Here is a 144,179-nt window from a genome sequence, read left to right on the forward strand (position 1 = left end):
GCAGTACATGACTATTTCTGTCTTTGCTGGATTTACACCAAGACCATTATCTTTCGCCCATTTCTCAGTCATCCGGAGAGCTCTCTGTATAATATCTCTGATTGTGGATGGGAATTTTCCCCTGACTGCTAGCGCCACATCATCTGCGTATGCCACCACTTTTATCCTTTCTTTTTCTAGAGAAACCAGAAGGTTGTTTATAGCAACATTCCAAAGAAGAGGTGATAGAACTCCTCCTTGGGGAGTGCCTCTGTTCACATACCTTTGTATGTTTGCTTGCCCTAGTGTGGCTGAAATACGTCTCTTTATTAGAAGTTCGTCTAACAGCCTAAGTATACCTGGATCAACATTCAGAGTTGTCAGTCCATTTAATATCGAGCTCGGATGGACATTATTGAACGCCCCTTCGATGTCTAGAAACGCCACGATTGTGTATTCTTTGACAGATAGTGAGCTTTCAATAAAGCTGACCAGTTCATGCAATGCGGTCTCAGTAGACCTGCCCTTCGAGTATGCATGCTGTCGTTTCGAGAGCAAACTCGAATCCACGCTAGTTCTAAGATACATGTCTATCATCCTCTCCAGGGTCTTAAGTAGGAATGAGGATAAGCTGATTGGTCGGAAATCCTTCGCACTCGAGTGAGAGGCTTTTCCTGCTTTAGGTATGAAGACGACTTTTGTTTCCCTCCACTTTTCTGGAATATATGCTAAGTTTACACATTGTTTATATATCACCGTCAACCAGGGGATAATTCTTTCAACCACTGCCTGTAACTCCGCCGGAGTAATTTCATCAGGTCCGGGGGATTTGAATGGTCCAAAGCTATTTAAAGCCCATTTTATTCTAGATTCCGACACAATTTCCTCGATAGGAAATGATCGCCGAGCCTCTGTTACACCGCCGGAACATGGTTCAACCGTCTGATTTCCAGGGAAGTGTGTGTCCAAAGTACCTCCAACGTCTCCTCACTAGACGTTGTCCAATTTCCCTCCGATGTTTTAATGAAACCTGGAGCGGTGTTAGTGGATGCTAGTACCTTCCGTAGTCTGGAAGCCTCTGACGTATTCTCAATACTGCTACAGTAATCATCCCAAGAGTTTTGTTGAGACCTTCTCAGTTCTCGTTTATATTCTCTCAGATTCATCTTGTAAGTGTCCCAATCCTCAGGAGCTCTTGTGGACTTTGCTTTGTTAAAGAGCTTCCTGCAGGATTTCCTCATATTACTTAACTCCGTAGTCCACCATGGCGGCCGATTTTTTCCCCTTGGCTTTCCTCTAGGGCAAGCAGCTTTCAGTGAAATGTTGAAGGCCTTCGTAATCCGCTCCACTGCGTGTTCGATATCTTGCACAGTGCTCATATTTGTCTCCGGCATTTCCGGTATCATCAAATTGAACGATTCCCTATACCTATTCCAATCAGCTTTCCTAACATTTGGCGGAAATATGGTCTTTGAAGTACGAACAGCCAATCTGAAACTGATGTAGCGATGATCTGAGAAGCTATGTTCCCTCAAAACTTGCCACTCAGATATCTTATCATTCAGTTCCGGAGAGGTCAACGTTACGTCCAAAACCTCTTGTCTGTTCCTGGTGACGAAGGTTGGTGCATCTCCCTTATTGCAAACTACCAGGTTAGTACACAAAATAAACTCTATTAGCGACTCTCCCCTTGCATTAGCATCACTACTTCCCCAAATACTATGATGTGCATTTGCATCGCATCCCATAATGAGTTTTGTCTTTGTTTTTAGTGACTCCTCAACTAAGGTCTTAACGGCACAGGGTGGCATATCTCTATCATGTCCCATGTAGACCGAAGATACCCAATATTTGCATGTGGATATCTCTAGACTGGCTACGACAGTGTCTGCATTGCTCAATGAAGGAAGCAGAAACAAGTTTAGTTCGTTTTTAGCAATTATACATGCTCGATTTATATCGTTACCGGTATTATGCAAAAGTTTGAAACCCGGAGTGCTTAATTCACAGATCTTGTTCTTATATATGTATGGTTCTTGAATAAGAACTATATCTATGTCTCCTTTCATCAGGAGAACTTTTAAGGCAGCACAAGCGGCCTTACAATGGTGAAGATTTATCTGGAGGAACCGTAGAACCATCCAAATTTTCAACCACCGTCACATCGGCCGCTTCAATTGAGTCATCAAGGGCTTCCTCTTCACAGATCTCGGTAACTCTCGCAACAATCCGCGGTTCAGCTTTGGTGAGGCTTGAGCCTGTAGAAACTTCCCGCATATGATTTTCGCCATAGTCTGCAGGTTTTATGTCTCCTTCGGCTTCGCTAGGAGATTTTTTCACTGCTGACTCTACCGGAGGCTTGTCCGTTTCGGTATCCTTTGGCTGATCGCTTTTGTATACCTTCATATGGATATCATGAAAGCCATAACTTACGCGTCCTTGGGTCTGGGCTAGATGTGGCAGCGACTCTATGTTTAATATAAACACCGCATGTCGTCTTGGTCCATCCACCTCATCCAAACGACCAACCTTCCAATCGGCGGTTGGAAGATCTGGGTTACATTCTTTTAGTCTCTCTAGTATTGACTCAGGATCAGGAGGGTTTGCCGGTATCCATGCATGTGCTCTAGGTTTAGCCGGTATGTCTTTTTTATCGACTAACTCCAAAGCGGCTCCTTCCCAAACTTCACCAATTAGCATCAATGCAGCTTTAAAGCAATCCATAGACCTCTGGTCTGCAAAAGCTATTAACTTATATCGTCCTTGATACCATCCAGCATCTTGCTGTCGAGGACTTGGTCCGGGAAACATTTTTCGCACCTCTGAGTAGACACCAGACATCGCGTTCTCAATTTCCCCCCATTTTTGCCTTGGAATCATACCGTCCAATGCTCCTTTATTAATAATAGCCATCACAACTGAGGCAAACGATCTTTGATCCCGTTTAGAGGATGGTAGCTCATCCGGTGATCGTTCCCTTTTTCCAGCTTCAAGAATTCCTTGAGCCCATTTTAAGGAATCGCTTTGCTTAGCCGACAACGTGCTTGGGTCGACTGATCCTAATTTCTTTAGGATAAACAAAGCATTTCTTCGTTCCTTGAATCTCTTTCGAGAGGGATTGCCTTTTGATGTCGTCACCTTAGAAAAGGTTCGACTTGCCAAAGTGTCACCGCCAGTTGACCCGTCTACAGGTCGACTAATTGGGCCTGACTCTTGGTCGCTGCCCAAATTTATAACTTCAGTCGTTACCCGTCCACTGGGCCCTGAAGTTAGCAACCCAGTGGATGACTTTGAATTTCGCTGCATGGTGGTTTATTATTTCCACCACACGTGAAATTCGTAATAAGTACTTATTACGATGAAATACTCCGCTATTAGAAAACACGTCCGTTCAGTTCGACGGTTGAATAAAGAAAAACTAGAGACCATATACCAACACCATGTACCAAATTTCAGGCGGATCGGATGAAATTTGCTTCTCTTTTAGGCTCCGCAAGCCAAATCTGGGGATCGGTTTATATTGGGGCTATATATAATTATGGACCGATGTGGACCAATTTTTGCATGGTTGTTAGAGACCATATACAAACACCATGTACCAAATTTCAGCCGGATCGGATGAAAAATGCTTCTGTTAGAGGCTCCACAAGCCAAATCTGAGGGTCCCTTTATATGGGGGCTATACGTAAAAGTGGACCGATATGGCCCATTTTCAATACCATCCGACCTACATCGATAACAACTACTTGTGCCAAGTTTCAAGTCGATAGCTTGTTTCGTTCGGAAGTTAGCGTGATTTCAACAGACGGACGGACGGACGGACGGACATGCTTAGATCGACTCAGAATTTCACCACGACCCAGAATATATATACTTTTTGGGGTCTTAGAGCAATATTTCGTTGTGTTACAAACGGAATGACAAAGTTAACATACTCCCATCCTATGATGGAGGGTATAATATATGGGAGCTATATCTAAATCTGAACGGATTTGGCTGATATTTTGCAAGTTTTTCGAGACTCATAAAATATTCGGATGGATGATAGGGATCGTCTTTGAGCCGAAACAGGGCCCTATACCAAATTTTAGGACAATCGGACTAAAACTGCGAGCTGAACTTTGCACACAAAAATACACCAACAGACAGACAGACAGACGGACATCGCTAAATCGACTCAGAATTTAATTCTAAGCTGATCCGTATACTAAAAGTTTGGTTATGATTATTCCTTCTTGGCGTTACATACAAATGCACAATCTTATTATACCCTGTACCACAGTAGTGGTGAAGGGTATAAAAAGACGAAGCACGCTCAAAATAAACCCAGCCAACTGCACTCAAATCGATGATTTGACGGTGGCAAAGGAAAAGAGATATGTTTGTACGAATATATTTCGGCATAAGCCGGCTATCATGTAAAACCTTTTTTCGGAAGGTTCAAGTGTGGTTCACTTTTGGGTTTAGTGAACTGCCTGAATTTATTCTGATAATTGGTTGATAGTTTTTCTGCAAGTAGAGGATGCTGATGAGGAATGTGATAATTCCGAAACGTGCGTCCATCCAACCATCTTGCAATCTATAGGACTTTGCCAAATAAATTTGACAAACATTCTTTTCCTCTGTTGGTTAAGCTACACTTGTAGTTTAGTCAATGCATGGTTGTAAGCTGAAATCAAAAACAACAACAATGATTAAAGAAAAAACCAACAATAACAAAACAAAACGAATGAAAAATTTTATTTCTTTAGAAAATTTTGACAAAATTTTATTTCTGTAGAAAATTTTATCAAAATGTTATCTCTATAGAAAATTTTCTAAAAATTTTATTTCTATAGAAAATTTTGTCAACATTTTATTTCTGTGGAAATTTTTTCAAAATTTTACTTCTATAGAAAATTTTATTTCTATAGAAATTTTTTTTCAAAATTTTATATTTTGTAGAAAATTTTGTCAAGAATTTTTTTCTATAGAAAATTTTGTCAAAATTTTATTTCTGTAGAAAATTTTGTCACAATTTTATTTCTATGGAAATTTTTTTCAAAATTTTTTTTCTATAGAAAATTTTGTAAAAAATTTATTTCCATGGTAAATGTTTTTCAAAATTTTATTTTGTGTATAAAATTTTGTCAAAATTTAATTTCTTTAGAAAATTTTGTCAAAATTTAATTTCTTTAGAAAAAATTTTCAATATTTTATTTCTACAGAAATTTTTTCAAAATTTTATTTCAATAGAAAATTTGTCAAAATATCATTTCAATAGAAAACTTGTCAAAATTTTATTTCAATAGAAAATTTTGAAAAAAATACCGATTTGGCGAAAATGGACCAAAATCAACTAAATTCTATTTTGTCCGACCATCGGACCAAATTTAAAAATTAATAATTTTTAGGACCAGTTTTGGTCCGATCGGACCATTACGGCAACCCTGAGCTCCCATATATATGTATCTCCCTATTGCAATAAATGTGGTCAGATTGGGATTCTCTACTAACTGGTCAGGCATCAAATTTGACACAAAGTAATCTAATTTACCACCCTTCAAGTTTGAAGAATTTCATCGAAAATGGTTCTGATTTATATAACATATGTACCCAGCACAAAAATTTGGAAGTTCTTCTAAAGGCACAACTTTTAAAGCACTTCCAAAAATGTTCTCCAGAAGTTGTTCTTTATTTTAGCTACACAGGAAGTTCTTTTAATTCAATTTTTTATAACTCTACTTTTTAATATTTTTAATGGATATTTTTAACATTTTTTGATTCAAATATGTTAAAAACTGAGTAATAATTAATAAAATGGTACAAATTATTAAAATTTTGTCGAAAAAATGCAATATCCATTCTAGAAAAATTGCAAATTTTTGTACATTTTTGAAGTCAAACGTTTCAGACAAGCGGTAGAATGCATAGAAAATCAAAAAAATTAAATAAATTATTTATTTAACAAAATATCACAAAATTTTTTAATTCACATCCAAAACACTGAATTCGGATCACACCTTAAGAAATGATGCCAATTCAGTGCAACAACTGTTGAAATGGTGGACATCCGTCCTATGACAAGCCCATGTTAAATTCATTGCTTCTGCGTCAATTTTGCACCACTTTCGGATCCAAAAATAATATTTTCAATGCCGCCCAGCAAAAAAAGCGTCGCCAAAAATGTAAAAAATCCATTTCAACAGCCGGTGCACTGAATTTGCATCACTTCTTTAGGTGTGATCCGAATTCAATGTTTTGGATGTAAATTAAAAAATTCTGTAATATTTTGTCAAATAAATAATTTTTATGATTTTTTTTTTCATTTTTAATGGATTCTAACGCTTGTCTGAAACGTTTGACCTCAAATATTTTCAAAAATTCAAAATTTTTTCAGTTTGAATTTAACATTTTTTTCTACAAAATTTAAATAATTTGTACCATCTTATGAATTCTTGAACTGTTTTTAACCAATTTGAAACAAAGTTAAAATTACCCATTAAAAATACTAAAAAAGCATGTTATAAAAAATTTAATGAAAAGAACTTCCTGTGTAGTTAAAATAAAGAGCATTAAAATAAAGTGCTTTTAAAGTTGTGCCTTTGGAACAACTTCCAAATTTTTGTGCTGGGTGGGTATGTTCGGCCCGATTTCCCAAATTTGGCCATAAAACCCTTATTTATTAACAGAGCTTATTCATTCGTTTTAGTTTCGATTTAGATATAGCTCCCATACATATGCGTCGACCGATTTTCCCAAATGTGGCCATTAAACCTTTATTTAATAGCCAATCTTATTCAAATCTGTTAAAATCTAATATTCTGTATTACTAATTATGCCTCCAAAGAATTATCAAAATCGGTTCAGATTTAGATATACACGCAAAAAAATAATTCTTTCCTCCCAAACGAAATTTTAGACAAACAAAGTTCGTTTCTCATTTGCTTTTCGTTGAAAGGAAGTACATTTGGAAGAAAAGTATATACTTTTTGTGATAAACGTTTATTCTTTTCCAGGATGTAAAAACAATTTCATAAAAACTAACTCAAAAAAAATTTTTTCTGGCTAATTGCATTTTCCCTCACATCTTTCTCACTTCCACGAAGTTTTTTAGTTCTTAGCACCTTTTTCTGTAATACCAACAATGTAGAAGAAATTATACGATTTTATAAATTTTTAAAAATTTTTTACCTTTCGCCTGGACGGAGAATCGAACCGCGGACCATGCACTTTGTAAGCCAACACACTAACCACTGAGCTATGTACCTGTTATGGTCATCAATAGATAAATATCCATATAAGTTATATTTATATAGCATAGCTTGCGGCGCCCACGAACCGAATAAACAAAGTTTATTTAACAGAAACAAACATTTAGTTTGGCACCGTGGAGCAGTGGTTGCTACGTCCGACTTGCATGCCAAGGGTCGTGGGTTCGATCCCCGCTTCGACCAAAGTTTTTTTTTTTTTTTTTTTTTACATATATTCCAGATATGTTCGGAAGATTCCGAAAAAATGTTCAACATTACATTGTAGTATATTAAATTTTGAACTGTAAACTGTGTCTTATTAAAGACCTAAAGTCGGAAAAGAACAGTGTTTGATATAAACGAAATGGACTGTGTTGTTGTTTCAAAAATAACTTTTTTTTATTGAAAAAATAAAAATTTTGTAACAAACGAATTTTTTGGTGATAAAAGTTTAAAATTTTCGAAGCAATTCAAAAAACTCTAACAAAAGAAAAACGTTTTCGGTACACGTTTTCCAAACGTTTTTTTTCTTTGCGTGTAGCTCCCATTTTGCAAAATTTCCCATAATAATCTTATTTATTAACCGATATTACTTAAAGTTAACACAATGTAAACTTCTGTAGTCTCAACCAAACCTGAAAAATATCATACAAATTGGTTCAATTTAAATATATCCGAAAATCGAACGGTACATATATATGGCAACATGTCCTTACTCTTACTCAAATTTAGAAATTTGAGTAAGTATCAACCAAACCTGCTAAAAATAATCAAAATCGGTTCATATTTAGATAAGGCTCTTGGGAGCTGGGCGAAGTTTGTATTTTGCCAACTTTGGCCAAATTTCGAAAATTATCTTTTCAAAATGTTGAAAAAAAAATTGAAAAGCTAAAAAAAGTCTACTTTTCTAAATTTCTAAATCATTGTTCTTTATGTGCAAAATAAAAAATCATTCCACATGAAAGGAAGAAGTTACCCTATTCAACCTAAGAATTTTAGCCATTCAACATTTTTTCTTGGAAATATTGTGTTTGGGACTATTTCATGCCGATGTATATCGATTATAATCAGTTGAGTTATAGCAATAAACAATAATTTGGGCAACATGTATTATGTATCCATAAATACCCAACTCGATAAGAAATCAATTCGGAATTTATTTTTTTTTTTATTTTTTTGTAGATTTTATATATTCTCCTTTGGAAGCAAAACGTAACCACATGGAAACCCAATCAATGGATCTGATTATGATAGCATTATAAAAATTCGTCTATATCAAGTTATCGTAGGTCATATCGTAAATCATTTGAAAAAATCTCTGCAACAATTTTTGTCTGTCCTCATTATGTTTTTCCTTCTTGATTATGATAACTGCCCCAAAGTAACCAACAACTTAGAAGTGTAATTAAAGAAATGGGGGCGTGGGTCATATTACACATCTTATCACCTATCAGTTATTAAATATTAAATACGTATATAATTAAAATTAAAGTTTCTATAGAAATAAAATTTTGACAAAATAAAATTTTGACAACATTTTCTATAGAATTAAATTTTGACAAAATTTTCTATAGAAATAAAATTTGGAAAAAATTTTCTATAGAAATAAAATTTTGACAAAATTTTCTATAGAAATAAAATTTTGTCAAAATTTTCTATAGAAATAAAATTTTGACAAAATTTTCTATAAAAATAAAATTTTGACAAAATTTTCTATAGAAATAACATTTTGACAATGTTTTCTATAAAAATAAAATTTTGGTAGATTATTTTTGGCTCTAGTGGCAACCATGATTATGAACCGATATGGACCAATTTTTGTGTGATTGGGGATCGGCTATATATAACTATAGACCGATATGGACCAATTTTGGCATGGTTATTAGCGGCCTTATACAAACACCACGTTGCAAATTTCAACCGGATCGGATGAATTTTGCTCCCCCAAGAGGATCCGGAGATCAAATCTGGGGAACGGTTTATATGGGGGCTATATATAATTATGGACCGATATGGACCAATTCTTGAGTGTTTGTTAGAGACCACATTCTAATACCATGTTCCAAAATTCAACCGGATCGGATGAATTTTACTCCTCCAAGAGGCTCCGGAGGAAAAAAAATTTGGGATCGATTTATATGGGGGCTATATATAATTATATACCGATATGGGCCAATTCTTGCATGGTTGTTAGAGACCATATTCTAACATCACGTACCATGTTTTCAACCGGATCGGATGAAATTTGCTTCTCTTAGAGGCTCCGCAAGCCAAATCGGGGTATCGGTTTATATGGGGGCTATATATAATTATGGACCGATGTGAACCAATTTTTGCATGGTTGTTAGAGACCATATACTAACACCACGTACCAAATTTCAGCCGGATCGGATGAAATTTGCCTCTCTTAGAGCAATCGCAAGCCAAATTTGGGGGTCCGTTTATATGGGGGCTATGCGTAAAAGTGGACCGATATGGACCAATTTTTGCATGGTTATTAGAGACCATATACTAACACCGTGTATTAAATTTCAGCCGGATCGGATGAAATTTGCTTGTCTTAGAGCAATCACAAGCCAAATTTGGGGGTCCGTTTATATGGGGGCTAGACGTAAAAGTGGACCGATGGACCATTTGCAATACCATCCGACCTACATCAATAACAACTACTTGTGCCAAGTTTCAAGTCGATAGCTTGTTTCGTTCGGAAGTTAGCGTGATTTCAACAGACGGACGGACATGCTCAGATCGACTCAGAATTTCAACACGACCCAGAATATATATACATTATGGGGTCTTAGAGCAATATTTCGATGTGTTACAAACGGAATGACAAAGTTAATATACCCCCATCATATGGTGGAGGGTATAAAAATGGAAAAAAAGGAATTTCGTGTTTTGATAAAATACTGTTTTCTGAAGGGAAAAAATACGGTGGAAGCAAAAACTTGGCTTGATAATGAGTTTCCGGGAAATCAACAATAATTGATTGGTATGTAAAATTCAAGCATGGTGAAATGAGCACGGAGGACGGTGAACGCAGTGGACGCCCGAAAGAGGTGGTTATCGACGAAAACATCAAAAAATCCACAAAATGATTTTGAATGACCGTAAAATGAAGTTGATCGAGATAGAAACATGGCTCCATCACTACACTCCTGAGTCCAATCGACAGTCGGCTGAGTGGACAGCGACCGGTTAATCGTCTCCGAAGCGTGGAAAGACTCAAAAGTCCGCTGGCAAAGTAATGGTCTCTGTTTTTTGGGATGCGCATGGAATAATTTTTATCGATTATCTTGAGAAGGGAAAAAACATAAACAGTGACAATTATATGGCGTTATTGGAGCGTTTGAAGGTCGAAATCGCAGCAAAACGGCCCCATATGAAGAAGAAAAAAGTGTTGTGCCACCAAGACAACGCACCGTGCCACAAGTCATTGAGAACGATGGCAAAAAACATGAATTGGGCTTCGAATTGCTTCCCCACCCACCGTATTCTCCAGATCTGGCCCCCAGCAACTTTTTCTTGTTCTCAGACCTCAAAGGGATGCTCGCAGGGAAAAAATTTGGTGCAATGAAGAGATGATCGCCGAAACTGAGGCCTATTTTGAAGCAAAACCGAAGGAGTACTACCAAAATGGTATCAAAAAATTTGAAGATCCTTATAATCGTTGTATCGCTCTTGAAGGGAACTATGTTAAATAATAAAAACGAATTTTGACAAAAAAATTTGTTTTTCTTTGTTAGACCGGGGACTTATCAGCCAGCCTGTTACTCTTCTTTCCTCCGTTACGAAGATTCTGGAAGCTATTTTACTGCTCTACTTCACAGAACATCTAATGTTGGCAGAACATCAGCATGGTTTCCGCTTGGGCAGGAATACGACCAGTGCGATGTGTTTATTAACAGCCAACATTGCAGAGGAATTGAATAGTAAAAGGCCACATAAACGTTCGATTCTCATAGCATTGGACTTGTCTAAGGCTTTCGATGGAGTGAACCACACTACGCTCTTAGGAAATACTCTGTGAACCTCTATTCCTAATAATTTTAAAAGATGGTTGGCGAACTACATGGCTGGCAGACAGTCCTATGTGGAAAAAGATCTTCGCTTAGGAGAAATAAACAAGGCGTACCACAAGGCGGTGTACTGCACCCCCCCCTCCCCCTTTCTTTAATTTTTACGTGGCTGGGATCGCCAGCCAACCATAGATATTCACCTGATTATCTACATATGGGGACAAATGTTCCACAGTGACATCAGGGAGGATTGTAGTGAGTATTAATGACTACCTCCCTGCAATTAGGGACTTCTTTGTCGGCAGGAATCTTTCTGCCCCTAAGTCGACGGCAACCGTCAGATCGTGGACTAAGGAAGTGAACTTGGAACTCGATATCCACATACGTGGCCAGAGTATCCGCACATGTAAGAACCCCAAGGTCTTTGGTCTTTTGTTATCTGATAGTCTCTTCCTCTTTGGTAAACATACAGAAATGGTAGCTAAGAACGTTGGGAGTAGAAACAGGATTCTGGAGGCATTGGTTGGAAACACCTGGGGGAAAGATAAAGAGATGATACAAAAGACCTATGAGTCTATTGGTCGTCCCCTTATCGATTACACATCCCCCGTTTGGACTCCCAGTATTAGCGATATCCAAAGGAGAAATCTTCAAACGGTGAAAAATACGAATTTCCACTAGAAGTGTCTCTAAGACACCAGAACAGTATCTGCAACACGAGGCCAAAATTCTATCGGTGAGGCAACACTGCGCCCTCCTCACTCAACAGCATCTGATACAGTGCACTAGGATAAATCCCCCAAACCACGCCACATCCAGGAGGCTATCAACCGAAAGAGCCAAGCCATGTCTTTTTGTTTTTAGGATATCCAGTCAATAGACCACTACATCGGCGATGACAGTGATGAGGGAATAAGGACGGCACACATAAAGGGTCAAAATTTGGTCAATATAAACTTGACGTATTTCTTTCAATTTTGCATTTAAAAAACCTGAACACCCCTCATTTTGAAGGTGTGTGTGTAAAATGTTGCTCCTATTTTGATTTTGGAATGCACTCTTCAGTTGTCAAAATGCCGTCCAAGCAAGAAGAGCAGCGTCTCAAAATTTTGCTCGCGCATTGCGAAAATCCGAGCTACTCGGACGCAAAGCTGGCAAAATCGCTAAAAGTTGCCAAATCAACCGTTACAAATGTAATTAAAGTCTTTGGGGAACGTTTGTCGACAGCCAGGAAGTCTGGATCGGGGGGAAATCGAAAACCGGAAGCCGCTGAGACGACAAAGAGAGTTGCCGATAGTGGTAATGGACGACGAAACCTACGTCAAAGCCGACTACAAGCAGCTTCCGGGACAGGAGTTTTATACGGCAAAAGGAAGGGGAAAGGTAGCACATAAAACTGTCCAAGTTCGCAAAGAAATATCTGGTTTGGCAAGCCATCTGTACCTGTGGCTTGAAAAGCAGCATTTTCATAGCTTCCGGGATTGTCAACCAAAAAATTTACGTGAAAGAGTGTTTGTCTGCTGCCTTTCCTGAAGAAACACGGTTGTTCCGTACTGTTTTGGCCGGATTTGGCATCTTGCCATTACGGTAAAAAGGCCATGGAGTGGTACGCCGCCAACAACGTGCAGGTGGTTCCCAAGGACAAGAACCCTCCCAACACGCCAGAGCTCCGCCCAGTTGAGAAATACTGGGCTATTGTCAAGCGGAACCTAAAGAAGACCAAAAAAACTGCTAAGCGTGAGGCCCGGCAATTCGGATTTGGAAAAGCGAAAGCCTAACTGAATATTTTTCCTGAATTTTATACTAATTGAACTTGAAAAAGAAATTTAATTTGATTTTTTAAATAAACGATTTCATCGATTTACACGCGTTTTCCCTTGACTAAATTTTGACCGTATCACCCTTTAGCAGCGGTTCAGAAGGCAATAGATTCTTATGAGTGCAGCATTGTGCTGGGGGGAAGATCACCATCAGAAGAAACAAGGTCGGTGCTATCTCAGCTAAGAGCAGGGAACTCCAGGCACTTAAACATTTACCTCTTCCTTCTGAACCCGGCAATTCAAGATGTCTGACCGGATCGTGGGCAGTCGCCCACTTAACGAGGCATTTCTTGGCGTGTCCTGTAAAGCTGACAGACCTGACACCTATTTCAGTCTGATGTTATATCTCGTCATATATGGAATAATATATAATTATACCTAATTTTGTCTGGGTAAATCTAAAGTGGCTAATTTTGAGATCTAATTAGATCTCCCAATCTTTACATTTCAAAATTTTTTGGTCCACACTGAAAAAACAGTGAACCCTTTTTCATTGCAAAATGAACTAAACTGTAGTAATATTGACCATGATTTAGCCCTTAAGATTTTTTTCAACTTGTCTAGTTTATAATTCTCTTAAATTTTAGTTCATATATAACATTGTATTTTAGTTCATTTTTACAACACCATAAGATTTATATACCCCTACCAAGTTAAAAAGTCAGTATTATTTTGGTTGACTTGCTTATTTTGTAGGAAACCCGATAATAAAAATTGGTTAACAGTCTCTTTAAAATGTCGACGACTAAACTATTTTTAAATCAATCATTCCACAGTTCAGAGAAATTAAATAATTAAAGGAACAACAAACCGTTTTACTATTATGAAATTTTTCATACATTAAAGTTAAACTTTCTTTAAGCAAAAGTACTTTATTAGAAAAACTTATGATGAAAGTTCTTAATACAATGTTTTTTGTGAATAAAAATTATGACCACGTGGAACAGAGAGTAGTTCATTTGAACTCGCTGTTTGGACATTTTGACTTATCCTTTTTTTGTTCATCGTAGGTAATTTTTTCACATATCTTGCTGGAAAAGAATGGAAGCAATAATGAAAATTGTTAAAAATTAACACCATGTAATGAAATATAATTTTTTAATTCATCATTTTAGCTTGTAACTTACCATATTTTATCAAAAGGTGTAAGGAATTCAACTTTTCTTTGGAAAACGTATCTCATAAAATGTGTACCTGAAACAATTAGAGAAATAATGGAGTATTCTATATAAACTCATAAAACTGTGTTGTTATCGATGTGAAGGATATAATAAAATAAATATTCTAGTTGAAAGAAACCCAAAGTTTTAATATAAAACTTACCAATTCTTTATTAAATTGTACCTCAGCGTAAATATAAAAAGTTGTCCAAATTTATTTGGGTTACTCTGAAATTAAATATTTATTTTTTACATTAAATAAAATTATTAAATAGGTTTTCAAAAAATCTAATGAAAAAATAATAATATGCATAAAAAAACAAATATTCAAGTTAAAAGAAAGTTAAAGAATCCTTACCAATTCACTATTAAATTACAAGCAAAGGAGTACTAAAAATTTCTCCAAATTTTTAAGGGGTTATTGTGAAATTAAATATTTTGTTTTACATTAAAAATATTACATTGGTTTCCAACAAATTTGATTAAAGAAATACTAAAATAAAACCTGTAATATTGATGATAAAAGGTCATAAAAACGTAAATATTCTAGTTGAAAGAAATCCAATTTTAAAAAGGAAAACTTACCAATTCTCTATTTTTTAAATTTGTTCAAATCCATCTGGAGTTTCTCTGAAATTAAATATTGCATTTACAACAAAGAAAAACATTAAACTGGTTTCAAAAAAAAAAAATTAATTAACAAATAATAATAGGCATAAAAAATATTATTTTTAAAAGAAAGCCATATTAAAAAAATACTTATCAATTTATGCCTAAACTATACGCTGAGATATAACAAAAATTTTCCAAATTCATCTGGAATTGAATATTCATTTTTTACATTGAATAATAACAATTTCAATACACTTTCAATTTCAACATATTTTCATAAATATTCTTAATAGCTTTTTTCTAAACTACCGATAAAATATTAATAACTTTCATTTAAAAAAATTAATAAACAAACACCAATATATGTCTCAAAACTCCAAAATATTCCATGCCTTTATATTCCCTTGTTGCATACCTGATTAAAAGATGCAACAGCCCACGCCAACGCCAACTATACAACTGAAGCATGCCAAACAAAACCAAGCAAAGCCAAAACATTCATACAACAACAAAAACACATGTGCCTTTATTGAAAACAACACCTCATCTAGCCAAATAAACCATCCGCGAATAACAAACACATACGCAAACCACTAAATGAACAAAAATAAAAACAACCCCACGCTCATGTATACACAACAAAACTCAAGTAACATCATCTTTACATTAATCACATTCCACTATGCCGTTAAAGATCTCTGTACTATGCACTAGTTCATCGCATCTGCTGACAATTTACTCTAAGAATAATATTCGTAAAGGCACACCAGTTTATGAACGATGAAAAGTTTAACTTAAAATTTGCAAAATTTTCATGAAATGTTATCTACCATTTTTGACGAAAATGTCTATAAATTTAATTACATGTGAACTAAAAATATTTCATTGGGTAATTTTTTACCGACAATTATTAACTATAGGAATTGTCAGTAAGAAATTACTATCCACTTTCAAGTTCATTTTTCGTAAAAAACTATTTTCTCATACAAAAAAATCTTATAGTATATTGCACTTATTATTTAGAAAATACTTTACATTTCACAAGTAGTTTTATAGCATGACAAACGAATTTTTAACTACCAGTTAAGAAATTTTTTAAGGAAATTTCCATCGTATTTTGTAGGCCATGAACTAAACGATTGTTACTTAGAATTTGTAAAATTTCCTTTCGAGAAGTTAATTTTCGTTGAAGATACGAAGAATGAACTAAAATTCTGGAAAATTCTTGTAATAAATTATTGTAAAAATCTTCTTAAATTTACGAGACACTTTTTTTTCTGTGCAAGTACTTACTTATTTTTTTGTGTTGGGAAAGGTTTATCACATTAAAATTTCTATATTTTTTATCAGAAACTACCAACATTTTTGAAATGGTTTCTTTTTCTAAGTTTTTATTGCATAGAACCATTAAAATTATGTTCTTTGTTTAATATAAGCAATTTAGAATTCACATTGAAACAACATCACCTATAATGTATTAAATTTCAAATACCTAGAAACATATATCGCTGCAAATTAAAGTCCAATTAATCGAATAAGCAAATAATCATTTAATTTCCAATTAGGATAGATTTGTATTTGTCGATTAATTTTATGACAACAAACAAAAACAAATATTTAGGCGCCATTCTTAAGAAGATTGCTTTCAATTTGGCCTTATTCATGACAAAAACTTTCTCTTTTATAACCGTTTGGACTCTAGTCGGCGTCTATGTAGTTTCGGCCCCCTGTTTTGGAAATGTTTTTTATTCAAATCTGACTATAATCAATTAATGATTGATTTGCCTCAGTTAGGTTTGGGGCCAATCTAAATTTCGTAATCATAAATTAATCTACAAAAGTACTGACGAATTATAAGTTTTTTTTTCGCTATCAATCTATGGAAATGCTTGAAAGCAGCCATATTTTGGCATTGAATTTATTTGGTCATAAAATCACTCTACCAAGTATGGCGAATACATTGTGAAGAGTTGCTACGAAAATAAAAATGGGAAATTTCTTAATTTTTTTTAAATATATATTCAGAGAAGAGAAAATCCAGAGAAGTGTTATAACAAAGTCGACACCAAAGGAATGAAGAATGGCCGCATTAAACTTACGATAAATGCATCCCTATGAATTTTAATCGCCAATTATGTGTTCTCCACATAATTTTCATCGATCATAAAGTGAAATCGAAAGAAATAAACGTTCACTATCACTGAATGTCCCAAATCACAGAGACATATGCGAGTACACATGGAACTCTTCGTTTTATCAAAAGTTTTCCTCTCCAATTGATAGGTACTTTAATTTTCTAAAATATAAAATTTTGACAAAATTTTCAATAGAAATAAAATTTTGATAAAATTTTCTATGGCAATAAAATTTGAACAACATTTTATATAAAATAAAAGTTTGACAAAATTTTCTATAGACATAAAAGTTTGCCAACAATTTCTATTGAACTAAAATTTTTACAAAAATTTTCTACAGAAAAAATTGACAAAATTTTCTAAAGAAATAACATTTTGGGAAAATGTTGATAGAAATAAAATTTTGATAAAATTTTCTATGGCAATAAAATTTTAACAAAAAATTTTAACTATAAAAATTAAATTTTGACAAAATTTTCTAAGAAATAAAATTTTGACAATATTTTCTATAGAAATAAAATTTTCTATGGAATTTTGTATGGAAATAAGATTTCGACAAAATTTTCTATTGAAATAAAATTTTGACAAAATTTTCTATGGAAATAAACTTTGGACAAAATTTTCTATAGAAACAAAAATTGACAAAATTTTCTATAGAAATATAATTTTCACAAAATTTCGTATAGAAGTAAGAATTTGACAAAATGTTCATATAAAAATAAAAATTTGACAAAATTTTCTATAGAAATAAAATTTTGACAAAATTTTGTGTAGAAATACAAGTCTAACAAAATTTTCTACAGAAATAAAATTTTGACAAAATTTTCTATAGAAATAAAATTTTGCAAACAATTTCTATAGAACTAAAATTTTAACAATCAGAAATTTTTCAATAGAAATAATATTTTGACAAAATTTTCTATAGAACTAAAATTTTAAAAAAATTTTCTAACGAAATAAAATTGTGACAAAAATTGACAAAATTTTCTACAGAAATAAAATTTTCACAAAATTTCGTATAGAAATAAAATTTTAACAAAATTTTCGTACAAAACTAAAACTTTGACAAAATTTTCTATAGAAATAAAATTTTGACAAAATTTTTCGCGTAGAAATAAAATTTTGACAAAATTTTCTATACAAATAAAATTTTGACAAAATTTTCTATACAAATAAAATTTTGACAAAATTTTCTATACAAGTAAAATTCTGACAAAATCTTCTATAGAACTAAAATTTTAAAAAATTTTCTACAGAAAAAAAATTAAAACAATGTTCTATTGAAATAAAATTTTGATAAAATTTTCTATAGAAATAAAATTATCACAAAATTTCGTATAGAAAGAAAATTTTCATATAAATATAAAATGTTGACAAAATTTGTTATAGAAATAAAACTTTGACAAAATTTTCAATAGAAATAAAATTTTAATAAAATATTTTTTTGGCAATAAAATTTTAACAAAATTTTTTATAAAATGAAAGTTTGACAAAGTTTTCTATAGACATAAAAGTTTGCCAACAATTTCTATAGAACTAAAATGTTAACAAAATTTTCTACAGAAAAAATTGACAAAATTTTCTTTAGAAATAACATTTTGGGAAAATGTTGATAGAAATAAAGTTTCGATAAAATTTTCTATGGCAATAAAATTTTAACAAAACTTTGTATAAAATAAAAGTTTGGCAAAAATTTCTATTGAAATAAAATTTTCAGAATATTTTCAATAGCAGTAACATTTTGACAAAATTTTCTATAGAAACAATATTTTCTATAGAAATTAAATTTTGACAAGATTTTCTAAAGAAATACAATTTTGACAATATTTTCTATAGACATAAAATTTTCTATGGAAATAAGATTTTGACAAATTTTTATATGGAAATAAAATTTTGACAAAATTTTCTATGGAAATAAAATTTTGACAAAATTTTCTAGAGAAACAAAAATTGACAAAATTTTCTATAGAAATAAACTTTTCACAAAATTTTCTATAGAAAAAAAAATTTACAAAATTTTGTGTAGAAATACAATTTTGACAAGATTTTCTACAGAAAAAAATTTTGACAAAATTTGCTATAGAAATAAAATTTTGCCAACAGCTTCTATAGAACTAAAATTTTAACAAAATTTTCTAGAGAAAAAATTTAACATAATTTTGTATTGAAATAAAATTTTGGGCAAATGTTCTACAAAAATAAAATTTTGATAAAATTTTCTATAGAAATAAAATTTTGTGTAGAAATACAATTTTGAAAAAATTTTCTGCAGAAATAAAATTTTGACAAAATTTTCTATAGTAATAAAATTTTGTCAACAATTTCTATAGAACTAAAATTTTGACAAACTTTTCTACAGAAAAAAAATTGACACAATTTTATATAGAAATAAAATTTTGGAAAAATGTTCTATAGAATTAAAGTTTTGATAAAATTTCCTATAAAAATAAAATTATTACAAAATTTCGTATAGAAATAAAATTTTGACAAAATTTTCCTATAAAAATACAATTTTGACAAAATTATCTATAGAAATAAAACTTTGACAAAATTTTCAATAGAAATAAAATTTTGAAAAAAAATCTGTAGAAATACAATTTTGACAAAATTTTCTACAGAAATAAAATTTTAACAAAATCTTCTATAGAAAAAATTTACACAATTTTCTATAGAAATAAAATTTTGATAAAATTTTCTGTGGCAATAAAATTTTAACAAAATTTGTATAAAATAAAAGTTTGGCAAAATTTTCTTTTGAAATAAAATTTTCAGAAAATTTTCAATAGAAATAAAATTTTGACAAAATTTTCTATAGAAACAAAATGTTGACGAAATTTTCCTTAGAAATTAAAGTTTCACAAAACTTTCTAAATAATATTTCCTATAGAAATAAAAATTGACAAAATTTTCTATAGAAATAAAATTATCACAAAATTTCTTATAGAAATAAAATTTTGACAAAATATTCCTATAAAAATAAAATATTGACAAAATTTTCTATAGAAATAAAATTTTAACAACATTTACTTAAGAAATAAAATTTTAACAAAAACAACTTCTTTAAAAATTTTAATTTTCGTGTTAAAAGAAAGGATCATTCATTCATTTATTCAAAGAAACAATTTTATTTTTTTAATTCTTTTTCCTTTTTTTTAATTTTTAAAATCTTATAAAAGAACTTCAAAAAAATATTATTTTTAATTTAAGTGGTAACTTTTTTTATTTTGGTACATTATTTCGGCACGAGTTGCAACCGTGCTCATATGACCACCGTAAATCGAAAATGCCTGTAAGGTTTCAATGACTAAAACAAAAGAACTTTTTCGTACACTTCTCAAAAGTAGTAAAAATGAACTACAGCATGGTTAAAATGGCGTTTAGGATTTTTTCTTTATTTTTAGTTAGTTTTTGTTTTTCGGAAAAGATGTATTTCTTAAATGGTTCAAAAATATTAGAAAATTTTCGTTAATTTAATTATTCTTAAAAATTGGAATTTATTATATTTAAATTTTCGCACGAAATTGTTAATTTTTCCCCTAACATACTTTACTTTGCATTGGACGATAAAGACTTTTATAATTTTTATTTTATTTTAAATAGCGCTCAATTTCTTTAGTTTTTAGTTTTCCTAAATGCTTTTATGATGAGGAATTATGGAATTATGGCTTTAAGGTTCTTAGTACACATCCAGATTTTGTAAACTGCAATTTCGCTTATATCAGACACTTCCAGTACAACATTTTTATTGATTAAACAAGTAAGGAAAGCCTAAAGTCGGACGGGGCCGACTATATTATACCCTGCACCACTTTGTAGATCTAAATTTTCGATACCATATATAAAGGATTGTCCCAAATACATACATTTAAATATCACTCGATCTGGAAGAATTTGATAGACTTCTACAAAATCTATAGACTCAAAATTTAAGTTGTCTAATGCACTAGGGTGGAACACAATGTTAGTAAAAAATATGGGAAACATTTAAATCTGAAGCAATTTTAAGGAAACTTCGCAAAAGTTTATTTATGATGTATCGCTCGATATATATGTATTAGAAGTTTAGGAAAATAAGAGTCATTTTTACATTTTTTCGACTAAGCAGTGGCGATTTTACAAGGAAAATATTGGTATTTTGACCATTTTGGTCGAAATCAGAAAAACATATATATGGGAGCTATATCTAAATCTGAACCAAATTTGGCACGCATAGCTACAATGCTAATTCGACTCCCTGTGCAAAATTTCGACTAAATTGAAGTAAAAGATTGGCCTTTGTGGTCATATGAGTGTAAATCGGGCGAAAGCTATATATGGGAGATATATCCAAATCTGAACCGATTTCAATCAAATTTGGCACGCATAGCTATAATGCTAATTCGACTCCCTGTGCAAAATTTCAACTACATCGGAGTTAAAAATTGGCCTCTGTGGTCATATGAGTGTAAATCGGGCGAAAGCTATATATGGGAGATATATCCAAATCTGAACCGATTTCAACCAAATTTGGCACGCATAGCTACAATGCTAATTCTACTCCCTATGCAAAATTTCAACTAAATCGGAGCAAAAAATTGGCCTCTGTGGGCAAATGAGTGTAAATCGGGCGAAAGCTATATATGGGAGATATATCTAAATCTGAACCGATTTGGCGGATATTTTGCAAGTTTTTCGAGACTCATAAAATATTCGAGTGTACGGAATTTGAGGAAGATCGGTTGATATACACGCCAATTATGACCAGATCGGTGAAAAATATATATGGCAGCTATATCTAAATCTGAACCGATTTTTTCCAAAATCAATAGAGATCGTCTTTGAGCCGAAACAGGACCCTATACCAAATTTTAGGACAATCGGACTAAAACTGCGAGCTGTACTTTGCACACAAAAATACATCAACAGACAGACAGACAGACAGACAGACGGACAGACAGACAGACGGACATCGCTAAATCCACTCAGAATTTAATTCTAAGCCGATCCGTATACTAGGTTGGTCTATGATTACTCCTTCTTGGCGCTACATACAAATGCACAAACTTATTATACCCTGTACCACAGTAGTGGTGAAGGGTATAAAAAAGTAAATAAAGTTCCCAAAAATACATAATTCTATTTGACTCTTTTTATTTAATCAAATAATTATAAATTTCAGTTAATTTAAATATTTTTACATTAAGGAAAATTGACCTTAATTGAAAGCCACACGACTTTACCGGTGAGAGGTAAATTTCAAAGATGAGAATGAAACAAAGATTAGAAATAATAATTGTCTTAAATGAAATGTTTTGGTTTTAAATAAATGTTTACTTAATGTTATATAAATTTTTTGGCCTAAATTTTTGTTTACTTTTCATATAAGATCAATATTTTTTTTACTCAATAAAATAAAATATAGATTACATTATTTACAAATAATTTTGAAGGTAATGCATTTTTAGTTTTAAATGTACGCAATAAATAAAATCGCAAGTATTCCAAATAAGATGTTCGAAATGCCATTAATTTCACTTCCACTTATCAGATGATCTTCACCACTTTCATCCAAGTCATATTTATTACAACCATCCTCACTGCAAATACGACATCCGACCATAGTGTGAGCATTTGAAAGAGTTTGGCATGTTAGGAATTTATTTGAATTCAAAAGGGTGGTACAACCGCGGTTGGTAAAAACTGTGTTATTGGCTGCAAGAGAAAAATAAAATTGAGATTGAATTTAAAATTTAAATTTTTAGGCCATTTTAGAATGGTTATAAATATGGTGTGAATTTGATTTAAACAAATATGATTTCTTGCAAATAATATGTTTTGGGAAATGGATTTTTAGATGACCATTTTGAAACTTTGTTAAAAAGGAAGGATTCTTGAAATGACACCTAAGCTGTCCTATTGGGATATGATAACCTTAGAACACTACTACGCTCTGAGGCTGCCTTTTTAAACCTAGTATGCACCTTAAACGGAAAAATACGAAGACTTTGAATTTACCTCAGAGAAAATTATTTAAATAGATTCCTACTGTCCAAATCTACTATATGTTTTTGTTTTCGAAAATTTTCTGGGAATAGAAGGCACAAAAATTTTGGGATATTATTTTGTCAGGACCTGGTTATATAGAAAAATATATCACAAAAATTATTAAAATATATATTTAATGAAACATTACAAAAAATTCAATTAAATAGTTGATTGAAATGGATTTTTTAAATTTATAAATTAATTGATATAATTAACTATTTAATCGATATAAAAACATGAAGTTAATTAAGTCAATGATTGAAACTATTTACATTTTCAATTAAAAAAGACTAAGATGTTTAATTAAATATTCGATCAAGTGAGTGTTGCAATGAACATCAATTAAATTTTTTTAATTAGAACGTTAATTGAAATTTGCTAATGAAATCAATCTATTTTTAATCAAGTATTGGTGCTATCAGCTTCGTGATTGAACCAATTCCAATTAATAAATTAATTGAATCAATTACTCTTACTCTTACCCTATGGTGGAGGCTATAAAAATGATTCGAATGGAAAATTCATTGGAATTAGACCAAAGTTTCCTTACAATGCGAAACTCATATTGACAAATTGGCATATGAAATGTGCTTATTTTTCTTTACTATTTCAGCAGAAAATATTATTTAACCCTCTAATGCCCGCCTTTATGCTTTAGTAAAACACACCTTAAGACAACAAAAATGGGCAAAATAAAAAGAAAACTTATTTGAAACTATTCAAGAGGCTTTGCAGCATATGCTGAATTTTACGGTATAAATTTTCCTTGCTTAGTTGTCTTGCTTTTGTGTTGTTAACATTGAACATTTAATCAGCTGGCAAAAAAATTGGGGCATTAGAGGGTTAAGGAATATTCATCGTACTAATCCAATGAAACAACCAAATTCCGACTGTGCCTATCTACTATTGAGGAAAACCACAACAAGACTATTCCAATTCCGAATAAATGAAACGAAATGATAATATTACATAAATACTGATAAAACAAACATAGAATGATATTCCTACTGTCCCTACCTACTATCTGGGGAAATCACTGTCAAGTGAATGGGTTGTAATAGCTAAGGCATTTACTAAGTCAAGTCTATCAATCGTCAACATCAGAATTATTTAATGCTTTAAGGGAAACGTTTTTGTTATGGGAAAATATTAAGGTTAGTACTATAATTGTATTTTTCTTAATTTTTAATTACAACAAACTGCAGATTTTATATCCATCAACGTAGAATGGTGATGACGGGTATAACAAGTTTGGTATTCCTTTTTGAACACATCAAAATATTGATTTTCGACTTATAAAGTGTACCATATATTCTTGGTCGGGGAGAAATTCTAAGACGTTATAACCATGTCCGTCTGTTGTAATTACGCTACAGCCTTCAATAAATAAGTGACCGTCCTGGAATTTGGCAAAGGTTTGTTTTTCTTGCCCGGAAGTGTGACTATAACAGGTTGGCTGATAAGTCCCCGGTCTGACACATAGATGGCGTCGCTAGTATTAAAAGCATTTTATTTTCATATAGTAACATACCAACCGTCAAATGATTCGTGTCAAAATTTGACGTCTGTAAGTCAATTAGTTTGTGAGATAGAGCGTCTTTTGTGAAGCAACTGGACACAGCAATTTTACCTGATTTGCCTGATATTGGAAATCTAGAAGTATTTTAGGGTCAAAAATGGGATGCCAAATATGGTATGTATCGGTCCTTGTTTTCTGGTATAGACAGCTCTAACGATTTGACTTCTGGGACTTTTAAACACCACAATTTTCATCCGATTTGTCCGAAATTAAAAATCTGGGCTATTAAAAGGATTGCTAAATTGTAATATCTCCACCGTATGGAAAATGTAATCCTAAGTTTCCCTACTTTGCGGATCACATATTGACAAAGTATATATATATATATAATATTTTAAAGTGGTTATTTTGCTTTAACTTTTCAACAGAACAAAAATCTTTAAGGATTTTTGTGCTGTTGTTTTCGTACAAATACAGTGGGTCAACCAGATTCCTACTGTCCCTATCTACTCTTCAAGAAAACCAAAACATGGCAATCGGCCCATTTTTATACCCTCCACCATAGGATGGGGGGGTATATTAACTTTGTCATTCCGGTTGTAACACATCGAAATATTGCTCTAAGACCCCATAAAGTATATATATTCTGGGTCGTGGTGAAATTCTGAGTCGATCTAACATAAGCATGTCCGTCCGTCCGTCTGTTGAAATCACGCTAACTTCCGAACGAAACAAGCTATCGACTTGAAACTTGGCACAAGTAGTTGCTATTAATGTAAGTCGGATGGCATTGCAAATGGGCCATATCGGTCTACTTTTACGTATAGCCCCCATATAAATCGATCCTAGATTTGGCTTGCGGAGCCTCTAAGAGTAGCATATGTCATCCGATCTGCCTGAAATTTGGTACATGGTGTAAGTATATGGTCTCTAGAAACCATAATAATTATATATAGCCATAATTATATATAGCCCCCATATAAACCGATCCCCAGATTTGACCTCCGGGGTCCCTTAGAGGAGCAAAATTCATCCGATCCGGTTGAAATTTGGTACATGGTGTTGGTATATGTTCTTTAACAACCATGCAACCATATCGGTTCATAATTATATATAGCCCCTATATAAACCAATCCCCAGATTTGAACTCCGGAGCCTTTGCAGGAGCAAAATTCATCCGATCTGGTTGAAATTTGGAACGTGGTGTTAGTATGTGATCTCTAACAAACACGCAAGAATTGGTCCGTATCGGTCCATAATTATATATAGCCCCCATATAAATCGATCCCCAGATTTGACCTCCGAAGCCTCTTAGAGGAGCAAAATTCATCCGATTCGGTTCAAATTTGGTACGTGGTGTTAGTATATGGTTTTTAAAAACCATGTAAAAATTGATCCATATCGGTCCATAATTTTATATGTAGCCCCCATATAAACCGTTCCCCAGATTTGATCTCCGGAGCCTCTTGGAGGAGCAAAATTCATCGGATCCGGTTGAAATTTGGATCGTGGTGTTAGTATATGGCCGCTAATAACCATGCCATATCGGTCTATAGTTATATATAGCCGATCCCCAATCACTCAAAAATTGGTCCATATCGGTTCATAATCATGGTTGCCACTCGAGCCAAAAATGGTCTACCAAGGTTAGGTTAGGTTAGGTTATGTGGCAGCCCGATGTATCAGGCTCACTTAGACTATTCAGTCCATTGTGATACCACAGTGGTGAACTTCTCTCTTATCACTGAGTCCTGCCCGATTCCATGTTAAGCTCAATGACAAGGCACCTCCTTTTTATAGCCGAGTCCGAACGGCGTTCCACATTGCAGTGAAACCACTTAGAGAAGCTTTGAAACCCTCAGAAATGTCACCAGCATTACTGAGGTGGGATAATCCACCGCTGAAAAACTTTTTGGTGTTCGGTCGTAGCAGGAATCGAACCCACGACCTTGTGTATGCAAGGCGGGCATGCTAACCATTGCACCACGGTGGCTCCCAAAGTTTTATTTCTATAGAAAATTTTGTCAAAATGTTATTTCTATAGAAAACTAGCGTAACCCGGCCCGCTTCGCTGCGCCTTCCGAAGCGTATTTGGAGGAACATTTTGCATTAACTTAGTCAACTATATCCTTCGTGCTGAAAACAAATTCGAAAAGATTTCAATTCTTTTAAACAAATCGGACTACTTTATTTTTCGTTTATAGGTACAAATACGACGGGAGAGGGTGTACCCTTTCCTCCAAATATTTTTAATAATGTTCTGTATTCAAGTAGTTGGACAATCTTCTATATTTCTTGTGAGTTTTAAGTGTGGTTTGTCAAGGAAAGGTATCCTTCTCCTCAACATATCTGAAAATTAAGCACTATATTATAATAACATACAAAAAATTACTGTTTCCCATCCAATAAATCGGAAAAAGCAAAAGTAGTAAAAAATTTTACCACATTAACATTTGCTAAAATGTTGGAAAATGATGCACCCTCTACGTTGGCTGCCAATTTCATGTAAATTTAAGTTCTTTACTAAAAAGAAGTCTGGCAGAAGCCTGTACAAAACTCATAAAATTATGTACCGAGTTCCCATGTACGGACAACCCTCTACTTTCAACTTAAGAAAAAAAAACGGACAAAAGGGAACCCTCTCTTTACTAAAAAGAAGACTAAAAAGAAGTCTGGCAGAAGCCTGTGCAAAATCATAAAATTATGTACCGAGTTCCCATTTACGGACAACCCTCTACTTTCAATTTAAGAAAAAAAAAACGGACAAAAGGGAACCCTCTCCCCACCTTCGCTCCACTCCGACCTGATATCGGACTATCACGTACCCTATATTAATTTCGCAACTACTCAATGGTCCCTATAAATTCTATCGAAGTAAATCGATAAAGTTTATTTCAATTTTCCCCTCCCCCAACCAGATATCGAAAAATCATATACTAATTTAAAAATTATGTATAAATGTAATCACCTCCTGCCACGTCCCTGTAAATTTCAAGTAGATCGGAGATGTTTAAATTGTGCTCTATTGTTTTAAAGGGACGTCACTTTCCCCGATACAATATCGACACCCCAAACCTTCCCTGAAAATTCTTGAAACTTTCCTTCAAGTGTGGGGCAAGGAAGGTTGCCTCTTCGTTCATAACCTTCCCCCACTGCTTTTGTAAATTTCAAGACAACTTAAATTTTTTTTTGTAGTTTCAGAGGAGGACCTCCTCCCCGACCAAATGTCGAAAAGCGTATCTTTTGTAAACGTCCCAGAAAATGTCAATCAAATTATAAGCCTAAAGGGGCGGCCTCTCTTCCGTTCAAATATCACAAAATCAACTATTACGGTTGACAGAGGTTACGATCTCTCCCCAGTCCTCTGTAAATTTCAAGTAACTCGGTAAAGTTTAATTGTTTCTCTGTATACTTAAGAGAAGCGGATGTCTCCCTATGCCCTTTTATTTTTATTAAGAAATCAGGAACCTGATATAAATTTCGTAACTCATGTTTTCTGTAAAATTTCAGTCGGGGGAGTTTAGTTTTGTTTGAACTTTCAAAAAAAAAAAAACAAAATTGGGCAAAGGGGTGGTCCCCCTCCCCAACCAAATATCGAAAAATAATGTAGCGGATTTTTGTCTACATGCCAACCCCAACATTCAATGAAAATTTCAAGCAAATCGCATAATTTTGTTCCAAGTTTCAAAAAGTAGGGCAAGGGGGAGGTCCCCCTCCCCATCCACATATGAAATCATCGGGTACCCCATATTAATTCCATATCCTCACCACATGTTCTCTGTAAATCGCAGATAATTTAGAGAATTTTAGTTTTTTCACTGTACTTAAAAAAAAGTCGAACAAAGGGGAGGCCCCCCTCCGCCACCAAATATCGAAATAAAAAGTAGCGGATCTTTGTCTAGATGCCAACCCCAATCTTCAATGAAAATTTCAAGCAAATCGGTCAACTTTGGTCTAATTTTCAAAAAGTCGGACAAAGGGGAGGTTCCTCTCCGCGACCATATGTCAAAATATGAGGTACCCTATTTTCAGCACATGAGTGCACCCCACGATCTCTGAAAGTTTCAAGTAAATCAGTTCAGCCGTTTTCGCGCCAACCCGGAACATACAAATAAACAAACAAACAAATAAACAAACATAATTTGAATTTTATATATATAGATAGATGTTTTCAAAATTTTATTCATATAGAAAATTTTGTCAAATTTTGTTTCTATAGAAAATGTTGTCCGATTTTATTTCTATAGAAAATGTTGGCAAAAAAGAAAGTTTTTTTCAAAATTTTACTTCTATAGAAAATGTTGTTAAAATTGTATTTTTTCAAAATTTTATTTCTGTAGAAACTTTTGTCAAAATTTTATTTCTATAGAAAATTTTGTCAAACTTAATTATATACGTATTTAATCGGCCTTTTTTAGTTTAATATGTACCACGTATGGACTATTTTGCAATTTAGAAGACGATGTTAGGAAGTTTTAAGATACCTTGCCATCGGCAAGTGCTACCGCAACCCAAGTAATTGGATTGTGGATGAAAGTCTTCAGTAGCAGTTTCTATGCAATGGTGGAGGGAACATAAGCTTCGGTCTGGCCGAACTTACGGCCGTATATACTTGTTTCATCTGCAATACCATCTGCAACAATAACAACTATGTGTGGCAAGTTTCAAGTCAATAGCATGCTATGTTATGAAGTTAGCGTGAATTCAATAGATATACGAATGGAAGGACATCGTTAGATCGACTATCACAACGGACTGAATGGTGTGAGTAAGCCTGAAATAACGCTGGTTACCATTTAAATCTAGTTTGACTAAGAATTTTGCCACGACCAGGAATATATATATACTGCATGAGGTCTGAGACCAATATTTCTGTTTACCAATAAATATGATACAAAATTGGAGTATCCCTGCCCTATAGAAAATTCATTGGCAAAGTTTCCCTACTTTGAAAACCACATATTGACAAACTAGCATAATAAATGCAATATGGCATCATCCAATAAACTTTAAACATCTTGGCACTTAATATTATTGTATAAAGCATTAGAGCGGACCCGAATCCACATCCGACGAGTTGAAGCCGCAGCAAGTGGCTTAGAGTGCCACCGCTAGTACTTCAAAGCAGATCCTTTACAATTGGCATAATTATTTTTGTTTAACTGTTTAGGAGAAAATATTCACTAAAGAATATGTATTCATCGTACTAAGACAATGAGACAACCAGATTCCTACTGTCCCTATCTACTATACACGAAAACAACACAAGACGATCAAACTTGTAATAATTTACGTACAATATGTTTCACAGACTCGTTTTGTAGATTGAAATACGATATTATATGAATAGTGCTCAAAACAATTATCCTACTGTCCTTACCTACTATCTAGGGTAATTACATTTAATTGATTAATTTAGACATTAATAGCTAAGGCACTAACTAAGTCAGGTATGTCAATCGAAAACATCAGAATTATTTAATGCTAAAAGGGGCACGTTTTTGTTATGGGAAAATATTTAGGTTAGCATTTTTTTAAATTTTTAATTAAAAAAAATATTGTTTTAATTTTAAAAGCTCTTACCATAATACCGGTACATATAGCAAACATGTTCATCCATTTTCGAAGCAGCTAAAGTTGAAGATCTTACTTTTTGTAAATTCGCCGATTCAATATCGAAAGATCTACGATCTTCATATTCCATATAATCATAATCTTCTGGAGGTGGAGGTGGCTTTGCACTACTAGATGAAACTGAAGATGTTGTTGAGTTTGTGGATTCCGTTGACATCACAGAAGAGGATGAATTAATACCCGAAGTACTTGCTGCGGATGATGAAGACTGGGTCGTCTTTGTCTTCTCTTTCGCTGGTGAGCTAATTGTAGTCCTTTGTGTAGTTAGTGGTGCTGTAGTTGGACTTCGGCTTTTATCGTTGGAAGCTTGAGCTTTACTAGAACCACTTTCATCTTTGGCTTCTGCACTATAGTCATACAGATAATCTTCATTATAATCATCTTCTGGAGGTTTTGCCGATGGGATACTATTTGCGGCCGTTGTTTGATTGTTCCCAGGGTCTTGTGGTTGGGGTGAGGCAGATGTTGCAATCACTGACTGTGAAGGTAAAATTTCTGGCAAAGTACTGGGCTTCTGTGTCACACCACAAATACTCAATTCCCTAAAGTCTTGGTACTCATTGCAATCTTCACACACATAACACTGGATACCTTGAATAATGAAATTATTAGAAAATTAAATAGAAAAACACATGAGCTGATTACATATTTGAATACTATTTACTTGTTTGCCCATAATGTTATTTGTTTGCAGAGAGTAGCAAAATAAATATTTATTGTTTAAGGAATCCCAACCTTATATATAGACTTTGTGGCTTAAATTTGTAAACTCTATGTTAATGAACTATAAGTGAGATAACATCCTAAAAGATTTATAACCTTAAAATATGGCAAACGTATATATACACTCCAAAAAAAAAAATGGACATTCAAGTCAATTTAATATTTTGTTTTATGTTTCCGTTTTTGTTAAAATTTCCCCAATAGGAAAAATATTCCTTCACTTTAAAAATTGTTTACACACCTTAGTTTAACTAGGGAACAAAAATATACAAAAGGTTGTTCAATATTTTTTACAATTTTTAAAATTTACCAAAACTGGGTCCATAATGAACCGCTACAGACAAATTAGAAATTTTCTTTAACAAGTGAAAAAATTGTTTCCATCGGCGTTTAGACAAACATGTCTGAAAGTAAACTAAATTTTCTTTCATTCTTTTGTATGTAAGTTTTCTATATTGAAAACATAACCACTAATTTTTTACTCAAAAAAAAAAAAACGTGAATCCTATATGGCACTAAAGTCAATTAAATTTTCTTTTAGTTCATGGAAGTATTATGTTTTGAATTAACTAAAAAGGGGTAAAAGATTACCCCAGATACACCCAGAATAGCGACATGATTGTTTTTGTTATAACATAATAATCATCGGCAATCATTTTTGCCGAGTGATGATAATGCTCAACAAAATTTGGGCGCCACGACATACAGTGGGGAGCAAAACTGAGTCCATGTTTACTACTTACAAGTATGCTTTATTCGCTTAATAAGAAACGTCTCTTGTGTCCAATAGCTACAAAATTTATTACATTTATACTTTATTTTCTGACAAACAAAACTGTACTATACTACTGCAATTATTAAACTAAAATCCACATAAGCCTGCATCGAGTTTTGCACTTTAGGCATAATACATTAAAATAAAATGTTTTAGTATTTAGCCTATAGTTCTTTGTTTCTAATTACACAGAAACCAAGTATATACGGCCGAAAGTTCGGCCAGGCCGAATCTTATGTACCCTATACCATGGATTGCGTAGAAACTTATACTAACCAATGTGGTATCACAATGGACTGAACAGTCTAAGTGGGCCTGATACATCGGGCTGCCACCTAACCTATACTAACTTACTTCGGTTGCGGCCGATGGCAAGGCACCTTAAACTTCTTAACATCATCTTCTAAATTGTAAGTTAGTCCATGCGGGATATATATTAGACAAAATAAAGGTCGATTAAATACGTATATACTGTTTGGTAGACTGGTAGAATTCTTGATGTTTTGAAAGATTTTGCAAAGTATTGCTCTACTACTAAGAGGTGCTTCATAAATTTTGTACAGAAATAAAATTCTGACAAGATTTTCTATAGAAATAAAATTTTGACAAAATTTTTTATAGAAATAAATTTTTGACAAAATGTTCTATAGAAATTATATTTCGACACAATGTACTAAAGAAATAAAATGTTGACAATATTTTCTATAAAAATAAAATTTTGACAAAATTTTCTATAGAAATAAATTGTTGACAAAATTTTCTATAGAAATATAAAATTTAGATAAAATTTTCTATGGCAATACAATTTTGGTAGATTATTTTTGTCTCGATAGACAATCGTGATTTTACTGTGATTGGGGATATGTTTATATGGGGGGCTATATATATCTATAGATCGATACGGACCAATTTTGGCATGATTGTTATCGGCTATTTACTAGGCCAATGTACCAAATGTCAACCGGATCAGATGAATTTTGCTCCTTCAAGAGGCTCCGCAAGCCAAATCGGTGGATCGGTTTATATGGGGGCTATATATAATTATTGACCGATGTGGACCAAATTTTGCATAGTTCTTAGAGACCATATACTAACATCACGTACTAAGTTTCAACCGAATCGGATGAATTTTGCTCCTCCAAGTGGATCCGGAGGTCAATTCTGGGGACCGGTTTATATGGGGGATCGGTTTTCTTTCTATATAAAATTATGGACCGATATGAACCAATTCTGGCATGTTTGTTAGAGACCATATACTAACACCACGTATCAAATTTCAACCGGATGGGTGAATTTTGCTCCTCCAAGACGATCCGGAGGTCAACTCTAGAGATCGGTTTATATGGGGGCTATATATAATTATGGACCGATATAGACCAATTTTTGCATGGTTGTTAGAGACCATATACTAACACCATGCACCAAATTTCAGAGAGATCGGATGAAATTTGCTTCTTTTTGAGTATTCGCAAGCCAAATCTGGGGATCGGTTTATATGGGGGCTATACGTAAAAATGTGTCGATTAGGCCCATTTGCCATACCATCTGACATACATCAATAACAACTACTTTTGCCAAGTTTACAATCGATAGCTTGTTTCGTTCGGAAGTTAGCGTGATTTCAACAGACGGACGGACGGACGGGCATGCTCAGATCGACTCAGAATTTCACCACGACCCAAAATATATATTCTTTATGGGATTGTAGAGCAATATTTCAATGTGTTACAAACGGAATGACAAAGTTAATATACCCCATCCTATGGTGTAGGGTATAAAAAAAATACTGTTGTACAACTAATGCTAAAATAACCTAATATTTATTGCAAACATTTTATTTTGTTTTAGTTTTAGTTTAATTTTAAAATTTTATAAGAAATTTTCCACAGCCTAACGATTTTTTGCTTTATTCCAAGTATGTCTCAAACATTTTATGAACTAAATGGCAGTAAAATTTCAATGACATACAAATTAGATCAATTCTAACTAAAATAGAAAAAGTTTTTCGTACACTTCTCAAAAATAGTACGAATGAACTGCAGCGTGGTTAAAATGGAAATGATCTGGAGCCTAAGATTTTTTCTTTATTTTTAGTTCATGTTCTTTTTCTTTTCTTTTCTTTTCTTTTCTTTTCTTTTCTTTTCTTTTCTTTTCTTTTCTTTTCTTTTCTTTTCTTTTCTTTCCTTTTCTTTTCTTTTCTTTTCTTTTCTTTTCGAGAAAGATGCATTTCGTAAATGGCAATTAAAAATCCAAAAATGTTTGAAAATTTTCTTTAATTTAATTTAATATAAAATTTTGGAATACAATTTAATTCAATTTTCGTACGAGATAGTTCATTTTTCCCATAATGTAGTTCACTTTTTATACCCACCACCATCGACTGCCGCAAATCTCTCAACGAGATGGCTGAGCAGTACAATATTCACCTAATATGGGTGCCAGGCCATAGGAACATACCGGGGAACTGCGTAGCAGATGAGGTAGCAAGGCTAGGAACTATCTAACATTTTCCAGGTGAACTAGAATCTGTTGGTATGTCTCTGGCAAACTGCATCCTCTTACTGCGTGAGAAAGCTGTCATGATGGCAAATGTTAGATGGGAAAATTGCAAGGATTGTAACGACACCAAGCAAATATGGCCCCATTTAAACTTAAACCGCACACTAGATATGCTAATGTTCTCAAGACGTCAGATATCACTCCTGATATCTGCTATAACTGGTCGCTGCCTGATAGGCGAATTTGCAAAAACTATTGGTGCGAAGTATAATGACTATTGTATGAGCTATCATGATGCGGAGGAAAAGGAATCAATTAAACACCTCTTGTGTGAGTGTCCTGCATTTTGTGTAAGGCGTAAGCAAATTTTAGGAGCATGTAGCTTCAGATTACTGGCGGACCTGGAAAACGTTAACTTAAGCAGTCTGTTAATGTTTTTGGAACAATCTGGTTGGTTCAACAAAAGAAAATAATATTGAAGGTTCAGTGCTTAAAACTGGAAGTGCCCATATATAATAGGTACATTTAGTTAAAAGTGGTGTATCACAATGGACTGAATAGTATAAGTGAGCCCGAAACTTAATCGGGCTGCTACTTTACCCTAACTTAACCTATACCCATCACCATAGAATGGTGATGGGGGTATAATAAGTTTGTAATTCCGTTTGTAACATATCGATTTCCGACTATATAAAGTATATATATTCCTGATCAGAGAGAAATTCTAAGACGATATAAGCATGTCCGTCTGTCCTTCTGTCTGTCTGCCTGTTGTAGGTTAGGTTAGGTTAGGTGGCAGCCCGATGTATCAGGCTCACTTAGACTATTCAGTCCATTGTGATACCACATTGGTGAACTTCTCTCTTATCACTGAGTGCTACCCGATTCCATGTTAAGTTCAATGACAAGGGACCTAATTTTTATAGCCGAGTCCGAACGGCGTTCCACATTGCAGTGACACCACTTAGAGAAGCTTTGAAACCCTCAGAAATGTCACCAGCATTACTATAATCCACAGCTGAAAAACTTTTTGGTGTTCGGTCGAAGCAGGAATCGAACCCACGACCTTGTGTATGCAAGGCGGGCATGCTAACCATTGCATGGCTCTGTTGTAATCACGCTAAATTTGGCACAGATTCGTTTTTTCTTTGCAGGCAGGTCAAGTTCGAACATGGGCTATATTGGTCCAAGTTTTGATATAGTCCCCATATAAACCGACCTCCCGATTCGGATCTTGGGCTTATAAAAACCGTACTTTTTATCCAATTTGCCTGAAATTGGAAATCTAGAAGTATTTTAGGACCATCATATGTGTGTCGAAAATGGTGCCTATCGGTCCATGTTTTGGTATATTCCCTATATAGACCTATCTCCCGATTTTGCTTCTTGGGCGTCTACAAACTGTACTTTCTATTCGATTTGCCTGAAATTTGAAATCTAAAGGTATTTTAGGACCAGAAATAAGTGTGTCAAAAATGGTATGTATCGATCCATGCTTTGGTAAAGCCCACATATAGCCCGATCTCCTTATTTTACTTCTTGGACTTCTAGAAACCGTAGTTTTTATGCGATTTGTCTAAAATTGAAAATCTAGAGGTATTTTAGGACCGAAAATAGGTGTGTCGAAAGTGGTGTGTATTGGTCCATGTTTTGATATAGCCCCCGTATAGCCCAATCTCCTGATTTGAATTCTTGGGCTTCTAGACACCTCAGTTTTTATTAGATTTACCTGAAATTAGAGGTATTTTTGGTCCATAAAAAGGTGCGCGGAATATGGTGTGTATTGGTCCAAGGTTCTGTTTAGCCTCCATATAGCCCTTTCTTCCGATTTGAATTCTTGAGCGTCTAGACGTCGGAACTTTTATCCGATCTGTCTGAAATTCAAAATCAAGAGATATCGTGGATTTACAAATAAGTGTGCCGAATATAGTGTGTATCGGTCCATGGTTTGGTATAGCCCCCGTATGGCCCGATCTCCCGATTTGAATTCTTGGGCTTCTAGACATCGCAATTTTTATGCGAATTACCTAAAATTCGAAATGTGGAGATATATTGGGTCTACGCATAAGTACGCCGAATATGGTGTGTATCGGTTCATATTTTCGTATTTACCTCATATAGACCCTTCTCCAGATTTGAGCTCTGAAATTGAAATTTATTTTCATTATAATTTCACTTTATATCACTTTGATATTTTTTTTTTTTAATTTAAAAAGTAGTCTGTGATAAGTTTCCAAGGAAACATGTTTGGAAAAAATAACAAGAAAAAAAGGAGAAGGGAAAAATTTGGAGAATTTTGATTGAATTGAATTTTTTGTTGTTTTGAAATTGAGAAGACCCTTAATGGCTGAATAATTTCCCGGTAACAAAATTGCTTTTACATCCGCGGGGAAAATCTATGGAATCTACAAGCGTGTCAAATTAGAAAAAAAACCTATTGTCCGTGCGGATAAGGCTTCTCGTTCTTTGACGAAAAGGTCGTTAACGTCTCAGAAAGATCTTTTTATTGATGGATCAACACGCAGAGAAGAAACATAATTGTCAAAATCATATTCGAAGACCAAAATAATATGATAGGAGCTATTTTTGCGGCGACCATGTAACATTTTAACCTGCAACCATGTTGGCTCAGTGAACATGGTTCTAAGAAAAATATAATTGTCCTCATCTAAAATGTTATATTGATAAAAAGAATTTTGTTTGAATGAAAAGACAATGGTCACGATTTAAAATATTATGGTATTCATTACAAATGTTTTTCTTCTAGTTAAAAGAACATGGTCACAACCTAAAATGTTTTGAGCTTTATGAAAAAACTTTTTTCATCGTCGGAAAAAGGACGCCACTTGAGCCACACGTGGTGTCATTTTATCGTTGCCAGATTGACACCGTCTATTCCCCGTTTGACACCACATGTCTGTTGATTCACTTTCATGAACGGATCGTTTTGAAATGAGCACACCGTTCATGATTTTTGCTATGGGTGTATAGAACAATTAAATTGGTCATAATTTAACCTCGATGATTGTTTCTTTACTTTACACAAAAAATAATATTATAATTTTTGAACTTACAATAAATTGTTGTTAATGAAAATGTCTAAGTTCAACAACATTTTTGTTGATATAACAAAATTGGTTGCTAATGTGACAATAATATTACTAAAATCGTAATTGTATTTACAAATTATGTTTTCAAATTTAAACATAATTTTAATCGTATTAACAAGAAACTTCATTGTTTTTTTGTGTAAGTTAATTTTCATGAAAATGTGTAATTTCGAATATGATAATCATAAAATTTTCCTTGATTACAATTTAGCGTTTCTTCTGTGTATAAATCTAGCGAATTTCGATGTATTTACATATTCGATATACTTCTTCAATTTTTTTAAATATTTTTTTATAATTTTTCACTAATTTTATGTTGGTTAAAGTTTCAAGCAAATTTGACTCTTCGAATATTTTTGTTTTGTCCCAGAAGTAATTTTAGATAACTTTAATTTTTTTTGGACTATTGTACCTTCAACGCTGTTATGCTGTATTACAATATTAATTACAAAATATGCAATAATTAAAAATTGTTTATTAATCATTTTATGACAATATTTCATTTTCACTTCACACAAATATTAAAATCTTTTCAAAAGTGCTGAAAAAAGTTTTGTATAGATGACGATTTAAAATGACACTGACTCCTAGTCATTTTCAGAAGATCACTTGAGGGTGTCATATGTTAAAAGTATTCTTTTGACTATCGAAATGAACATTATTGCAATTTGATGGGTCCGATAACAATCTTGGTCTGAAGACAACAAAAAAAAAAAAATCAATAACGCCGAACGAGAAAAAAGTGAACTGTTGCAGATAGAGGAAATTAAAAACATCCATTAGAGAAATGATAAAGAGTGGAAAGAGTGGTTCGACAGAAACCAAGATACAGTGGTTCGGTCATATAAAAATTAATGTAACTCTAAAAAGATAGCAGAAATCTTATAAAGAAAGCATTCAAGTTATTATACTCTCAAATGTATATGTTGATTAACCCTCTAATGCCCAAGCCCGCCTTTAGACGGGCTTCATTTTATAAGGAAGCTTTTAGTAAAACACACCTTAAGACAACAAAAAATGGATAAAATAAAAAGAAAACTTAGTTGAAACTGTTCAAGATGCTTTGCAGCATATACTGAATTTTAACGTATAAATTTTTCTTGTTTACCTTTCTTGCTTTCGTGTCGTTAACTTTGAAAATTTAATAAAATTGGGGCATTAGAGGGTTAATACATAGGGGGCTTATGAAGAAACTCTGAGCCCCAGGAAAATGAGCCCTAGAACCCAAATGAAACAGGGCCAAAAATGTTGGGCCACCATTGTCAAATTGCATAATGTGAAAATAGGCCCCACTTCAAAACGAAGCACAAGCCCAAAAAGAAAATTGGGGTTTATTTTCATAATGTAAACGGGATCCAATAATAAAATGAAGTTACTCCCCAAAAACATAAAAATTTGGTGTTGTTGTTTTACATACAATTGTTTGGGTTCCTATTTGGGGCTAATTTCCATGGGACCCATTTGACTAGCGGGCTCCAGGAAAATGAGCCCCAAATGCCCCATTAAATAGGGCTTCAAAAGTGGGACGACGCATCATAATTAATTTGAGCCCCATGAAAAATTAAATATGTATTATTGAGTAAAAAATTTTTAATTTCTGTTACGTCAGTAAATTGTGTGCTATGTTGAATACGCGTTAGCCCACTGTGGTCTCTGTCCATAGGAGAAGGCCTTAAACTCAGGCCACGGGCCGTTATAAACAGACCTATACAAATCGAGCTAGTCCACTTAGGACCAAGGGCAGCCCACCCTTAACGCTTTAAACTCAGGCCACGGGCCGTTATAAACGAACCTATACAAATCGAGCTAGTCCACATTGGACCAAGGGCAGCCCACACTTATCGCTTTAAACTCGCCTTAGCCCAATTTGGATCTTAAACCTAGCCATTCATAACAAAGCTGTTGCAAAACAATTATATATGGAACAACAAAAGGGTGTACAGTTGTCAAATCCTAGAAGGGAAGAATAAGCCCCAATTGAATACGAAGGATGATCCTAAGTGAAAATATAGGAGTTCATATTCATTAAGAGTTCTTTTCACAAAATATGTGGGCATCAAAAATAAAATGAAGAACCCATAAAACATTGATATTGTTTTTTTCCATAATATTTTTTATGGTCCTCGATTTTGAGACTCATTTCCACGGGGTCCATAGACATCGCTTCAGCTCACCTTGACTGCGTCCATAGGAGAAAGTCTTAAACCACGGACGAAAGCCTACTTCTTGTATCACTCTCTAATTGTGTTACAGATGCCATAAAATACTAGAAAGCGAAAATATGCCCCAATTGAATATTCATTTGAAATATTGGGGTTTATTTTCATAATGCATACACTCAAAAAAAAGTGAACTCTCTATTTCACTAAAGCCTATTTAACTTTATTTTAGTTCATGGAATTATTATGTTTGGAGAAAGTTTCCTTTACTCTAATAATTTTTTGTTTACTTTAGTTAAATTAACTAAAACCGAGGCAAAAAATAAACTCAAATGAAGCATAATGATTAACTAAATTCGTACCTTCCACAAAATAGTTCAGAATTTCTTAAAATTTGTAAATTTTACCAAAAATGCGTCCATCATGAACTTCGTATATCACTAAAGACATTCTTGCAATTTTGAAATCCAAGTTTTCCCTTCAAACTACAAAATTTTCTTTAACAAATGGAAAAACTTAGTTATGTCTAATAAATTTTCTTGAATTTTTCGAAAAATATTTACTTATTTTTATGACATCGGCGTGATGCCAACGTTTGTAATACTGTTTAGTTAAAATTTTCTACAAATAATCAAAATTTTCTAAAATTAACCGAAACTTTTCTTCCTGGTGGGTTCACTGTTTTTTCAGTGTATGGGTCCCAAATTTTTCATACACATTTTTAAGGGTCCAACTACATTTAGGTTTTGAGACTCATTTCCATTGCGTCTGTATTCATAGCGCCTGTGAAATCGCGTTGGCCCACTTTAGGCTCTGTTCGTTGGAGAAAGTCGTAAACCCCGGCGGAAAACCCGCCAGTTATATTAATTTGGAATCGCATTCGTCCACTTTGGAATCTGTTTTAAATCCCGACCGAAGGCCTACCACGTGCTTCACTTTCTAATCGCGTTAGCCCAATCTGGGCTCTCTCCATAGGGCAAACCCTTGCACACATCACCTCAAACATGTTACAAGAGCAAAATGTTATTTTTGGACGATGAACAAGGAACATTTTTGTCGCAATCATGTTCTTCTCTCGGAAAACATATACTTGATTGATAATTTTCGAGAATATAACATGGTTGCGACAAACATGTTACATTTCCCCGTCCAAAAATAACATTTGGCTCTTAAAACATTTTTGAGGTGATCATATTCCTTCTCTGGGTGTGAATCCTGACCAAGGACCTATCCATAGGAGAAGGTCTTAAACCTAGCCTGCCATATCAAACCTGTTGCAATACAATGCTATTCGGAAAACCAAATATGTGTACAGTTCTCATCATTCAAAATGCCAGAAAGCGAAAATAGGTCTCACTTGAAAACGAAGCACAGTCCCAAAAAGGAGATGGGTGTCAATTTCATTTGAAAAATGGAAGTTTATTTTCACAAAGCAAACGGGTCCCAAAAACAAAGTGAAGTAATGCCCCAGAAAAACATAAAAATGGTGTTGAAAATGCAACACAATCTCAAAACCCAAATTGGGGTCTATTTTCATTTGAAAGGTTGGGGTTTATTTTCCTAATGCAAACGGGCCCAAAAAAAAATGAATCTACACCAAAAGAAAAAGAGCAAAATTTGGTGTTGTTGTTTTCCATATAATGTTTTAAACTCTACCTAACGAAAAGACATATTTTTGTGACTCTAAACCCCTCGCTCCAAGGCAGAATTCTATTATCACTAATTTGGGCTGTTGCTATCAAGAGCAATTTGCTGAAACATCTAACAGGTAAATACCCTCCACCATAGGATAGGGGATATATTAAATTAGTCATTCCGTTTGTAACACATCGAAATACTAGTCTCATACCCCGTAAAAAATGAAATTCCATAATTATATATAGCCCCCATATAAACCGATCCCCAGATTTGTCCTCCGAAGCTTCTTGGAGGAGCAAAATTCATCCGATCCGGTTGAAATTTTGTACGTGGTGTTAGTATATGGTCTCTAACAACCATGCAAAAATTGGTCCATATCGGTCCATAATTATATATAGCCCCCATATAAACCGATCCCCAGATTTGTCCTCCGGAGCCTCTTGGAGGAGCAAAATTCATCCGATCAGGTTGAAATTTTGTATGTGGTGTTAGTATATGATCTCTAACAACCATGCAAAAATTGGTCCATATCGGTCCATAATTATATATAGCCCCCATATAAACCGATCCCCAGATTTGTCCTCCGGAGCCTCTTGGAGGAGCAAAATTCATCCGATCCGGTTGAAATTTTGTATGTGGTGTTAGTATATGGTCTCTAACAACCATGCAAAAATTGGTCCATATCGGTCCATAGTTATATATAGCCCCCATATAAACCGATCCCCAGATTTGTCCTCCGGAGCCTCTTGGAGGAGCAAAATTCATCCGATCCGGTTGAAATTTGGTACGTGGTGTTAGTATATGGTTTCTAACAACCATGCAAAAATTGGTCCATATAGGTCTATAGTTATATATAGCCGATCCCCAATCACACAAAAATTGGTCCATATCGGTTCATAATCATGGTTGCCACTCCAGCAAAAAATAATCTACCAAAATTTTATTTCTATAGAAAATTTTGTCAAAATTTTATTTTTATGGAAAATTTTGTCAGAATCTTATTCCTATAGAAAATTTTGTCAACATTTTTTTTCTATAGAAAATTTTGGCAAAATTTTATTTCTATAGAAAATGTCGTCAAAATTTTAATTCTATAGAGAATGTTGTCAAAATTTTAATTCTATTGAAAATTTGGTCAAAATTTTATTTCTATTGATAATTTTGTCAAAATGTTATTTTTATAGAAAATTTTGTCAAAATTTTATTTCTATAAAAAAATTTTGACAAAATTTTATTTCTATAGAAAATGAGAGGAGCAAAATTCTATAGAAATCCAATCCATGGTGGAGGGTACATAAGCTTCGGCCTGGCCGAACTTACGGCCGTATATACTTGTTGTTATTGTATCTGTTCATATATTCTCCCATTCTTCTATCAACACTGTACAAGATTTCATCAAAATCAGGTAATAATAACGAATGGAATACTGCGAACAACAAATACATGGACAGACATAAAGGGCTAAACGGACTCAGGAGGTGGTTCTGATAATAAAATCAATATTTCTTATAGGTATTTTTTTTTTTGCAGATACGCCCTATTAATCATGCAAAAATTGGTGCATATCAGTTCATAATTATATATAGCTTCATTATAAACAAATTTCATACGATTCAGTTGAAATTTGTGTCTCGAACTACAACGTGAAAACTCGTTCATTCATCCATAGAAAAATCGTAAATGGCCTGGTCATTTCAAAACCATCCGTTCATGAAAGTGAATCAACACACATGCGTTGTCAAACTGAGAACATATGATGGTCAATCTGACAACGTAAAAATGACCGAACAGCTTAGCTTCTAATACTCAAAATTTAACAGAATTGTTTTTTTCCGTCTATCAATTGCAGATTTCTTTTTTATCATTTTGTTATAACTTATCCCACTGTGCACAGTTAAATTTTAGCTAGGGCTAAATCCACCAAATGTCAAGCCTCTATGGTCATCACCTAAAACCAAACCGGCAAAATATTTTGTATTTAAATTTTTATATATAAATTTTAGAGCCTACACTGTGGCCCAAAGCGAAAACATGTAAGAACTATTTGTAGAAAAATACAAACCTGAGACTCAGTAGTTTTATTTTTTCTGCAAATATTTACCAACATAACAATCGGTAATGAACAAAAGGCATTGACTCATGAGATAATTTTATTAGTTTTTTTACTTTATTTATTATTTTCTTTATTTTTTTTTCTTTTTAGGAAATAAAATGTTTTGCATTGTTTCATAATTATTGTTCCTTTATTTGTTGTGTTCAAATATTGATGATTACATATTTGCTTAATGTAGTTTATGTTTTTTTTTTATTTCTGTTTCCGTAACATCCATATGCTTCAGAGATACAGGCATGACAACACACCTGTCATGAGATTCTTATTTTGTTGCATTCTTTTGCTTTTAGTAATGCTTTAGTTTTTTTTTGCTCAATTATTTTTATTTTGCTTATATAAATTAATTTTATCAGTTTTTGTCACTTGCGAATATCTAAAAATTTTATTGTTTTTATTGTTTGATTTTTATTTATTTTGCTTTTTCTATTTTTGTTATAACTATGTATATCGATCATTTATTTTATTATCATTTTTGCTTCTTCAGAGTTTGCATCTAACATTTATTTCTTTATCTAATTTATCTTATCTCATCTTTCTAGCAATTTTTGGAAATTTCCATTATATGTTTAGCGGTTAAACGTAGTAAATGGATATTAGGCTATCCTTTAAAAAGAAGATATTTTACAATGTTGATGATATTGATTTCACTTTTGCATTTTTATCAAAATTTTATCTCTATAGAAAAATTTTTCACAATTTTATTTCTATAGAAAATTTTGTCAAAATTTTATTCTATAGAAAGTTTTGCCAAAATTTTATTTCTATAGAAAATTTTGCCAACAATTTATTTCTATAGAAAATTTTGTTAAAATTTTATTTCTATAGAAATTTTTGTCAAAATTTTATTTCTATAGAAAATTTTGTCAAAATTTTATCTCTATAGAAAAGTTTGTCACAATTTTATTTCTATAGAAAATTTTGTCAAAATTTTATTTCTATAGAAAATTTTGTCAAAATTTGTTTCTATAGAAAATTTTATCAAAATTTTATTTCTATAGAATATTTTGTCAAAATTTTATTTCTATAGAAAATTTTGTTAAAAATTTTATTTCTATAGAAAATTTTATCAAAATTTTATTTCTATAGAAAATTTTGTCAAAATTTTATTTCTATAGAAAATATTGAATAAATTTTATTTCTATAGAAATCTTTGTCAAAATTTTATTGCTATAGAAAAACTTTTGTCAAAGTTTATTTCTATACAAAACTTTGTCAAAATTTTATTTCTATAGAAATTTTTGTCAAAATTTTACTTCTACAGAAAATATTGACAAAATTTTATTTCTATAGAAAATTTTGTCAAAATTTTATTTCTATAGAAAATTTTGTCAAAATTTTATTTCTATAGAAAATTTTGGCAAAATTTTATTTCAATAGAAAATTTTGTCAAAATTTTATTTCTATAGAAAAATTTGTCAAAACTTTATTTCTATAGAAAATATTGACTAAATTTTATTTCTATAGAAGACTTTGTCAATGTTTTATTTTTATAGCAAATTGTATCAAAATTTTATTTTTATAGAAAATTTTGTCAAAATTTTATTGCTATAGAAAATTTTTGTCAAAGTTTAATTTCTATACAAAATTTTGTCAAAATTTTATTTCTATAGTAATTTTTGTCAAAATTTAATTTCTATAGAAAATTTTGTCAAAATTTTATTTCTACAGAAAATGTTGTTAAAATTTTATTTCTATAGAAAATTTTGTCAAAATTTTATTTCTATAGAAAATTTTGTCAAAATTTTATTTCTATAGAAAATTTTGTCAAAACTTTATTTCTATAGAAAATATTGACTAAATTTTATTTCTATAGAAGATTTTGTCAATGTTTTATTTTTATAATAAAATTTTGTCAAAATTTTGTTTTTGTAGAAAATTTTGTCAAAATTTTATTTCTGTAGAAGATTTTATCAAAATTTTATTTCTATAGAAAATGTTGTCAAAATTTTATTTCTATAAAACATTTTGTCAACATTTTATTTCTATAGAAAATTTTATTTCTTTAGAAGAATTTGTCAAAACTTTATTTCTATAGAAAATTTTGTCAAAATTTTGTTTCTGTAGAAAAATTTGCCAAATTTTATTTTTACAGAAAATTTTGTCAAAATGTTATTTCTATAGACAATTTAGTCAAAATTTTATTTCTATAGAAATTGTATTCAAAATTTTATTTCTATAGAAAATTTTTGTTAAAGATTAATTTCTATACAAAATTATGTCAAAATTTTATTTCTGTAGAAAATTTTATTTCTATAGAAAATTTTGTCAAAATTTTATTTCTATAGAAAATTTTGTTAAAATGTTATTTCTGTAGAAAATGTAGCCAAATTTCATTTCTACAGAAAATTTAGTCAAAATTTTTATTTCTATTGAAAATTTTATCAAAATTTTATTTCTATAGAAAATATTGACCAAATTTTATTTCTATAGAAAATTTTGTCATAATTTTATGCCTATAGAAAATTTTGCAAATATTTTATTTCTATAGTAAATTTAGTCAAAATTTTATTTCTATAGATTATTTTGTCAAAATTTAATTTCTATAGAAAATTTTATCAAAATTTTATTTTTATAGAATATTTAGTCAAAATTTTATTGCTATAGATTTTTTTTTTTTCAAAATTTTATTTCTACAGAAAATATTGAAAAAATCTTTTTTCTATAGAAAATTTTGTCAAAATTTTATTTCTATAGACAATTTTTGTTAAAGATTAATACAAAATTATGTCAAAATTTTATTTCTGTAGAAAATTTTGTCAAAATTTTATTTCTATAGAAAATTTTGTCAAAATTTTATTTCTATAGAAAATTTTGTCAAAATTTTATTTCTATAGCAAATTTTGTCAACATTTTATTTCTATATAATTTAGAGATATTCTACAGAGAGCCCTCCGGATGACTGAGAAGTGAGCGAAGTAGAATGATCTTGGTGTAAATCCTGCAAAGAAAATACTAATTTTATACTCGTAGTGTCAAGAACGGTTTCATTTGACTTCAGCGAGATTTCATTTTATATAAAAATGGTTTTATATGAAAATAAAAAAATTATTGTATTTAAGAGAAAAGTTTCATTCTAAATTAAAACGGTCCCATTTTAATTGTAAAACGTCTCATTTGCAATGTAAGTGGTTTCATTTGTCATCGGCGCAGTAGACAAAGGCTTGTGATAACCAATCGAAATTTAAATGTGGCTAATTTCCCTTTACTTTCAATCGCTATAACAAACTTTTAGATGCTCCTATTATTAATAAAAAATACTATTACGTCTATAATAAAAGTGAATGGTTTATCAATTATTAATTATGCATTATGTATTTATCTCATCGCAAGTGCAATATTGGTGTTAATTTCACAATTAATTGTTTGTTTTTATTAATGTTTTGTTTTTGCTAATAATCATAAAAAATGAAAAAGGCATTAAGGTGAACAATAATTGTAATGATGATAATAGTGATGTGTAATTGTTGTTGGTAATAATAAAAATAAATAATTGTACAATATATATAACTTTGTAATAACAATTATTAGCCATTAAATTTTTTCTCTTGTTTTGGTTTAATTTTGTAATATTTTGATGGTCTACTCTACTTTTCATTAACAAAAGTTTATCAGAATTTTAATTTAATATGTTCATGTCTATTTGGCTGGTCTTCATACGTGGAATATGATTATAGCAAATTTTCTGAGAAATAGTCATTTATTGACAATAATGGACTTGGATCAGAAAGTAATTGGGGGGTAAGCAACCATTAAAGTGATCTAAGAAACATATTCAAGGAAAATGTAGGAATATACTGTTTAGTAGTATATAATAGAAGATGATAACCTCTTTTTATTTAATATGTGAAATTAATTAAATTGAACTAAATTAAATTAAATTAATTTTTTTATATTTTTAAAATTTTAATTTAAAATAAATTTATTCCCATTTATTTGAGGAACTCAAGGTGATTTAGTTAGCGATTGGAATAAACTACTCTAATGTAAAATTATTAAATTATTAATAAATTAAATTCGAATTTTACACTAAATAAAATAATAGTAACTTAAAAATTAAATCCGAATAAACAAATAAAATTTAAATCTAAATTGAATTGTGTTAATTTTTTAGTTTGAACTGAATATTTTTTTATTGTGTATATGTCAAACCTAATGCCCCCCCTCCTTTGTTTTATTCATTTGATGACCTACTTCATTTGTTTTAAATTAATTTAAATTATTTTGAACTTACATTCGTTAAAATGAATTCTGTTTTCGCATTCCAGTATAAATATTTATAAGTACATATTATTGCCCACCTATGTAGTTATTAATGAAATTATTAATTTGTTTATTTATCCTGATATTACAATGGCTGTTGACCGCTGATCCCAATATGAACGATGATTGAGACATTTATTAATACTAATTATGTAATTCCGTCATCGTAACAAATTAAAGTGTTTGATATATTTTTATTAATATAGAATTAATTTCAGTTTCATTTTTAAATCAATTTTAATAAAAAGAGCACAGTGGTCTCAAATTTATTTTTTTTGTTTCGGTTCTATACTTCAATTTGCACGAACATTCCATGGGGAGGCAATAAGTGCAAACCGTTTACTTTTTCTTATAACCGAGTCCGAACGGGGTGCCTCTCTGCCAAAGTTGTGCACGTGAGTAATATTTTACTCACGCACTCATGACGGAAAAATCTTACTCACGCAGGATTTTTTTTGGTAGGACTCACCCTAACGCACACTCACGAAAAGAAAATTTGTACTCATGCACACTAACGCACGAAGATGTCGGGACTCACGAAAAATACCGTGACTGACGAAAAATATAAGGACTCGCGAAAAATGTCGTGACTCACGAATAATTTGATGAGTCATTTACCTTAGGAACGTGGCTGAAAATCGAGAGCGGTATTAAACTCTTAAAATTGTAAATGAAATCAACTCGCAAGCGTTTTATGTCCATGGGCGGGATTATTTTCGTGAGCGTATTTCTCCGAAATTCGTTGGGCAATTCATGTGCGTGAGCACTCAAGAATAAATTATTTTCGATAGTCGTGTCACGTGCACATCTCTACTCTCTACATGTATATTGATTTTTTGGTATGAGTTTTCCACAAAACGTTGTAAAACCAGGAAAATGTAATACCCCTGCACCCTCTTATACACTGAAAAAATATTTACGTGATATTAAAGATTACGCAACTTAAATTTTAGGATGCGCAATTTATACACTATTAACGACATATTTCTTTAAAATAATGAAATTTTAATCAAAAGAAAGTTTCTAATCTTTGCTTCAAAATTTTTTTTTCATTAAATTTAGGACACACATTTTGAAAATTTGCATCCCTTCGTTAAAGTTGCATGACTTTAAACTAAGGCAAATGTTCGTTAAAGTAAAGAAACACATGTCTGATTTCAAGAAATTGTCCTTAAATTAAATGAAATATTCAAACTTTAGATTTAAGATAAAAACGCTTCAAATATAGACTAAGACTTATTTTAAGGATTTAGCATCTTTGGTTTAAATTTATTTTTGAATTAAGAAAATATTTTTTTTACTTTGAAATATCCGTCATAATTTGGATTTTTAAACTAGATTTTGTTTGTACGTGAAGGCAAATTTATGGAAAATTAGCCTTATTTCAAAAACATGCGACTTTAAAGGAAGGACGCTAATTTACAAAATTTGTGTCCTAAATTTAATAAAAAAAATTTTTGAATCAAAGATTATTCCATTATTTTAAAGAAATTTGTCTTTAATATTTTGTAAATTTCGCATCCAAAAATTTAGGTTGCGTAATCTTTAATATCACGTAAATATTTTTTTCAGTGTAGACTCAAGAAATCAAATAGCGAGATCGGGCACGATATAGGGCAGACTTATTTATGGACCCAAATTACTCTATATTTTGAATTTTAGAAAATCGCATACAATTCTGATGTCTAGTCGCTCAAGAACTTAAATCGGGAGATCGATCTTTATTGAGAGTATATCAACCTGTTTACCGATAGATACCTCTAGAGTTTACCGATAGATACCTCGTATAAAAATGTCGGTGTGTAGAAGCCCAAGAAGTCAAATCAGGAGATCGAGCTATATGTGGTCTATACCAAAATGTGGAATTAGAAATTTTTCGCAAAATTATTCATGCTGAAGTTTAGGCAATTCTGATAAATATTAGGATGTCTCGACACCCAAGACGACAAATCGGGGGTTCGATCTCCGAACTTGACCTGCATGCAGACAAAGCACGAGCTTATGCAAAAGTTCAGCAAATTTTTATACCCTCCACCATAGGTTGGAGGTATATTAACTTTGTCATTCCGTTTGTAACACATCGAAATATTGCTCTAAGACCCCATAAAGTATATATATTCTGGGTCGTAGTGAAATTCTGAGTCGACCTGAGCATGTCCGTTCGTCTGTTGAAATCACGTTAACTTCCGAACGAACCAAGCTATCGACTTGAAACTTGGCACAAGTAGTTGTTATTGATGTAGGTCGGATGGTATTGCAAATGGGCCATATCGGTCCACTTTTACATATAGCCCCCATATAAACTGAACCCCAAATTTGGCTTGCGGAGCCTCTAAGAGAAGCAAATTTCATCCGATCCGGCTGAAATTTGGTACATGGTGTTAGTATATGGCCTTTAACAACCATGCAAAAATTGGTCCATATCGGTCCACTTTTACGTATAGCCCACATATAAAAGGAGCCCCAAATTTGGCTTGCGATTGTTCTAAGAGAAGCAAATTTCGTCCGATCTGGTTGAAATTTGGTACGTGGTGTTATTATGTGGTCTCTAACAACCATGCAAAAATTGGTCCATATCGGTCCATAATTATATATAGCCCCCATATAAACCGATCCCCCGATTTGGCTTGTGGAGCCTCTAAGAGAAGCAAATTCCATCCGATCCGGTTGAAACTTGGTACGTGGTGTTAGTATATAGTCTCTAACAACCATGCAAGAATTGGTCCATATCGGTCCATAATTATATATAGCCCCCATATAAACCGATCCCCAGATTTGTCCTCCGGAGCCTCTTGGAGGAGCAAAATTCATCCGATCCGGTTGAAATTTGGAGCATGGTGTTAGAATGTGGTCTCTAACAAACACGCAAGAATTGCTCCATATCGCTCCATAATTATATATAGCCCCCACACTGTTAGAAAATTATGTTTTTCATATGTTCCGATATAAACAAAATGTGTTTCGGGCACAATTTTTAAACACAATACATTTAAGTACAAATATGTAATGTTCCTAAACTAACACAAAATGTTTGGGACACATATGTTCCTAAACTAACACAAAATGTTTGGGACACATATATATGTTAGAATATATTATGTTTGGGGCATGAATATTTCATAAAAATAATACGTGTGAATGTAAACATATATAAATTTATAAATTTCAAGTAAACATATATATGTTGGGATACTTTATTCAGAGAGCGACAGAGAGAGAGAGAGAGAGAGAGAGAGAGAGTTAGTATAGAGAAAGAAATAGAGATGGAAACGGAAGGGTTGAATAAAAAGATATCAACATAACACAGCGAGAGAATGAAGTGAGAGCAATTTCTGTGAAACCGCTTGTATGTTGATTCGGAAAACTGTTTCATGATAAGGCCAAAAATTTAATATGCTTAAGTCTAAATATTATTTAATTTGAATATTAGAATGAATATTCGGAACCAAGAGAATAGACATTTGAAAAAAAAACAGCATATTTGTATTACAGAAAAAGATGCGAAGAACTCAAAAATTTCGTGGAAGTGAAAATTATGTGAGGGAATGAGCACAATCTTCTTTGGGGACTTCTCCCAAGCATATACTATTTTTGGATTCAAAATGCTTCCAAACATATAATATGCTCGCATAAAACGAACATATTAATGTTTCGGCAGTATCCAATAATATATGTGCTTCCTGCAAAATATGTTTGGAACATATGTTAGAGAAGCGATTTTTTTTGAGGGTGCATATAAACCGTTCCCCAGATTTGATCTCCGGAGCCTCTTGGAGGAGCAAAATTCATCCGATCCGGTTGAAATTTGCAAAGTGGTGTTTTATAGAAAAATTTTCCCAAATTTTATTTCTATAGAAAATTTTGTCAAAATTTTATTTCTATAGAAAATTTTTTCAAAATTTTATTTCTATAGAAAATTTTGTCAAAATTTTATTTTTATAGAAAATTTTTTCCAAATTTTATTTCTATAGAAAAATTTTTTTCCAAATTTTACTTCTATAGAAAATGTTGTCAAACTTTTATTTTGTCAAAATTGTATTTCTATAGAAACTTTAAACTTAATTATATTCGTATTTAATCGTTCTTTTTTAGTTTAATATATACCACGTATGGACTATGTCCCAGCAACAAAATTTGGAAGTTCTTCCACAGGCACAACTCTAAAAGCACTTCCAGAAGATGCACTTCCAATGATGTTCTTTATTTTAACTACCCAGAAAGTTCTTTTGATTCAATTTTTTATATCTTGATTTTTTCATACTTTTAATGGGTAATTTTAACTTTTTTTGTTTCAAATAGGTTAAAAACAGAATAGGAATTCATAAAATGGTACAAATCATTAAAATTTTGTCGAAAAGCATGCTAAATCCAATCTGAAAAAAATTGTGAATTTTTGAACATATTTGAGGTCAAACGTTTGCGACAAGCGTTAGAATCCATTAAAAAGAATAAAAAAACTATAAAAATTATTTATTTGACAAAATATCACAGATTTTTTTAATTTACATCCAAAACATTGAATCGGATCACACCTAAAGAAATGATGCAAATTCAGTGCAACGGCTGTTGAAATGGAAGACTTCCGTCCTATGACAAGTTATGGTTAAATTCATCGCTTCTGCGCCAATTTGGCACCACTTCCGGATCCAAAAAGAACATTTTCATTACTTTTTTGGCGACACTTTTTTTGCTGGGGTGGTATATATTACAGTGTTAGGAAGTTTTAAGATACCTTGCCATCGGCAAGTTTTACCGCAACCCAAGTAATTCGATTGTGGATGACAGTCTTCAGCAGAAGTTTCTACGCAATCCATGGTGGAGGGTACATAAGCTTCGGCCTGGCCGAACTTACGTTCGTATATACTTGTTTTTTTTTTTTTTTTTAATTTTTGGTCAAAAATTGATTTTCAAAATTGACTGTAGATTGCGCAGAAGTACTACAAATTTTCCGGAAAACATATTTTTAAAAATAGCGTTATGATGTTTTAAATGCAACAAACTTGATTTCATAAAACTCGGTCAAAACTTTAAGACATAAGAATTTTTTTCTTGTTGTATCTTAAAAGATACATTCCGCATTTAAGGGTTAAAAAAGAGGAAATAGCTCAATAAGTGTAGCTAATGTGGCTAAACTTTGGAAATCTGCCGATATATTTATACAAGAGCTGTCTAAGTCTGAATAAGATTGGCAAATATATGTAAATTTGAATTTGAGTAACCTTGCTAAATAAATAATGGTATTATCGTCAAATTTGTGACAATCGGACGATACATATAAATAATCTGAACCGATTTGGATGAATCTTTCCTGGTATAGCAGTTATAGCATTCGACCATTTCGCTTGACGTTATAGTAAGTTATCAACTTTTCATCAGTGGCACCCACAGCTTCTTTTCATAGCCTCCCTTTTTGAAATGGACCCATGATTTTATTGACATTTTTATACCCTCCACCATAGGATGGGGGGTATATTAACTTTGTCATTCCGTTTGTAACACATCGAAATATTGCTCTAAGACCCCATAAAGTATATATATTCTGGGTCGTAGTGAAATTCTGAGTCGATCTGAGCATGTCCGTCCGTCCGTCCGTCTGTTGAAATCACGCTAACTTCCGAACGAAACAAGCTATCGACTTGAAACTTGGCACAAGTAGTTGTTATGGATATAGGTCGAATGGTATTGCGAATGGGTCATATCGGTCCACTTTTACGTATAGCCCCCATATAAACGGACCCCCAAATTTGGCTTGCGAGGCCTCTAAGAGAAGCAAATTTCATCCGATCCGGCTGAAATTTGGTACATGGTGTCAGTATACGGTCTCTAACAACCATGCAAAAATTGGTCCATATCGGTTCATAATTATATATAGCCCCCATATAAACCGATCCCCCGATTTGGCTTGCGAGGCCTCTAAGAAAAGCAAATTTCATCCGATCCGGCTGAAATTTGGTAGATGGTGTTAGTATATGGTCTCTAACAACCATGCAAAAATTGGTCCACATTGGTCCATAATTGTATATAGTCCCCATATAAACCGATCCCCCGATTTGGCTTGCGAGGCCTCTAAGAGAAGCAAATTTCATCCGATCCGGCTGAAATTTGGGACATGGTGTTAGTATATGGTCTCTAACAACCATGCAAAAACTGGTCCACATCGGTCCATAATTATATATAGTCACCGTATAAACCGATCCCCCGATTTGGCTTGCGAGGCCTCTAAGAGAAGCAAATTTCATCCGATCCGGCTGAAATTTGGTACATGGTGTTAGTATATGGTCTCTAACAACCATGCAAAAATTGGCCCATAATTATATATAGCTCCCATATAAACCGATCCCCAGATTTGACCTCCGGTGCCTTTAGGAGAATCAAAATTCATCCGATCTGCTTGAAATTTGGTACGTGGTGATCGTATATGATAATTAACAACCATCCCAAAAGTGGTCCATATCAGTCCATAATCATATATTGCCCCATATAAACCGATCCCGAGATTTGGTTTTGGAGCCTCTTGGAGGAGCAAATTTCATCTGAGTCAGTTGAAATTTGGTACATTGTGCTAGTATGTGGTCGTTAACAACCATGCCATATCGGTCTATAGTTACCCAGCAAAAAAAGCGTCGCCAAAAAAGTAATGAAAATGTTCTCTTTGGATCCGGAAGTGGTGCAAAATTGACGCAGAAGCGATGGATTTAACATGGGCTTGTCATAGGACGGAAGTCCTCCATTTCAACAGCCGTTGCACTGAATTTGCAGCACTTCTTTAGGTGTGATCCGGATTCAATCTTTTGGATGTAAATTAAAAAATTCTGTGATATTTTGTCAAATAAATAATTTGTATAATTTTGTATAATTTTTAATGGATTCTAACGCTTGTCGGAAACGTTTGACCTCAAATATTTTCAAAAATTCACAATTTTTTCAGATTTTTGTCGACAAAATTTAAATGATTTGTACCATTTTATGAATTCTTAATCCGTTTTTAACCTATTTGAAACAAAAAAAAAAAAATATCAATTTTAAGTATGAAAAAACCATGATATAAAAAATTGAATTAAAAGAACTTCCTGGGTAGTTAAAATAAAGAACATCATTGGGAGTGCATCTTCTGGAAGTGCTTTTAAAGTTGTGCCTTTGGAAGAACTTCCAAAATTTTTTGCTGGGTATATATATCCCTCAGATAAAGCGATTTCCAATCACACAAAAATTGATTCGTAATTATTTGTAGACTTAACTATACATAACTTTATTGTCTAATATATACCACGTATGCACTAACTCACAATTTAGAAAACGATGTTAAGGAGTTTTACGATACCACAACCCAAGTATTTCGATTGTGGATGACAGTCTTTCGTAGAAGTTTCTACGCAATCCATGGTGGAGGGTACATAAGATTCGGCCTGGCCGAACTTACGGCCGTATACACTTGTTACAATTGGCTTTCAGGGCTTGGTGAATCTTTGACATCAATTTGAATTGAATGAAATTACCGAAATGGAATTGACAGAAATTGTATTCTAAACTAATTTTATTTAACAAATTACAAAACAAAGCTTAAAAATAAAAAAATAAACAAAACACATAATAATATTTTATAAATAAACATGGTCATAGGATAATAATACAATTGCATTTGTTATGTCGCTGCTAATTATTAACATCAACTAAAGCATTTCATATAACCATATAACTAATAAGGCCTATTTACATTTACATACCATATATATTTGCTCTTTTTTATAAATTGTATTTTGTATTATTTGTCATCAACTATTATTATTATTATTTTTTTTTTTTTAATTTTCTTATATACATTGACATTCGATGAAAATCTTCATACTTATTTCATTTTTTTGTATTTTAATTTTTAATAATTTTTTGTATATTTTTAATTTTCTAACAGTAATTGTCAGCATATGTTGCCATATAATAAGTACAAAAATTTGTTTTAATTTAAAAAAGAAAAACTTAACTCAAACAATAACACATTCAAAATATACCACATAATATCCTACTGTAAACTAATATCGAGCGAACTCTACATTTGTAAATGTTAACAAAACATCATCATCATCATCTTCATCATAATGAATCGCCTACTTCGCACACTCCCCTAAAAAAGGTTTATATTTTTAGATTTTCACCACATTCTTTGATAGAGAGCTTGTTGTCGGAGTCCTGAGAATAGCAAACTTAGCCAGCAAGCAGCACTCACTAATCCAGTTATACTTCTCACACCCATGGCCCCATTACAATTATCTGAATCACATATGGAACAATGGAATTCTGAATCTTGATCGGGTATCACTTCCTGTTCTCCATTTGAGTTCTTATAACTTTTATAATTCATTTTTCGATAGTTATCAGACTCTGTACGAAGTTTCGATCTCAAGATATTGCAGGCATCCGATTCTCCGGTATTCAATTGACAGAAACGTGCCGTTACCAAGCGATTAAAGGTGGCTGGAATTATTTATTGGTAGTTAGTAAGAAAACAATGGCAGAGAAATTATTCATAATTCCCGACTCACTATTTCTGGCCACCACTTTTTGACAATTCATCAGTGGACTTTTCTTGGAACCTGTATCGAAATATGAAAACCTATTTATCTCGAAAAGCCATGTGTGTATCGATTTCATTTTATCCAGAGTGCATTCCTGTAAAGAGACAAAATTTGGTAAATATTAGTTTTTATATGTCAACTCTTTTCATACTTTGCAGAAAATTATTTAAAATTGATAAGTTTTTAAGAAAATTTGCAGCATTAAGTGAACAATAATTCATTATTTTCAATTTTCCTCGTGGACTTTTTATTTGTCTATTTACTAGTAGTAGCAATTTTATTTCTATAGAAAAGTTTTTAAAAATTGCATTTCTATAGAAAATTTTGTCAAAATTGTATTTCTATAGAAAATTATGTCAAAATTTTATTTCTATAGAAAAATTTGTCAAAATTTTTTTAATTCATTGTTTTCAATTTTCCTCGTGGACTTTATATTTATTTATTTATTTACTAGTAGTTAGGCTTTTTTCCCGGACTTTTTCCATTCCCGGGAAAGCGGGAAATTTTTTCGAATTCCCGGGATCCCGGTCAAAGGGAAACCCGCTTCGATGTGTCATATATTTAGACGTTTGAATAAGTTAGAAATCGCATAAACCTACGGTTATAAGGCACTGTCTGGACAACTAACAATGTATATTATGTTAATCTCTTATATCAGCCATAAATCATACTAAAATACGATATTTTGTACTACACAAAATATAAAAAAAAAACGTTTACAATGGCTATAATGGACAGTCTCTTTCGATATAGTGGAATTTTTTACGTTAAAATTGTATGGAAATGAAAGAAACTTATTTCGATGTCACCATCATAAAACAGAGCCACTATATTTCACTATATGGAAATTTTCCGTCAATATTCTCAAAAGGAATACACCATCTATATTTGAAATTAAAGTAACTATCATGATAAATGTTGCCTTCCATAAACACATCCTTGCAATAATTACGAAAATATTTTGAAATTGTGCAATTGCAAAAGTGGCTATATAACATAAAGTAAACTGATCCAATATAAAGGTTTGCTTAGTCTACCAGTCTATTGGAATGCCGGTTTACAGAAATATGACGAGCAAGGTTTACAGAAATAAGGAAGAGCAAAAATCTTTTAAACAATTGGGAGGTCGTTAGAACCCACGACTGTATTTCAGACAAGGCAAATATTACTACTAGGTACAGTATTTAAATAGACTTTAGGCTTTGGAAGTGTAATGAGAATGATGATTTACCCAATGGTAGTAAAAATAATCAACACAAAAAACATTTGTAGTATTTATCTCTCCATTTTATATAAAATACTGTAAAGAAAAAAAGCGGGAGCGAAAAAAAGCGAATTCCCGGGAATTCTCGGGATCCCGTTCCCGGCAAAAAAAAACCCTACTAGTAATAGCAATTTTATTTATTTGGAAAAGTTTGTAAACATTTTATTTCTATAGAAAATTTTATCAAAATTATATTTCTATAGAAAATTATGTCAAAATTTTATTTATATAGCAAAAATTTATCAAAATTTTATTTCGTTAGAAAATTTTGTCAAAATTTTATTTCTATAGAAAATTTTGTCAAAATTTTATTTCTATAGAAAATTTTGTCAAAATTATATTTCTATAGAAGATTTTGTCAAAATCTTATTTCCATAGAAAATTTTGTCAAAATCTTATTTCTATAGAAAATTTTGTCAAAATTTTATTTGGAAAATAAAAAAAAAATATTTATAACAACATTTTATTTCTATAGAAGATTTTGTCAAAATCTTATTTCTATAGAAAATGTTGTCAAAATTTTATTTCTCATAGAAAATTTTATTTCTTAGAGTATTTGTCAAAATTTTATGTCTGTAGAAAATTTTGACAAAATTTTATTTTTATAGAAAATTTTGTCAAAATTTTATTTCTATAGAAGATTTTGTCAAAATCTTGTTTCTATAGAAAATTTTGTCAAAATTTTATTTCTATAGAAAATTTTGTCAAAATCTTATTTCTATAGAAAATTTTGTCAAAATTTAATTTTTATAGAATATTTTGTCAAAATTTTATTTCTACAGACAAATTTGACAAAATTTTATTTCTATGGAAAATATTGACAAAATTTTATTTCTATGGTCAATATTTTCCATAGAAATAAAATTTTATTTCTATAGAAAATTTTGTCAAAATTTTATTTCCAGGAAAAATTTTGTCAAAATTTAATTTTTATAGAATATTTTGTCAAAATTTTATTTCTATAGACAATTTTGACAAAATTTTACTTCTATGGAAAATATTGACAAAATTTTATTTCTATAAAAATTTTGACAAAATTTTATTTCTATAGAAAATTTTGACAAAATTTTATTTCTATAGAAAATTTTATCAAAATTTTATTTCTGTAACAAATTTTGTCAAAATTATATTTCTATAGAAGATTTTGTCAAAATCTTATTTCAATAGAAAATTTTGTCAAAATCTTATTTCTATAGAAAATTTTGTCAAAATTTTATTTGGAAAATAAAAAAAAATATTTATAACAACATTTTATTTCTATAGAAGATTTTGTCAAAATTTTATTTTTATAGAAAATTTTGTCAAAATTTTATTTCTATAGAAGATTTTGTCAAAATCTTGTTTCCAAAAAAAATTTTTGTCAAAATTTTATTTCTATAGAAAATTTTGTCAAAATCTTATTTCTATAGAAAATTTTGTCAAAATTTAATTTTTATAGAATATTTTGTCAAAATTTTATTTCTACAGACAAATTTGACAAAATTTTATTTCTATGGAAAATATTGACAAAATTTTATTTCTATGGTCAATATTTTCCATAGAAATAAAATTTTATTTCTATAGAAAATTTTGTCAAAATTTTATTTCCAGGAAAAATTTTGTCAAAATTTAATTTTTATAGAATATTTTGTCAAAATTTTATTTCTATAGACAATTTTGACAAAATTTTACTTCTATGGAAAATATTGACAAAATTTTATTTCTATAAAAATTTTGACAAAATTTTATTTCTATAGAAAATTTTGACAAAATTTTATTTCTATAGAAAATTTTATCAAAATTTTATTTCTGTAACAAATTTTGTCAAAATTATATTTCTATAGAAGATTTTGTCAAAATCTTATTTCCATAGAAAATTTTGTCAAAATCTTATTTCTATAGAAAAATTTGTCAAAATTTTATTTCTATGGAAATAAAAAAAAATTCAACACTTTAGTTCTATAGAAGATTTTGTCAAAATCTTATTTCTATAGAAAATTTTGTCAAAATTTTATTTCTATAGAAAATTTTGTCAAAATTATATTTCTATAGAGTATTATGTCAAAATTACATTTAATTGTTATAGAGAATTTTGCCATTTTCTATAGAATTTATATTTCAATAGAAGATTTTGTCAGAATTTTATTTCTGTAGAACATTTTGCCAAAATTTTATTTCTATAGAAAATTTTGTCAAAATTTTATTTCTGTCGAAAATTTTGTAAAAATTTTATTTCTATAGAAAATTTTGTAAAATTTTTATTTCTATAGAAAATTTTGTAAAAATTTGTCAAAATTTTATTCCTTTCGAAAATTTTGTCAAAATTTTATTTCTATAAAATATTTTGAAAAATTTTTATTTCTATAGAAAGTTTTGTAAAAATTTTACTTCTATAGAAAATTTTGTCAAAATTTTATTTCTATACAAAAATTTGTCAAAATTTTATTTCTATCGAAAATTTTGTCAAAATTTTATTTCTATAGAAAATTTTGTCAAAATTTTATTTCTATAGAAAATTTTGTCAAAATTTTATGTCTATAGAAAATTTTTGCAAAATTTTATTTTTATGGAAAATAATTCTAGATTTCGAATTTCATGCAAATTGGATAAAAACTACAGTTTTTATAATCCCAAGAAATAAGATCCGGAGATCGGTCTATATTGGGGATATACCAAAACATGAACCAATACTCGCCCTTTTCGGCACACCTCTTTATGGTCATAAAATACTTCTAGATTTCCAATTTCAGGCAAATTGGATATAGACTACGGTTTCTATAAGCGTAAGAAGTAAAATCGAGGAATCGGTCTATATGGGGCTATACCAAAACATGGACCGATGTAGCCCATCTTCGAACCAACAGAGGAAAAGAAAAAAACTACTCTTGTAGTTTAGTAACAACAATGGTTTTAAAGCTGATATCGAAACAACAAATATGATTGAAGTACAAACCAACAATAAACAAGTATATGGTAAAGCTGATATCAAAACAACAAATAAAATTTTTTTCTATAGAAAATTTTGTCAAAATTGTTTTCTATAGAAATTTTTGTCAAAATTTTATTTCTATAGAAAATTTTGTCAAAATTTTATTTCTGTAATTTTATTTCTATAGAAAAATTGGGGAGCATGCTACATAACCCGTAAAAACTTATTAGGGGACACTACCCCAGCCGCCGTATAGACCTACTGATTACAACTTGCACAGGTTGATGACGTCTTTGCTCGCTAATCAGATTATTCAAGAGTCGAGGTATGCCTTCGTCCCATTATCCCTCTGTTTGCAGAAATATTGGGAGAAATAGTGGCTAGCGATGGACAGTACTCCGATTGAACAGCCCGTAAAAATTTCTTCGGAATAAATGCTCAAACATATGAAAACATTCCGCATTTTTAATTTGCACTCGCAATAATATAGATCCTATTTTGCTCGAAGAAATGCTTTTTTCGTTAAATATGCTTTAAGCGAAAATTGGGTATTCGTTCAAAAGTCCTCGTCTGCAATTTGATTAAAATGTTAATTGTATCGATTAACTTTTTATTTGAAGATGTTTGCAAATCAATCGACTAAATAGAAATATTTTAGTGATATTTTTTTCTCGGGTGTTCATTTTAAAATTTTTATTAAATTAAATCCAATTAAAGAAAATCGTTTAATAAAAAGCGTCATGATATCATGGTGACTTCCCCTTTCGTTTTTCTTGTAGAAATTCTTCAGAAATATTATACAGCTCTACATCATTTACTGTATAATGACACAAAAATATACACTAACCTAGTGGACATTCGACCTTTTGTATCATTTAGCTTTCATATGGAAATATGTGGTGTTTCCTTTGCGGAACACATGCCAAAAAACATAAAACATCCTCTGTTATCTTGAAAAAGTATTCCTTTTGAATTCCGAATAGGTTACAAATAGTGAAACTACAATTCTCCATTCCTTTTGCGAAAACCATAATTTAATAGTGGACAGTTAAAGAAAAGGTTCTTTTGCGTCATTAGGGTCATCTCTCTCGAGACATTCGGGCACAAAATGTGTTACGATAAAAACTAAAAATATTTGTTGGGATTTCATAAATTCTATTTATGACCAATTGTATACGACATTTCCTTTAAGAAGACATTTCCGAAGGATTTTTGTTTTTTTGTTCTTCAATGCGACATAATTTTGGCTATGGATTGGGTGGTTGACCTTGTGTTTCTTTGTTCCATTGTCGCACTGAGCGGTTTTCCTTCGTATGTTTTTTCTAAGATTTTTGTTCTCCTCATTCCTGGTGTTGTGGTGGTAATGACCTTATCTTTTGCCAAATAATAATTGTGAAATTTTGTTTTCAAATATATGAGATATTAGCGTCACCCGGCCCGCTTTGCTGCGCCTTCCGAAGCGTATTTTTATAACCTCCACCATAGGATGGGGGTATATTAATTTTGTCATTCCGTTTGTAACACACCGAAATATTGCCCTAAGACCCCATAAAGTATATATATTCTGGGTCGTGGTGAAATTCTGAGTCAATCTGAGCATGTCCGTCCGTCCGTCCGTCTGTAGAAATCACGCTAACTTCCGAACGAAACAAGCTATTGACTTGAAACTTGGCACAAGTAGTTGTTATTGATGTAGGTCGGATGGTGTTGCAAATGGGCCATATCGGTCCACTTTTACGTATAGCCCCCATATAAACGGACCCCCAAATTTGGCTTGCGATTGCTGTAAGAAAAGCAAATTTCATCCGATCAAGCTGAAATTTGGTACATGGTGTTAGTATATAGTCTCTAACAACCATGCAAAAATTGGTCCATATCGGTCTACTTTTACGTATAGCCCCCATATACACGGACCCCCAAATTCCATATCGGTCCATAATTATATATAGCCCCCATATAAACCGATCTCCAAATGTGAACTCCGGAGCCTCTTAAAGGAGCACAATTCATCCGATCCGGTTGAAATTTGGTACGTGGTGTTAGTATATGGTCTCTAACAACCATGCAAAAATTGGTCCATATCGGTCCCCATATAAACCGATTCCCAGATTTGGTTTGCGGATCCTCTAAGAGAAGCAAATTTCATCCGATCCGGCTGAAATTTGGTACATGGTATTAGTATATAGTCTCTAAGAACCATTCAAAAATTGGTCCATATCAGTCCATAATTATATATAGCCCCTATATAAACCGATCCCCAGATTTGAACTCCGTGCCCTTTCGGACGAGCAAAATTCATCCGATCCGGTTGAAATTTGCAACGTGGTGTTAATATATGGCCGCTAATAGCCATGCCAAAATTGGTCCATATCGGTCTATAGTTATATATTGCCGATCCCCAATCACACAAAAATTGGTCCATATCGGTTGATTATCATGCTTGCCACAAAAATCTAGCAAAATTTTATTTCTATAGAAAATTTTGTCAAAATTTTATTTCTATAGAAAATTTTGTCGAAATTTTATTCCTATAGAAAATTTTGTCAAATTTTATTTCTATAGAGAATGTTGACAAAATTTTATTTGTATAGCAAATGTTGTCAAAATTTTAATTTAATAGATAATGTTGTCAAAATTTTAAATCTTTTGAAAATTTTTTAAAAATTTTATTTCTATAGAAAATTTTGTCAAAATGTTATTTCTATAGAAAATTTTGTTAAAATCGTATTTCTATAGAAAATTTTGTCCAAATTTTATTTCTATAGAAAATTTTGTCAAACTTAATTATATACGTATTTAATGGGCCATTTTAAGTTTAATATATACCACGTATGGACTACGTGGTATATATTACGGTATTGGGAAGTTTTAAGATATAGTCATAGGCAAAAGTTACCGCAACGCAAGTCAAAATTTTATTCTATGCCAAAATTTTATTTCTATAGAAAATTTTGTCAAAATTTTATTTCTATAGAAAATTTTGTCAAAATTTTATTTCAATAGAAGATTTTGACCAAATTTTATTTCAATAGAAGATTTTGTCAAATTCTTATTTCTATAGAAAATTTTGCCAAATTAAATTTCTATAGAAAATTTTGCCAAATTATATTTCTATAGAAGATTTTGTCAAAATTTTATTTCTATAGAAAATTGTGTCACAATTATATTCCTATCGAAAATTTTGTCAAAATTTTATATCTATATAAAACTTTGTCAAAATTGTATCTCTATAGAAATTTTTGTCAATATCTTATTTCTACTCAAATTTTTATTTCTATAGAAAATTTTGTCAAAATTTTATTTCAATAGAAGATTTTGTCAAAATTTTATTTCAATAGAAGATTTTGTCAAATTCTTATTTCTATAGAAAATTTTGTCAAAATTTTATTTCTATAGAAAATTTTGCCAAATTACATTTCTATAGAAGATTTTGTCAAAATCTTATTTCTATAGAAAATTTTGTCAAAATTTTATTTCTATAGAAAATTGTGTCAAAATTATATTCCTATCGAAAATTTTGTCAAAATTTTATATCTATAGAAAACTTTGTCAAAATTTTATCTCTATAGAAATTTTTGTCAAAATCTTATTTCTATAGAAAATTTTCTCAAATTTTTTTTTATAGAATATTTTGTAAAAATTTTATTTCTATAGAAAATATTGCCAAAATTTAATTTCTATAGAAAATTTTGTCAAAATTTTATTTCTATAAAAAATTTTGTCAAAATTTTGTTTCTATAGAAAAATTTGTCAAAATTTTGTTTCTATCAAAAATTTTGTCAAAATTTCATATCTATAGAAAATTTTGTGAACATTTTATATCTATAGAAAACCTTGTCAAAATTTCATGTTTATAGAAAATTCTGTCAAAATTTAGTTTTTATAGAAAATTTTGTTAAAATTTTATATCTATAGAAAACTTTGTCAAAATTTTATGCTATAGAAAATTTTGTCAAAATTTTATTTCTATAGAAAATTTTGCCAAAATTTTATTTCTATAGAAAATTTTGTCAAAATTTTATTTCTATAGAAAATTTTGTCAAAAATGTATTTCAATAGAAGATTTTGTCCAAATTTTATTTCAATAGAAAATGTTGCCAAAATTTCATGTTTATAGAAAATTCAAAATTTAGTTTCTATAGAAAATTTTGTCAAAATTTTATATCTAAAGGAAACTTTGTCAAAATTTTATGCTATAGAAAATTTTGTCAAATTCTTATTTCTATAGAAAATTTTGTCAAATTCTTATTTCTATAGAAAATTTTGTCAAAATTTTGTTTCTATAGAAAATTTTGTTAAAATTTTATTTTTATAGAAAATTTTGTCAAAATTTTATTTCTATAGAAAATTTTGTCGAAATTTTATTTCTATAGAAAATTTTGTCAAATTTTTATTTCTATAGAAAATTTTGTCAAAATTTTATTTCTATAGAAGATTTTGTCAAATTTTGTTTTGTTATTGTGGGTTTTTTCTTTAATCATTGTTGTTGTTTTTTTTTTTTTTGATTTCAGCTTAAAACCATGCATTGACTAAACTACAAGAGTAGCTTAACCAACAGAGGAAAAGAATGTTTGTCAAATTTATTTGGGCAAAGCTCTATAGACTGCTGCAAGTAAGTAGAGGATGCTGATGAGGAATGTGGTAATTCCGAAACGTGCGTCCATCCAACCGTCTTGCAGTATATAGGGCTTTGCCCACATAAATTTGACAAACATTCTTTTCCTCTGTTGGTTAAGCTACACTTGTAGTTTAGTCAATGCATGGTTTTAAGCTGAAATAAAAAAAACAACAACAAAATTTTATTTCTATAGAACAATTTTTCAAAATTTTATCTTTATAGAAAATGTTGTCAAAAGTTTATTTCCATAGAAAATTTTGTCAATATTTTATTTCTATAAAAGATTTTTTCAATATCTTATTTCTATAAAAAATTTTCTCAAAATTTTATTTTTATAGAAAATTTTGTCAACACTCTATGTCTATAGAAAGTTTTGTCAAAATTTTATTTCTATGAAAATTTGTCACCATTTTATTCCTATAACAAATTTTGTCAAAAGTTTATTCCTATAACAAATTTTGTAAAAATTTTATTTCTATAACAAATTTTGTCAAAAATTTATTTCTATAGAATTTTTTTTTTTAATTTTATTTCTATAGAAATTTTTCTCAAAATGTTATTTCTATTGAAAAATTTGTCAAAATTTTATTTCTATAAAAGATTTGTCACCATTTTATTTCTATAGAAAATGTTGTCAAAATTTTAGTTTTATATAACATTTTGTCAAAATGTTATTCTTATACTTGCGCCGGAAGTGGCGCAGAAGCAATAAATTTGACATAGGTTAGGTTAAAGTGGCAGCTCACTTAGACTATTCAGTCCATTGTGATACCACATTTAACTAAAAGTACCTTTTACATATGGGCACTTCTTGTTTTGACCACTGAGCTTTCTCTATTATTTTCTTTTGTTGAACCAAGCAGATTGTTCCAAAAACATTAGTAGACTGCTTAAGTTAACGTTTTCCAAGTCCGCCAGTAATCTAAAGCTATATGCCCCTAAAATTCGCTTACGCCTTACACAAAATGCAGGACACTAACACAAGAGGTGTTTAATTGATTCCTTTTCCTCCGCATCATGACAGCTCATACAATAGTCATTATACTTCGCGCCAATAGTTTTTGCAAAATCGCCTATCAGGCAGCGACCCGTTATAGCAGATGTCAGGAGTGATATCTGACGTCTCGAGAACATTAGCATATCTAGTGTGCGGTTTAAGTTGAAATGGGGCCATATTTGCTTGGTGTCGTTACAACCCTTGCAATTCTCCCATCGAACATTTGCCATCCTAACAGCCTTCTCACGCAGCATGAGCTTGCAGGTAGCTAGGGGCATACCAACAAATTCCAGTTCCCCTGGAATATGTAAGGTAGTCCCTAGCCTTGCCAACTCATCCGCTTCGCAGTTTCCCGGTATGTTCCTATGGCCAGGCACCCATATTAGGTGAATATTCTACTGCTCAGCCATCTCGTTGAGAGATTTGCGGCAGTTGATGGACGTTTTCGAGTTAAGGAACACAGAGTCCAAGGATTTTTATTGCAGGTTGACTGTCTGAATTTGACATAGGCTTGTCATAGGACGGATGTCCACCACTTGCACTGAATGTTCATCACTTCTGACGATGAGATCCAAATTCAGTGTTTTGAATGTGAATTAGCAAATTTTTTAAAAATTATAATTACCCATTAAAAATATGAAAAGAGCGAAAATAAGTAGCATCGTTGGGAGGACATTTTTGGAAGTGCTTTTTAAGTTGTGTCTTTGAAATAACTTCAAAATTTTTTGCTGGGATGTTTTTCAATGTAGAACAAACTAAAATAATATTATATTTTGTGACTATATCATTTATATAAAGTAACCACCTGACATTGATATGGCCCTCAAAATACTCCCACACATTCGTATGCAATTCTTGCAAAGAATCCTCTTAACTGTTCTCTAGAAAAATCCAAAAAAAGCGATGATTGTGAAATATTTTCCAACTTGCAAAGCCATAAAATTTTAGCAATAAATTGCTAAATGTCTTCCCCCGCATTTCTATGAATTCTACAATTATTACTCCTCAAGTCTTCGTTCACCTGTATACCAAGCAAATTAAAGGTCGTAAAAGGATTTGTGTGTGGAGTGCATGTTATGCCTGCCAATGATATCTCGCACTTGGATGGAACATCATTCGATTCAATTTCATTAAAATAAGGTTGGGAAAATATTTGTTCATCTTATGCTACTTGGAATCTATTTTTTTATGAATCACGAATTATGGTCATAAATCCTCCAAACACATGCCCAGGAACATCAGGCAATATCTGCAGGCTGCCACCGCTCAATTCCAAAATAATTGCAAATTATATAGGTGCTAACGAAGGCATTGTCGGAATATCTATTTTGTAAAGTATTATGAGATTGGCATACAGTAAGGGACAATCTACATATATCAGTAGGTAGTCAGCATTAAACGCTGCTTTAATGGTTTCCTTTTATCGTTATTAATTTCAGGGGGAAAAATGATGCCGACAGTTAATAAATATTTACGCTAGGCATCTGCTGTTTGAGGAATATATCAGGATTTGAAATTTCGTTTAGTTCCCTTAAATGTAAATTTATAAACCGATATGAATTTTATTTAAAAGGAGAATAAAATAAATAAATACATATTTAATTGCATACTTTTTGGCGAGCACAGAAAACGTTGCTTCCCTTTTGTTTCAAATTCGAGCAAACAGTGTATGTTAGAAGGAGCTAGATTATTAAATACGCGGACAATTCTGCTAAAAATTTATGTTTGCAACTAATTTTTTTAATGCAATATTTTTAAGTACAAGCATATTATGTTTATAAATTAAGAGAAAATGTTTGGCGGACATATTTTCTGCTAAAAATTTATGTTTGCAACTAATTGTTTTAATACAATATTTTTAAGTACAAGCATATTATGTTTATCAATTAAGAGAAAATGTTTGGCGGACATATTTTAATATGCTAGAACATATTATGTTTGGGATATAAAATACACAATGTGATTGCATAATTTTTGGTGCACAAAAGACAATGTTGGTTATCCAAACAAGTATGGCTTTCAAATATTCAGGTGTAAAAAATATACGTTTAGGACTAATTTTTTAACACAATATTAAGTAAAAGTATATGATGTTTACAAATTCGTATAAAATATTTGGGGCACATATATATGTCCGCTGAAAATTATCGATATAGCCATCGACGCACAAGCAACGCAAATAGTCAAGGAGTTTTATTTTTGTAAAGCATAGTTTTCGGCTCCACAAGCCGATGTAAAGAAACTTTATTTGAATGGATAGTATTCCTCCTGACATACAAGGGTCGTGGGTTCAACCGCTGCTCCGACCGAACACCAAACAGTTTGTTTTTACATATACTGAAAGACTCAAAGTCAGAAAAGAACAAAATATTTTTTTGTTTATTGCAGAAATAAAAATTTTGTAACAAGGTCGAAATTTTCGAAGAAATTCAAAACACTAACAATTAATTAAAGTTTGATTTGCCAAAACAGGAGAAAAAAGCAAGTTAATAAAGCCTAAAGTTGGGTGGGGCCGACTATATTATACCCTTCACCACTATGTAGACCAAAATTGTTGAAACCATCTCAACTCCTTCAAATTTCTTTCTTTTGCATCTACGTCGTGATAAAGCCAACATGGGTGTTGCTAATCTTTGGTACTCTCATCCCCGTAAATACGGCCAAGGCTCCAGATGCTGCCGTGTCTGCTCTAACCGTCATGGTTTGATCCGCAAATATGGCTTGAACATTTGCCGTCAATGCTTCAGAGAATATGCCAACGATATTGGCTTCAAGAAGTTGGATTAAATCATCCTCTTCTCCAATGACTATATCAATACAAAGGAAACACCACACCCTAAAACAAATGAACCCAAGATGAGTTGAGTAACCATCAAATGGATATTATGATTGTTTTAGGGCAGGAGTTTTTATACCCACCACCATAGAATGGTGACGGGGGTATAATAAGTTTGTCATTCCGTTTGTAACGCATCGAAATATCGATTTCCGACTATATAAAGTATATATATTCTTGATCAGGGAGAAATTCTAAGACGATATAACGATGTCCGTCTGTCCGTCTGTCTGTCTGTCTGTCTGTCTGTCTGTCTGTCTGTTGTAATCACGCTACAGACTTCAATAATGAAGCAATCGTGCTGAAATTTTGCACAAGCTCGTCTTTTGTCTGCAGGCAGGTCAAGTTCGAAGATGGGCTATATCGGTCCAGGTTTTGATATAGTCCCCATATAAACCGACCTCCCGATTTGGGGTCTTGGGCTTATAGAAATCGTAATTTTTATCCAATTTGCCTGAAATTTGAAATCTGGAGGTATTTTATGACCATAAAGAGATGTGCCAAAATGGTGAGTATCGGTCCACGTTTTGGTATAGCCCCCATATAGACCGATCTCCCGATTTTACTTCTTGGGCTTATAGAAACCGCAGTTTTTATTCAATTTACCTGAAATTTGAAATCTAGAGGTATTGTAGGACCACAAATACGTGTGCCAAAAATTGTGAGTATCGGTCCATATTTTGGTATAGCCTCCATATAGACCGATCTCCCGATTTTACTTCTTGGGCTTATAGAAAACGCAGTTTTTATTCAATTTACCTGAAATTGGAAATCTAGAGGTATTGTAGGACCACAAATACGTGTGCCAAAAATTGTGAGTATCGGTCCATATTTGGGTATAGCCCCCATATAGACCGATCTCCCGATTTTACTTCTTGGGCTTATAGAAACCGCAGTTTTTATTCAATTTATCTGAAATTGGAAATCTAGAGGTATTGTAGGACCACAAATATGTGTGCCAAAAATTGTGAGTATCGGTCCATATTTTGGTATAGCCCCCATATAGACCGATCTCCCGATTTTACTTCTTGGGCTTATAGAAACCGCAGTTTTTATTCAATTTACCTGAAATTGGAAATCTAGAGGTATTGTAGGACCACAAATACGTGTGCCAAAAATTGTGAGTATCGGTCCATATTTTGGGATAGCCCCCATATAGACCGATCTCCCGATTTGGGGTCTTGGGAAACCGTAGTTTTTATCCAATTTGTCTGAAATTGGAAATCTAGAGGTATTTTAGGACCATAAAGAGGTGTGCGGAAAATGGTGAGTATCGACCCATTTTGGTATAGCCCCCATATAGACCGATTTCCCAATTTTACTTCTTGGGCTTCTAGAATCCGAAGTTTTTATCCTATTTGCCTGAAATTGGAAATCTAGAGGTATTTTCGGGTCACAAAGAGGTGTGCCGAAAATGGTGCGTATCGGTCAATATTTTAGTATAGCCCCCATAAGAACGATCTCCCGATTTAACTCCTTGGGTTTCTAGAAACCGTAGTTTTTATCTGATATGCCTGAAATTGTAAATATTCTGGTATTTTAGGCTCACAAAAACGTGTATCGGATTAAGTTTTTATCGGTCCATTTGGTAATGCCTCCATATAGACCGACTTCACTTCTTGAGGGTGTAGAAGGCGCACTGATCATGAAAATTGTTTGAAACTCAATGTAAAATTTCCAGATTTTACTTCTACAGATTTAAGATTTCAAATCAAGACGTTATTTTATAATTTTCTTGCACACTTACAAGAGATGTTAATGATTCCTCTAAACCTCAAACAAAAATGGTTCTTATAAATCCAGAATCTGATATAGTCCTCATAGGTGAAATCTTTAAATTTATCTTCGGGTTGTGTCCTCAAGTCCTCAAGCCCTCCTGAAATTTCAAAGGAAACCCTAATATTTGGTTCATGGTGGTGGGAATTTAAGATTCGGCCCGGCCGAACTTACTGCTGTATATACTTGTTTTTTAATCAAATGGACTCAATTTTTTTCCTCATATTGTTGGAAAGTCAATTTTCCAATAGTTAATAAAAACAAGAAAAATTTGTTGTGAGCTGTATGAAGGTTTATATTCCCATATACAAATAATTGACTCAGAACCGATTTGGAGAAACGTTTTTAAACAAAATCTCTAGAATTTAAATTTTAATTGGCTAACGCCCTAAAACGGAACACAATTATGTAAAAACAAGTATATACGGCCGTAAGTTCGGCCAGGCCGAAACTTATGTACCCTCCACCATGGATTGCGTAGAAACTTCTACAAAAGACTGTCGTCCACAATCGAATTACTTGGGTTGTGGCATCTTAAAACTTCTCACAATTTAGAAAACGATGTTACTAAATTGTGACTTAGTCCATACGTGGTAGAGAGCCAGAATTGAAATATGGGGGTCGCTTATATGGGGGCTATATACAATTATGAACTTGATATGGATCAATTTTTGTGTGATTGGGGATCGATTTATTTGAGGGCTATATATAACTATAGACCGATATGGACCTCGTTGGGCATGGTTTTTAACGGCCATATAATAGCACAATGTACCAAATTTCAACTGACTCGGATGAAATTTGTTCCTCCAAGAGACTCCAAAACCAAATCTCGGGAGGCTATATATGATTATGAACTGATATGGACCACTTTTGGCATGGCTGTTAAATGTCATATACTACCACCACGTACCAAATTTCAACCAGATCGGATGAATTTTGCTTCTCCAAAAGGCAACGGAGGTCAAATCTGGGGATTGGTTTATATGGGGGCTATATATAACTGTGGACTGATATGAACCAATTCCTGAATTGTTGTTGGATACCATATACTAACTTCAGGTAATAAATTTCAACCGAATCGGATGAATTTCGCTCTTCCAAGGGGCTCCTGAGGTCAAATCTGGCGATCGGTTTATATGGGGGGTATATATAATTACGGACCGATTTCGACCAATTTTTGCATGGGTGTTTGAGGCCATATATTAACACCAAGTACCAAATTTCAACTGAATCAGATGAATTTTGGTCTTCCAAGAGGCTCCGGAGGTCAAATCTGGTGATCGGTTTATATGGGGGCTATATATAATTATGGACCGATGTGGACCAATTTTTGCATAGTTTTTAAAAACCATACACTTACACCATGTACCAAATTTCAACCGGATCGGATGAAATTTGCTTCTCTTAGACTCTCCGCAAGCCAAATCGGGGGGTCGGTTTATATGGGGGCTATATGTAATTATGGACCCATGTGGACCAAATTTTTGCACGGTTGTTAGAGACCATATACTACCACCATGTACCAAATTTCAGCCAGGTCTGATGAAATTTGCTTCTCTTAGAGCAATCGCAAGCCAAATTTGGGGTCCGTTTATATGGGGGCTATACGTAAAAGTGAACCGATATGGCCCATTTGCAATACCATCCGACCTACATCAATAGCAACTACTTGTGCCAGGTTTCAAGTCGATAGCTGGTTTTGTTCGGAAGTTAGCGTGATTTCAACAGACGGACGGACAGTTATGCTCAGATCGACTCAGAATTTCACAACGACCCAGAATATATATACTTTATGGGGGTCTTAGAGCAATATTTCGATGTATTACAAACGGAATGACAAAGTTAATATACCCCCATCCTATGGTGGAGGGTATAGCAAGTGAGTAAATTGGAAAGTCGGGCGGGACCGACTATATCATACCCTAAACCACACCTAAATACTGAATTAGTATCGTTAAATATACAGCCAGAGAAGGAATATGTTCACCTCAAACATGTTTTAAGAACAAAAATTTTTTTGGTGGTGACCATGTAACATGGTTTTCGCAACCATGTTATTTTCTCGGAAATCATGTATCTGATTTCGGCAAGCAGGTTATATTTGACGAGGAACAAAATTTTAGTGACAAACATGTTATATATGGAGCTATAGTTGATTCTACACCTACAGTATGCCACTAATATTGAGTCCATTATTAAAAAAAAGGAAATCGCTGAATTAGTGTAGGTAAAAAATCCATATTTGTGAAACTTGGGAAATATATTTATGTACTCGTAGGAGCTACATGTAAGCCTAAATGCTATTGGCTGGTACATCAAAATTTGAAATTTGGGTAACAGCGGAGTATTACGGTCAACTTTGGGAAAATCGAGCGATGCATATATATGGGATCTATATCTAAATCTGAACCGTTTTGGATGATATTTCCTAGGTTTGCTGGGTGGACCACAGAAGGTTACCTTGTGCTACATTTTAGTAAGATCGGTTAATAAATGACGCCACTATGGCATTTTGAAAATCGGCCGTTACTATAGATGTGAGCTATATCTAAATCTGAACCGATTATTAGGCAGATTTAGTTGATAGCACAGTAGGTTACTTTGTACTAAATTTGAGTAAGATCGGTTTATAAATAAGGCTATTATTACCAAATTTGGGAAAATCGGGCGATACATAACAGGTTAGCTGATAAGTCCCCGCACGCAGAGAAGGACTATGATCACCTCAAACATGTTTCAAGAGCAATATGTTATTTTTGTATGGTGACCATGTAACCTGTTTGTCACTAAAATGTTATTTTCTCGTCAAATATAACCTGCTTGCCGAAATCAGATACATAATTTCCGAGAAAATAACATGGTTGCGAAAACCATGTTACATGGCCACCACCCAAAACTAACATTTTGCTCTTAAAACATGTTTGAGGTGATCATATTCTTTCTCTGGGTGCGGTCTAACAAAGAAAAACACTTTTTTTTGTCAAAATTCGTTTTTATTATTCAACATAGTTCCCTTCAAGGGCGATACAACCTTCCAATTTTTATACCCACCACCATAGAATGGTGACGGGGTATAATAAGTTTGTCATTCCGTTTGTAACGCATCGAAATATCGATTTCCGACTATATAAAGTATATATATTCTTGATCAGGGAGAAATTCTAAGACGATATAAGCATGTCCGTCTGTCCGTCTGTCTGTCTGTCTGGCTGTCTGTTGTAATCACGTTACAGCATTCAATAATGGAGCTATCGTCCTGAAATTTGGCACAGAATCGTCTTTTGTCTGCGCGCAGGTCAAGTTCGAAGATGGGCTATATCGGGCCATGTTTTGGTATAGCCCCCATATAAACCGACCTCCCGATTTGGGGTCTTTCGCTTATAGAAACCGTAGTTTTCATCCAATTTGCGCGAAATTGAAAATCTAGAGATATTTTGGGACCTTGAAGAGGTATGCCAAAAATGGTGAGTGTCAGTCCATGTTTTGGTATAGCCCCCATATAAACCGACCTCCCGATTTGGGGTCTTTCGCTTATAGAAACCGTAGTTTTCATCCAATTTGCGCGAAATTGAAAATCTAGAGGTATTTTGGGACCTTGAAGAGGTGTGCCAAAAATGGTGAGTGTCGGTCCATGGTTTGGTATAGCCCCCATATAAACCGACCTCCCGATTTGGGGTCTTTCGCTTATAGAAACCGTAGTTTTCATCCAATTTGCGCTAAATTGAAAATCTAGAGATATTTCGGGACCTTGAAGAGGTGTGCCAAAAATGGTGAGTGTCGGTCCATGTTTTGGTATAGCCCCCATATAAACCGACCTCCCGATTTTACTTCTTGGGCTTATAGAAACCGTAGTTTTTATCCAATTTGCCTGAAATTGTAAATATTCTCGTATTTAAGGCTCACAAAAACGTGTATCGGATTAAGTTTTTATCGGTCCATTTGGTAATGCCTCCATATAGACCAATTTCACTTCTTGTGAGTATAGAAGGCGCACTGATCATGAAAATTGCTTGAAACTCAATGTAAAATTTCCAGATTTTATTTTTCGGGTGAAAATCTACAGATTTAAAATTTCAAATCAAGACGTTATTTTATAATTTTCTTGCACACTTACAAGAGATGTTAATGATTCCTCTAAAACTCAAACAAAAATGGTTCTTATAAATCCAGAATCTGATATAGTCCTCATAGGTGAAATCTTTAAATGTATCTTCGGGAAGTGTCCTCAATCCCTCCTGAAATTTCACAGGAAATCCTAATATTTGGTTCATGGTGGTGGGTATTTAAGATTCGGCCCGGCCGAACTTACTGCTGTATATACTTGTTTGATACCATTTTGGTAGTACTCCTTCGGTTTTGCCTCAAAATAGGCCTCAGTTTCGGCGATCACCTCTTCATTGCAGCCAAATTTTTTCCCTGCGAGCATCCTTTTGAGGTCTGAGAACAAAAAAAAATCGCTGGGGGCCAAATCTGGAGAATACGGTGGGTGGGGAAGCAATTCGAAGCCCAATTCGTGAATTTTTGCCATCGTTCTCGATGACTTGTGGCACGGTGCCTTGTCTTGGTGGAACATTACTTTTTTCTTCTTCATATGGGGCCGTTTTGCCGCGATTTCGACCTTCAAACGCTCCAATAACGTCATATAATAGTCACTGTTGATGGTTTTTCCCTTCTCAAGATAATCGATAAAAATTATTCCATGCGCATCCCAAAAAACAGAGGCCATTACTTTGCCAGCGGACTTTTGAGTCTTTCCACGCTTCGGAGACGGTTCACCGGTCGCTGTCCACTCAGCCGACTGTCGATTGGACTCAGGAGTATAGTGATGGAGCCATGTTTCATCGATTGTCACATATCGACGGAAAAACTCGGGTGTATTACGAGTTAACAGCTGCAAACACCGCTCAGAATCATCAACATGTTGTTGTTTTTGGTCAAATGTGACCATTTTGCACCCATTTTGCACAGAGCTTCCGCATATCCAAATATTTATGAATGATATGACCAACACGTTCCTTTGATATCTTTAAGGCCTCTGCTATCTCGATCAACTTAATGTTACGGTCATTTAAAATCATTTAAAAATGGATTTTTTTGATGTTTTCGTCGGTAACCACCTCTTTCCGGCGTCCAATGCGTTCACCGTCCTCCGTGCTCATTTCACCACGCTTGAATTTTGCATACCAATCAATTATTGTTGATTTCCCTGCCCGGAAACTCATTATCAAGCCAAGTTTTTTCTTCCACCGTATTTTTTCCCTTCAAAAAACAGTATTTTATCAAAACACGAAATTCCTTTTTTCCATTTTTTATACCCACCACCATAGAATGGTGACGGGGGTATAATAAGTTTGTCATTCCGTTTGTAACGCATCGAAATATCGATTTCCGACTATATAAAGTATATATATTCTTGATCAGGGAGAAATTCTAAGACGATATAACGATGTCCGTCTGTCCGTCTGTCTGTCTGTCTGTCTGTCTGTCTGTCTGTTGTAATCACGCTACAGACTTCAATAATGAAGCAATCGTGCTGAAATTTTGCACAAGCTCGTCTTTTGTCTGCAGGCAGGTCAAGTTCGAAGATGGGCTATATCGGTCCAGGTTTTGATATAGTCCCCATATAAACCGACCTCCCGATTTGGGGTCTTGGGCTTATAGAAATCGTAATTTTTATCCAATTTGCCTGAAATTTGAAATCTGGAGGTATTTTATGACCATAAAGAGATGTGCCAAAATGGTGAGTATCGGTCCACGTTTTGGTATAGCCCCCATATAGACCGATCTCCCGATTTTACTTCTTGGGCTTATAGAAACCGCAGTTTTTATTCAATTTACCTGAAATTTGAAATCTAGAGGTATTGTAGGACCACAAATACGTGTGCCAAAAATTGTGAGTATCGGTCCATATTTTGGTATAGCCTCCATATAGACCGATCTCCCGATTTTACTTCTTGGGCTTATAGAAAACGCAGTTTTTATTCAATTTACCTGAAATTGGAAATCTAGAGGTATTGTAGGACCACAAATACGTGTGCCAAAAATTGTGAGTATCGGTCCATATTTGGGTATAGCCCCCATATAGACCGATCTCCCGATTTTACTTCTTGGGCTTATAGAAACCGCAGTTTTTATTCAATTTATCTGAAATTGGAAATCTAGAGGTATTGTAGGACCACAAATATGTGTGCCAAAAATTGTGAGTATCGGTCCATATTTTGGTATAGCCCCCATATAGACCGATCTCCCGATTTTACTTCTTGGGCTTATAGAAACCGCAGTTTTTATTCAATTTACCTGAAATTGGAAATCTAGAGGTATTGTAGGACCACAAATACGTGTGCCAAAAATTGTGAGTATCGGTCCATATTTTGGGATAGCCCCCATATAGACCGATCTCCCGATTTGGGGTCTTGGGAAACCGTAGTTTTTATCCAATTTGTCTGAAATTGGAAATCTAGAGGTATTTTAGGACCATAAAGAGGTGTGCGGAAAATGGTGAGTATCGACCCATTTTGGTATAGCCCCCATATAGACCGATTTCCCAATTTTACTTCTTGGGCTTCTAGAATCCGAAGTTTTTATCCTATTTGCCTGAAATTGGAAATCTAGAGGTATTTTCGGGTCACAAAGAGGTGTGCCGAAAATGGTGCGTATCGGTCAATATTTTAGTATAGCCCCCATAAGAACGATCTCCCGATTTAACTCCTTGGGTTTCTAGAAACCGTAGTTTTTATCTGATATGCCTGAAATTGTAAATATTCTGGTATTTTAGGCTCACAAAAACGTGTATCGGATTAAGTTTTTATCGGTCCATTTGGTAATGCCTCCATATAGACCGACTTCACTTCTTGAGGGTGTAGAAGGCGCACTGATCATGAAAATTGTTTGAAACTCAATGTAAAATTTCCAGATTTTACTTCTACAGATTTAAGATTTCAAATCAAGACGTTATTTTATAATTTTCTTGCACACTTACAAGAGATGTTAATGATTCCTCTAAACCTCAAACAAAAATGGTTCTTATAAATCCAGAATCTGATATAGTCCTCATAGGTGAAATCTTTAAATTTATCTTCGGGTTGTGTCCTCAAGTCCTCAAGCCCTCCTGAAATTTCAAAGGAAACCCTAATATTTGGTTCATGGTGGTGGGAATTTAAGATTCGGCCCGGCCGAACTTACTGCTGTATATACTTGTTTTTCAAATTTTTTTCCATTTTTCCATGTTTTTGCTTCACAAAAGACGCTCTATCTCACAAACTAATTGACTTACAGACGTCAAATTTTGACACGAAACATTTGAAGGTTGGTATGTTACTATATAAAAATAATATGCATTTAATACTAGCGACGCCATCTATGTGTCAGACCGGGGACTTATCAGCCAACCTTAAACACATATATGTTTATAGGCTATTTCTAAATTAATATATGTTGGCATCTAAGCATATTATATTTACAAACATTTTATGTCCCAAACATAATATGTTCTAACATATTAACATATATGTCCCAAACATGTTATGCTAGTTTATGAACATTATATGCTTGCACTTAAAAAGATTGTGTTAAAAAATTTGAGTTCCAAACATATAATTTTTACACCCAAACATATGAAAAATAGTCTTTTTCGACCGGGTGACTTCTGAAGCGATTTGGCTGATATTTTACCAGTTTTTCGAGACTTATAAAATATTTGAATGTACGAAATTTGATCGTTTGATAAACACGCCAATGAATGCCAGATCGGTAATAAATATACTATATGGCAGCTATATCTAAATCTGAACCGATCAATAGCAATTGTCTTTGTCCCGAAAAAACACCCTATGCTAAATTTGAGGACGATCGGACTTGAACTGCGACCTATACTTTGAACACAAAAATACATGGACAGACAGAAAATTTTCTAAAAATGATCTAAATTTTCTAAAATATATAAATTTATATAAAATATATTTCTTTCTGGTGGGTTCAATGTTTTTTCAGTGTACCCATATTTTCCCTCAAATGTTAATGATAATGCGTCATACGTCGTCTGTTTATAGTCCAGAGTTTTTTAAATTCGATATCACATTAATTACGCACGAAAAGAAGCGAAAGCAATCGATATTTAATAATGCAATAATACGTTTCTTTCTTTCTCCAAACATGCAAATTGCTTGATAAGACAACCAGAAATCGATAAGAACACCTCCAACCAAAAAGGTATTTTCTACGAAAATTGTATACACTTTATGGTTGAAATATTGTAATTAAATTGTTTTGACTATGTGATATTGATTCGAGTATTGATATTTTTCAAATGAAACTTATTATTGGGAGCGTAAGTCAGTAATGCTGGATTGGTAACAAAGACTTAGTGCGGGATATACGCATCAGACAATACAAAAACTGTATTCATGTCAAAGCCTCCTTCAACAGCTTTCATTTTAGTATGTGTCGTTTGCCTGGAGTGTAAAAACATAGTTGGTTTGGCTATCAATATGTCAAGTTTCGTGCCCACAAAATAGCATTTGCGGAATGGTTTGATTTGGAAAGAAGTGCAGCTGAATTGCATCGATTACTCTCCAAAGCTTATCCGGAGTGTGCTCTTTCGGTTTCATCGTGTGAAAAGTGTTTTGTTAGTTTTCATAGTGGTGACTTTGAGTAGAAAAGAGGGCTCGTGACAAAAGCCAGAGGAACTTTTAAATCGTTCGAAGTAAAAAAGCCAAGCCATTTCACACACGCAAAGAAAAAAAAACGTTTGGAAAACGTGTGCCGAAAACGTTTTTCTTTTGTTAGAGTTTTTTGAATTGCTTCGAAAATTCTAAACTTTTATCACCAAAAAAATTCGTTTGTTACAAAATTTTTATTTTTTCAATAAAAAAAGTTATTTTTGAAACAACAACACAGTCCATTTTTTATATCAAACACTGTTCTTTTCTGACTTTAGATCTTTAGTAAGACACATTTTACAGTTCAAAATTTAATATACTACAATGTAATGTTGAACATTTTTTCGGAATCTTCCGAATATATCTGGAATATATGTAAAGAAAAAAAAACAAAAAAACTTTGGTCGAAGCAGGGATCGAACCCACGACCCTTGGCATGCAAGTCGGACGTAGCAACCACTGCTCCTAACTAAATGTGTGCCTAACTAAATGTTTTTTTCTGTTACATAAACTTTGTTTATTCGGTTCGTGGGCGCCGCAAGCTATGCTACACGCAAAGAAAAAACAAGTACATACGGCCGCAAGTTCGGCCAGGCCGAATCTTATGTACCCACCACCATGGATTGCGTAGAAACTTCTTCGAAAGACTGTGATTTAGTCCATACATGGTATATATTAGACAATAAAGTTATGTATAGTTAAGTCTACAAATAATTACGAATCGATATGGACTTTTTGTACGTAGACAGCAAGAATTGAAATATGGGGGTCGCTTATATGGGGGCTATATACAATTATGAACTTGATATGGACCAATTTTTGTGTGATTGGGGATCGATTTATCTGAGGGCCATATATAACTATAGACCGATATGGACCTAGTTAGGCATGGTTGTTAACGACCATATACTAGCACAATGTACCAAATTTCAACTCACTCGGATGAAATTTGCTCCTCCAAGAGGTTCCAAAACCAAATCTCGGGATCGGTTTATATGGGGCTATGTACGATTATGGACTGATATGGACCACTTTTGGCATGGTTGTTAAATATCATATACTACCACCACGTACCAAATTTCAAGCAGATCGGATGAATTTTGCTTCTCCAAAAGGCACCGGAGGTCAAATCTGGTGATCGGTTTATATGGGAGCTATATATAATTATGGACTGATAGGAACCAATTCCTGCATGGTTGTTGGATACCATATACTAACATCACGTACCAAATTTCAACCGAATGGCAAGAATTTTGCTCTTCCAAGGGGCTCTGGAGGTCAAATCTGGGGATCGGTTTATATGGGGCCTATATATAATTATGGACCGATATGGACCAATTTTTGCATGGGTGTTTGAGGCCATATATTAACACCACATACCAAATTTCAACTGAATCAGATGAATTTTGGTCTTCCAATAGGTTCCGGAGGTCAAATCTGGTGATCGGTTTATATGGTGGTTATATATAATTATGAACCGATGTGGACCAATTTTTGCATGGTGGTTATAGACCATATACTAACATCACGTACAAAATTTCAGCCGGATCGGATGAAATTTGCTTCTCTTAGCGGCCTCGCAAGCCATATCGGGGGATCGGTTTATATGGGGGCTATATATAATTATGGACCGATGTCGACCAATTTTTGCATGGTTGTTAGAGACCATATACTAACACCATGTACCAAATTTCAGCCGGATCGGATGAAATTTCCTTCTTTTAGAGGCCTCGCAAGCCAAATCGGGGGATCGGTTTATATGGGGGCTATATATAATTATGGACCGATGTGGACCAATTTTTGCATGGTTGTTAGTGACCATACACTGACACCATGTACCACATTTCAGCCGGATCGGATGAAATTTGCTTCTCTTAGGGGCCTCGCAAGCCAAATCGGGGGATCGGTTTATATGGGGGCTATATATAATTATGGACCGATGTGGACCAATTTTTGCACGGTTGTTAGAGACCATATACTAACACCATGTACCAAATTTCAGCCGGATCGGATGAAATTTGCTTCTCTTAGAGGCCTCGCAAGCCAAATTTTGGGGTCCGTTTATATGAGGGCTATACGTAAAAGTGGACCGATATGGCCCATTTGCAATACCATCCGACCTACATCAATAACAACTACTTGTGCCAAGTTTCAAGCCGATAGCTTGTTTCGTTCGGAAGTTAGCGTGATTTCAACAGACGGACGGACGGACGGACGGACGGACGGACGGACGGACGGACGGACGGACGGACGGACGGACATGCTCAGATCGACTCAGAATTTCACCACGATCCAGAATATATATACTTTATGGGGTCTTAGAGCAATATTTCGATGTGTTACAAACGGAATGACAAAGTTAATATACCCCCCATCCTATGGTGGTGGGTATAAAAACGTTTGGAAAACGTGTACCGAAAACGTTTTTCTTTTGTTAGAGTGTTTTGAATTGCTTCGAAAATGTTAAAATTTTATTACCAAAAAAATTCGTTTGTTACAAAATTTTTATTTTTTCAATAAAAAAAGTTATTTTTGAAACAACAACACAGTCCATTTCGTTTATATCAAACACTGTTCTTTTCCGACTTTAGGTCTTTAATAAGACACAGTTTACAGTTCAAAATTTAATGTACTACAATGTAATGTTGAACATTTTTTCGGAATCTTCCGAACATATCTGGAATATATGTAAAAAAAACAAAAAAAAAAACTTTGGTCGAAGCGGGGATCGAACCCACGACCCTTGGCATGCAAGTCGGACTGCTCCACGGTGCCAAACTAAATGTTTGTTTCTGTTAAATAAACTTTGTTTATTCGGTTCGTGGGCGCCGCAAGCTATGCTATATAAATATAACTTATATGGATATTTATCTATTGATGACCATAACAGGTACATAGCTCAGTGGTTAGTGTGTTGGCTTACAAAGTGCATGGTCCGCGGTTCGATTCTCCGTCCAGGCGAAAGGTAAAAACATTTTAAAAATTTATAAAATCGTATAATTTCTTCTACATTGTTGGTATTACAGAAAAAGGTGCTAAGAACTAAAAAACTTCGTGGAAGTGAGAAAGATGTGAGGAAAAATGCAATTAGCCAGAAAAAAAATTTTTTGAGTTAGTCTTTATGAAATTGGTTTTACATCCTGGAAAAGAATAAACGTTTATCACAAAAAGTATATACTTTTCTTCCAAATGCACTTCCTTTCAACGAAAAGCAAATGAGAAACGAACTTTGTTTGTCTAAAATTTCGTTTGGGAGGAAAGAATTATTTTTTTGCGTGTATAGAAATATAACTTATAAGAATATTTATCTATTGATGATCATAACAGATACATAGATCAGTGGTTAGTGTGTTGGCTTACAAAGTGCATGGTCCGCGGTTCGATTCTCCGTCCAGGCGAAAGGTAAAAAAAAATTTAAAAAATTAATAAAATCGTATAATTTCCTTTACATTGTTGGTATTACAGGAAAAGGTGTTAAGAACTAAAAACCCTCGTGGAAGTGAGAAAGATGTGAGGGAAAATGCAATTAGCAAGAAAACAATGTATTTTTTATACCCACCACCATAGAATGGTGACGGGGGTATAATAAGTTTGTCATTCCGTTTGTAACGCATCGAAATATCGATTTCCGACTATATAAAGTATATATATTCTTGATCAGGGAGAAATTCTAAGACGATATAACGATGTCCGTCTGTCCGTCTGTCTGTCTGTCTGTCTGTCTGTCTGTCTGTTGTAATCACGCTACAGACTTCAATAATGAAGCAATCGTGCTGAAATTTTGCACAAGCTCGTCTTTTGTCTGCAGGCAGGTCAAGTTCGAAGATGGGCTATATCGGTCCAGGTTTTGATATAGTCCCCATATAAACCGACCTCCCGATTTGGGGTCTTGGGCTTATAGAAATCGTAATTTTTATCCAATTTGCCTGAAATTTGAAATCTGGAGGTATTTTATGACCATAAAGAGATGTGCCAAAATGGTGAGTATCGGTCCACGTTTTGGTATAGCCCCCATATAGACCGATCTCCCGATTTTACTTCTTGGGCTTATAGAAACCGCAGTTTTTATTCAATTTACCTGAAATTTGAAATCTAGAGGTATTGTAGGACCACAAATACGTGTGCCAAAAATTGTGAGTATCGGTCCATATTTTGGTATAGCCTCCATATAGACCGATCTCCCGATTTTACTTCTTGGGCTTATAGAAAACGCAGTTTTTATTCAATTTACCTGAAATTGGAAATCTAGAGGTATTGTAGGACCACAAATACGTGTGCCAAAAATTGTGAGTATCGGTCCATATTTGGGTATAGCCCCCATATAGACCGATCTCCCGATTTTACTTCTTGGGCTTATAGAAACCGCAGTTTTTATTCAATTTATCTGAAATTGGAAATCTAGAGGTATTGTAGGACCACAAATATGTGTGCCAAAAATTGTGAGTATCGGTCCATATTTTGGTATAGCCCCCATATAGACCGATCTCCCGATTTTACTTCTTGGGCTTATAGAAACCGCAGTTTTTATTCAATTTACCTGAAATTGGAAATCTAGAGGTATTGTAGGACCACAAATACGTGTGCCAAAAATTGTGAGTATCGGTCCATATTTTGGGATAGCCCCCATATAGACCGATCTCCCGATTTGGGGTCTTGGGAAACCGTAGTTTTTATCCAATTTGTCTGAAATTGGAAATCTAGAGGTATTTTAGGACCATAAAGAGGTGTGCGGAAAATGGTGAGTATCGACCCATTTTGGTATAGCCCCCATATAGACCGATTTCCCAATTTTACTTCTTGGGCTTCTAGAATCCGAAGTTTTTATCCTATTTGCCTGAAATTGGAAATCTAGAGGTATTTTCGGGTCACAAAGAGGTGTGCCGAAAATGGTGCGTATCGGTCAATATTTTAGTATAGCCCCCATAAGAACGATCTCCCGATTTAACTCCTTGGGTTTCTAGAAACCGTAGTTTTTATCTGATATGCCTGAAATTGTAAATATTCTGGTATTTTAGGCTCACAAAAACGTGTATCGGATTAAGTTTTTATCGGTCCATTTGGTAATGCCTCCATATAGACCGACTTCACTTCTTGAGGGTGTAGAAGGCGCACTGATCATGAAAATTGTTTGAAACTCAATGTAAAATTTCCAGATTTTACTTCTACAGATTTAAGATTTCAAATCAAGACGTTATTTTATAATTTTCTTGCACACTTACAAGAGATGTTAATGATTCCTCTAAACCTCAAACAAAAATGGTTCTTATAAATCCAGAATCTGATATAGTCCTCATAGGTGAAATCTTTAAATTTATCTTCGGGTTGTGTCCTCAAGTCCTCAAGCCCTCCTGAAATTTCAAAGGAAACCCTAATATTTGGTTCATGGTGGTGGGAATTTAAGATTCGGCCCGGCCGAACTTACTGCTGTATATACTTGTTTTTTTTGAGTTTGTCTTTATGAAATTGTTTTTACATCCTGGAAAAGACTAAACGTTTATCACAAAAAGTATATACTTTTCTTAAAAATACACTTCCTTACAGCGAAAAGCAAATGAGAAACGAACTTTGTTTGTCTAAAATTTCGTTTGGGAGGAAAGAATTATTTATTTTTGCGTGCATCGATGAAACTATTGGAAATAATTCAAAAGCAAGGATCTTGGGGGCCCAGAGACGTAGAAAGTCAATGGATAGGTTACTGGCGATGAAAAGTGGATTCATTACGTCAATCCCAAGCAAAAACAAGTATATACGGCTGTAAGTTTGGCCAGGCCGAATATTATGTACCCTCCACCATGGATTGCGAAGAAACTTCTACGAAAGACTGTCATCCACAATCGAATTAATTAGCTCGTGGTATCTTAAAGCTTCTTAACATCGTTTCCATACGTGGTATATACTAGACAAAAAAGGTATGTATAGGTAAGTCTACAAATAATTACGAATTGATATGGACTTTTGCACGGTACGTAGAGAGCCAGAATTGAAATATGGGGGTCACTTATATGTGGGCTATATACAATTATGAACTTGATATAAACCAATTTTTGTGTGATTGGGGATCTATTTATCTGAGGGCTATATATAACTATGGACCGATATGGACCTAGTTAGGCATGGTTGCTAACGGCCATATACTAGCACAATGTACCAAATTTCAACTGACTCGAATGCAATTTGTTCCACCAAGAGCCCCCTCGGTTTATATGGGGGCTATATATGATTATGGACTGATATGGAGCACTTTTGGCATGGTTGTTAAATATCATATACTGCAACTACGTACCAAATTTCAACCAGATCGGATGAATTTTGCTTCTCCGAAAGGCACCGGGGGTCAAATCTGGGGATCGGTTTATATGGGGGCTATATATAATTATGGACTGATATGAACCACTTCCTGCATGGTTGTTGAATACCATATACTAACATCACGCACCACATTTCAACCGAATCGGATGAATTTTGCTCCTGCAAGGGGCTCCGGAGGTCAAATCTGGAGATCGGTTTATAAGGGGGGCTATATATAATTATGGACCGATTTCGACCAACTTTTGCATTGGTGTTTGAGGCCATATATTAACACCACGTACCAAATATCAACTGAATCAGATGAATTTTGATCTTCCAAGAGGCTCCGGAGGAAATTTGGTGATCGGTTTATATGGGGGCTAAATATAATTATGGACCGATGTAGACCAATTTTTGCATGGTCATTAGAGACCATATACTAACAACATGTACCAAATTTCAGCCGGATGGGATGAAATTTACTTCTCTTAGAGGCTCCGCAAGCCAAATCGGGGGATCGGTTTATATGGGGGCTATATATAATTATGGACCAATATGGACCAATTTTTGCATGGTTGTTAGAGACCATATACTAACACCATGTACAAAATTTCAACCGGATCGGATGAAATTTGCTTCTCTTAGAAAATCGGCAAGCCAAATTTGGAGGTCCGTTTATATGGGGGCTATATATAATTATGGGCCGATGCGGACCAATTTTTGCATGGTTGTTGGAGATTATGTACCAAATTCCAACCGGATCGGATGAAATTTGCTTCTCTTAGAGCAATCGCAAGCCAAATTTGGGGGTCCGTTTATATGGGGGCTATACGTAAAACTGGCCCATTTGCAATACCATCCGATCTACATCAATAACAACTACTTGTGCCAAGATTCAAGTCGATAGCTTGTTTCGTTCGGAAGTTAGCGTGATTTCAACAGACGGACGGACGGACATGCTCAGATCGACTCAAAATTTCACTACGACCCAGAATACATATACTTTATGGGGTCTTAGAGCAATATTTCGATGTGTTACAAACGGAATGACAAAGTTAATATACCCCCATCCTATGGTATAAAAAGCATATGCTTACCCAGGGCCATGGCTCAATATCGACAGCAAAGCCAACCAGCAGACAAAAACTTGGAATAACATTTATTTTTAAGAGCATCCATTCATGAATTTCCATGAATCCGGAACTTTTACAAAAACTTCTAAGGTTGGCAACCCTTTGATTTTTTAACCAGAAAAACTAGCATACCTTAAGGAGCTATTAAGTTGTAACTTATTTTCTATACAATCAAGTATATGCAGCCGAATATTCGGCTAGCTCGAAGCTTTTGTACTCTCCTGCAATCCATGGACATACAATGTTCTACCAAATAGGTTTACATAGGACAATGTTAGCACAATGGTAGAGTATCTTAAAGCTTCTTAATGTTGACTTCTTAATTGTCGATATAGGGTCTATTCAATCAATACCTGTATAAGCCTCTTTAATTCTTGATCGGTTTATATGGCGGCTATATATGCATAGGCCGATATACATGTATTGGTGTGTGTATACTAACATTACATAACAATTTTCAACCAGATCGGTTGAAATTTCCCGGAAGTCAAATCTCAGGATCGGTTTATATTGGGGGACACTAAAATAATTATGGAACAATATGAAGAATTTTTGAACGGTTATTATTTAAAGGACATGTACATACTCGTATGTTTATAACAAAGCAAATTCCTCCCGGATAGGATGATATTTGCTCAGACAGAAGGCTACAAAAGTCAAACCTGAAGGTCGATTTATGTTGAGCCTATATATACTTATGGATCGATATGGATGAATTTTCACATGGTAAGTACAGAGGATGGACTGTGGAATGTGATTCTGCTCACGAATGTGATTCTGCTAGATCAATAATTATTGGTATTTAGATGGTATTTAATACTATTGATGTATTATAATCATTGTATTAAATACCAACTATGTACATAGTAATTGGGTAAAAATTGGTGAAGGTAGCATTGTATACTTTAAGGCACTATTTAAATTGCGCTGAATTTTCGAAACGTAAATGTATATGCGACCGAATGTTCGACCAAGCTAAACCTTCCATCATGGATTGCGTACAAACTTCTACTAGAAAGAAATTTAAACCGATCCGGTATCTCCAGAAGCCTAATTTAGTGGTCGATTTATATGTCGATTTTTATTATTTACATATTAATTATGGATATGGACCAATTTTTGCATGGTTGTTAGAGAGCTTATGCTAAAATCACGTACCGATTTTAAACCGAATCGGATAAAATTTGCTCTTCCCAAAGGTTACAGATGTCAAACCTGGGGATCGCTTTATATGGGGGCTATAATTATGGACCGTTAGGGACCAATGATGCTAACATTACGTACCGAAATTAAAGAGGACAAAATTTGACAAAATTTTCTATAGAAATAAAATTTTTACTAAATTTTCTATAGAAATAAAATTTTGACAAAATTTTCTATAGAATTTAAATTGTGACAAAATTTCTATAGAAATAAAATTTTGGCAAAACTTTCTAAAGAAATAAAATGTTGACTACATTTTTTATAGACATAACATTTTTACAATATTAACTATAGAAATAAAATTTTGACAAAATGTTCAATATAAATAAAATTTTGACAAAATTTTCTATAGAACTAAAATTTCGACTAAATTTTCTATAGAAATAAAATATTGACAAAATATTCTATACAAATAAAATTTTGACGAAATTTTCTATAGAAATATAAGTTTGACAAAATTTTCTATAGAAATAACATGTTGACTACATTTTCCATAGAAATAAAAATGTTAACTGAATTTTCTGTGGAAATGAAATTTTGGCTAAATTTTCTATAGAAATAAAATGTTGACAAAATTTCCATTGAAATAAAATTTTGACTAAATTTTCTATAGAAATGAAATATTAATAAAATTTTCTGTAGAAATAGAATTTTAAATACATTTACTATAGAAATAAAATTTTGACAAAATTTTCTATAGAACAAAAATTTTGACTACATTGTCTACAGAAATAAAATTTTGGCTAAATTTTCTATAGAAACAAAAATTTTGACTGAATTTTCCGTAGAAATGAAATTTTGGCTAAATTTTCTATAGAAATAACATTTTGCCAAAATGTTCTATAGAAATAAAATTTTGACAAAATTTTCTATAGAAATAAAATTTTGACAAAATTTTCTATAGAAATAAAATTATGACAACATTTTCTATAGAAATAAAATTTTGACAAAAAATTTTTTTTAAACTAAAATTGTAACAAAATTTTCTACAGAAATAAAATTTTCACTAAATTTTCTATAGGAACAAAAATTTTGCCTGAATTTTCTGTAGAAATGAAATTTTGACTAAATTTTCTATAGAAATAACATTTTGACAACATTTTTTATAGAAATAAAATGTTGACTACATTTTATATAGAAATAACATTTTACAATAGTTTCTACAGAAATAAAATTTTGACAAAATTTGCTATAGAAATAAAATTTTGACAAAAATTTCCTATAGAAATAAAATGTTGACAAAATTTCCACTGAAATAAAATTTTAATAAAATTTTCTATAGAAATAAAATGTTGACAAAATTTTCTATAGAAATAACATTTTTGCTAAATTTTCTATAGAGATAGAAATAAAATGTTGACTACATTTTCTATAGAAATAAATTTTGACAAAATTTTCTATAGAACTAAAGTTTTGACAATATTGTCTACAGAAATAAAATTTTGTCAAAATTTTCTATAGAAATAAAATTTTGTCAAAATTTTCTATAGAAATAAAATTTTGTCAAAATTTTCTATAGAAATAAAATTTTAACAACATTGTCTACAGAACTAAAATTTTGACTGAATTTTCTGTAGAAATGAAATTTTGGCTAAATAAGAAATAACATTTTGACAAAATTTGCTATAGAAATGAAATGTTGACTACATTTTCTATAGAAATAACATTTTACAATATTTTCTACAGAAATACAATTTTGACAAAATTTTCTATAGAAATAAAATTTTGATCAAATTTCCATTGAAATAAAATGTTGACTAAATTTTCTATAGAAATAAAATGTTGACAAAATTTTCTACAGAAATAAAATTTTGACAAAATTTTCAATATAAATAAAATTTTGAATAAATTTTCTATAGAAATAAAATTTTGATAAAATTGTCTACAGAAATAAAATTTTAACAAAATTTTCTATGGAAATAACATTTTGACAAAGTTTTCTTTAGAAATAAAATTTTGACAAAAGTTTCTATAGAAATAAAATTTTGATAAAATTTTCTATAGAAATAAAATTTTTACAATATTTTCTATAGAAATAAAATTTTGACAAAATCTTCTATAGAAATAAAATTTTGACAATATTTTCTACAGAAATAAAATTTTGAAAAAATTTCCATGAAATAAAAATTTTGACAAAATTTTCTATAGAATTAAAATTTTGACAATATTTTCTATAGAAATAAAATTTTGACAACAAATTCTATTTTTGTATGTAGAAATAGAATCTAGCAAAAAATTTTCTCTAGAAATACAATTTTGAAAAAAATTTCTATAGAAATAAAATTTTGACAAAATATTCAATATAAATAAAATTTTGTCAAAATTTTGTACACAAATAACATTTTAAAAATTTTTTTTTTTAAAATAAATTTTTGACTAAATTTGCTATAGAAAATTTTTTGTTAAATAAAGTTTTCTTTTTGGTAGGTTTTTGGTACAATTGTTTCCAAATTTTGTTAGATAAGTTTTGGCTTGGGTAGCAACTGCGGTCTGCGTTCCTAAAATGACACCTGCTTTGCATAATGTCCTTGCGATTACAATTTCAGAACACCGTCCACACTTTGTACACTGAATCGAAAATTGCGTACAATTGAAAGACTATCAATCAAAACAGATCTGACCCAGATAACAAAAAAAAACCTTCTACGGAATATATGGAACCCAGTTCAAAGACTTTACACACCAGGTCATAAAGGGGTTGGTAGTCAATCACTACAGGTACTGTTGCATAAAACTCAAATATCCTACCATGTCCTTTGGTAACAATAAACGCCAGAATTTTTGTAAAAAGGAATATTCCATTGTGGTTGTGTTGTGTGCGCAGGAGAGCAAGAATATCAATAAAACATTGATGGTTGTTTAATGAGATTTTGAATAACTTTTTACTTGAATGAATGACAATTTTGTAGGATGTCAAGCACGTTGAAAAGCAGTAGGAAGTGAAAGGGAGAGAGAGAGGGAGTGCCTCTTTGAAACAATTGTTAAAAAGCCACGGACTTCCAAGTAAAAGAATTTCAAGAGAGAACATTGCAAAGCAATACAAGCAAATGCTTAACCATGAACAGAAACACACACATACAAATACACATTCACTCACACAACACAATAGGGGATCCTTTTGAATTCATTTAAATGCAAATTCCGTCCGTTGTGGCTTTTGTGTATTTTCCAATTAATCCCTCTATTGGATATCCGCACTCCATAGTCTTGAAGGGAAATATATATTTTTTACTATTCCTTTTGGAACACTTGTCAATGCTTTTACTATGGTAATTCGCCAATTGTGCGGACAATTTTTAATGAGGTTAAGAGACTTCATTGACCTGGAGTGTCAAAGGTTGAAATATTGATTTTCAACTTCTATCAACTATGCAAATTTTGGTCCATAATTATATATAGCCTCCATATAAATCGATCGCCAGATTTGACCTCCACAGCCTCTTGGAGGAGTAAATTTCATACGATCCGATTGATGTAAGCATTTGCCCTCTAGGTTAGGTTAGGTTAGATGGCAGCCCGATGTATCAGGCTCACTAAGACTATTCAGTACATTGTGATACCACATTGGTCAACTTCTCTCTTATCACTGAGTGGTGCCCGATTCCATGTTAAGCTCAATAACAAGGGACCTCCTTTTTATAGCCGAGTCCGAACGGCATTCCACATTGCAGTGAAACCATTTAGAGAAGCTTTAAAACCCTCAGAAATGTCACCAGCTTTACTGAGTTGGGATAATCCACCGCTGAAAAACTTTTTGGTGTTCAGTCGAAGCAGGTCCATATAGGTCCATAATTATATGTAGGCCCCGTATTTATCCGCCTCCCAAGATTTAACTTCTGAAGCCTCATGGAGAAACAAATTTTATCGGATCCGGTTGAAATTTAGCTCTCTAATTACCAGCAAAGGCTATACCATGGATGGGTGACTATAAGAAGCCATGTCCTTTTATTTGTCTTTGTCGAGCATGGTGGCGCACATACTTCATATGCCATTAGCCCCTGGTAAGGATAACTTAATTCATGCTGTAAACCTGAAACCGTAACAAGTGTAAGTAACACCTTCATAAAATAAAATCACGCACAAACACATAAGGCTCCTACTATCCCAAGGATAAGTGAGTTAAAAGTTCAAGTAAATATATGACCAAAATTTGATGAGAGGGTCGTCGTAACAAAAAAGGTCAACAATGTCACCTGTGAGCAACCTCTACTGAGAATACAAAAACAAAAAATGTGTCAAAGGAACTCCCTAAATCGAGTGATTTTCTTTTATTGTATCCCCACTTTAGAAAAAGAGTGCTGAGGTGTGGTTGGTTTGGTCTAAAAATGGAATGGTTAATGTTCATTCATACACTGAAAAAATATCTCTAACAATTTTAAAGCTATATTTCATTGTAACAGGTTGGCTGATAAGTCCCCGGTCTGACACATAGATGGTACCAACCTTCAAATGATCGATTACATAGTACCAACCTTCAAATGATTCGTGTGAAAATTTGACGTCTGAAAGTCAATTAGTTTGTGAGATAGAGCGTCTTTTGTGAAGCAACTTTTGTTATTGTGAAAAAAATGAAAAAAAGGAATTTCGTGTTTCGATAAAATACTGTTTTCTGAAGGGAAAAAATACGGTGGAAGCAAAAACGTGGCTTGATAATGAGTTTCCGGACTCTGCCCCAGGGAAATAAACAATAATTGATTGGTATGCAAAATTCAATCGTGGTGAAATGAGCACGGAGGACGGTGAACGCAGTGGACGCCCGAAAGAGGTGGTTGCCGACGAAAACATCAAAAAAATCCACAAAATGATTTTGAATGACCGTAAAATGAAGTTAATCGAGATAGCAGAGGCCTTAAAGATATCAAAGGAACGTGTTGGTCATATCATTCATCAATATTTGGATATGCGGAAGCTCTGTGCAACATCACTACACTCCTGAGTCCAATCGACAGTCGGCTAAGTGGACAGCGACCGGTGAACCGTCTCCGAAGCGTGGAAAGACTCAAAAGTCCACTGACAAAGTAATGGCCTCTGTTTTTTGGAATAATTTAATGGAATAATTTTTATCGATTATCTTGATAAAGGAAAAACCATCAACAGTGACTATTATATGGGGTTATTGGAGCGTTTGAAGGTCGAAATCGCGGCAAAACAGCCTCATATGAAGAAGAAAAAAGTGTTGTTCCACCAAGACAACGCACCGAGCCACAAGTCAATGAGAACGATGGCAAAAATTCATGAATTGGGCTTCGAATTGCTTCCCCGCCCACCGTATTCTCCAGATCTGGCCCCCAGCGACTTTGTCTTGTTCTCAGACCTCAAAAGGATGCTCGCAGGGAAAAAATTTGACTGCAATGAAGAGATGATCGCCGAAACTGAGGCCTATTTTAAGGCAAAACCGAAGGAGTGATACCAAAATGGTATCAAGAAATTGGAAGGTCGTTATAATCCTTGTATCGCTTTTGAAGGGAACTATATTAAATACTAAAAACGAATTTTGACGAAAAAAATTGTGTTTTTTTGTTAGACCGGGGACTTATCAGCCAACCTGTTATCTCAAAAACTAAATTTTTTTGAACAAAAAAAAAAAAATGTGGCAATATTTTCCATAGAAACAAAATTTTCTATAGAAATAAAATTTTGTCAAAATTTTCTATAGAAACAAACATTTTACAAATTTTTCTACGGAAATAAAAATTTGACTAAATTTTCTATAGAAATTAAATTTTGACAAAATTTTCTATAGAAATAAAATTTTGACAAAATTTTCTATAGAAATAAAATTTGGACAAAATCATCTATAGAAATAAAAATTGGACAAAATCATCAATAGAAATAAAATTTGGACAAAATCATCAATAGAAATAAAATTTTGACAAAATGTTCTAGACAAATAAAATTTTGACAAAATTTTCAACAGAAATAAAATTTTGACAAAATTTTCTATAGAAACAAAATTTTGATAAAATTTTCTATAGAAATTAAATCTTGACAAAATTTTCTATAGAAATTAAATCTTGACAAATTTTTTTATATAAAAATATAATTTCAACAAAATTTTCTATAAAAATAAAATTTCAGCAAAATTTTCTATAGAACACAGAAAAAAATATCACCAAAATATTTCCAATTAAAAAGTTAATTGAAGTTGAATTTTTTTTCAATTAATAAATTAATTGGTACAATTAACTTTTTAATCAAGATAGAAACATTAAGTTAATTAAGTCAATGATTGAAAATTTTAAAATTTTTAATTAAAAAGTTAATTGATACAATAAACTTTTAATCATATTCGGAAGACTAAATCAGTTAAAAAAGTGATTAACATTTTTTTAAATTTTTAATCAAAATTTTTTTTCAAACAATCAATTGTTAATCCAAATAAAAATTCTAAGCCAATTCAAAAGGTAATTGAAAATAGTTACCTTTTTTAATTAATAAATTAATTGAGTTTGGCAATCAACATCAATTAAATTTTTAATTGAATCAATTAAAAAATTAATTGAAATTTGGTAATGAAATCAATTAATTTTTTACTCAAGATTTTTTTCTATGCCCAATTAAAACTGTGATTGATACTATCATTTTTGTGATTGAAGACATTTCAATTAAAAAATTAATTGGATCAATTAATTTCGTGATTGAATCAGAAAAATTTTTTTTTTGTGTGAAATAAAATTTTGACAAAATTTTCTATAGAAATAAAATTTTGACAAAATTTTCTATAGAAATAAAATTTTTGCACAGTTTCCTATAGAAACAAAATTTTGATAAAATTTTCTATAAAAATAAAATTTTGACAAAATTTTCTATAGAAATAAAAATTTTGCACCATTTTCTATAGAAACAAAATTTTGATAAAATTTTCTATAAAAATAAAATTTTGACAAAATTTTCTGTAGAAATTAAATCTTGAGAAAATTTTCTATAGAAATACAATTTTGACAAAATTTTCTATAGAAATAAAATTTGACAAAATGTTCTATACAAATAAATCTTGACAAAAAATAGAAATACAACTTTTACAAATTTTTTATACAAACAATATTATAACAAAATTTGCTATATATATTTTAACAAAATTTTTATAAATTCAATAGCTTTAAAAATTTTAATTTACGTGTAAGGTCTACTTTTAAAGTCGAAGTATTAACTTTCCCTTGTTCGAGGGATATAAAATATAATATCGCAATTGCTGAAATAATAATAAAACAAGTCTTAAATTTTTTTTTTCATGCTAACCACAAAAATTTGACCAAAATTTTAAAAATAAGATTTTTTTGCATTTGGTAAAAATTTGGTAAAATTAGGTATATTAGTTTTGGCACCAGTGACAATTTACCCAATATTAGGGAAATATTTCTTTAAACTAAGGAATTAAAAATTAATTTAAAGACATTCAAAATGTTTGGATTAAAAATATTTTTCTACGAATTTAGCAGGCGATTCATTAAAACTCCCTTTTTCAAAGGCAAAGTTTTCCTCAAATGACAGAAAACCATTTTTGATTAAAAGAAAGTAATTTTTAAATCAACTGAGATATTGTGTTTATGGATTAAAGATAAATCAACTTCAAAAATACACCCAAAACAAAACTGTCGCAAAGCCATAAATTTCATGTCCTTAATATACGAATGTGAAATTTGCTTAACAATGAAGATGTTTTTTTTTCCTTGTATAGAATAGAATAGAAGACGTTTTTGCCTTGTCCAAAACCGATAAACTTTTCAATGAAGCCGTTTTGTCCTAAGTGTTAAGTGATTCGACCTAAAATTATATATCTGAACATGGGAGAAAATGTTCTTGGCCTAAGATAAACTTGGCTTTAATAATACCGAAAAATTCTTCAAAATTAAATTTTTAGCCTTTTTGTATTTTTTCACACTTTTGTTTAACGACGTTTTTAATTTAAAACATAGTAGCATAATGTTTACTCAAAGTCTACTCAGAATTGGGAAATTTAAGGTGTCGTTAATACGTTGTTAAAGAACTTTTATAGCTTATGAAGAAAAAAGCGGAAATATAAATTAATTAAAAATTTTCCTAACTTAAATTTACAAGAGAACTGTGTCTTATAGGTGTCCTTCAATTCAATTCTCCCCATCTTTTACTCGAAATCACTACCAAAATCATAAGTGTAATGACAAAATCTTAAGAGCCGGGCAATATTTATTTTGAGGAGTTTGTATTTTCAATTTAAAAAAAAAAAATTTGCTAAAAAATACTTTGAAGTTCTGCTTCATTACGTTCTTAAAAGGTAGATCAATAAAAACAAGTATATACGGCCGTAAGTTCGGCCAGGCCGAATCTTATGTACCCTCCACCATGGATTGCGTAGGAAATTCTACTAAAGGCTGTCATCCACAATCGAATTACTTGGGTTGCGATAACACTTGCCGATGGCAAGGTATCGTAAAACTTTTTAACACTGTCTTCTAAATTGTAAGTTAGTCCATAAGGGGTATATATTAAACAAAACAAGTATATACAGCAGTAAGTTCGGCCGGGCCGAATCTTAAATTCCCACCACCATGAACCAAATATTAGGGTTTCCTTTGAAATTTCAGGAGGGCTTGAGGACTTGAGGACACAACCCGAAGATAAATTTAAAGATTTCACCTATGAGGACTATATCAGATTCTGGATTTATAAGAACCATTTTTGTTTGAGGTTTAGAGGAATCATTAACATCTCTTGTAAGTGTGCAAGAAAATTATAAAATAACGTCTTGATTTGAAATCTTAAATCTGTAGAAGTAAAATCTGGAAATTTTACATTGAGTTTCAAACAATTTTCATGATCAGTGCGCCTTCTACACCCTCAAGAAGTGAAGTCGGTCTATATGGAGGCATTACCAAATGGACCGATAAAAACTTAATCCGATACACGTTTTTGTGAGCCTAAAATACCAGAATATTTACAATTTCAGGCATATCAGATAAAAACTACGGTTTCTAGAAACCCAAGGAGTTAAATCGGGAGATCGTTCTTATGGGGGCTATACTAAAATATTGACCGATACGCACCATTTTCGGCACACCTCTTTGTGACCCGAAAATACCTCTAGATTTCCAATTTCAGGCAAATAGGATAAAAACTTCGGATTCTAGAAGCCCAAGAAGTAAAATTGGGAAATCGGTCTATATGGGGGCTATACCAAAATGGGTCGATACTCACCATTTTCCGCACACCTCTTTATGGTCCTAAAATACCTCTAGATTTCCAATTTCAGACAAATTGGATAAAAACTACGGTTTCCCAAGACCCCAAATCGGGAGATCGGTCTATATGGGGGCTATCCCAAAATATGGACCGATACTCACAATTTTTGGCACACGTATTTGTGGTCCTACAATACCTCTAGATTTCCAATTTCAGGTAAATTGAATAAAAACTGCGGTTTCTATAAGCCCAAGAAGTAAAATCGGGAGATCGGTCTATATGGGGGCTATACCAAAATATGGACCGATACTCACAATTTTTGGCACACATATTTGTGGTCCTACAATACCTCTAGATTTCCAATTTCAGATAAATTGAATAAAAACTGCGGTTTCTATAAGCCCAAGAAGTAAAATCGGGAGATCGGTCTATATGGGGGCTATACCCAAATATGGACCGATACTCACAATTTTTGGCACACGTATTTGTGGTCTTACAATACCTCTAGATTTCCAATTTCAGGTAAATTGAATAAAAACTGCGTTTTCTATAAGCCCAAGAAGTAAAATCGGGAGATCGGTCTATATGGAGGCTATACCAAAATATGGACCGATACTCACAATTTTTGGCACACGTATTTGTGGTCCTACAATACCTCTAGATTTCAAATTTCAGGTAAATTGAATAAAAACTGCGGTTTCTATAAGCCCAAGAAGTAAAATCGGGAGATCGGTCTATATGGGGGCTATACCAAAACGTGGACCGATACTCACCATTTTGGCACATCTCTTTATGGTCATAAAATACCTCCAGATTTCAAATTTCAGGCAAATTGGATAAAAATTACGATTTCTATAAGCCCAAGACCCCAAATCGGGAGGTCGGTTTATATGGGGACTATATCAAAACCTGGACCGATATAGCCCATCTTCGAACTTGACCTGCCTGCAGACAAAAGACGAGCTTGTGCAAAATTTCAGCACGATTGCTTCATTATTGAAGTCTGTAGCGTGATTACAACAGACAGACAGACAGACAGACAGACAGACAGACGGACAGACGGACATCGTTATATCGTCTTAGAATTTCTCCCTGATCAAGAATATATATACTTTATATAGTCGGAAATCGATATTTCGATGCGTTACAAACGGAATGACAAACTTATTATACCCCCGTCACCATTCTATGGTGGTGGGTATAAAAAAGGCCGATTAAATACGTATATAATTCAGTTTGACAAAATTTTCTATAGAAATAAAATTTTGACAAAATTTTCTATAGAAATAAAAACTTGACAAAATTTTCTATAGAAATAAAATGTTGACAAAATTTTCTATGGAAGTAAAATGTTGACCATATTTTCTATAGCAATAAAATTTTGACAACATTTTCTATAGAAATAAAATGTTGACAAAATTTTCTATAGAAATAAAATGTTGACAAAATGTTCTATAGAAATAAAATGTTGACAAAATTGTCTATAGAAATAAAATGTTGACAAAATTTTCTACAGAAATAAATTTTTTACAAAATTTTCTATAGAAATAAAATTTTGACATAATTTTCTATGGAAATAAAATGTTGACAAACATTGCTATAGAAATAAACTTTTTACAAAACTTTCTATAGAAATGAAATTTTGACAAAACTTTCTATAGTAATAAAATTTGACAATTTTTACATGGCTGTTAGAGGCCATATACTAACGAAATGTACCAAATTTCAACCGCATCGGATAACTTTTGCTCCTCCAAGAGGCTCCGGAGGTCAAATCTGGGGATCGGTTTATATGGGAGCTATATATAATTATGGACCGATATGGGCCAATTTTTGCATGGTTGTTAGAGACCATATACTAACACCACGTACTAAATTTCAATTGGATCGGATGAATTTTGCTCATCCAAGAGGCTCCAGAGTTCGAATCTGGGGATCGGTTTATATGGGAGCTATATATAATTATGGACCGATATGGACCAATTTTTGCATGCTTGTTAGAGACCGTATACTAACATCAGGTACCCAATTTCAAACGGATCGGATGAATTTTGCCCTTCCAAGAGGCTCCGGAGGTCAAATCTGGGGATCGGTTTATATGGGAGCTATATATAATTATGGACCAGTTTTTGCATGGTTGTTAGAGACCGTATACTTAGACCACGTACCAAATTTCAACCGGAATGGATAAATTTTGTTGCTCCAGAAGGCTCCGCAAGCCAAATTTGGGGATCGGTTTATTTGGGGGCTATACGTAAACGTGGGCCGATATGGCCCATTTTCAGTACCATCCGACCTACATCAATAACAACTACTTGTGCCAAGTTTCAAGTCGATAGCTAGTTTCGTTCGGAAGTTAGCGTGATTTCCACAGACGGACGGACAGCCGGACAGACGGACAGACGGACGGACGGACGGACATGCTTAGATCGACTCAGAATTTCACCACGACCCAGAATATATATACTTTATGGGGTCTTAGAGCAATATTTCGATGTGTTACAAACGGAATGACAAAGTTAATATACCCCCATCCTATGGTGGAGGGTATAAAAATGTATTTATTTGAAAGAACCAGCATCTTTGGCTCTCAATCCTTATCCAAAATATTTAAGAAAGATCGAAATCTTTGAATCCTAGTTTTTTTGAGTGTAACAAATGTTTAATGCTCAAGCATGTCTTTGGACCATAATGATGTCTATTACCAAGGAAAATTGGAGTTCTCTTGTGTGTGTGTGTGTCAACATTTGCGTCCATAATGGGTTGATATAAAGACATCTATGAATTCCACACGTTTCTCAAGGAAATGATATATAAATTTGACACAGATGGCTTTTAGTATATAAAGGAAATCATTTTGGGATAAGTAAGTGAAAAGTTGGGAGCTCATTTGTGAATGCATATGTCATAGAAAATATGCCATATAATTACACAAAGAGAAACATATTTTGATATATTATGAGTGGTATCATTTATTAGTTAATCAGGGACATCATCACTGCACTAATAGAAAAAGTTGTATTAACGAAATGTGTCATTAAAAGTCAGCCAATGAAACAAATTCGTTAATACAACGAAATTTTTTGTTATTATAACGAATTTTCTGTCGAATTTTCATACAATTAACGAATATTTTCATTGTATTAACCAAAATGTTTCGTTATATCAATGAAAATTTTTCGTTGGCTGATTTTTAATGAAATTTTCTTTGTGTGTGATATATAATGGCCTAATATAAAAGGTTATGCAACCTAAATTTTAGAACACGTAACTTACACTATACTAAAGACCAATTTCGTTAAAAGAAAGATGTTTTAATTACAAAAAAAAAGTTTATAATCTTAAAAATTCCGTTGATTTATTCCTCTGTTCAAAAGTTGCAGAATTATTTGCAACAAAAAAAAAAAAAACGATTTGGAGCCACTGTGGATGCGGTTTATGTGGTATCTTAACGTCCCAGAAGTTAAATCGGGAGATCAGTCTATATGAGGGCTACAAATTGGGTGTCTAGACCCACGGAGTATAATCGGAAGTTCGGTCTGTATTAGAGCTGCACAAACACATGGACCGATACACATCATATTCCGCACACCTCTTTCTGGACGTAAAGGCCCTCTACACCTAAATCGTATAGATTGGTTTCGGTATAGTGGTAGCCCGATATTTCAGGCTCACTTATACTATTTTTATACCCTCCACCATAGGATGGGGCGTATATGTTATTAACTTTGTCATTCCGTTTGTAACACATCGATATATTGCTCTAAGACCCCATATGAAATTCTGAGTCGATCTAAGCATGTCCGTCCGACTGTCCGTCCGTCTGTTGAAATCACGCTAACTTCCGAACGAAACAAGCTATCGACCTTGGCACAAGTAGTTGTTATTGATGTAGGTCGGATGGTATTGCAAATGGGCCATATCGGTCCACTTTTACGTATAGCCCCCATATAAGCGGTCCCCCAAATTTGGTTTGCGGACCCTATAAGAGTAGCATATTTCATCCGATCTGACTGAAATTTGGTATGTGCCTGTGGCGATCCGCCTGAACTTTGGAACATGGTATTAGTATATGGTCTCTAAGAACCATGCAATAATTGGTCCATATCGGTCCATAATTATATATAGCCCCCTTATAAACCCATCCCCAGAGCAAAATTCATCCGATTCGGTTGAAATTTGGTACGTGGTGTTATATGGTCTGTAAGAACGATGCAAAAATTGGTCCATATCGGTCCTTAATTATATATAGCCCCCATATAAACCGTTCCCCAGGTTTGATCTCAGGAGCCTCTTGAAGAAGCAAAATTCATCCGATCCGGTTGAAATTTGCAACGTGGTGTTAGTAAATGGCCGCTAATAACCATGCCAAAATTGGTCCATATAGGTCTATAGCTATATATAGCCGATCCCCAATCATACAAAAATTGGTCCATATCGGTTCATAATCGTGGTTGCCACTCGAGCCAAAAATAATCTACCAAAATATTATTTCTATACAAAAATTTTGTCAAAATTTTATTTTTATGGAAAATTTTGTCAAAATTTTATTCCTATAGAAAATTTTGTCAAAATTTTAATTCTATAGAGAATGTTGTCAAAATTTTACTTCTATAGAAAATTTTGACAAAATTTTATTTCTATAGAAAATTTTGTTAAAATTTTATTTCTATAGAAAATTTTGACAAAATTTTATTTCTATAGAAAATTTTGTTAAAATTTTATTTCTATAGAAAATTTTGTCCAAATTTTACTTCTATAGCAAATGTTGTCAAAATTTTATTCTGTCAAAATTTTATTTCTATAGAAACTTTTATCAAAATTTTATTTCTATAGAAAATTTTTTCAAACTTAATTGTGTACATATTTAATCGGCCTTTTTTAGTTTAATATATACCACATATGGACTACCACGGTGTTAGGAAGTTAAGATACCTTGACATCGGCAAGTGATACCGCAACCCAAGTAATTCGATTGTGGATGACAGTCTTCAGTAGAACTTTCTACGCAATCCATGGAGGAGCGTACATAAGCTTCGGCCTGGCGAACTTACGGCCGTATATACTTGTTTCCATTGTGATACCACAGTGGTGAACTTCTCTCTTATCACTGATTGCTATCCGTTTCTATGTTAAGCTCAATTATAAGGGACATAATTTTTTAAAGCCGAGTCCGAATGGCGTTCCACATTGTGGTGAAATCACTTAGAGAAGCTTTAAAACACTAAAAAATTTCTCCAGCATTTCTGAGAGGGGATAATCCACCGCCGAAAAACTTTTCGTTTTTTGGTTAGGTTAGTTAGGTTAGGTTAGGTGGCAGCCCGATGTGTCAGGCTCACTTATACTATTCATTCCATTGTGATACCACAGTGGTGAACTTCTCTCTTATCACTGAGTGCTGCCCGATTTCATGTTCAGCTCAATGTCTTTATTTTAAAGAAGCCGCTTCTTTGGCTCGGAATCAATACCAAAATCATTAAGAAAAGGTCAAAATCTTTGGATCCAAGCAAACTTCTTTGTTCGACTATTTTCAAATTTCAAGTAAATTTATCTAAGCACGTATTTTTATTTATCGTTCATAGTTGTATGCGTCTTCATCCGTTTATTCCCGTAAGGAATTGTTCTGCTAGAAGTTTAACTCTGCACTATGGGCGGAAATTGAAAATTTGCGGCAAAAATTATTTACAATCAATCTAGTATCGCCAAACATGGTATATCGATATATCTTATCAAAATCAAATGTTACCAACAAAAAGGGAGTCAATCCCCCTTATTCCAGGTGCGTTACTATAGAGGGGTCGAAATTGTAATTCCACTTGGAATACTATAGAATATACTCTTAGACGGAGTTTAATTTATATTTGCTTATTTTCCTTATTAAGAAAGCGCCTTATCCCCAGAACTTGATGTAAATAGTATAAACCAATTGTCATTTTATTAAATTAATTTTATTAATTAAAATTAAACAAATATTAACCATCAAAATCACATTCTTCGGTATCTAACTCTAATTCCGTCCCTCTGTGTTTGTTGTTCGCAGGATTCCGGTGGCAATTATTAACCGATTTTGATAAAATTTGGTACAACATGTTTTCTTGGTCAAAGGACAAACACGGTTGAATTTGGAAAAAAATGGATCAAAGTTACATATAGCCCCCATATATATGTATCGCTCGATTCCGACAAATTAGACCATACTGCGCTTATTTACCACCCGATTGTCTTCAAATTTAACACAAAGTAATTTTTTATAGTACCCTTAAAGTGTGCAAAAATTCATCAAATTCGGTTCAGATTTAGATATAGCTACACTGAAAAAACAGTGAACCCTTTTCCATTGCAAAATGAACTAAACTGTAGTAATATTGACCATGATTTAGCCCTTAAGATTTTTTTCAACTTGTCTAGTTTATAATTCTCTTAAATTTTAGTTCATCTATCACATTGTAGTTTAGTTCATTTTTACAACACCATACGATTTATATACCCCTACCAAGTTAAAAAGTCAGTATTATTTTGTTTTACTTGCTTATTTTGTGGGAAACCCGATAATAAAAATTGGTTAACAGTCTCTTTAAAATGTCGACGATTAAACTATTTTTAAATCAATCATTCCACAGTACAGAGAAATTAAATAATTAAAGGAACAACAAACCGTTTTACTATTATGAAAATTTTCATACATTAAAATTAAACTTTCTTTAAGCAAAAGTACTTTATTATAAAAACTTATGATGAAAGTTCTTAATACAATGTTTTTTGTGAATAAAAATTATGACCACGTGGAACAGAGAGTAGTTCATTTGAACCCGCTGTTTGGACATTTTGACTTATCCTTTTTTTTATTCATCGTAGGTAATTTTTTCACATATCTTGCTGGAAAAAAATGGAAACAATAATGAAAATTGTTAAAAATTAACACCACGTAATGAAATATAATTTTAATTCTTCATTTTAGCTTGTAACTTACCATATTTGGGGCATTTTATCGAATGGTGTAAGGAATTCAACTTTTCTTTGGAAAACGTATCTCATAAAATTGGTACCTGAAACAATTAGAGAAATAATGAAGTATTCTATATAAACTCATAAAACTGTGTTGTTATCGATGTGAAGGATATAATAAAATAAATATTCTAGTTGAAAGAAAGCCAGAGTTTTAATATAAAACTTACCAATTCTCTATTAAATTGTACGCTGAGGGGAAATATAAAAAGTTGTCCAAATTTATTTGGGCTATTCTGAAATAAAATATTTATTTTTTACATTAAATAAAATTATTAAATAGGTTTCCAAAAAATCGAATGAAAAAAATAATATTATGCATAAAAAAACAAATATTCTGGTTAAAAGAAAGTTAAAGAATCCTTACCAATTCACTATTAAATTACAAGCTAAGGAGTACCAACATTTTTTTCAAATTTTTAAGGGGTTATTCTGAAATTAAATATTTGTTTTTTTACATTAAAATATTACATTGGTTTCCAAAAAAATTGATTAAAGAAATACTAAAATAAGGTATTAAAAACCTATAATTTTGATGATAAAAAGGTCATAAAAACGTAAATATTCTAGTTGAAAGAAAGCCAAATTTTAAAAGAAAACTTACCAATTCTCTATTTTCGAACCCATCTGGAGTTGCTCTGAAATTAAATATTGCTTTTACAACAAAGAAAAACATTAAACTGGTTTCCAAAAAAAAAAAAATAATTAATACATAAAAAATATTATTTTTAAAAGAAAGCCATATTAAAAAAAAAACAATACTTACCAATTTATGGCTAAACTATACGCTGAGATATAACAAAAATTTTCCAAATTCATCTGGAATTGAATATTATTTTTTTTACATTGAATAATAAAAATTTCAATACACTTTCAATTTCAACATATTTTCCTAAATATTCTTAATAACTTTTCTCGAAACTACCGATAAAATATTAATAACTTTCATTTAAAAGGTTTAATAAACAAACACCAATATATGTCTCAAAATTCCAAAATATTCCATGCCTTTATATTCCCTTGTTGCATATTAAAAGATGCAACAGCCCACGCCAACGCCGACTATACAACTGAAGCATGCCAAACAAAACCAAGCAAAGCCAAAACATTCCTACAACAACAAAAACACATGTGCCTTTATTGAAAACAACACCTCATCCAGCCAAATAAGCCATCCGCGAATAAGAAACACACACACACACACAAACCGCTAAATGAACCAAAATATTTAAAAACAACCCCACGCTCATGTATACACAACAAAACTCAAGTAACATCATCTTTACATTAATCACATTCCACTATGCCGATAAAGATCTCTGTACTATGCATTAGTTCATCGCATCTGCTGACAATTTACTCTGAGAATAATATTCGTAAAGGCATACCAGTTTATGAACGATGAAACGTTTAACTTAAAATTTGCAAAATTTTCATGAAATGTTATCTACCATTTTTGACGAAAATGTCTATAAATTTAATTACATGTGAACTAAAAATATTTCATTGGGTAATTTTTTACCAACAATTATTAACTATAGGAATTGTCAGTAAGAAATTGCTATCCATTTTCATGTTCATTTTTCGTAAAAAAATATTTTGTCATACAAAAAAATCTTATAGTAAATTGCACTTATTATTTAGAAAATACTTTACATTTCACAAGTAGTTTTATAGCATAACAAACGAATTTTTAACTACCAGTTAAGAAATTTTTTAAGGAAATTTCCATCGTATTTTGTAGGCCATGAACTAAACGATTGCTACTTAGAATTTGTAAAATTTCCTTTCGAGTAGTTAATTTTCGTTGAAGATACGAAAAATTAACTAAAATTCTGGAAAAATCTTGTAATAAATTATTGTAAAAATCTTCTTAAATTTACGAGACACTTTTTTTTCTGTGTACCATATATATGTATCGCCCGATTTTCACAAATTTGACTATAAAACCCTTACATTTATTTTAGTATGGGCAAGTTTGGGCAGACAAACTTTACAGCACTTAAAAGTATACTTCCTCACGAACAATAATAAGCAAAAATTTTCATTAATAATCGTTAACATTTCTAGTTCTATTCCTCCCAAATATACGTATGTGTTACAATTTTCACATATAAACTGCACTTTTGAATCCATAAATTCAAGTTCAAAAACAAAAATATTTTGTAAAGTCCTTACAACATTTTGAACTACTAAACCTCCTCTTAAAAGTTTTCTTTATTCACTTTTATTGCGAAAAAATTAAGCATGAAATTTGTCAATTTTTGTTCGCCTTTATTAAACGCAACTGGCATAAATTTTGGTAAACATTGGCAGCCTTTTTCTCCTGAACAGGGTTGCCAAGTTTTAAATTAACTTTCGATTTTTACTATCCAAGATGTTCTATAGTAATTTCAATTGGAATATCCAATAATTTTTCATTTTGAAAATTTGACTTTTTGCCGCTGTTTTGCGATTTCCGCCCATAGTGCTCTGTTAAAGTCCAAATCGATTGTGTACATTCATTTATAAGTAATTTTACACGTGTATGTAATAACGATTAGGGATAAATATCCTTACCTCAGCTACAATGCTGCTGTTCGATTTCAGGTCAGCACAGCTAGGATTATCATCGGAATCGCAGACGAAACATTTGATTGCAGAACCTTTAACGAAAATTGTAGTCAATTTGCAAGAAGAAGAAATTTTGTTGTTGTATTTTTTGTTTGTTTTGTTGGCATAGATAATTTTGTTTTATTCCATTTACGTTTATTTATTTTATTTTGTTTTATTTTTTTTTTTTCATTATATAGAACATCCGAGCAAAGGAGTCATGGTAGACATCCATAGAAGCCGTCACAGGCACATGCCAGACAAGCAGGCACATCATCAAAGCATCATCATCATCCACATTGGTATCAGGATAAAAGTAAATTTCAGAACACACATGAGCACATACGAAAACAAAGTAGAAACGATTTAAACACAACAACAACAAATTCATATGAATAAAAAAAAATAAAACTTTAATTGAATGAGAAATCAAAATATAATTGGAACAAATTAAGGAAAAATATACAAAGATTTTGTTTTTATTTAAGAAAATTTCTTTTTGATAAAAACGAATTTCAACAAACCATTTGTAACGAAATGCAAAAGAACCGTTAGTAGTGAAAATTTCACTATATTTTTATTTAAAGGATTTAAGGCCATTTTTATTTGGTATTTTTTTTTGTTTTTGTTTTTTTTTTCTTAATTCACCAAAAATCTATTTTTTTTTTTGAGAATTCTTTTCGTTTTGTTTTTTTCTAAATTGCCACTATTTTTTCTTAGAAAAAAAATTATAAGGCCTTTGTATTGAGATTATTGCAATTTAATCGGATTTAATTCGTTTTAGAAATGCGTTATTTTATTCAAATTTGAATTCAAATTCATTCGAAATGCATTAACCGTTGCCGTTACCGTCTACCGTTCTACTTAAGAGTCACCAGAAAACTGAATTCAAATCCATGACATGGCAAATACTCCAACGCATGTGGGGATGCCTTTGTCTTCTATTAGACCAACAATACTAACAATAACAACAACAACAACAGCAGCAAAAACCCAAGCAATAGTAGCCGATGATGACTGAACAACAACAGGCTGTATTTGCACATACACACACTCACCCGAATACTAATTCACTACCATATCCGGTTATGTTGAGTTCTTATCCTTCGGCATATTTGTTCGTAAGTTCGTATTTCGTAATCGTCTCTATGATAGAGTGACCATACTTGTAAATTTTTGTGTGCCAACAGTAAAGCTAATGTTGTGGTGTGTGAGTGGGTTGGAAAGTGGTAAAATTCTCTCATAATCGCCACAAGTTTTTAGTGAATGGCACAAAATATTTGTGTTTCATAAAGGACATAAAAACTGAAGACCATTACACTGCTTTATATTGGCCAATACTGTTGCAGCTCGGTTGAGCTGTGAGAGATTGTAGTATTCTCTCACAGTACCATTCGGTTTTGTTTCTTTTGAAATATAAAATGTACTCTTCCTGTGTGGGTGTACTTCCCTTTGGCGCCACTATTTTTGTCAATGTCTTTTGATGTCTAGGTCGTTGCACAGTGATTAAAATTTGGAATATACATGACAAAATATGCTTGCCCACAAATGAAGGTTAATTTTTTAAAAGCATAGGAAAATAAAAAAAGACAAAAAACACATAAAATTCCGAAAAATGTATGAAATTTTTATTATTAAAACTGATATAATTTAATGTTTGAAGATTTTTCCAAATCATGGACCGATACACATTGTATTTGACACATCCAAATGCGGACCTCTTGTTGTCGAACTTGAACAAATCGGATAAAAATTAAGGACTCTAGTACACTAAAACCTGGACCGACACACATAATATTTGGCACAGCTATTTTTGGACCCAAAATATCTCTAGATTTCCAATTTAATGCAATTCGGATCAAAATTGCGATATCTAGAATCTGAATCCTTTTGTTATTACAAAATTTTTTAAATTTTATTTCTGTAGGAAAATTTTTCAATATTTTATTTTTATAAACAATTTTGTCAAACTTTTATTTCTATAGAAAATTTTGCCAGAATTTTATTTCGTTTTGTTTTGTTATTGTTGGTTTTGTTCTTTAATCATTGTTGTTGTTTTTTTGATTTCAGCTTAAAACCATGCATTGACTAAACTACAAGCGTAGCTTCATTAATGGGTTAATGAACTGCCTGAATTTATTCTGATAATTGGTTGATAGTTTTGCTGCACGTAGAGGATGCTGATGAGGAATGTGGTAATTCCGAAACGTACGTCCATCCAACCGTCTTGCAGTCTATAGGGCTTTGCCCAAATAAATTTGACAAACATTCTTTTCCCCTGTTGGTTAAGCTACACTTGTAGTTTAGTCAATGCATAGTTTTAAGCTAAAATCAAAAAACAACAACAATGCTTAAAGAACAAAACCAACAATAACAAAACAAAACGAATGAAAAAACAAGTAAGTAAAGTCTAAAGTCGGGCGGAGCCGACTATATTATACCCTTCACCACTATGTAGACAAACATTTGTGTTACCATCTCAACTACTTAAAATTTGCTGGGAACTATATAAAAGTTTGCATTTCTAGATACAAATACTTTTAATGGAAACAATTTTTTGTACTTCTACAAAAACTCTAGAATTAAAATTTAAATCGGCTAACGTCCTAGGATGAAACACAATGTTAGTAAAAAATATGGGAAATATGAAGCGAGAGAAATTTTAATGCAATTGTACAAAAGAGATTTATGATTTTTCAGGCGATACATATGTATTCAAGATATAGGACAATTAGAGTAATATTTACAATTTTTGCTACTCAGCAGTGGCGATTTTACAAGGATATTGGTTAGATCTCGCCACACTCAAAAAAAAGTGAACTCTCTATTTCACTAAAGCCATATTAACTTTATATTAGTTCATAGAATCATTATGTTTGGAAAAAGTTTATTTTAGTCAAATAATTTTTTGCGTATGTTAGTTAAATGAACTAAAAAACGGGAAAAAGTTATACACAAATAAAGCATAAAGATTTCCTAATTTCGTATTTCTTACAAAATAGTTAATTATTTCTTTAAATTTGTAAATTTTACCAAAAATTTGTCCATCATGAACTTCGTATGTCACTAAAGACATTCTTGCAATTTTGAACTCCAAGATTTCTCTTAAAACTACAAAATTTTCTTCAACTACTGAAAAAATTTAGTTATGTCTAATAAATTTTCTTGAATTTGTCGAAAAATATTTACTTATTTTTGCCATATCGGAGTGATGCCAGCGCTTGTAATACCGTTTAGTTAAAATTTTCTAAAAAAGTTCCAAATTTTCTAAAATTAATCGAAAGTTATCTTTCCTGGTGGGTTCACTGTTTTTTCAGTGCAAGATATGTGGTGTGGGTTGTGATATATTATTTGGTCTAGTCGGGCGACTTGGGGTCTTATTTAAAACTCATCCGTTCTGTGGAAATTTTGGCATTGAAGTGTGTAGGATATGGCTAAGATATGGGGAAATCATCACAGAATTTTGTGTAAAGTGTGAGAATTTTGACCATATTTGTATTTTCTGTGGAAACTATCCAGTCAATTGGAGGAAAATACCATTGAAAATGGGTCTAAAATATGAAACAGTCTACCATATTTCCCCAACTCTGGTGTACGTATATATGGGAGCTATATACAATCTGAACCGATTTTGACTAAATTTGACATGTATAGTTAGAATAATAATTCTGCTATCTATGCGAAATTTCACGTAAATGGGAGTATAACTTTGGCCCCTCTGGTCATATGAGTGCAAATCGGACGGGAGATATATAGGAGCCATATGTAAATCTGAACCGATTTCAACCAAATTTGGTACAATTACCTATACTACTAAACGTACTCCTTGTGCGAAATTTTAAGCAAATCACGGCAAACCCTGGATTTTGAGGCCATATAAGTTCAAATCGGACGAAAGATATATATGGGAGCTATATCTAAATCTGAATCGATTTTGACCATATTTGGCACATAGTATCGTTAAAAGTACCGCTTGTGCAAAATTTGAAGTAAGTCAGAGCAAAACTCTGGCTTTTGAGACCATATAAGTCCAAATCGGGCGAAAGATATATATGTGAGCTATATCTAAATCTGAACCGATTTTAACAAAATTTGACACACTTAACGATACTATTAAACGTACCCCTTGTGCAAAATTTGAAGCAAATCATGGCAAAACTCTGGCTTTTGTGGCCATATAAGTTCAAATCGGACGAAAGATATATATGGGAGCTATATCTAAATTTGAACCGATTTCAATCAAATTTACCAAGCATTGGTAGAATGTCAATTCTACCATCTGTGCAAAATTTCGCGAAGATCGGTAGTAAACTTTGGCCTCTGTGGTCATATGAGTCTAAATCAGGGATCCGGAGCGGTCCATTTTTTTCGCTCCGCTCCGCTCCCGCTCCGGAGAAAAAAAAACCGCTCCGCTCCTCGCTCCGCTCCGAGAAAAAAAAAATCGCTCCGCTCCGCTCCACGCTCCGCTCCGCTCCTCTTCGAGAAAATTATAGTATAAACATTGTATTATTTGTTCAATTGAGTTTTATTTTATTTAGAAAAATCGGGCGGTACATATATGGGAGCTATAGCTAAATCTTAACCGATTTCGATGATTTTTTTGCACATATAGTTAGTGCTACAGAAGATTACATTTCGCCAACTTTGAGTAAGATCGGTTGATAAATAAGGGTTTTATGACCTAATTTGACAAAATCGGGCGATACATATATATGGGACCTATATCTAAATCTGAACCGATTTCGATGAAATTTTCAGACTTAAAGGGTGATACAGAAGATTATTTTGTGCTAAATTTGACGACGATCGGTTTGTAAAAAAAGTGCAACGTGACCCCATTTGTCGAAATCGGGCAATACATATATATGGGAGCTATATCTAAATTTGATCCGATTTCTTCCAAATTCAGTAACGTTCGTCCCTGTGCCCAAAAAAACTCCCTGTACCAAATTTCATCAAAATCGGTTAATAATTGCGACCTAAATCCTGTGAACAACAAATACATGGACAGACGGACGGACGGACGGACGTCAAGCGCTAGATCGACTCAGGAGGTGATTCTGAGTCGATCGGTATATATTTTATGGGGTCTAAAATCAATATTTCTTGTAGGCATATTTTTTGGCAGATCAAACTTATTATACCCTAACCACTATGTGGTTTAGGGTATAATGACTTTAAAACAATGTGTTGAAATATTTTATTAATTTTGAAGATTTTTTCAGAAATATTAAATCCATTTTGACTTCATTAAAACGAAATTTGCATTCATGTTAGGATACACATTTTTATGTCGAATCACTTAGCTATAAGGACAAACAGACTTCATTGAAAAGTTTAGAGACTTTTAGACAAGGAAAAACTTTTTTTCAGAGAAATGCGTCTTCTATTCTAAGCAAAATTCGTATTCGTATTTTAAGCATGTGAAATATTTGGCCTCCCAACAATATTCTTTGCGGTGCACCATCTACTATTTAATATGTGATAGAAACCAAATTTATGAAAATGGACCAAATTCTGTTTGGTCTGACCATCGGACCAAATTTAAAAATTAGAAATCTTTTGGACCAATTTTGGTGATTGAAAGTCTATACACAGAGTAGAAGTAACTACTCTCCGAAAGTTTTTTTTTTGTTTTGCAACAGACGTAGAGAAGAGGTTTTGTTATATTTGTAATGTGTGTGTATGTTTATGTTTGCAACAACCTCCATCGACATCAGTCCGTGGTATACCTACGAATATTCTTACTCAGATCTAGTGTTACCTAATTTCGCTTTTTTCCCCTTTATTGTATAATAAATGTATATGCGCACATTTTTCAACCAAAATTGAAACTATCCATAATTTTAATTAAATTTTCGAGAACTAATATCAGAAATAAGAGAATGCTAGGGTATAGTACAATAGTAAAGCAAATGTGAATGAAAAAAAGCATGCCCGGTTCCAAAGATTTTGTCTACTTTAACAGTTTGGGTATTAATTCCGAGCCAAAGAAGCGGAGAATATAAGTAAGGATACTTTAAAGACGTAATTCTCTTTTAAATTTGGGGGTTATGTACTTGCTTCTAGGAAGCAAATGTTAATTTTTAATTTTTTTAGATTTTTTTCGTCAGTTGTTATCAAAATCCTTTAAAAACGAGTTAACGAGTTATTTTTTTTTTCATATTAAGACTCGACTTCCAGTATAAATTATGCTATGTTTCAAGTAAAAAGTGTCTTTAAAATAAAGTGTTGAAAAACGTGTCTTATTTTTTAACGATTTTTTGCTTTGTAGGCAAGATGCAAAAAGGAAACAAATTTAAAGACAATTTTATTAATTTTAAAGAATTTTTCTTAATTATTAAAGTCACGTTGACCTTACCTCAAAAATTTTATCTTTCATGTTATGATACACATTTTTAAGTAAAATCACTTAATTATAAGGACATTACAACTTCATTCAAAAGTTTATTGCCTTTTGGACAAGAAAAAAACTTTATTTTAGAGAAATGCGTCTTCCATGTTAAGCAAAATTTGCATTCTTATTCTAAGGACATGGAATCTTTGACATCACGACAATATTTTTTTCAGTGTAGAAAACTAAAAAATTAAATATAAATAAGATCGTTTAATTGCATTTATGTGACGTTCATTACAAACATCTTTGTAGTAAAGGGTGATACGGTCAAAATTTGGTCAAGGGAAAACGCGTGTAAATCGGTGAAATCGTTTATTTAAAAAATCAAATTAAATTTCTTTTTCAAGTTCAAGTAGTATAAAATTCAGGAAAAATATTCAGTTAGGCTTTCGCTTTTCCAAATCCGAATTGCCGGGCCTCACGCTTGACACCTGCCATCAGATTTTGTACAGCCACCTTGTCCACCTTCTTCGCCGCAGAAAGCCAGCTTGCCTTGAACTGCTGCTCGTCCTTAGCAGTTTTTTTGGTCTTCTTTAGGTTCCGCTTGAAAATAGCCCAGTATTTCTCAATTGGGCGGAGCTCTGGCATGTTGGGAGGGTTCTTGTCCTTGGGAACCACCTGCACGTTGTTGGCGGCGTACCATTCCATGGCCTTTTTACCGTAATGGCAAGATGCCAAATCCGGCCAAAACAGTACGGAACAACCGTGTTTCTTCAGGAAAGGCAGCAGACGTTTATTCAAACACTCTTTCACGTAAATTTCTTGGTTGACAGTCCCGGAAGCTATGAAAATGCTGCTTTTCAAGCCACAGGTACAGATGGCTTGCCAAACCAGATATTTCTTTGCGAACTTTGATAGTTTTATGTGCTTGAAAATATCTGCTACCTTTCCCCTTCCTTTTGCCGTATAAAACTCCTGTCCCGGAAGCTGCTCGTAGTCGGCTTTGACGTAGGTTTCGTCGTCCATTACCACGCATTCAAACTTCGTCAGCATCGTCGTGTACAGCCTCCGGGATCGCGCTTTGGCCGTCGTATTTTGTTTATCATCGCGATTTAGAGTCACTACCTTCTTTTAAGTCGATAGTCCGGCTCGTTTTTTGGCTCGATGCACGGTTGTAGACGATACACCCAGCTTATTTTCGGCATCTCGGAGAGAGAGGTTAGGTTTTCGCTTGAAACTACCGGCAACTCTCTTTGTCGTCTCAGCGGCTTCCGGTTTTCGATTTCCCCCCGATCCAGACTTCCTGGCTGTCGACAAACGTTCCCCAAACACTTTAATTACATATGTAACGGTTGATTTGGCAACTTTTAGCAATTTTTCCAGCTTTGCGTGCGAGTAGCTCGGATTTTCGCGATGCGCGAGCAAAATTTTGATACGCTGCTCTTCTTGCTTGGACGGCATTTTGACAACTGAAGAGTGAATTCCAAAATCAAAATAGGAGCAACATTCTACACACACACACCTTCAAAATGAGGGGTGTTCAGGTTTTTTAAATGCAAAATTGAAAGAAATTCGTCAAGTTTATATTGACCAAATTTTGACCGTATCACCCTTTAATACGGGATGAAATTGATCGAAAGTACTGTTGTTACTTTTACAACACATACTAGATATATATTTTGACATTTGCCGTTTTTGAAAACAATTACTAAAAAATACGTTGTGTTTTCCCCAATGTACGTACGTACAAAAATACATATCGTACATTTTAAACGTTTACTCACACTACGCTAAGTACTAGCTAAATTTGAAATTACCTACACAGTGTAATTTCAAAGTTACACATTTCATTCAAGTAATATTTTATTCGGAGCGGAGCGGTTTTTCATTTGGAAACCGCTCCGCTCCCGCTCCGCTCCGGATTTTAGAAATGCCGCTCCCGCTCCGCTCCCGCTCCGGCAAAAAAAGGGCTTGCTCCGCTCCGCTCCACGCTCCGCTCCGCTCCGGATCCCTGGTCTAAATCGGACAAAAGATATATATGGGAGCTAAATCTAAATCTGAACCGATTTGGCTGATATTTTGCAAGATTTTTGAGATTCATAAAATATTTGGATGTACGATATTTCAAGAAAATCGGTTGATAAACACGCTAACTATGACCAAATCGGGGATAAATATATATGGCAGCTATATCTAAATCTGAACCGATTTTTTCCAAAACCAATAGCGATTGTCTCTGTCCCAAGAAACCGCCCTATACCAAATTTGAGGACGATCGGACTTAAATTGCGAGCTGTACTTTGTGCACAAAATTACAAATTAAATCGACTCAGAATTTAATTCTAAGCCGATCGGTATACTAAAAGATAGGTCTATGACCACTCTTTCTTGGCGTTACATACAAATGCACAAACTTATTATACCCTGTACCACAGTAGTGGTGAAGGGTATAATTAAGGGCTCTCGTACACTAAAACCTGGACCGACACACATAATATTTGGCACAGCTGTTTTTGGACCCAAAATATCTCTAGATTTCTAATTTAATGCAATTCGGATCAAAATTGCGATATCTAGAATCTGAATCCTTTTGTTATTTTAAAATTTTTTAAATTTTATTTCTCTAGGAAAATTTGTCAAAATTTTATTTCTATAAAAAATTTTGCCAAATTTTTATTTCGATAGAAAATTTTGCCAGAATTTTATTTCTATAGAAAATGTTGTCAAAATTTTATTTCTATAAAAAATTTTCTCACAATTTTATTTTTATAAAAAATTTTCTCAAAAATTTATTTCTATAGAAAATTTTCTAAAATTTTATTTTTTTTTTGTCAAAATTTTATTTCTGCGGAAAATGTTTTAAATTTTTTTTTCTATAGAAAATTTTGTCAAAATTTTATTTCTATAGAAAGTCTTGCCAAAATATTATTTCTATAGGAATTTTTGTCAGAATTTTATTTCCATAGAAAATTTTGCCGGAATTTTATTTCTATAGAAAATTTTGTCAAAAATTTATTTCTATAAAAAATTTTCTCACAATTTTATTTTTATAAAAAATTTTCTCAAAATTTTAGTTCTATAGAAAATTTGTGACAATTTAATTTCTATAGAAAATTTTGTCAGAATTTTACTCATTGTTGTTGTTTTTTGATTTCAGCTTAAAACCATGCATTGAATAAACTACAAGTGTAGCTTAACCAACAGAGGTGACTTGCGGAAGGAATAGCAGCCCACGAACTCAAAAATTTCAGAAGATGGTTAGTGGCACTAACCGAAATATTTTAAATAATTAGTAAAACAAATCAATAATCGATTGTTTCTATGACCTCAAGCCGAACAAAATGAATAATCAGACAAATTTTATTTCTATAGAAAATATTGCAAAATTTTGTTTTATAGAAAATTTGTCAAAATTTTATTTCAACTAGCCTTCCCGGCACTCGAAACTCGAGTGCATTGTAAGCCATTAACGGTGGGATAGAGGTCCTAGATGATATGGAACTCTAGCGAACTCTATATCATACAATTTATACACTCCTCTTTAGTTAGTTTTTAAAATAGTCTTCTCTGAATTCTGTAACTGATATTTTACATTGTTCTTCTATATTGTATGCAAGTAAAGTTAATCGGAGTATGATATAAGTGGCGCACTATTTATACAAATGTAGCCTCACTTTTTCGAAAGTTTTTGGGTATAAAGGTCGAGTTCATCCGCTAAAATTGAGAATAAATCTGAAACAACAATAAGAAATTATAACTTTTTTGAAAAAAAATATCGTAATTTGGTGGGGAATGGTCCAAAGCATAAATTTAAAAAATTCAGTCCTCATTACTATTAGGCTAATATAAAAATAATTGTAAATTTTTTTTCTTTAAAATGAATTATTAAAGAAAACTAACAGCGAAAAAGGCTTTTTTACATCGATAATGTGAATTTAATACCCATCTTTATCGAAAAATGATAAAAAAAAACTATTGGCATACACTAATTTGAAAACCATTTCCTTACTTTTAAACCAACAAAATGTTTTTAATGTGAAAAACTAAAGGTTCCTAAATAAAAGAGGCTCCTAAAGATACACACAAATTTTCTATGATGATTTTTATAATGTAATTTCCATATATTTTATTTTCGAAACCAAATTTTTTGTTAACTTAAATTTTAGGATATTAGTATATACACTCAAAAAAAAGTGAACTCACTATTTCACTAAAGCCAATTTAACTATATTTTAGTTCATGAACTTCTTATATTTGGTGAAAGTTTCATTTACTCTAATAATTTTTTGCGTACGTTAGTTAAATGAACTAAAAGATGGGAAAACATTATACACAAGTTAAGGACAGAGATTTACTAAATTCGTATTTGTCATAAAGTAGTTCATTATTTCTTCAAATTTGTAAATTTTACTACAAAAGCGTCCATTATGAACTTCGTATGTCACTAAAGACATTCTTGCAATTTTGAACTCTAATTTTTTCCTTCAAACTACAAAATTTTCTTTAAAAAGTGAAAAAAATTGTTTATGTCTAATAAATTTTCGTGAATTTGTCGAAAAATATTTACTTATTTTTGTGATATCGGCGCGATGACAGCGCTTGTAATACTGTTTAGTTAAAAATTTCTAAAAATATTCAAAATTTTCTAAAATTAATCAAAAGTTTTCTTCCTGGTGGGTTCATTGTTTTTTCAGTGTATATAGATTCAATATGGCTCGTGTACTGGAAGCATATCCTATTATTTTTATGCTTCATCTTACCTAAACAAACTTCTTTAAAGTGGCAGTGAATACTATTTCATTATTTCATAAACAGAAAAGTGGGTTTTATACACATATCATATGATTTGCACTAATAGTGTCACATGCATTTTTATTTAGCTTTAAAACTGTCTTCTCTAAATTTTGAAATTGATATAGTAATTGATTAAATTGATGTGGATTAAGATATATGTGGCGCACAGTTATACAATTTCCTTAGGACAATTTTGTAGAATGGATAATTTATAGCTATTCCCAACAGTTTTGCGCAAAATTTCCGTATTTATTAACCGACCCTCTTCAACTACAATTAGTAAAAGTGCATTCGCCTCAATAATTTATATTGGAATTCAATAGAATTAGAAATAAATTTATTAATTGGTTGGTAAGGGTGAAAAAATAGTATGTGTGTGTTACACTAACTCATTCCTTCCTTTATTTTTGCCCAAATGATAGTTCCATCCAAAGTTTATATCAATTCATAATATTTTGAGGGATTCTATATGCAAAAATTAGGACAGTCTCCTTCGATCTATTATTCGAATCGAAATCGCCATTAATCTTGAAAACCAATTCAAAATTTTGTATTTTAAAACCAAAAACTTTTGTTAACATTCTTACATTTCACTCCCACAACCACACTCCTCCCATCGCAGTACTGTGAATAGTGTTTAGCTATATAACACCCAATCCTGTTATTCCTATTTCTGTAACACGCTCACTTCTCTCTATTAGTGCTCTACCAATGACTCTGAAACTGTATCAATGGTTGTTTCCACTCAATAATTTTGGAAAAGTACACTCAAAAAAGGGGGCTATAATACCAACTGAACTTTATTTTAGTTCATAAAGATTAGTTGATTTTAGTATGAGCAAGTGTTCCTTAGATGAATAATTTTTTGCTTACTTTATTAGTGTGTACTAAAAATAAGAAGAAACAGTTTTTTGCGAATATAGTAATTTTACTAAAAAATAAAATATTTCATATTTTCCTAAAATGGGAGAAGTTTGCTTAAATTGTGTTCATAAGTCTCTCAAATGAGTAAATTTTACTAAACTTTTACCTGCCTTGAATTTCGTACAGCGCTGTAGACATTTTAATAATTTTTGGATCCAATTTGTTCTTTCAACATATTAAATTTTCTTAAACAACACAAAAAACATAATTACTTCTAATAAATTTCCTTCAATTTGACAAAAAGAATTAGCTTATTTGTAACATGTTGCAAATGAAAAAATAGTTAAAATTTTTCAATAATAGCAACCATATATCCGTATATGGCAACCCTATAGAAGTAAGCTTAACTAAATTTAAATTAAAATTGTTTAATGTATTGGTCTAAATATTATTTAAGAATATGAAATATAATATTACTTTCCAAAATTACTATTTCCAGCTCCTTTAGAAAATATAAACGACTAACTGATCACTTTACTACGTAAAACATAAAACCACCCACTCCCCACCCACCCTATATATTACCATCTTACAATCCTATTATTCTCATTGCTCCCAATCAACTCTCACATTATCACTCTCAAACTTACTCTCCCCCATGCCAGCATAACAAAAGCCAAACAAAATGTACACACACATCCACACGCTACAACAAACCAAACAACAACTCTCTCGCTCTCACTCTCAAACTACAACACAACAACGACAACAACGTCAATAATTTTAGAAAAATGCAATTTTCTCCATGAAAAATGCATCAATTTGAAAAATTAAAACGATTCGCCATATCTACAGAAAATTACCTTTCATTTGATACCAAATTTACCACACAATACCCCCGCACACGCCCACAATATGTACCCAAACAAAAGTGTAGCGTATTAATATATATATAAGAAATATAAAAATTTTATTTCTATAGAAAATTTTGTCAAAATTTTATTGCTATAAAAATTTTTCTCAATATTTTTTTTTCCGTAGAAAAATTTCTCAAAATTTAATTTCTATAGGTTAGGTTAGGTTAGGTTGCAGCCCGATGTATCAGGCTCACTTAGACTATTCAGTCCATTGTGATACCACATTGGTGAACTTCTCTCTTATCACTGAGGGCTGCCATATTCCATGTTAAGCTCAATGATAAGGGACCTCCTTTTTATAGCCGAGTCCGAACGGCGTTCCACATTGCAGTGAAACCACTTAGAGAAGCTTTGAAACCCTCAGAAATGTCACCAGCATTACTGAGGTGGGATACTCCACCGCTGAAAAACTTTTTGGTGTTCGGTCGAAGCAGGAATCGAACCCACGACCTTGTGTATGCAAGGCGGGCATGCTAACCATTGCACCAATTTCTATAGAAAATTTTGTCAAAATTTTATTTCTTTAGAAAATTTGGTCAAAATTTTATTTCTTTAGAAAATTTGGTCAAAATTTTATTTCTTTAGAAAATTTTGTCAAAATTTTATTTTTATAGAAAATGTTGTCAAAATTTTATTTCTATAGAAAATTGATGTAGTACATCTTAGTTGAAGAGGAATATTTTGCAAAAGTTACCAAAACATAGAGAATTCTACCAATGTGTCAACCAGGGCTTTAAAATGTCTTTTGAACATTTTCCTTATAATATTCGGAATTTCTTTTGACCCCACGATCGGGGAGCGTCCATCGGCTTGCAGGATGGTCCTAAACATTACCATAGGAGGTGCTTGAATTCTGGTCCGATCAGTTTGTTTATTCACAAACTGCTGAATTAGGAATGGCTTCTCATCGGAGAAAACCCAATTAGTTTTTTGACCACATTTGTGTAAGCGAATCAATCTTGTACTTTTTGGAACTTCACTAGCCTTACTCCAAGCCCATTTTTCAATTTTTGAGGCATCTGTTCTCAATTGTGGCAAAATTTAATTTCTATAGAAAATGTTGGCAAAAATTATTTTCTATAGAAAATTTTGTCAAAATTTTAGTTCTATAGAAAATTTTGTCAAATTTTTTTCTGTAGAAAAATTTTTCAAAATTTTATTTCTATAGAAAATTTTGTCAAAATTTTAATTCTATAGAAAATTTTGTCAAAATTTTATTTTTATAGAAAATTATGTCAAAATTTTATTTCTATAGAAAATTTTGTGTTTCGTGCATTATGCAGAACTTGGGTCAACCTGGAAGCAGGGGTTTGAAACGTATTGGGAAATTCGCCTAGAATATGGAGATTGATTTAGAAGAAAAAACTCGATTGATATCTTGGGTTTCCACATTTCCTGTCTATTCAGAGATGTTATTTTGTTCGATTATAAAATTTTTCCTATTAAAAATTTAATTGAATTTTTAATTAAAAAAATAATTGATTCAACCAATTTCTTAATTAAAATAATTAATTATACTCTGATCCCCTCAAATTCACTGTATCTCCCTGCCATGGCGCAATTTTACATTCACTCGTTAACTTTGATACATCGAAGGAATCCAACAAAATTGTGCGAAATATTTCTGTGCACACAAAGTATTTTCTCTTACCTTACCAAAGATAAGAAGAATTTTAACTTTTTTTTATAATTTTAAAATTTCTCTTGTCTTCAGTTTTCGCTTTTTCATTTTTTTTCGTCCTTCTTAGTCTATGGCACAGTCATCACAGTCTCATAAATTCTGTAGAAAATTGAGTTTTCTTCATGGAAAACTGTAATATAATATCCTCCTCTCCGTTTCGTTTTACTTCCTTTTGGTTTTCTTTTTATTCCTTCCAAGTACTTGGGCGCTTTTTCTGATGACAGGAATAATTTAATTTAATCAGCTCCAGAGACTAAGAACCAGACATGTCAATGTGGGTTGTTTGGATGTTGTTGCACTGAGGATTTTCGTTTTTTTTTATTTCAGTTTTGGAAACACTCGAGTTATGAGAAGCTTTTACCTGTTCCAATTTCTATTGACTTTGATTTTTTAGTGGTTGTTGATGGCTTGGCAGAAAAGTTCTTATTTGTCTGGCTATCATAATCTCTTCATTTTATTCTATCTTTTTGCACATCATTATAGTATTTTCTTAGAAAATGAAACGTATTTGATATTAAAGATGGGAAACATGAAAATCATGGTTGATTCTTAGTTCCCTGGTGGTACTTTATATTAAGCATAATAATCTAATTTCAAAAGGTTGACAAAATCTTATTATAGTCAGAAGCGTGAAATTAAAGGTTTTTATTTAAGATATTCTTGTAACAAAAAAATAATATTAAAGTAAAAAGTTCTGGCAAAATTTCCCGTAGAAATTAAGTTTTGATAAAATCACCTATTGATATACAATTTTGACAAAATTACCTGTAGAAATGAAATTTTGAAAACATTTCCTATAAAAACTTAAACTTTGTTAAAATTTGTGATAAAAATTAAATTAAAAAAAAAAACAAACAAACCTACTGAAAATGCCATTTTGATAAAATTTCCTACAGTAATTAAATTTTGGCAAAATTTGCTATAAAAATTTCAATATTGAAAAAAATTCCTATAGTATTTTCAATTTTAATAAAATTTCCTATAGAAATGAAACCTTCACAAGCTTTCCTTCGTATAGAAATTAAATTTTGCAAATTTCTATAAAATTAAATTATGACAAAAATTCCTATAGATTTTTTTCTTTAAATTTCTTACAGAAATAAAATCTTTACAAAATGTTGTATAGAAATTTTAATTTTGACAAAATTTCATATAGAAATGAAATTTTAACAAAATTTCCTATAGAAATGAAATATTGACAAAATTTTCAATAGAAATGAAATTTTGACAAAATTTTCAATAGAAATGAAATTTTGACGAAAATTCCTATAGAAACGAAATTTTGACGAAATTTCCTATAAAAATGAAATTTTGACAAAATTTCCTACGAATTTTTTTTTTTGACAAAATTTTCTAAAGAAATGAAATTTTGAAAAATTTCCTACAGACATGAAATTTTGACAAAATTTCTTATAGAAATGAAATTTTGATAAAGTTCCCTTTAGAAATTAAATTTGGACAAAATTTCCTAGGAGATTTAAATTTTGACGAGTTTTCAAAATGAAATTTTTTAAAATTTCCTATAAAAATGAAATTTCGACAAAATTTCCTCTGGAAATGAAATTTTAACAAAATTTCCTATAAACATGAAATTTTGACAAAATTTCCTATAGAAATTACATTTTAACAAAATTTCCCATAGAAATGAAATTTTTGCAAAATTTTCTATAGAAATTTCAATTTTGACAAAATTTCTTATAGGAATGACATTTTCTGAGAAACTTAAATTTTTTAGACAGACGGCTGGCTGTTGATATTAAACTCTATTTGAAATATTCTTACCCACAAACATGCTCATATATTACCATTGGGTTCCTAGAAATGTTAATATTTGACGTATATTTGATGGCAACACAACCACAAGTCCCTTAGAATATGGGAACACCATAGATTAAATTTCCAATGTTGATATATTAGCTTGAATAAAATGAGGATGAAGTAAAATGGAATGAAGAATATGACCAAGATGTATTGAAATAGTTAATGAACAGTTCGTGCTGTCGCAAACCGCTAACTTTAATTAGCGCCACTCTTAGGCAACATCATGAGAAACAAGAATATGGACCATATATCATTCTTGGACAGATCTGGGATAGGGAAACACACACAGAAGAATTTAATATGCGTTTCATTTAAGTATGTTTGCTTAGGAGCAAAGTTATAATTCAAACTCTTTACCCAGGTATTTTAAAGAGAGCTTATGTGTTTGTACACTGATTTTGATTTGCTACATCTAAAGGCTGCAATGCATCAAAATTAAGCGCTATTTTTTTAAATTTTTATTGTTAAAAATTAAGAAATGATGGAAAAACATCAAACTATAGAATCAGTTTACATTTATTCGAATTTGTTGTGCATCGGTGAGAGCTTGGACTTTTTGGAACTTCAAAGGCTTTAGGCCAAGCTCCTTATTTTGAGCAACTTTACTACAACTGCGGCGTGGATTTCGTTCAAATTTGGCCTTTGTCCACTTTTTGAACACTGCCAGTATAACGGTAACTAGCAATAGTACAAAAAACAAAAGATTTATTCACATTTAAATGCTAGAGGTCTCTATAGAGATGGCCACTTGGGCTTGTGTAGTCAAATATAAAGCAATTACATTATAACGCTTGAATTCCATCACGAATAACTTTATTTCTGCAATAGAACAAAATACATTTATAAGTTTGTAATGAATAAAATGAAAGTGAAGATGCCATAATAAATGAGCAAAATTTTATTTCTATAGAGAAAATTCTATACAAAATGTTTGCCATTTTTCTATAAAATTTTTGCAAAATATCATTTCTATAAGAAGTTCGCAAAAATTGTATTATTCCAATTTTTTTCCAAAATTTTGATTCTGAAAAAATTTACAAAATTGTAATTCTATAAAAAAAACTTGTTGTAAAATTTTATTTCTATAAAAAAATTTTTTGCAAAATTTTAGTTCTATAAAAATTTTTTTTTGCAAAATTTTAGTTCTATAAAAATTATGCCCCGATTTATTTTGGCTTTGCAAAAAATACTTTTCCTTTTGGTTAAGCTATTCTTGTAGTTTATCAACGCATGGGTTTAAGCTGAAATCAAAATATTTTCAAAGAATGTATTTCTATAAACAATATTTAAAAAATTTTATTTCGACAAATTTTTATTTTTATAGAAAATTTTTATTCTATTTTTATTATAGCAAAATGTTATTCTATAAAAAGTTTTGCAAAATTTATTAAGGCAAAGTCGACTATTAAAAATTAATAATAACAAGTATATATGGCCGTAAGTTCGGCCAGGCCGAAGCTTATGTACCCTCCACCGTGGATTGCGTAGAAACTTCTTCTAAACACTGCCATCCACAATCAAATTACTTAAGTTGCGGTAAGGCTTGCCGATGGCAAGGTATCTTAAAACCTCCTAACACCGTCTTCTAAATTGTATGTAAGTCCACGCGTGGTTATATTTAATCAAAAAAGATCGATCAAATACGTATATAATTCAGTTTGACAAAATTTTCCATAGAAATAAAATTTTGACAACATTTTCAATAGAAATAAAATTTTAACAAAATTTTCTATAATATAGAAATAAAATTTTGGTAGACTATTTTTGGCTCGAGTGGCAACCATGATTATGAACCGATATGGACCAATTTTTGTGTGATTGGAGATCGTCTATATATAACTATAGACCGATATGAACCAATTTTGGTATGGTTGTTAGCTACCTAACACCACGTTCCAAATTTGAACCGGATCGGATGAATTTTGCTCCTTCAAGAGGCTCCGGAGGTCAAATCTGGAGAAGGTTTATATGGGGGCTATATATAATTATGGACCGATATGGACCAATTCTGGCACGGTTGTTAGAAACCATATACTAACACCATGTTGCAACCGGATCGGATGAAATATGCTTCTCTTAAAGGCTCCGCAAGCCAAATATGGGGATCGGTTTATATGGGGGTTATATATAATTGTGAACCGATGAGGACCAATTTTTGAATCGATGTTAGAGACTATATACTAACACCACGTTCCACATTTGAACCGGATCGGGTGAATTTTGCACCTCCAAGACGCTCCGGATGTCCAATCTGGAGAACGGTTTATATGGGGGCTATATATAATTATGGACCGATATGGATCAATTCTGGCACGGTTGTTAGAGATCATATACCAACACCATGTACCAAATTTCAGCCGGATCGGATTAAATTTTCTTCTCTTTGAGGCTCCGCAAGCCAAATCTGGGGATCGGTTTATATGGGGGCTATATGGCCCATTTGCAATACCATCCGACCTACGTCAATAGCAACTACTTGTGCCATGTTTCAAGTCGATAGCTTGTTTCGTTCGGAAGTTAGCGCGATTTCAACAGACGGACGGACGGACATGCTTAGATCGACTCAGAATTTCACCACGATCCAGAATATATATACTTTATGGGGTCTTAGAGCAATATTTCGATGTGTTACAAACGGAATGGCAAAGTTAATATACCCCTCATCCTATGGTGGAGGGTATAAAAAATTGTCGGATGTTCAAGTGTAATTCACTTTTGGGTTTAGTGAATTATCCGAATTTATTCGAAACGCTGCAAATAGAGGATGCTGATGAGGAATGTGGTAATTCCGAAGCGGCCGTCCATGCAACCATTTTTCAGTTTAAAGGCGTTTGCCCAAATAAATTTTATTTTGAGCGTGCTTCCTCTAGTTTCATTTGTTTTTGGTTTTGTCATTGTCGGTTTCTTCTTCAATCACATCAAAAAAAAAAGTGAAGTGTTTTATAGGAAGAATGAACAACCTCGCACGAAAATTGAACTAAATTTTACTCCACATTTTGAGATTTCCACAAAGCGTCGTTAAAACCAGGAAATTTTAATGCCCTTTTGTACTTTTTAACTGCAGTTCACGAAATTACATCATCTCATAGAAGAAAAAATTAACTAAAAATAAAGAAGAAAATCATTGGCGCCAAATCATGACCATTTTAACCATACAGTAAGTAGTTCATTCTTACTATTTTTGGGAATCGTATGAAAATTTTCATTTGCTTTAGTTCATATTGAACTTATGTGTACGGTCATCGAACTTTATACTCACGTTTAGTTCATAAAATATTTGAGACATACTTAAAAAACGAAAATTTCATTGGGCTGTGGAAAATTTCGCAAAAAGTAATAAAATTTAACTACTAAAAAATATTTTTTACAATAAAAATAAGTTCAATTTAGCGTTAGTTTAACTACGGAAATTTTTTTCTGTGTACAAAAACAAAATCCATATAAAATCTTCTGTACAATCAAATCTATACAGAACTTCATTTTAATATTTTTTCCAAATTTTATTTTTATATATTTTTGCTATATTTTATTTATAAAATTTTTTGTTTTGTAAAATTTGGTTTCTATAAAAACTTTATTCACTATTTTGTTTAAACAACTTTTGTAAATTTATATTTCTATAAAAAAAAATTTGCAAAAATTTATTTCTATAAAAAATGTTTTCAAAATTATGTTTCAATGAAACATTTTTGGAATATTTTATATATGTCTATAAACATTTTTTTTAAATTTTCTATCTATACAATTTCTCTGCATAGTTTTATTTCTACAATTGTAAAATTTTATTTATGTTAAAAAATTTTTGTAAAATTTTGTATTGTTTATAAAATATTTGTAAAATTATATTGCTGCCAATTGTATTTCTACAAACAAAAAAAATGAAAAATTTATTTCCATAAATAATATTTTTAAAATTATGCCTTAATGAACCATATTTGTAGTATTTGATATATGCCCATAAGAAATTTTTGGAAAATTTTATATCTACACAATTTTTTTGCACAATTTTATTTCTGTAAAAAATTTTTGCAAAAATTTATTTCAATAAAAAATATTTTCAAATGCTTCAATGGAAATTTCTTGTAATATTTTATACGTTTCTATAAAAAGTTTTTGCAACATTTTATGTCTATGCATTTTTGCATAATTTTATTTCTATAAAAAATTTACAAAATTTTATTTCTTAAGAAACCATTTACATTTTTTAAAGTTAGTTTCCACTTATTATTTTTTTTTTTTTTTTAATTTATTTGCACCAATCACGAAAATGATAATATTAATCACAGAATTTAATTAATATTATTGGTACAATTAGTGTATTAATAGAAAACGTAAAAACTTATCTCCTTAAATGACTGAATTTTAATAGATGAATTTTCACCTTCAATCATTTTTTTTAATTGGATATAGTTTTGGCACCAAAACTTTGTTTTCTTAGTATAGGAATCTTTGCCAAAAACTTACAAGAAGCTTATCTACTTTAATCTAATTACATTCTCCCAATTTTCACTTCGTTATTTTGTTATTGGACATTAGGTGTCTAAATATATTTTGTTTAGACATTTAAAAGTAATATTAACCAAAATAGAAAGCCCCAGGAGGAGAATACAATTACATTTGAATATTGCTGTCCATAAAATGAAATTATTGTGTGAAAATCAGTAGCAAATCTAAATTGTCTGTTATCACTTTCAAATGTCCTTCCCCCTTCCTAACGCTAACATTTTCGCATCCCCCAAAAAAATATCCAATTTAGTGAAATTCACTACGGGACAACTGACGTCATGTCGACATACGTCGTTGCTTGTATATTGGATACAACCACAATACCCTAGCCTTGGAACTAGAAACCAAATGTAATTCCTTTAAACCGAGGAGAAATGCGTACGAATAACTGCCACCAAACATAAGTAGCACCAAAAACGGTGATGTCTCACAATTTCCCGCTTTCTGCTTTTTTGCTCTTTTTGAGTATGTGTGTGTGTTTATTTGTTTGCAGGATAGTCATGACGTGAAGTCATTCAGCCAAATAAATAAATATAGGGATGCCATGCTGAAGATATTTGCAAGTTTGGGCACTGCAAGAAAAAAAGAAAAGGAATGCTTTATTGATTCTAATAATAATGTTTTATTATTTTAGTTCCCGCAAAACATAAAGAAAAAAAAAAATAATTATGATGTCTAGTTTAAGGATTCTTAAGGTTTTAGGATTATATAGCGTAGAAAGAAAAGACTTCAAAAAGTGATAACTTCGTGTGAAAAATTTTCTTTCAGATACAAAATATTTTATACTAAGGGTTTTAGTTTTTTTATTTGCTGTTAGTTTCTACATCGTTGGAGTTGAATAAGTTTTAGTAGATTTTAGAAGATTACGTTATAAACTCTCTTTAAGGATTTTGTCCCTAAATTGGGACATTGCATATCCCCTAAATTAAAAAAAGGCCTCACAAATACCCCAACAAATTTTTTCCCAAAATTTCATTAAAAATCTACCAAATTCACAAATTATATTTTTTCTCAATTTGTTTGAGGTAATATTCTCAAAATGTTGTTTCTATAGAAAAATTTGTTAAAATGTCATCTTTATAGAAATTTTTGTCAAAATTTTATTTCTATACAAAATTTTGTCAAAATTTAGTTTCTATACAAAATTTTGTCAAAATTTTATTTCTATAAAAATGTTGTCAAAATTTTATTTCAAGAAAAATTTTGTCAAAATTTTATTTTTATTGAAAATTTTGTCGAAATTTTATTTCTATAGCAATTTTTGTCAAGATTTTATTTCTATAGACGTTTTTTGTTGACATTTTATTTCTATAGAAAATTTTGTAAAAATGTTCATTCTATAGAAAATTTTGTCGAAATTTTATTTCTGTAGAAAAGTTTGTCCAGATTTTATTTCTATAGAAAATTTTGTAAAAATTTTAATTCTATAGAAAATTTGGTCGTCATTTTATTTCTGTAGAATATTTTGACAAAATTTTATTTCTATAGAAAATTTTGTCAAAATTTTATTTCTATAGGAAATTTTGTCAAAATTTTAATTCTATAGAAAATTTTGTCAAAGTTATATTTCTATAGAAAATTTTGTCAAAATTTTATTTCTATAGAAAATTTTGTCAAAATTTTATTTCTTTAAAAAGTTTGTCAAAATTTTATTTCTTTAAAAATTTTGTCAAAATTTAATTTTTATGGAAAATTTAGGCAACATTTTATTTCTATAGAAAATGTAGTCAACATTTTATTTCTTTAAAAAGTTTGTCAAAATTTTATTTCTTTAAAAAGTTTGTCAAAATTTTATTTCTTTAAAAATTTTGTCAAAATTTTATTTTTATGGAAAATTTAGTCAACATTTTATTAATATAGAAAATTTAGTCAACATTTTATTTCTATAGACAAGTTTGTATTTTTTTTTTCTACAAAAAATGTTGTCTAAATTTTGTTTCAGTAGCAAATTTTTATCAAAATTTTATTTCTATAGAAAATTGTGTCAAAATTCTCTATAGAATTTTATTTCTATAGAAATGTTTTATCAAAATTTCATTTCTATAGAAAATGTCAAAATTTCACTTCTATTGAAAATTTTGTCAACATTTTATTACTATTGAAATTTTTGTCAATATTTTATTTCTATAGCAATTTTTGTCAAGATTTTATTTCTATAGAAGTTTTTTGTTGACATTTTATTTCTATAGAAAATTTTGTCAAATTTTTATTTCTATAGAAAAGTTTGTCAAAATTTTAATTCTATAGAAAATTTTGTCAAAATTTAATTTCTATAAAAAATTTTGTCAAAATTTTATTTCTATAGAAAATTTCTATAGAAATTTTTTTAAATTCTATAGAAATTTTTGTCAAAATGTTATTTCTGTAGAAAATTTTATCCAAATTTTATCTATATATAAAGGTTTGTCCCAAATACATACATTTAAATATCACTCGATCTGGACAGAATTTGATAGACTTCTACAAAATCTATAGACTCAAAATTTAAGTCGGCGAATGCACTAGGGTGGAACACAATGTTAGTAAAAAATATGAGAAACATTTAAATCTGAAGCAATTTTAAGGAAACTTCGCAAAAGTTTATTTACGATTTATCGTTCGATATATATGTATTCGAATTTTAGGAAAATTAGACTCATTTTTATAACTTTTCAACTAACCAGTGGCGATTTTACAAGGAAAATGTTGGTATATTGACCATTTTTGTCGAAATCAGAAAAACATATATATGGGAGCTATATCTAAAACTGAACCGATTTCAACCAAATTTGGCACGCATAGCTGTAATGCTAATTCTACTCCCTGTGCAAAATTTCAACTATATCGGAGCAAAAAATTGGCCTCTGTGGTCATATGAGTGTAAATCGGCCGAAAGCTATATATGGGAGCTACATCTAAATCTGAACCGATTTCACTACAAATTGTACTCCGAGGTCAAAATTTCAACCAAATTAGGGTAAAACTCTGGCTTCTGGGTCCGTATTAGTCCATATCGGGCGAAATATATATATATATATTTATATATATATATATATATATATATATATATATATATATATATATATATATATATATATATATATATATATATATATATATATATATATATATATATATATATATATATATATATATATATATATATATATATATATATATATATATATATATATATATATATATATATATATATATATATATATATATATATATATATATATATATGGGAGCTATATCTAAATCTGAACCGATTTCTTCCAAAATCAATAGGGATGTATTCTGAGCCAAAACACATACTTGTGCCAAATTTGAAGTCGATTGGACTGAAACTGCGACCTAGACTTTGATTACAAAACTGTGTTCACGGACAGACGGACATCGCTATATCGACTCAAGGGCCCACCCTGAGCATTTTCTGGGTGTTGCAAACATATCCTTCTGGGTGTTGCAAACATATGCACTAACTTATAATACCCTGTTCTACAGTGTGGCGCAGGGTATAAATACAAAAATATTGCCCATATATACACCCTACAATAAAAAAAGTGAACTCTCTATATCACTAAAGCCAATTTAATTTCTTTTAGTTCTTGGAATTATTATATATGGATAAATTTTCGTTTACTCTAATAATTTTTTGCGTACGTTAGTTAAATGAACTAAAAAACCGGAAAAAAATATACACAAATGAAGTAAAAAGTTTTACTAAATTTGTAAATTTTATTACAAATGTGCCCATCATGAACTTCATATGTCACTAAAGACATTCTTGCAATTTTGACCTCCAATTTTTTCGTTCAAACTACAAAATTTTCTTTAAAACGCGAAAAAAATTAATTATGTGTAATAAATTTTCTTTAATTTGGCGACAATATTTACTTATTTTGGTGATATCGGCGCGATGTCAGCGTTTGTAATACAGTTTAGTTAAAATTTTCTAAAAATATTAAAAAATACTTTTCCTCTGTTGGTTAAGCTACACTTGTAGTTTAGTCAATGCATGGCTTTAAGCTGAGATCAAAAACAACAATAACGATTGAAGAGAAGCCAACAATAACAAACAAAACGAATGAAGATAGAGGAAGCACGCTCAAAAACAAACCCAGCCAACTACATTCAAATCGATAATTTGAGTTTGGCAAAGGAAAAGAGATATGCTTGCAAATTTGTTTAAGCGGTAGCCGACTATCAAACCTTTTTTCGGAAGGTTCAAGTGCAGTTCACTTTGGGTTGAGTGAATTACCCGAATTTATTCTGATAATTGGTTGATAGTTTTGCTGCAAGTAGAGGATGCTGATGAGGAATGTGGTAATTCCGAAACAGCTGTACATCCAACCATCTTGCAGTCTATAGGGTTTTGCCCAAATAAATTTGACAAGCATACTTTTCCTCTGTTGGTTAAGCTACACTTGTAGTTTAGTCAATGCATGGCTTTAAGCTGAGATCAAAAACAACAATAACGATTGAAGAGAAGCTAACAATAACAAACAAAACGAATATTAAAAAATTTCTAAAAATAACTAAGTGTTTTCTTCCTGGTGGGTTCACTGTTTTTTCAGTGTAGGTTATTTCTTGGGCATATAAAGAAGCTGTCGCATTTATTCGATTTCATTAGCCACATACTGCTTAACGCGATCCATATAGATTAATAACATTAGATAGTTTAATAGGGGCTATAATGTTCCGAGTATATACACACCTGGTAAACTGAAGGAAGAGTTTCTGAGAAACGAACTTTTAGACTACCAATGTTTTATTTTAACGCTAAAGAAGTAATTTTAAATTAAACCTCTGAAAACGTGCCACCTGAGCCGGTCGTTTGGAGGAAGTGTGTTTCATGGAAGCCACATGAAATTCTATACTTTAAATTTATGGTAGAGCGAAAAAAAAAAACATATTTCCACAATTTTTCTTCTAAAGAAACAATATTCATAAATGTCCAGCTGTTCATGTCATGGTAGCGGGTATTAAAAAATTCCGTTCGTCCTAATATTTTGGCAGGTTATACTTGTTTTTAAATATCCCACACATTTATTTATTTTAGCATCTAAATTCAACTTTTATCTGCAATTTTTATAGGCTGACATTTTAATTTTTGTATATTTTTTATATAGACTTATTTTTTGTACAATACCCATATTAGGATTTTATTTCTAAAACATTTTAAATTTTGTGTTTTTATAAATACATATGACTCCGGGGTCGAGGCTAATGAGAAATGCTGCAGTTGGAGCCGAAGTCAAGCTAAAAGTGCCACACAAATCAACTAATTTTTAATCAATAAAATAATATTAATTAATTCTGTGATTGATAATATCATTTACGTGATGGGTGCAATTTCACTTAAAATTTTAATTTATTTCGTATTTGTATCAGAAGAAAAATTTTGTTTCTTTGTATATTCGAATGTCTGGAATTTATAAAATTCATTCCCATCTGGCATCCCTATATCAGCTATAATAGCTATTTCAGCATTTTTTTCTCTATTTTCACGCTTCTATTTTGCGATTTTTATTCCTGGCAATTTTCAAATCCTGAATAATATCAAAAGTAAAAGAATTTCGCTTTTTTTTCTTTAATTTTGTTTTGTTGAATACTTTTCATAAATTGGATTTTTGTCAGTAGCGCTATTGACGAGTTTGTTTGCTAGTGGTTGCCACCTTCCTATGGCCCAGCATCGTATTCAACCAAATCAAATGGAAAATTTCAACTTGCAAAGTAAAGACTCAACGAATAAATGTGCGCCAGAAGAAAACACTTCAAGAACAGGCATACAAATGTGTATGAATAAGCAGATTCCGAATAAATTGCAAAATGAAAACTCTAAATGGATTCCTAGTTAGCGGGGGAAGCCATGATGATAATTTCCTGCAATGGAAACTTAAGGATAGTAATGAATGTCGTTTAAATTTTACTTAAATATATACCTGGTTCCTTTGGCGAGAACATGCTTTCAGAATTGTGGTTACGTGTGTGGTGAGAACTTTTTGTGGAGTATTCTAATAGGAATAAGTATTTGATAAGGCTTAATATTGAATCTGTATCGTATAATGGAAACTAGGTGTGTTGGAGGAGATCGATTAATATGGCTCAGATTGTGTACCCATACGAACCACCTTATCTGAATTTATCAAGGACATAAATAAACTTAATTTCTCTTCGTAAATAGATTTTATCAGTTTACCAGAGATGGTTGAATGCCTTAATCAAATCACAATTTTGTAACAATTTTATTTCTATAGAAAATTGTGTCAAAATGTTTTTCTACATAAATTTTTATCAAAATGTCGTTTCTATAGAAAATTTTTTCAAAATTTTATTTCTGTAGAAAATTTTGTAAATATTTTATTACTATAGGAAATTTTGTAAAAAATTTTTTTCTATAGAAAATTTTGTGAATTTTTTTTTCTATAAAAAATTGTATTTCTATAGAAAATTTTGTAGAAATTTATTTCTATAGATTTTTTTTTCAAAGTTTTATTTCCATAGAAAATGTTGTCCAAATAAATTTTTCACTAGAAAAAATTTTAAAAATTCTATTTCTCTGGAAAATTTTGTCAAAATGTTATTTCTACAGTAAATTTATGACGTACATCTTGTCTGTAGAGAAACGTTTTGCAAAATCTAAGCATTTGTCTGCTACAAAGTTTTTTCCTTGTTTAAAAGACGATAAACTTTTCAATGAATTCGTTTTGCCCTCATAGATAAGTGATTTGACTTAAAACTGGGTAAGATACATGAAAGAATATTTTTTAGACTAAGGTGTGCTTGGCTTTAATATAGAAAATTTGTTAAAAATTGGATTTCTATAGAATATTTTGTAAAATATTTTGACTATAGAACATTTTGTCAAAATTGTATTTCTATAGAAATTTTTTTAAAAATTTTATTTATATAGATTCTTTTTAAATTTTATTTCTATAGAAAATTTTGTCAAAATAGTTTTTTTTAGAAAATTTTGTGAAAATAATTTATTATAGAAAGATTTTTAAAAATTTTATTTCGATAGCAAATTTTAAAAATATTTTATTTCTATAGAAAATTGTGTTTGCATAAAAATTTTATTTCCATAGAAAATTTTGTCAATATATGTTTCTATAGAAAATTTTATCGAAATTTATATCTTTAGAAAAATTTTATTTCTATAAAAATTTTGTCAACATTTTATTTCTACTCTAATTTGTAAAATTCTATTTCTATAGAAAATATTGTCAACATTTTATTTCCATAGAAAATTTTGTCAAAATATTTTTCTATAGAAAATTTTATCAAAATTTGTTTCTATAGAAAATATTGAAAAAATTTTATTTCTATAAAAATTTTTGTCAAGATGCTATTTCTTTAGAAAATTTTCTCAAAATTTTATTTCTACAGTAAATTTTGTCAAAGTAAATTTGTGACGTACCTCTTGGCTTTAGAGGATCGATTTTCAAAATCTAAGCTTTTCTCTGCTACAAAGTTTTTTTCGTTTTTTAAAAGATGATAAACTTTTAAATGAATTCGTTTTGTCCTAATAGATGAATAATTTAACTCCAAAATGGGTATCGTTACTTGAAAGACGATTTCTTTAGACTAAAGTGTACTTTGCTTTAATATAGAAAATTTTGTAAAAAATGTATTTCTATAGAATTTTTTTGTAAGTTGTATTTATATAGATTTTTTATACCCTCCACCATAGGATGGGGGTATATTAACTTTGTCATTCCGTTTGTAACACATCGAAATATTGCTCTAAGACCCCATTATATATATATATATATATATATATATATATATATATATATATATATATATATATATATATATATATATATATATATATATATATATATATATATATATATATATATATATATATATATATATATATATATATATATATATATATATATATATATATATATATATATATATATATATATATATATATATATATATATATATATATATATATATATATATTTATAACCAAATTTTTATCAAAATGATCTTTCTATAGAAAATTGTATCAAAATTTTATTTCTACAGTAAATTTTGTCAAAACTTTATTTCTGTAGTAAATTTGTGACGTACCTCTTGGCTATAGAGGAATGTTTTGCAAAAAAAATTATTTTTAAAGAAATTATTGGAAAAAATTTATTTCTATAAAAATTTTTGTCAACATGTTATTTCTATAAAAATTTTGTCAACATTTTATTTTAATAGAAAATTTTGTCCAAATATTTTTCTATGAAAAATTTTATCAATTTTTTTTATAGAAAATATTGAAAAAAAAATATATATATATTTATAACCAAATTTTTATCAAGATGCTCTTTCTATAGAAAATTTTGTCAAAATTTTATTTCTACAGTAAATTTTGTCAAAATTTTATTTCTATAGTAAATTTGTGACGTACCTCTTGGCTATAGAGGAATGTTTTGCAAATCTAAGCATTTCTCTGCGACAAAGTTGTTTTCCTTGTTTAACCCTTTCATTACCGATGTCCACTTAGAAGGACATTAGAAAAAGACACCAAATTATATTTTCCCCCTTAGTTTCCATTTATTTCTCGATGTTATTTTAAAGTAGAGGCTTTAATCTAGGTTAGGTTAGGTTAGGTTATGTGGCAGCCTGATGTATCAGGCTCACTTAGACTATTCAGTCCATTGTGATACCACAGTGGTGAACTTCTCTCTTTAATCTAAATAAGCTATAAATATTGTCCATATTGGTGACGTCTAAAATACATTTTTATAAACTTCTTTAACAATAAACGAAAAACACGAAAATTTGAGACAATTTTTGTACTGTATGTTTCTAGCTGATACTTTTACGGGTTCTTTTTTGTATTTTTTCTCACACTTTGAAATATATTATAGGCAAAATAACGCTTATTTTTGTAAGACCCTTTGGTCACAATTCAAGAATCAAGTTTTCAGAACAAGCTCATATAGCTCTTGAAGTAATTGAGGTAGGTTTTCAAAATTACAATTTTAGTTCCACATGCTGTTAGTACAAGTAAAAATAGAAGAAACATAAAAGTTTTTATCATTAGTTTTATTTCGGTAGTGAAAGGGTTAAAAGGCGATAAACTTTTCAATGAAATCGGTTTGTCCTCATTGATAAGTGATTTGACTTAAAAATGGGTATCATTGCGTGAAAGACAATCTTTTTAGACTAATACCTCATTCACATTACACTTCCAAAATCCACTTTTATTAGATTTCGAGACTAATGTGTATGAGGTATAAGGTATTAATAATTCAAAAAATTCTTCAAAATTAATGAAATAGTCTTTAAGTTTGTTGATTTTTGTATCTTTACTACAAAGCAAAAAAGCGTTTAGAAATAGGATATATTTTTCAATACTTCATTTTAAAGACTTTTTTAATTGAAACATACCATAATTTCTACTTCAAGTCGAGTCTGAATTTAAAAACGTAATTTTGAAAGCACATTGAAAAACAACCAAAAACAAGTATATACGGCCGTAAGTTCGGCCAGGCCGAATCTTATGTACCCTCCACCATGGATTGCGTAGAAACTTCTACTAAAGACGGTCATCCTCAAATAAATTACTTGGGTTGCGGCCGATGGCAAGGCATCTTAAAACTTCTTAACATCATCTTCTAAATTGTAAGTTAGTCCATGCGGGATATATATTAGGCAAAACAAAGGCCGATTAAATACGTATATATTCAGTTCTTGACCGATATATATATAGGAAGAAATAAATACGAACCGATATGAACTTTTGTGCGGTAATTATACACCGAAAAAAAAGTTTACTATTGTTTACGAAAAATGAACTAACCCATAGTAAGAATGACCATGATTTGGCGCCAAAGATTTTTTTCATCTAGATAAGTTCATGATTTTCTTATAAATTAGTTCATGTATTGCATCGTATTTTAGTTCATTATTACTATGATGTGGGAAGAATATAGTTAAACTAATTCAAAATATTCCTGCTATCCGGAAAAATTAACAATTTTTTGGGAAACTTGTATTAAGAAATTGGTTTGAAATAAACTGTTTGTCGGTATAATTTTCAAAAAAGTAGAGAAATTGAGGAATCAAAGGTACAACAAGCCTGTATACAACTATGAAATTTTTCGTACAAAACAAGTCAATTTTCTATAACCACCAGTATTTTATTTCAAAAAATTATTATTATATTACACAAAACTATGGCTTATGATATACAATAAAGGCAATATTTTTATTCGTAAGTTGGATGCAGTTACTTGTCGGTAGTTAGTAATTGCTTATTCAAAAGAGTAATATTCTACGTTATTAGGACTAACTAATTAATTTAAATGTCCATGTTTTCTATCCATATGAAAGATATATGCGGCATAAGTTGCTATATTCATTGAATTGTTGTCCAATTTCATCGATTTTGGCTAACTTTTGTTGGGCGGATTTGTCTTATAAGCATCTGAAATTGCAAAGTTATACAAAATATAAGAAAGATATCAATTTTTATCGTACATATTGATTTTTAACTTACGGCTTTCAAGAGTATTTTCTAGAGCCAATAAAGATATCAGTTTAGTTAGCATTAAACAGTAAGAATACTCCAAAAAATTACCATTACAAGGCCTGTCTACCTGCAAGTAAAAATAATTATTTTTAATAAATTGAAATTTTGGTTTTATTAAAAACGGACAAAATACCGTTTATAGAAAAACTTACCACATTGAAAAATCCTTCCAGTAGGTACATTATTAGAATCATATCCATGGACTAATGGGACGTTATTGAAATTATTCTCAGAATATATTTGAAATAAAAAATATTATAAAATTAGACATAATTTCCACTTTTCAGTATAGCATTTAGTATTTAAGGTGTATATTAAGTTCAAGTTTAGAGGCTAAAGGCCGGTACTATGTTCATTCTTGCGAAACATTTTTATGGAAACCATTATTTCGCACATAGAAAGCGGCGTTTTTTTAGGTAGCTTGGAGCGCTATTATACAGGGAGCGATATTGGATTAAGTTGGTGGTTGTTGCTTGTTTTTACAAAATAACATTTTATTTTTCCTTGGACAATTGATCTGCTATTCCTTTGATCCTTTGTATAGTTTCGGAACAAAAATATGGTCCGTGTTTGATTTATAAACCCGCACAAATAGTTTTTAATAAATAAATTATTTCTTAATTCACATTGCAAATGGCGCCGTGCTATAAACGTCAGTTTTTCAACACGAAAAAACAAAGTATCACAAATGGAATAAATTTCGCAAATTTTTCGCATTTTTTGGTTTTGTATGGAGTTTCAACGCGAAAACCGAACAGAGTACCGGCCTTAAAATCGCAATTTTCATGATAAGGTTTCTTTAATAATCCATTATAAAGAAAATAATCTTTATAAAAAACTTGGTTTGGGCTATTCTCCATCAAGTTATATTTAAATTTGTATCGAAGACGTATAATTTTATACTTTTCTTAGTGATTTATTTTTAATTTAATTTTAAGGGATTTATGCATATTATTTTAAATTAATTTTTAAACATATTCAGTAATTATTAACTTGCGGTATTGAAATGCACTTTTATATTTTATAAGTTTATAAGTTTATATATAGGAAAAGAGATATGTTTGTTTCGAATTTATTTTCGGCATAAGCCGGCTATCAATGTAAAACCTTTTTTCGGAGGGTTCAAGTGTGGTTTTTGTTGGGTTTAATAAACTGCCTGAATTTATTCTGATAATTGGTTGATAGTTTTGCTGCAAGTAGAGGATGCTGATGAGGAATGTGGTAATTCCGAAACGTGCGTCCATCCAACCATCTTGCAGTCTATAGGGCTTTGCCCAAATAAATTTGACAAACATTCTTTTCCTCTGTTGGTTAAGCTACTCTTGTAGTTTAGTCAATGTATGGTTTTAAGCTGAAATAAAAAACAACAACAATAAGTTTATAATTTTAAACTATTAACAGAAATATACAGTTCCTTAATCTGTTATTTGTTTTTTTTATCAATAAAAAGCGTTTTTGATTACTCTAACATCACATCATTCACTTCTCAGTTTCTAAAATGTTTCGAATAAATGTATTTTCATTAATAAACACCAAACCGCACGTACAATTTTGCAAAATTAAATCCACGTGTGCACCTCATAAATGCATCAACATAACTGAATGCAACAATAAAACTCAAAGACACAAAGTCATAAGGGATACATACCGTAAAGAAAAATAACTCCACACACACACACACGATCCCTTTCTGATCTCGCTATTGCAAGAAAACAACTCTCACCACAAAAGATACCAACAACACACAAGGAACATTCCATTGTCTCTAGAATCAAAACAACCAACAACAGCATAAATGACGCAATAACAAACCCAAACAATCATACGAGATATACACAAAATGTCTCTAAAAACTCCCTCACATGATGCACTCACATTTTCCAGTAGCACGTTTATTGATTAGTTGGAATTCTATCTATAAGTTAAGGTAAAATATATACCAAATCTATGAGGAATCTATAAAAAATTATATACACCCGTCAAGGATTATATTAACTACTTTTTATTCTACTTTATCTAAAATGTTCAATGTGAGGAAAAACACTCCAACTTATAATAAAAAGGGAAATAATCTGTAGGAAGCCATCATACGAATCGGTAATGTCATTAAGTTAATTTTTACTACAAAATTTTTTTTCCATACAAAATTTTTTCTTAGTAAATTGTCCACATTCCGTAGTAAGATTTTTATATTGTCCATGTATTTTTATAATAGAATCAACGATGCATTAACTACTGTGTTGGAAATTTATTTAAGGAAAAATCCTTCCCATTTCATAGTTAGTGAACTAAAAAACATTTACTGAATTTTTATAAGTTTTCCTTTAGCTAAGTTAATTTTCGTTGTGGTTACGAAAAATGAACTATATTACAGTAAATTTGTTGAACTATGTGAAAGTTTAAATGGTCCTTAAATTTACAAGACACTTTTTTTTCTGTGTAGAGCCAGAATTGAAATATGGGGGTCGCTTTATATGGGGGCTATGTACAATTATGAACACAATTCTACCAAAAATGGCAGATTTTTTAATGTTTGGTAGATTGGTAGAATTCTTGATGTTTTGGAGTATTTTGAAAAATATTCCTCTCCAACTAAGAGGTGCTTTATAATTTTTCTATAGAAATAAAATTTTGACAAAATTTTCTACAGAAATAAAATTCGGACAAAATTTTCTATAGAAATACAATTCGGACAAAATTTCCTACAGAAATAAAATTCTGACAAAATTTTCTATAGAAATAAAATTAGGACAAAATTTTCTATAGAATAAATTTTTGATCAAATTTACTATAGAAATTATGTTTTGACAAAATTTTCTAAAGTTGACAAAATATTCTATAGAAGTATAAAATTTTGAAAAAATTTTGACAAAATTTTCTATGGCAATAAAATTTTGTTACATTATTTTTAGCTCGAGTGGCAATCGTGATTATGAACCGAATAGGGGCAATTTTTTTGTGATTTGGGATCGGTTTATCTCGGGGTTATATATAACTATAGATCAATACGAACCAATTTTGGCATAGTTGTTATGGGCCATATACTAGCGCAATGTACCAAATTTAAACCGGATCGGATGAATTTTGCTCCTTCAGGAGGCTGCGGAGGTCAAATCTGGGGATCGGTTTATATAGGGGCTACATATAATTATGAACCGATATGGACCAATTTTTGCATGATTGTTAGATACCATATATTAACACCACGTACTAAGTTTCAACCGGATCGGATGAATTTTGCTCTTTCAAGAGGCTCCGGAGGTCAAATATAGGGATCGGTTTATACACGCACGGAAAATAACATGTTTGGACATGGTTGCCGCATCCATTTAATGCTTATCTAGAGTAGAGTACGTAATTGTGGCGAAAACCATGTATTTTGTCTTTGTAAAAATAATTTTCTAGCGGAGAAAAATATATGTTGGCAATAAGCATTTAAATGGTTCTCAAATGCCACAAACATGTTCTTTTATTTAAATGATAGAATTTGAGACCATTACATGGTCAGGAAATTCATATACCTGACCATTAAATTTTTTTTTCTTTTTTGCCGGGGAAAAAAGTATTTTTATGGGTTACGTATAGATATGTCTAGAACCATTACATGGCTATAAAGACCATGTACATTGTTTTCGTGACCATTATTTATTTTTATTGTTTTTTTTTTGCAGCGGAAAGAATTTTATAAAAACATTGAGCAGGCACACACAATTTTCATTTTGCGCGTCAGTCGTGTGTTGATTGTTTCTTGAAATGGATGGAAATACGGAATTTCTGCGGTTTGTGTTAATTTATTTATTCAGAAATGGCACGTGGTTTTATGTGAACACAAAAAGGGAAGTGTAATTTAAAAAATGTACCTGTTTTTGTTCTGCATTTTGATATATGGTATCATTTATTTTTATTTGCAGTTACATGATGTCTGCGTTGGTACATTTGATGGGCACAAGGTAAATATGGAATGAATACTTATTGTTGAAATTGAACCAAAATGGAGTGTGTAAAAATATGTGAAGTTTGCTTGCACGACATTATAAATACAAATAAACAATGAATTAGTTTATAAATAAATAAATAAAAACAAATAAATAAAGTTAATTTTGTGTTTTCTTTTCTCAAGTGGCGTCGTTTTTTCGACGACGAAAAAAGTTTTTTCGTAAAGATCAAAACATTTTAGGTTGCGACCACGTTATTTTAGATCGTGACTATTATCTTTTAATGGAAACAAAATTCTTTTTTATCAATAAAATAACATTTTAGATGAGGACAATTTTATTTTTCTTAGAACCATGTTCACACGCAGAGAAGAAACATGATTGCCACAATCATATTCGAAGAGCAAAATAATATGATAGCAGCTATTTTTGCGGCGACCATGTAACATTTTAACCTGCAACCATGTTGGCTCAGTGAACATGGTTCTAAGAAAAATACAATTGTCCTCATCTAAAATGTTATTATATTGATAAAAAGAATTTTGTTTCCATTAAAAGACAATGGTCACGATCTAAAATGTTATGTTATTCGTCAAAAATGTTTTTCTTCTAGTTAAAAGAACATGGTCACAACCTAAAATGTTTTGATTTTTATGAAAAAACTTTTTTCGTCGTCGAAAAAAGGACGCCACTTGAGAAAAGAAAACACAAAATCAACTTTATTTATTTGTTTTTATTTATTTATAAACTAATTCATTGTTTATTTGTATTTATAATGTCGTGCAAGCAAACTTCACATATTTTTACACACTCTAGTTTGGTTCAATTTCAACAATAAGTAATCATTCCATATTTACTTCGTGCCCATCAAATGTACAAACGCAGACATCATGTAACTGCAAATAAAAATAAATTATACCATATATCAAAATGCAGAACAAAAACCAGGTATATTTTTTTCAATTACACTTTCCTTTTTTGTATTCACATAAAACCACGTGCCATTTCTGAATAAATAAATTAACACAAAACACAATAATTCCGTATTCTCCGTCCATTCCAAGAAACAATCAACACACGACTGACGCGCAAAATGAAAATCGTGTGTACCTGCTCAATGTTTTTATAAAATTCTTTTCGCTGCAAACAAGTTAAAAAATTAAATGGTCACGAAAAAAATGTAAATGGTCTTTATGCCCATGTAATGGTTCTAGACATGTCTATACTTAACCTATAAAAATACTTTTTTCCCTGTAAAAAAGTAAAAAAAATTGAATGGTCAGGTACATGATTTTCCGGACCATTTAATGGTCTCAAATTCTATCATTTAAATGATAGAAAATGTTTGCGGTATTTGAGAACCATTCAAATGCTTATTGCCACCATAAATTTTTCTCCGCTCGAAAACTATTTTTACAAAGACAAAATACATGGTTTTCGCGACAATTACATACTCTAAATAAGCATTAAATGGATGCGGCAACCATGTCCAAACATGTTTTTTCTGTGCGTGCACTGAGCCAACATGGTTGCAGGTGAAAATGTTACATAGTCGCCGCAAAAATAGCTCCTATCATATTATTTTGCGCTTCGAATATGATTGTGACAATCATGTTTCTTCTCTGCGTGTAGGTCGGATGGTATTGTAAATGGGCCATATCGGTCCACTTTTACGTATAGCCCCCACATAAAGGGACCCTCAGATTTGGCTTGTGGAGCCTCTAACAGGAGCATATTTCATCCGATCCGGCTGTAATTTGGTACATGGTGTTGGTATATGGTCTCTAATAACCATGAAATAATTGGTCCCCCATATAAACCGATCCCCAGATTTGGCTTGCGGAGCCCCAAAGAGAAGCAAATTTCATCAGATCCGGCTGAAATTTGGTACATGATGTTGGTATATGGTCTCTAACAACCATGCAAAAATTGGTCCACATCGGTCCATAATTATATATAGCCCCCATATAAACCGATCGCCAGATTTGGCTTGTAGAGCCTCAAAGAGAAGCAAATTTCATTAGATCCGGCTGAAATTTGGTACATGATGTTGGTATATGGTCTCTAACCACCATGCAAAAATTGGTCCACATCGGCCCATAATTATATATAGCCGATCTCCAATCACACAAAAATTGGTCCAATCGGTTCATAATCATGATTGCCACTCGAGTAAAAATAATTTACCAAAATTTTATTTCTATAGAAAATTTTGTCAAAATTTTATTTCTACAGAAAATTTTGTTAAAATTTTATTTGGTTCATAATCAAATTTTCATCATTGTCAAAATTTCATTTCTATAGAAAATTTTGTTCAAATTTTATTCGGTTCATAATCATGGTTGCCACTCGAGCCAATAATAATCTACGAAAATT

The 144,179-nt window shown here is 31.7% G+C and overlaps 3 protein-coding genes across 3 annotated transcripts; 1 reads left to right on the plus strand and 2 right to left on the minus strand.

Moving 5' to 3' along the window:
• Positions 1-22,070: 22,070 nt before the first annotated feature.
• LOC142226429 (uncharacterized) lies at positions 22,071-37,840 on the minus strand. The gene is made up of 3 exons (XM_075296447.1): positions 37,654-37,840; positions 30,084-30,725; positions 22,071-22,648 (listed from the first exon to the last, which is right to left on the minus strand). Exons 1-3 carry the CDS (start codon positions 37,742-37,744, stop codon positions 22,404-22,406), a joined length of 978 nt encoding a protein of 325 aa, XP_075152562.1. The 5' UTR covers positions 37,745-37,840; the 3' UTR covers positions 22,071-22,403.
• A 17,504-nt stretch (positions 37,841-55,344) lies between these two features.
• Positions 55,345-107,280, minus strand: witty (without maturity). Its single transcript, XM_075293965.1, has 4 exons — positions 106,945-107,280; positions 106,388-106,473; positions 55,949-56,075; positions 55,345-55,880 (listed from the first exon to the last, which is right to left on the minus strand). Exons 1-4 carry the CDS (start codon positions 107,018-107,020, stop codon positions 55,558-55,560), a joined length of 612 nt encoding a protein of 203 aa, XP_075150080.1. The 5' UTR covers positions 107,021-107,280; the 3' UTR covers positions 55,345-55,557.
• Positions 68,354-68,682, plus strand: LOC142224176 (small ribosomal subunit protein uS14-like). The gene has a single exon (XM_075293964.1). The coding sequence runs from the start codon at positions 68,385-68,387 to the stop codon at positions 68,553-68,555; it is 171 nt and encodes a 56-aa protein (XP_075150079.1). The 5' UTR covers positions 68,354-68,384; the 3' UTR covers positions 68,556-68,682.
• Positions 107,281-144,179: the final 36,899 nt, after the last annotated feature.

Source organism: Haematobia irritans, chromosome 2, assembly GCF_050003625.1.
Source record: "Haematobia irritans isolate KBUSLIRL chromosome 2, ASM5000362v1, whole genome shotgun sequence".
In the NCBI taxonomy this organism is placed as follows: domain Eukaryota; kingdom Metazoa; phylum Arthropoda; class Insecta; order Diptera; family Muscidae; genus Haematobia; species Haematobia irritans.

Bases quoted from the DNA above. Each gene is read 5' to 3' on its own strand.
- LOC142226429 (XM_075296447.1), bottom strand. From the start codon at position 37,744: ATGAAATATTGTCATAAAATGATTAATAAACAATTTTTAATTATTGCA. The intron at 30,726-37,653 runs GTACAATAGTCC...TCATTATTCAAG, and splicing joins ACAGCATAACAGCGTTGAAG to GTATCCAGTGTTATGTGTGT. The intron at 22,649-30,083 runs GTAAGAGCTTTT...TTTCTCTTGCAG, and splicing joins CTATATGTACCGGTATTATG to CCAATAACACAGTTTTTACC.
- LOC142224176 (XM_075293964.1), top strand. From the start codon at position 68,385: ATGGGTGTTGCTAATCTTTGGTACTCTCATCCCCGTAAATACGGCCAA.
- witty (XM_075293965.1), bottom strand. From the start codon at position 107,020: ATGGCCTTAAATCCTTTAAATAAAAATATAGTGAAATTTTCACTACTA. The intron at 56,076-106,387 runs GTAAGGATATTT...GTCTCTTTACAG, and splicing joins ACAGCAGCATTGTAGCTGAG to GAATGCACTCTGGATAAAAT. The intron at 55,881-55,948 runs GTGAGTCGGGAA...AAATAATTCCAG, and splicing joins AAAAGTGGTGGCCAGAAATA to CCACCTTTAATCGCTTGGTA.